This window comes from Balaenoptera ricei, chromosome X (genome assembly GCF_028023285.1).
Source record: "Balaenoptera ricei isolate mBalRic1 chromosome X, mBalRic1.hap2, whole genome shotgun sequence".
In the NCBI taxonomy this organism is placed as follows: Eukaryota; Metazoa; Chordata; class Mammalia; order Artiodactyla; family Balaenopteridae; genus Balaenoptera; species Balaenoptera ricei.
In genome coordinates this window covers 45,172,101-45,284,485 of record NC_082660.1, presented here as the reverse complement: position 1 = coordinate 45,284,485, position 112,385 = coordinate 45,172,101, and the positions used below count along the sequence as shown (strand labels likewise).

The 112,385-nt window shown below is 40.0% G+C and overlaps 2 protein-coding genes across 2 annotated transcripts; one reads left to right on the top strand and one right to left on the bottom strand.

The window, feature by feature from the left end:
- Positions 1–8,172: 8,172 nt before the first annotated feature.
- Positions 8,173–64,689, bottom strand: CCNB3 (cyclin B3). Its single transcript, XM_059911006.1, has 13 exons — positions 64,594–64,689; positions 62,258–62,344; positions 57,359–57,456; positions 51,422–51,736; positions 49,133–51,265; positions 48,499–48,979; positions 47,483–47,578; positions 46,024–46,116; positions 16,392–16,529; positions 12,966–13,121; positions 12,007–12,156; positions 8,467–8,597; positions 8,173–8,245 (listed from the first exon to the last, which is right to left on the bottom strand). Exons 1-13 carry the CDS (start codon positions 64,687–64,689, stop codon positions 8,173–8,175), a joined length of 4,047 nt encoding a protein of 1,348 aa, XP_059766989.1.
- Positions 64,690–84,902: 20,213 nt separating this feature from the next.
- AKAP4 (A-kinase anchoring protein 4) lies at positions 84,903–98,287 on the top strand. The gene is made up of 5 exons (XM_059911203.1): positions 84,903–85,001; positions 86,086–86,136; positions 86,694–86,795; positions 95,227–97,362; positions 98,156–98,287. The coding sequence occupies exons 1-5, from the start codon at positions 84,903–84,905 to the stop codon at positions 98,285–98,287; spliced, it is 2,520 nt and encodes an 839-aa protein (XP_059767186.1).
- The last annotated feature ends 14,098 nt before the right edge of the window (positions 98,288–112,385 follow it).

The following is a 112,385-nucleotide window of genomic DNA, read 5'->3' as shown; positions in this document are numbered from 1 at the left end:
AGAGAAATAAAGGGAAAAATGGAGGATTTCCCCCCTTCTCTCACTTCTCAAGCAAGAACTAGAGGGCTTCTCCTGGAGTTCTCTGCCTGTAGTGCAGTACTCACTTCCAGGTTTCCAAATGCATTAAGTTCAGGTCGGGGAATGGGGTGGGGGAAGTGGGAAACTCACCATTTGTTTGTTGGCTTCTCAAATGCTGGTGTCCTTCTTCAATCTTCCTGCAGCTATTTACTTTTCAGAACTCTCAAACAGCTGTCCCATGAATTCTGTCCAGGTTTTATGATTGTGCTCAGTGACAGACAAAGAGTAGCAAGTACTTAACCATCTTACCCAGAACTGTAATCTAGAATCAAATTTTAAATAAATCACTCTGGTGGTTATATGGAGGGTGAAGTAGAAGGGAACAAGATTGAAGATGGGGAGACCAGTTAGGAACGTACTCTAGTAATCTAGGCAATAGATGAGATCTCAAACCTGGGCAGTGATAATAGAAATTATGATGAAAATGCCAATTCAAGAAATATTTTGGAGGTAAAAGTGATGAGACTTAACGAGGTCACCCTCTTACAAGGCCATAATTGAAATATGTAAGAAAGGAACTGACAGTGATCAAGACTGATGGCTCTATTAAAAAAAAAAAAACGTAGGGATAAGTATAACAATAGAAATATAAAAGTTACACTCTGATAACTATAGAACATTGTTGAAAAGAAAGACTTAAATAAATGGAAAGACATACCATGTTGTAGTATAAGTCCTGACATTTGGATTTTCTCTTTTTTGTAATGCAAATGTCTGACTTAAGCTTTGATTGCCCAGACATCTACTTCAAAGAGGCACCCACTTCAAAGATGGCTACCTCAAAAAACACATTGCTAGTCACCCCAACCCAGTTCCTACTCCTTTGTTTTAGCAATCTTGCTTGATTTCGATAACTGACCATTTGGGTTGCTTGTTTTTTCTCTTCTCTAGCTTCAAATTCCCCTCTTCTATTTTAAATTCACCAATGAGTGAGCCCCAGAATCCCTAGGTTCCCACCTTCAATAAAAGCAGCCCGCTAGGCTTGCTCACTCATTCTCTGTCTCTCTGTATGTCTGTCTGTCTCCCTCTCCCCCTTTCTGTCTCTGTGTGTGTTTCTCTCTGTCTCTCTCTCCCCCAACCCTTGACCTTGTTGTGTGGCCCCAGGTGTGCTGTGTATTTTCCAGGACCTGTAAGCAAAAAACTTAGTCTCCTTCAAAGTTTTTCTGATGGTTATTGCTGAGAGCATCTTGCAATCATAAGAACCACAGGGCAGGTCAAGCCACAACATTGGTTATGAACAGGATGAGACCAGCACAAAAGACATGTTCAGAGATTAGAAGATTTAATATGGTTAAGATGGCAGTTCTCCCCAAACTGACCAATAAATTCAATGCAATCTCTATCAAAATCTCAACTTTCTTCTCAGAAATTGACAGGCTGATGCCAAAATTCATATAAAAATGCAAGGGACCCAGAATAGCCAAAACAATCTTAAGAAAAGAGGAATGAAGTTGAAGAACTCACATTTCCCAATTTCAAAACTTACTAAAAAGCTACAATAATCAAAATGTTATGGTACTGGCATAAGGATAGACATATAGGTAAATGGAAGAGAATTGAGAGTCCAGAAATAAGCTTTCACATTTATAGTCAATTAATCTTCAACAAGGGTGCCAAGATAATTAAGTGGAGAAAGTATAGTTTTTTCAACAAATGGTACTGGGGCAACTGGATATGTTACCAAGGCTGTTGCCCCAGAGTCATACCCCTGTCCCTTCCTTGAATGGAAACCAAGTGCTCTTACCTAAGTTTCAGGAGGAAGCTGCAAAGAGAAAAACAAGAACTGGTTAGAACCAGCTAGGCCCAATATGGTGGAAGACTTGACTTCCAGTAGGCCTTGAGCCTCATGATATGCTCATTGTAATACATTAGTAGGCTAAATGACACACCCACCAGTGCCTTGACAGTTGACAATTGCCATGACAACAACCAGAAAAGCCCATACAAGGACTAAAAAGGAGTGTTGCCTCAGTTCTGGTCCAAACCACACTTCTGTTCTCAGATAAATCATGAATATTCCTCCCTCTCTTTCCAATTCCCTCCATTTTACATCAACCCTCCTATATATATGGTGTCTCCACCCAAATTGGATTGAGAAGCTGATTTGCAAACGAGGTTCCCACTTCCCCATTCTTTGGCTATTGAATAAAGCTTGTGCTGTTCCAGTCTCAGCATCGGTTTCCTTACTGGCGAATCGATCAGAAAAAGAACCTCCCTGGCCAAGACAACAGGACTTGGCCTGGGCTAGGACCCCGGCGTGGGTGCAGGCGACCAATTCAGTAACATATCCACATGCAAGAAAATGATGTTGGACCCCTATATCACACCATATACAAAAATTAATTCAAAATAGATTTAAGACCTAAATGTAAGAGCTAAAACTATAAAATTCTGAGAAGAAGTATTGGGGATAAATCTTCATGACCTTAAACTAGGTAATGGTTTCTTAGATAAATTAAACTTCATCAAAATTAAAAACTTTTATGCTTCAAATAACACAATCAAGAATGTGAAAAGACAATCCACAAAATCAGAGAAAATGTTTGCAAATCCTATATATGATCCAGATTATATAAAGAATTCTTACCACTCAATAATAAAGAAATAAATAACCCAATTAAGAATGGGCAAATAATTTGAACAGACATCTCTCCAAAGAAGATACATATATGGTGAATAAGCACAAGAAAAAAAATGTCCAACATCATTAGCCATCAGGGAAATGTGAATCAAAACCACAGTAAGATACCACTTCATGCCCACTAGAATTGCCATAATAAAGACAGATAATAAAAAGTGTTGGAGAGGATGTGGAGAAATTGGAACACTCATACACTGCTGGTGGTAATGCAAAGTGGTCCAGCAATTTCCCTCTTCAGTATATACCCAAGAGAAATGAAACACGTGTCTACACAAAAACTTGTACGTGAATGTTCAAAGCAGAATTATTCATAATAGACAAAAAGTGGAAACAATCCACATTTCCATCAACTGATGACTGGATAAACAAAATGTGGTATATCCATACAATGGAATGTTTTTCAGCAATGAAAGGAAATGAAATACTGACACATGCTACAACGTGGATGAACTCTGAAAACATTATGCTAAGTGAAAGAAGCTAAACACAAAAGGCTACACATTGTAAGATTTAATTTATATGCAATGTCCAGAACAGGTAAATCTATAGAGACAGAAAGTAAATCAGTAGCTGTCTAGGGTTGGGGGGTGGGGATGGGGACTGACTGCTACTGGGTATGGGGTTTCTTTTTGGGGTGATGAAAATGTTCCAAAATTAGACCATGGTGGTAGATGTACAACTCTGTGAATATACTAACAACTATAGAATTGTACACTTTAAGTGGGTGAATTGTATGATATATGAATTATATCTCAATAAAACTGATAAAAATCCATAAGGTTACAAAGAAAACCAGTTATACTGAACTAGAAGAATCAAAATATAAACAAATTCTTTTTTTTTTATTTAACATCTTTATTGGAGTATAATTGCTTTACAATGGTGTGTTAGTTTCTGCTTTATAACAAAGTGAATCAGTTATACATATACATATGTTCCCATATCTCTTCCCTCTTGCAACTCCCTCCCTCCCATCCTCCCTATCCCACCCCTCTAGGTGGTCACAAAGCACCGAGCTGATCTCCCTGTGCTATGCGGTTGCTTCCCACTAGCTAGCTATTTTACGTTTGGTAGTGTATATATGTCCATGCCACTCTCTCACTTTGTCACATCTTACCCTTCCCCCTCCCCATATCCTCAAGTCCATTCTCTAGTAGGTCTGTGTCTTTATTCCCATCTTGCCACTAGGTTCTTCATGACCTTTTTTTTTTCCTTAGATTCCATATGTATGTGTTAGCATACTGTATTTGTTTTGCTCTTTCTGACTTACTTCACTCAGTATGACAGACTCTAACTCCATCCACCTCACTACAAATAACTCAATTTTGTCTCTCTTTATGGCTGAGTAATATTTCATTGTATATATGTGCCACATCTTCTTTATCCATTCATCCGATGATGGACACTTAGGTTGCTTCCATATCCTAGCTATTGTAAATAGAGCTGCAATGAACATTTTGGTACATGACTCTTTTTGAATTATGGTTTTCTCAGGGTATATGCCCAGTAGTGGGACTGCTGGGTCATATGGTAGTTCTATTTTTAGTTTTTTTAAGGAATCTCCACACTGTTCTCCATAGTGGCTGTACCAGTTTACATTCCCACCAACAGTGCAAGAGGGTTCCCTTTTCTCCACACCCTCTCCAGCATTTACTGTTTCTAGATTTTTTGATGATGGCCATTCAGACTGGTGTGAGATGATATCTCATTGTAGTTTTGATTTGCATTTCTCTAATGATTAATGATGTTGAGCATTCTTTCATGTGTTTGTTGGCAATCTGTATATCTTCTTTGGAGAAATGTCTATTTAGGTCTTCTGCCCATTTTTGGATTGGGTTGTTTGTTTTTTTGTTATTGAGCTGCACGAGCTGTTTGTAAATTTTGGAGATTAATCCTTTGTCAGTTGCTTCATTTGCAAATAATTTCTCCCATTCTGAGGGTTGTCTTTTGGTCTTGTTTATGGTTTCCTTTGCTGTGCAAAAGCTTTTAAGTTTCATTAGGTCCCATTTGTTTATTTTTGTTTTTATTTTCATTTCTCTAGGAGCTGGGTCAAAAAGGATCTTGCTGTGATTTATGTTATAGAGTTTTGCTGTGATTTATGTCATAGAGTAAACCCAAATTCTTGATAAAGAAATAGATGTGCTTCTTTAGAAAGGCATTAAACAACAAGATCCAGATCTAACAGTTACCTTAATTCTGAAGTAGTGATGAGTGTAAAATAAATTTTGAGACATGTGCAATGATTATAACAAAAATGATTGATGGTTCCACTAGCACCTCTAAAGAACAATGGAGTTGGTAAAAAGGAGAGGAAATAAACCAGTTGTTTCCCCAATGAAGCTCCAGGATCAAAAAGCAGGTACAAACAAGACACTTCCTTTTAGTGAGGCTGGAGATTTGCAAGACAGCTTCCAGCCTAGTGCTTTTAGCATGTTTACACATCATTGGCTATACCAGTTAAATCACTGCCAAGCAGCTTGGACCTCTGTGGCTGTACCCTTTAGTCATCCTGCAAGGCAGTGGGATTGGGCAAGAGGGAACTTAATGATATCTGGTCATCAAGGCAAAGCAAGTTGGGAGGGAGAATGGAAAATTGACACAATGGGTAAGAAAGCACTAAGACTATTTGAAAACAAAGCGACCAACAAGGGTTTAATCTCTAAAACATACAAACAGCTCATGCAGCTCTGTATCAAAAAAACAAACAACCCAATCAAAAAATGGGCACAAGATCTAAATAGACATTTCTCCAAAGAAGACATACAGATGGCCAACAAACACATGAAAAGATGCTCAACATCACTAATTATCAGAGAAATGCAAATCAAAACTACAATGAGGTATCACCTCACACTGGTCAGAATGGCCATCATCAAAAAGTCTACAAACAATAAATGCCAGACAGGGTGTGGAAAAAAGGGAACCCTCCTACACTGTTGGTAGGAATGTAAACTGGTACAGCCACTATGGAGAACAGTATGGAGGTTCCTTAAAAAACTAATAATGGAACTACCATATAATCTAGCAATCCCACTCCTGGACATATATCCAGAGAAAACCATACTTCAAAAAGATACATGCACCCCAATGTTCACTGCAGCACTATTTACAATAGCCAAGACATGGAAGCAACCTAAATGTCCATCGACAGATGAATGGATAAAGAAGATGTGGTACATATACAATGAGCCATAAAAATGAACAAAATAATGCCATTTGTAGCAACATGGATGGACCTAGAGATTCTCATACTAAGTGAAGTACTGAGCCCGCGTGCTACAACTACTGAAGCCCATGGGCCTAGAGCCCATGCTCCGCAACAAGAGAAGCCACCACGATGAGAAGCCCACGCACCGCAACGAAGAGTAGCCCCCACTCACTGTAACTAGAGAAAGCCCATGCGCAGCAACAAAGACCCAACACAGCCAAAAACTAAAATAAATAAATAAATAAGAATGAAATAATGCCATTTGCAGCAACATGGATGGGCCTAGAGATTATCATACTAAGAAAGTCATACAGAGAAAGACAGATACCATATGATATCGTTTATATGTGGAATCAAAAAAATAATACAAATGAACTTACTTACAAAACAGAAATAGAGGCATAGATGTAGAAAACAAACTTATGGTTACCAGCGGGGAAAGGGAGGGAAGGATAAAATTGGGAGATTGGGATTGACATATACACACTACTGTATATAAAATAGATAACTAATAAGAACCTGCTGTATAGCACAGGGAACTCTAGTCAATACTCTTTAATGACCTATATGGGAAAAGAATCTAAAAAAGAGTGGGTATATGTATATGTATAACTGATTTACTTTGCTGTACACCTGAAACTAACACAACATTGTAAATCAACTATACTCCAATTAAAAACAAAAAAAAAAACAGACTCACAGATTTCGAAAACAAGCTTATGGTTACCAAAGGGGAAACATGGAGTGGGGAGGGATAAATTAGGAGCCTTGGATTAACATACACACACTACTATATACAAAATAACCAACGAGGATCTACTGTATAGCACAGGGAACTCTACTCAATATTCTGTGATAACCTATATGGGTAAAGAATCTGAAAAAGAACATATACATATATGTATATGTATAACTGAATCACTTTGCTGAAACTAACACAACATTGTAAATCAACTATACTCCAATAAAAGTTTTTAAAAAATAAAATTTGAGGAAACAAAAAAATAATTTTTTTTTTAAAAAAAGAAAGCACTAAGACATCTAATGGCATGGCATGCTCTCCCTCCTGTGTCCAACCCTTCAGAAAAGGAGATATGACCAGACTAGCATGGGGATTCATGGGTCAGAATTGGGAAGTCTTCAATGACTGCCCCCTCTACCAGATATCCACCTCCAGGACTAATTTTCAAAATATTTGACAAGTGATAACAATCGGCCACAGAGCAATCAGAACAGTTGCCAGCCACAGTACTAGAACAGAGTTTTGGAGGTCTCCTGCTATGACAGACATTACTTGATTCAGTTGCTAGATTGTGGGGAGGTCCCAGAGGTCCTAGAGGCAAGATTGAGGCAGTGGTTCTTCATCAACTGGCACAGAAGATGTTCAAGTCCTCTGTTAACAACTGAAGTACCTGTACCAGTACACATTACCCCAAAGATAGGGTAGAGAGAGAGAGAGTAGAACCTCCTTAAAGCTTTATGAATGAAGGATTGAGCAACTGGTTGATGCTTACATTCATGGGACATCTTGCTGATTTCACAGGTGGAAATTTCTCCTCTTGACTGAAGGACCAAAAGAGACTTCAGTGCACCACTCAAAGTTTTTTTCAAACTTAGACTCTAGAAAGCCACCTTACTACAAAAGTAGGGGTACATTTCAGTGAAAATCCTTATCCCTACCTTTTCATCATCTAGGAAGAAGCAAAGAAAGCTGGCAACCTGAAATGGGGACCAAAGGGTATTGGCCCACGCTTCCAGCTGCCCCAGATCCGAACAGAGGCCTGTCGGGTAGCGGGGTCTCTTTGGACTACCCCTCCCACCACCAGGATCCTCCTTCTACAGACTCATTCATCAGTTCACACCTAGCTCAATTCCTCTTCCTGTGAAGAGAAAGTCTCCAACAGAGAGGGAAATTGGATAAGGTAGACCCTGAGGCACAGCCTTTACTAGACAGGAAAAAAAACAGGGCTACATGTGGGGCTCCTGAGCAATAAGGGGGGAAGTGAGCCATTTTAACAACAACCATTAATTTTTATTAAATTTCTAATCAAATACAACAATAATTTCTTCTCTTTCATAAAAAAACACAAATATTTACAACATTATCAGTTTGGGAAAAGACAAACAGTAAAAATGAAGAAAAGTGATGAAAAGACAAATTCAAGGACAGAATAAATACAGCCTATTTACACGCCTGCCTGGCCCTGGTGGCTGCTTCCAGAGTGCCAGATCCTCAACCTCAGAATTAGCAGCAGTTCAAAATCTCCTCCAGTTTCAACATGTCCAAGGGTGGGATTTTGGTGACTTCAAAGAAGACCCTGCAAAAGGAAGAGGGGTCTGCTCAGTGTAAAATAGTCCAAAGCAAGCAGGCTCCATGGAATAAGTGGGACATAGGCCCTTGGTTCCCTATCTTGCTTTAACTCTGAAGCAGAAAGTAAGGTAAAAAGTACCTGAATTTTTCTTTTCCCTTAAATGAGGTTAGTCTGGGCCTCCCCATGACTGAGCACAAACCCAACCTCAACTGGAGCTTGGTACTTACTGGTGGGAATACTTGGAATGCACAGCCTTGAGCTTATTGCACGAACGTAAAGTCAGCAGGATGTTCAGCTGCCTGACCAAGGGGTGAAGATCAGAGGTCTTGTAGCCACTGTGATACTCCAGGGTAGGAGCCTGGAAGAAGCAACATGGACAGCGACTTTTACAACAGGAAGCAGACACTTCCTGTCTCCAATACCCAAATCCAAACTTCCTATCCATAGTACAGGCAGGGAAGAAAGTCAAACAATTCAAAGACTTGTAGAGCACAGACACCGACCAATAATTAAAGGGTACTACCTAGAAGACTATGTTCCAGCTGCAAGCTAGTGGTATGGCTATATCCATATGCACCAGCTGGATATTAGCCCTAGCCATAGGTATTTACACTGAAATCCACCAAAGAATTTAAGGAACAGGACTGACTTTGTTACTTACTCTCAGGTTATGAGCCAATGGCCAGGCAAACCTCAGAACAAACTTGAGGTCCCAACTAAACAGCCAACAGGAACTTAAGGCTGTTCCTCCTCTCTGGCTCAAACAGCTATCATTTCATGCATTCATTTTCTCAGTCAACTTTAAGTATGCCTATCATGTGGCAAAAGGAATATAGCAGAGTGTTTAAGAGCAAAGGTTCTGGAGGCAAACTGCTTGGGTTCAAATTCCACCTCCATTAACAGCATGGCCTTGAACCAGTTACTTAACCTCTAGGTGCCTCAGTTTCCAAATCTGCCAAATAGGGACGATTACAGTAATTACATAATAGGCTTAAATGAGTTAATAGACATAAAGCACACAGAACAGAGTCTAGCACATACCCAAACAATGCTAGCTAGGATTAATATTACCAAACCCCATACAGGATGCTGGGAATACAAAGATGACTAAGAGATGACTAAGGCTCCTGCCCTTGAGGAGTCTGTAGTCTAGTGGGGGAGACAGACATGCACACAGAGAATTACAAAATGTGTGGGAAGTGCTACAGTGGAAGGGAGCATGGGACAGTGGAGGAACAGAGCTGCAGGACCCATGAATTTTGGCCGGGAAAGTCACAAAAAGCTTTGCAGAGGAGGGCACATCTGCAATAGGTACTGAAAGTCTAGTGGGAGTTCCACAGGTAGAGAAAAGAAAATTCATTATTCTGTGAGGCAGTGGTTTTCTTAAAATGTCTTAATTATTTTCCCTGAACTCATTTTTTTCCAAATATCTTACCTGGAAGCCCAAATATCTTACCTGGAATTGGGGGCGGGAACTAAGAAGCCCACCAATTTGGATCCCTTTACCTTTTACATGGCCCCTGAGATACTTCTGCAGGAATCCCAGGGCTCTACTGAATACTCTTTGGAAACCACTGCCACAGGCAAAGGGCAGTCATTGGCATGCTGAGCAGGGGAGTAACACATGGGATAACACATCATATTGGGTGTGTTAATTAAGATTAACAGCCCTACTGTCACTGCCCCAATTGTTCACATTGTTCAATTGTTCACTGCCCCAATGCTTCACATTGATTATTATTAAAAGCCCACTCACTGGTGTTGATACGTTCACATACGCTCTCTCATCTAATATACCTTCCATACTGCTATATACTAGTACTGTTTCCAAAACATTTACAAACAGGAAGATGTCACTCCCCTGCCTTAAAAACTTGCAATGCCGTAGTGTAAAATGGATCTTTCAGCATGGCATCAAAGGCCTCTCACAATCTGACCACACTCTACCATTCTGGTCTCACCTCTCACCATTCCCTACTCATACGTCCTCTGCTCTATCCATAGGAAATGTCTTATTCTGCCCTGAATACATCACACTGTTTTCTTATTGCCTTCACGTCTTTTTAATTATTGTTCCCTCTGCCTAAAATGTCTCTTCTCAAGGTTCCTACTCATATCTCAAGACCCAACTCAAAAGTCACCTCCTCTGTGAAGCCTTTCTCATCTATAGCAGTATATATAGTGTAGAGGACTGTGGAGCCAGACTACCTAGGTTCAGATCAGGGCTGACACTTAGCTGATACTCACTGGTACAGCCATGCCAAGTGTTAAAACACTGAAATATTTTTATACTGGTTGGCAAGCAGTTTGCTGCCCTGAGCCTCTCAACTGTCCTCTCTCAGGACCTACCAGCCTTCCCCAGGATCCAAGGGTCAAAGCCTGGGTCCGTATCGGGCCTCCAGGATCATGGCTCCGGGGCTACAGCCACCATTCTGATTATAGAGTAGGTATATTCTTTGAACAGACTCCTAGTTCCCAAAGCCTAGCTCTGCCTCTCATTAGCCAAACACGGGAAGTTATTTCTTATCTGTACAATAGGGATAATAGTGCTGATCTCATAGGGTTGTTGTGAAGATTGAGTTAATAGACAAAGTGTTTAGTTCACTGACTAAGCACTCAATAAATGCTAGCCATTATTATTATGTATTCTTTCTCATCGTCATCACTGCCATTTACTTAATGCTTTCTTTGTCCCAAGAAATTTCAGTGCCTTGTCCAAGTTCACACAACTGTTTATAGGGTTCTTCCTCAGCACACAGAGGTTTCTCCATCAGTAGTGGTGCTAGAATTTCTAGGCCGCAGGGGCTTAGGAGTGGTTGGGAAGAGTATGCTCATTTGCAAGCATACTCTTTCTATTGGATTGCATGTTACACGTCAGTAAAAATTCATAGTTTTCTAAAGTTGCTTTTATTCACAATTTTTTATAAAATTGAGAAAGCATCAAATATGCATTTTATTTGTATTGGGGAAGGAGGCTGTGGGGGCCTTCCTCCTCAGAGAAGAGCACAATAGTATATCTCTGAGTCCCCTGTTATACACATGGACAGTTGCTTTCACTACTCTGTTCTCTGGGTCAGTGCTTTCCAAATCCTGTTCCAATGAGCACCCTTGGGGGGCCAACCTTGCTGAGGGGACTGCAAGGAGCAGGGGTGGAATGGGGTCAGGCAAGAAGTGGGTCCACCCCATTCCCTGCTGCAATCAGAATAATTTCACATTAGTCTGTTTTGTGATACTGGGCTTTCAGGTAAGCTGTCTTTGGAAGAAAGTGTACTGTGATGAAGAAAAGTGAAATAAAATACTTTAAAACCATGGCTCTAGAAACCCTTTAGGCAGCCAGGCCCCTAAGATGTCAAGATGTTAAAGGATTCATAACGGCAGGTATGTAGTAGTTTTGTCACAGAGTTTCCCACAGCCCTAGTTTACACCTTCCTCCTGAGCTGACCCTGTGCTTTTAAATCCATATCCCTGGGACTTTCCTGGTGGTCCACTGGTTAAGAATCTGCCTTCCAATGCAGGGGACGGGGGTTCGATCCCTGGGCAGGGAACTAAGATCCCACATGCCGCGGGGCAACTAAGCCCGCGTGCCGCAACTACTGAGCCCACACACTCTGGAACCCATGTGCCACAACTAAAGAGAAGCCCACGTGCTGCAATAAAGAGCCCACATGCTGCAACTAAGACCCGATGCAGTCAAAAATAAAATAAATAAATAAATATTTTTAAAAAAAATCCCTACTCCTTCTTCCCCACCGCCCACAAGTGTTTACCCAGTGTCCGAGCTTCTTCATGTAGAGGGCCAGGAGGAAGGAGCCAGCAGCTAGCTTGGAAGCCCTCTCCTGGACATAGTCATATTCCTGCAGGGTCATTTCACAGATGAAGCGGGACAAGGTCAGTGTCTTCATGCTGGCATGGACACACTAAAGGCAGGAAGAAGACTGGCTCAGCAATCAATTCAGAACACTGGCACCAAGCAGAAAACCCCCTGCACTCACTCACTCCAGTTATCCCACCTTGGGCCTAAATGGCTCTCTGCCTGAACAATGTACCTCTTTTGCCACCATGACTCACACTAAGGACCCTGCCCACAAAGCACAGAATCTTTACGAGAGGGGATTCTGAAATTGGCAATGGTATTTGCCATCTTCAGGGCTTTAAACCAAATTATCAAGTGTGACTGTGGTACCCTCCACCTCCCCTTTCTGTAGATGTCATCCTCTGAAGAGCCGAAGGCCTCCAACTGTTGACTTTTCACTGGGTTCCAGACTAGGAGGTATTCCATGCTCCAAAAGAACTCCTTCCCTTTTCTTGTTTGAATATATATATGTGTGTGTGTGTGTATACACACACACACACACACACACAAATCCTACAAGACACACTTGTATAATATAAAGTGACTTCCCCTGTAACCAATATTCAGGTGAAGGAAGAGAACTTTGACAGCATCTCCCCTAAATTTCCCAAGTGTCCCTTCCTGATCAAAGAATCTTCTTCCCCTCCCCTACTCTGCCCTCACCTCAAAACTTTATAGGCATACCATGGAAATCTGCAATTTTCTTCCCCCCACACTCCATAAAGATTGCCAATCTAGGAGGGTGGACTGAAGAAGAAATTCCCCTGTCCCCAGTTGTCCCTTTCCCTTTTCCTACCACTCAAGCAGCCACTCTGGGAATGGAGGGGACTAACCCAGCAGTGGGAAAATGAAGATGTACCTCCCCTGTCTTACCTTAGCATATCTGCGCAGAAAATGATAGGCGATGGGAATGTTGATATCAAATTGGAGGGTTTTTAGGATGCTGTTTTCCATGGCGAGCATCTCATCTCGCTTATACATATCATCACAGATGTACAGGAAGTCATCCACACAAGGTGGGCAGGGCTCCTATGGGTGGAGAGGAGAGGCAGTCACAACCAGGCAAAGACAGCCCACTCCTCTCTGCTTGAAGATGAAAGGCAGAGGAGGAGAGGGGTGAAGGATAGGAGGTAATAACATTCCCTGGCATGAACCTTCAGGGTAGCTCTGAAAGCCAGCTTCTGGTTTTTGAGTAGTACATCTGAAAAACAAAATCAGAGAGATAGGAGGAGAGAGGACAGGGTCTCTTGGGGTAGATTCTTATAGCACTGGAAGCGGCATAATATGGCACAGGGACTGGAAGCACTGAGCTCTCTTCTAATGAGTGAGAAATCTAAGGCCTACTCTGGGGGGAACAGAGGCAAGGAGACCACAGGAAGGGAGCTAGAGATGGAAAATAAGCCCGCACTTTGTTTTCTTGTCTAAGGAATGAATAAGGATGTTTGGGAGGGGGCACTGCTGGGGTAATAGGCAGTGAGAGACAGAGAGAGATAGGCACAGAGGGAACCTAAGCAGAGACTGAAGACCAAGGGATGGGAGGATGTGCAAGGGGGCTAGACTGGGAAGGTCCAAGCCAAGCCAAGGGTGAGAAGAACCGCCCCCTCCACAATCTGGGGCACCTTTCCATGTCCTGCCCTCTGCAGGCTGAACCTTAGTTTTGGGGAAAGGACTAGGAGGCAGGAAGACCCCTGAATCTTTTCTCTAGCTGCATCTCACTGCCCACCCCAGCCTTCTTCTCACACCTCTATTTTCAGATCACAAACTGGACCAACCCTCTGGGTTTGCAGATAGGGAAATTGAGGCCCAGAGAGAGGAAGTGACTTGCTCAAGGTCACACAGCAACCTAGTGACAAGACCAGGACAAGAAACTCTCCCTTCCACTGCTCTACTCACCAGTGGCTCCTTCCTTTCTTCTCTTCTCATATCATCTCCATACCTCCCCTTGCAAAAGTCTTTCTGTACTTCTCAATCCTGTGAGGGGAAGACACCCCTGCCCCAAAAAACTTAGTGGAGGTCCTTTGTCCTGATAACCAGAAGAGGGGTGCTCCTGGTTCCAAAATTTGCTAATGAGAGCACCTTGCACACTCCTTCTCCCTCCTGCTCTTGGTTGTCCAGGAACCCCCAGCTGCTTTTTTAACCCCCTTGAGGCTGAGGCAGGGAACACTTGCTTAAGCCACAAGGACATCCCTAGGTAGGTGGAGGGAGGAGGAGAGATGGAGAGACATAAAAAGAGAAAGGAAGGGGAGCAAGGGAATGAACCAGGAAGTCAGTGAGCAGGGAAGGAAATGAGCTAGAGAGGGAAGCAGGGAACAAGGGAGAGAGTGAGGGAGGAGGAAGGGAAAGAGAAAGAAAGGGAAGGAGGAGGCTAGGGAGCAAGGGCAGGAAGGAGGGAGGGAGGATGGGAAGGAGGGAGAGAACCAAGGAGAGAAGGAGCCAGGGAGGGAAAGAGGGTGGAAGGTAACAAGCATGAGTGGGTGGGAGGGAGTGACCAAGGAAGTGAGTGAGAGGGAGCTGAGCAGAGAGGGAGCAGGGAGTGAGGGGGAGCAAGGGAACCAGGGAGCAAGAGAGTAGGGAAGGAAGTGAGCCAGAGAGGGAAATGGGGAGAACGAGGGAGGGAGGGAGGAAGAAGAGAGAGGAGGAAAAAGGAAGGAGACAGGGAAGGAGGGTGGGAGGAAGTTAAGGTGGGGGGAGTCATGGTGCCAGAGTACCATGGAGCAAGGATGGGAGATACGGAGGGAAGGAGCAAGCAGGGAGGGGAGAGAAGGAACCATCAGAAAAGGAAGGGTGAGGGAGGAGGGGAGGAGGAAGCAAAGGAGGAGGGAGGGGAGCACGTAATAGAGAAGCAACAGGGAGGAGAGGGAAGGAGGAGGAAGGGAGAGAGGGAGTGACAGAGGGAAGAGCATTAGCTAGGAAAGGAGAGAAGAGAGTGAACAAAGGAAAGGGACAGGAAGGGAGGGTAGAAGAGAGGAGGGTGGAGTAGGAGGGAAGGCGGGACGGGGTGGGTAGGTGGGTAGGAAGGCATGGAGGAGTGAGGGATAGAACCAGGGTGGAAGGGAGAAGGTCATGGAAGGAGGGATCAAGTGAGGAGGGGAGGGAGTGAGCGAGAGAAGGATAGAGAAAAGAAGGGTTGGAAAGAGCAAGAGAGAGTGGGTGGGTGGGATGGAGGGAGGGGCCCAGCATGGAGTGAGCGAGTGTACAAAGCAGGGATTGAGGGATCAAGGAAGGGATTGAAAGAGGGCTGGAGGGAGGAAGGGAGCTACCGAGTAAGGGCAGAAGTGGAGCAAGGGCAGAAGTGGAGAGAGGGCAGAAGTGCAGTGAGGGCCGGAAGTGGAGTGAGGGCCAGAAGTGGCGAGAGAGGGAGGCAAGTAAGGAGCAACGGAGGGGTGGAGTTAGAGAGGGAGGTACTGATGGAGGTAGGAGCTAGTGAGTGAAGGAGAGTGAAGAAGGGAAGCAGAAAGCTAGTTAGGGATAGAGCTGAGTAGGGAACACAAAAACAAATCCACAGTTCTAAAGGTTTTTGTACTCATAAAAGTTGCTACTTCTCTGTTCCTAAACCCTAAGGTTTTATACTATTAGCCTATCTGAAGGAAAACTGAGAGTAGAACAAAATCATTTAGCATCTAAGGAAGAGGAAAGACTCAGATAAAGTAGTTAGATGGATATGGTTATGAAGGAAAGGCCAGCTATTTGCTTTTATACTGCTACTTCAAAAATTACTAATTTACTTGGACTCACTACCATCACTAGGCCATTTTCTCTTAAATGTCTCCAGCACCTAGATTTGGAAATGCTTCCTTATATATGCAATTCAAGACTCCACTAGATGGAGGTGGAGTTGCTAGAAGAAGAAAATGGGGTGGGGACAGAGAATTATGGTCCAGAAGGAAGCTTTAAAAAAAAAAATCCATTTAACTAGGAATATGTCCACCTACACACATCTTCAAAGAGGAAAAGGGAGAATTTTGTTGATGCCAGGAAACAAATACACCACCATTTGCACCCAACACCAGTTTCCCTGCTTAGGAAGACAAAAAATCGGTAGGAAAACTTATTTGTGTGCATGTATGTAATTGTATACACACACAAATACACATATGCGAATGTACACACATGCGTATATATATGTATATACATGTATATAACACATACATACACACACATATTATACATATGCATGCATATACACACACATATATACATACATATGTAAATGCACATACATACATACATACATATATATCTGGCTTGGATAGAAACTGATTGATTAGTTTTCTCCAGGTCCTATGGACTCAGGCTCACCTCAAATTTTGCGGCAATCAGAAAAGCAGTGGAACCAAGGAGTTGTAGCTTGTCCCTCTTGCATATTACCTCCATAAGGTAGTGATCTACCAGCTTCACTGCCAAGTACAGGGTCTCATGACTCATCTCAAAGGTCATCTGGAGGAACACACAAACAGGGCAGGAATCCACATATTGTCCAACTCCAAAGGCACATCCAGATAGGTGTAACTACCTGGTCTGTGGTATTGAGGACAGTGGTGCTACCAGGCCTGGCCAGCTGAAACTCTGCTATGAATGCAAGAACTGATTCACTTAGGGGCCTGGCTATATCTCTAGTGCCTTTGAGGACCCTGGCATTATCTATCCCTACACATTTGGGTAAGTGACCAATCTTACATCAGAGGGAGATGCTCTGCCTTCTCTATGAGCACCTTGAGTGAACACACCCTCCCTCTTTCATCTCCAAAACTTAGATTCTTGCTTTCCCCATTTGCTACTTTGTAGTGTAAACCCTGAAGGTTGACTTTTTGTAATGTAAGTGCCTGACTTAAGCTTTGATTGCCAAAGCATCCACTTCAAAGAGGCATCCAGATAATAGGGAGACATCTTCAAGATGGCAGAGGAGTAAGACGTGGAGATCACCTTCCTCCCCACAAATACATCAAAAATACATCTACATGTAGAACAACTCCTACAGAACAGCTACTGAATGCTGGCAGAAGACCTCAGACTTCCGAAAAGGCAAGAAACTTCCCACGTACCTGGGTAGGGCAACAGAAAAAAGAAAAAACAGAGACAAAAGAATAGGGACGGGACCTGCACCTCTGGGAGGGAGCCGTGAAGGAGGAAAAGTTTCCACACACTAGGAAGCCCCTTCACTGGCAGAGACGGGGTGTGGGTGGGTGGGGGCGAAACTTCGGAGCCACGGAGGAGAGCGTAGCAACAGGGGTGCGGAGGGCAAACCAGAGAGATCCCCGCACAGAGGATCAGTGCCGACCAGCACTCACCAGCCTGAGATGCTTCTCTACTCACCCACAGGGGTGGGTGGGGGCTAGGAGCTAAGGCTCGGGCTTTGGAGGTCAGATCCCAGGGAGAGGACTGGGGTTGGCTGAGGGAACACAGTCTGAAGGGGGCTAGTGCGCCACAGCTAGCCGGGAGGGAGTCCGGAAAAAAGTCTGGAACTGCCTAAGAGGCAAGAGACCATTGTTTCAGGGTGCATGAGGAGAGGAGATTCAGAACACTGCTTAAAAGAGCTTCAGAGATGGGTGCAAACCGCCGGCTAGCAGTGCAGACAACAGAGATGGGCATGAAACGCTAACGCTGCTGCTGCAGCCACCAAAACTCCTGTGTGCAAGCACAGGTCACTATCCACACCTCCCCTCCCAGGAGCCTGTGCAGCCCGCCACTGCCAGGGTCCTGTGATCCAGGGACAACTTCCCCAGGAGAACACAAAGCACGCCTCAGGCTGTTGCAACGTCACTCAGGCCTCTGCCTCCACAGGATCACCCCGCCTTCTATACACCTCCCTCCCCCCCAGCCTGAGTGAGGCAGAGCCCCCTAATCAGCCACTCCTTTAACCCCCTCCTGTCTACATCAGAGGGCAACCTACATGCAGAGGCAGGGCCAAATCCGAGGCTGAGCCCCAGGAGCTGTGCAAACAAAGAAGAGAAAAGGAACTTTCTCTTTGCAGCCTCAGAAGCAGCGGATTAAACCTCCACAATCAACTTGATGTACGCTGCATCTCTGGAACACCTAAATAGACAACAAATCACTCCAAAATTGAGGTGGTGGACTTTGGGAATGAAGAGGAAATAGGCAGTCTACCTGAAAAAGAATTCAGAATAATAAGAGTAAAGATGAACAATCTTGGAAACAAAATGGAGAAAATACAAGAAACGTTTAACAAGGACCTAGAAGAACTAAAGAGCAAACACACAATGATGAACAACACAATAAATGAAATTAAAAATTCTCTAGCAGGAATCAATAGCAGAATAACTGAGGCAGAAGAATGGATAAGTGACCTGGAAGATAAAATAGTGGAAATAACTAGAGCAGAGCAGAATAAAGAAAAAAGAATGAAAAGAATTGAGGACAGTCTCAGAGACCTCTGGGACAACATTAAATGCACCAACACTTGAAATATAGGGGTCCCAGAAGAAGAAGAGAAAAAGAAAGGGACTGAGAAAATATTTGAAGAGATTACAGTTGAAAACTTCCCTAATATGGGAAAGGAAATAGTCAATCACGTCTAGGAAGTGCAGAGAGTCCCATACAGGATAAATCCAAGGAGAAACATGCCAAGAAACATACTAATCAAACTATAAAAAATTAAATACAAAGAAAAAATATTAAAAGCAGCAGGGAAAGCAACAAATAAAATACAAGGGAATCCCCATAAGGTTAACAGCTGATCTTTCAGCAGAAACGCTGCAAGACAGAAGGGAGTGGCAGGACATATTTAAAGTGATGAAAGGGGAAAGCCTACAACGAAGATTACTCTACCCAGCAAGGATCTCATTCAGGTTCGACAGAGAAATTAAAACCTTTACAGAAAAGCAAAACTTAAGAGAATTCAGCACCACCAAACCAGCTTTACAACAAATGCTAAAGGAACTTCTCTAGGCAGGAAACACAAGAGAAGGAAAAGACCTACAATAACAAACCAAAAACAATTAAGAAAATGGGAATAGGAACACAAATATCGATAATTACCTTAAAGGTAAATGGATGAAATGCTCCCACCAAAAGACAGACTGGCTGAATGGATACAAAAACAAGACCCATATATAGGCTGTCTACAAGAGACCCATTTCAGAACTAGGGACACAAACAGACTGAAAGTGAGGGGATGGAAAAAGATATTCCACGCAAATGGAAATCAAAAGAAAGCTGGAGTAGCAATTCTCATATCAGACAAAATAGACTTTAAAATAAAGACTATTACAAGAGACAAAGAAGGACACTACATAATGATCAAGGGATCAATCCAAGAAGAAGATATAACAATCGTAAACATTTATGCGCCCAACATAGGAGCACCTCAAAACATAAGGCAAATACTAACAGCCATAAAAGGGGAAATCACCAGTAACACAATCATAGTAGGGGACTTTAACACCCCACTTTCACCAATGGACAGATGACGCAAAATGAAAATAAATAAGGAAACACAAGCTTTAAATGATACATTAAACAAGATGGACTTAATTGATATTTATAGGACATTCCATCCAAAAACAACAGAATACACTTTCTCCTCAAGTGCTCATGGAACATCCTCCAGGATAGATCATATCTTGGGTCACAAATCAACTCTCGGTAAATTTAAGAAAATTGAAATCATATCAAATATCTTTTCCAACCACAATGTTATGAGACTAGATATCAATTACAGGAAAAAAAAAACTGTAAAAAATACAAACACGTGGAAGCTAAACAATACACTACTAAATAACCAAGAGATCACTGAAGAAATCAAAGAGGAAATCAAATAATACCTAGAAACAAATGCCAATGAAAACACAATGGCCCAAAATCTATGGGATGCAGCAAAAGCAGTTCTAAGAGGGAAGCTTACAGCAATACAATCCTACCTCAAGAAACAAGAAACATCTCAAATAAACAACCTAACCTTATACCTAAAGCAATTCAAGAAAGAAGAACAAAAAAACCCCAATGTTAGCAGAAGAAATCATAAAGATCAGGTCAGAAATAACTGAAAAAGAAACTAAGGAAACAATAGCAAAGATCAGTAAAGCTAAAAGCTGGTTCTTTGAGAAGACAAACAAAACTGATAAACCACTAGCCAGACTCATCAAGAAAAAAAGGGAGGAGACTCAAATCAATAGAATTAGAAATGAAAAAGGCGAGGTAACAACTGACAGTGCAGAAATACAAAGGATCATGAGAGATTACTACAAGCAACTCTATGCCAATAAAATGGACAACCTGGAAGAAATGGACAAATTCTTATTAAAGCACAACCTTCCGAGACTGAACCAGGAAGAAATAGAAAATATAAACAGACTAATCACAAGCACTGAAATTGAGACTGTGATTAAAAATCTTCCAACAAACAAAAGCCCAGGACCAGATGGCTTCACAGGCGAATTCTATCAAACATTCAGAGAAAAGCTAACACCAATCCTCCTCAAACTCTTCCAAAATATAGCAGAAGGAGGAACACTCCCAAACTCATTCTACGAGGCCACCATAACCTTGACACCAAAACCAGACAAAGATGTCAAAAAAAACAGAAAACTATAGGGCAATATCACTGATGAACATAGATGCAAAAATCCTCAACAAAATACTAGTAAACAAAATCCAGCAGCACATTAAAACTATCATACACCATGATTAAGTAGGGTTTATCCCAGGAGTGCAAGGATTCTTCAATATATGCAAATCAAACAATGTAATACACCATATTAACAAACTGAAGAATAAAAAGCATACGATATTCTCAATAGATGCAGAACACCTTTTGACAAAATTCAATACCCATGTATGATAAAAACTCTCCAGAAAGTAGGCATAGAGAGAACTTACCTCAACAAAGGCCATATATGACAAACCCATAGCCCACATCGCTCTCAATGGTGAAAAACTGAAACCATTTCCACTAAGATCAGCAACAAGACAAGGTTGCCCACTCTCACCACTATTATTCAACATAGCTCTGGAAGTTTTAGCCACAGCAATCAGAGAAGAAAAAGAAATAAAAGGAATCCAAATTGGAAAAGAAGAAGTAAAGCTGTCACTGTTTGCAGATGACATGATACTATACAGAGAGAATCCTAAAGGTGCTACCAGAAAACTAGTAGAGCTAATCAATGAATTTGGTAAAGTAGCAGGATACAAAATTAATGCACAGCAATCTCTTGAATTCTTATACACTAATGATGAAAAATCTGAAAGTGAAATTAGGAAAACACTCCCATTTACCATTGCAACAAAAAGAATAAAATACCTAGGAACAAACCTACCTAGGGAGAAAAAAGACCTGTATGCAGAAAATTATAAGACACTGATGAAAGAAATTAAAGATGATACAAACAGATGGAGAGATATACCATGTTCTTGGATTGTAAGAATCAATATTGTGAACATGAGTATACTACCCAAAGCAATCTACAGATTCAATGCAATCCCTATCAAACTACCAATGGCATTTTTCACAGAACTAGAACAAATAATTTTACAATTTGTATGGAAACACAAAAGACCCCGAAGAGCCAAAGCAATCTTGAGAAAGAAAAACGGAGCTGGAGGAATCAGGCTCCCTGACTTCAGACTATACTACAAAGCTACAGTAATCAAGACAGTATGGTACTGGCACAAAAACAGAAATATAGATCAATGGAACAGGATAGAAAGCCCAGAGATAAACCCATGCACATATGGTCACCTTATCTTTGATAAAGGAGGCAAGAATATACAATGGAGAAAAGAGAGCCTCTTCAATAAGTGGTGCTGGGAAAACTGGACAGCTGCATGTAAAAGACTGAAATCAGAACACTCCTTAACACCACACACAAAAATAAACTCAAAATGGATTAAGGACCTAAATGTGAGGCCAGACACTATAATACTCTTAGAGGAAAACATAGGCAGAACACTCTATGACACAAATCACAGCAAGATCCTTTTTGACCCACCTCCTAGAGAAATGGAAATAAAAACAAAAATAAACAAATGGGACCTAATGAAACTTAAAATCTTTTGCACAGCAAAGGAAACCATAAACAAGACCAAAAAACAACCCTCAGAATGGGAGAATATATGTGCAAGTGAAGCAACTGACAAAGGATTAATCTCCAAAATATACAAGCAGCTCATGCAGATCAGTATCAAAAAAACAAACAACCCAATCCAAAAATGGGCAGAAGACCTATATAGACATTTCTCCAAAGAAGATATACAGATTGCCAACAAACACACGAAAGGATGCTCAACATCACTAATCATTAGAGAAATGCAAATCAAAACTACAATGAGGTATCACCTCACACTGGTCAGAATGGCCATCATCAAAAAATCTACAAACAATAAATGCTGGAAAGGGTGTGCAGAAAAGGGTACCCTCTTGCACTGTTGGTGAGAATGTATATTGATACAGCCACTATGGAGAACAGTATGGAGGTTCCTTAAAAAACTAAAAATTGAACTACCATATGACCCAGCAATCCCACTACTGGGCAAATACCCTGAGAAAACCATAATTCAAAAAGAGTCATGTACCACAATGTTCATTGCAGCTCTATTTACAATAGCCAGGACATGGAAGCAACCTAAGTGTCCAGCGACAGATGAATGGATAAAGAAGATGTGGCACATATATACAATGGAATATTACTCAGCCATAAAAAGAAACGAAATGGAGTTATTTGTAGTGAGGTGGATGGACCTAGAGTCTGTCATACAGAGTGAAGTAAGTCAGAAAAAGAAAAACAAATACCATATGCTAACACATATATATGGAATCTTAAAAAAAAAAGGGTTCTGAAGAACCTAGGGGCAGGACAGGAATAAAGATGCAGACGTAGAGAATGGACTTGAGTACACGGGGAGGGGGAAGGGTAAGCTGGGATGAAGTGAGAGAGTGGCATGGACATATATACACTACCAAATGTAAAATAGATAGCTAGTGGGAAGCAGCCGCATAGCACAGGGAGATCAGCTCGGTGCTTTGTGACCACCTAGAGGGGTGGGATAGGGAATGTGGGAGGGATATGCAACAGGGAGGGGATATGGTGATATATGTATATGTATAGCTGATTCACTTTGTTATACAGCAGCAACTAACAATGTAAAGCAATTATACTCCAATAAAGATGTTAAAAAAAGAAAAAGAAAAAGAGGCATCTGCTTCAAGGATGGCTATCTCCAATGAACAGTGCCAGCCACAGGACTAGATAAAGAGCCAGGCCACCTCCCACTGAGGCTTCTTTGTTTTAGAGATCTTGGTTGGTTTTGATAAGTGACCATTTGGACTGATTTTTTTTCTCTTTTCAGGCTTTAAATTCCTGCTCTTATGTTTTAAATTAACGAATAAAAAGTGAGCTCCGGAAACTCTAGGCCCCCACCCCTTGACCCAGTAAAAGCAGAACCCCCTGGTCTGCATGCTCATGTGTGTGCTCTCTTTCTGTGTGTCTCTCTCCCTCCCTCCAACCTCTACCTCACCATGTGGCCCCAGCTGTGCTGTGTAATTTCCAGGTTCTGTAAGTAATAAACCTGTATTTTTTCAAAGTTTCCTGATAGTTATTGCTGCAGGGCGTCTCACTATCATAATAAGAACCACACGGGGTAGTCCAGCCACAGCATTAGTTATTGATATTCTGAGACCAGCACACTACCTCATACAGTGAACTCCCAAAAGAGATGTTTATTTGGCTCTGAAATAGAGACATTTTATTAGTTTATTCACTCATTAGTTTCTCTTCCCAACTAGATATGCTATTAGATTATATGGATTGGGAGCAAGTACCAATAGCACCATTTGTAAGTGAGCTGAGGGACTAAAGAAGCTAGAATGAGATTAAAGCATTAGCAGTATAACCCTCCTTTTCTTCTTTCTCTTATTTATCCTTGTTCTTGCCTTCTCCAACTCCAAGAAACCATCTCCTATAGCCCTACTCCCAGAGTTAGTGCTGGCCCATATGGCATCTTTGTGCAAATTAGAAAAAAGGTGTCTCTTTGGGTGAATGCAGCCCTGCAGGCACACATGTTGTCAAGTAGACAATACTTTTATATAAAGTAGCAAAAGGTGCCCTTGCCTCAGTGCATAGTAGCCCCACAGTCAGAACGTACAGCTTGGCAAGTAAGGGTATGAGCTGGATTCCATTGCTTGCTTTTACCTTGGCTGGAAGCTGTGCATAAGCACAATATGCACTGTACACAGTGGTCCTACACAATCCTCAGTGATGCTTCTTCCTCACAACACCTTAGGTTCTTAGGATTCAAAAGCAATAAAATCAATACTAGCCTTGTAATAGGGAATAACAAACCTGACTCCATGTTAGATCTGTTTCTTTTACTTTAACCTTTGTATTCTATTGCTTTTGCTACAAGTTAATCACTAAAGGGATGTTGCCTATAGTTTAAGGTATACTTAATGGCCCATCTCTGGTAATCCTGTCCCCACCCCAAGGCCTGAATGTTAAACTAAAATACCTTTGTTCAGCTCAAAGGAAACATCCTGACCCAGCCCACCTATGAATGGCTGCCAGAAAGAAGAAATTAACACACCACCTTCCAGAATCTGGTGGAAACCAGGAAATATTTGCAACAGTTTATGGCCTTTTACTTTACCTCCTCACCTGTGCCCTCTTTGTTCTATAAAAGAAAATAGCATCCAGACCCCAGCAAGATGGTTCTCAAGGACACTAGTTCGCTGTCTTCTTGGACTCCCAGCCTCCCAAATAAACGTCACTATTCCCTCATCTCCCAATTTATTGGCCTGTTTTGCAGCAAGCAGAATGAGCTTGGACTTGGCAACAGTCCAATGCATGAATCCCCTCTTTAACATCTCCACCAAATAGTTATTCAGTTCCTGCCACAGAACCTCCAAATACAACCTGATTTCTCTTTGAATGGTTTTAACAGAAAATTCTTCCTTCTACTGAGTAGAAATCACCCTCACTGTAAGCTTCACTTACTTCATTGGGCCTACTTTTGTATTGGCTACTCTTATTGACTGGAACCTAGATGACCAAAAAGTAAGTCCATAAAAAGCACTGGAGAAATGGATGTATAATTGAATGGAGAAATGGATGTATAATTGAATGGAGAAATGGATGTATAATTGGATGGACAAATGATTATCAGAAGATGGTTGAATACATTGGTTCAGCAATTGATATATTACATTTTTGAATAACAGAAATACCATGAAGCTATTCTTGCTGTTCCTGGGATATGGCCTTGGATCTTCTCAGAAATCTGGCTTTATTAGTTTCCTATTGCTTCTGTAATAAATTACCACACACTTAGTGGCTTAAAACAACACCGATTCATTACCTTACAGATCTGGAGGTCATAAGTCCTTGGGACTCGCTGGGCTAAAAAAAATCAAAGTGTTAGCAGGGCTGTGTTTCTTTCTGAAGGGTCTAGTAGAAAATCTTTTTTTTAGCCTCTAGAAGCTGCCCACATTCCTTCGTTTGTGGTCCCTTCCATCTTCAAAGCCTGCAATAGCCAGCCGAGTCTTTCTCACATTGCATAACTCTCTGCCTCCCTCTTCCACACTTAAGGACCCTTGTGATTATAATTAGGCCCACTTGGATAATCCTGGATAATCACCCTATCTTAAATTCAGCTGATTATAATCTTAATTCCTTAGTCTAATTTTCCATTGCCATATAAGTTAACATATTCACAGGTTCTGGGGATCAGGATGCAGACATTTTATTCTGCCTACTACATTTTCCAAAGGAATGTCATAAGAAAGAAATGGTGAGAATTCATGCAGATGAAGAGTAATGACTATCACCTCTAAGTATCAAAAACTTGAGGTCAAATAATTACAGAAAAAAATGTGTAAGAATGGAAAGCAGCAGTTGTCTGAGGATGGTGCCTTTGTGAGCAAATGACAAAGCCAGTGCTTGTATAGCCTCCTTACAGCACCTCACATAGGCACCTGGCCAACCATGCAGCACACTGTTAGCAAATGGTAACATCAAAAAGTGTAGGTAATATCTGAATGAATGGCTGAAATTTGGAGTCAACAAATATTTAAATGAGCAGCTGTGTCAGTTACAGCAATCCTCCTTCCTTGAATGTGAGACAACACTCTTCTAACATAATTCTACCACTTGGGACTACATGGAACAAGTCTAATCCTGCTTGTGACAGCCCCTCAGCTACTGAGGACAGTTATTATGTTTCCTATCCATTTTCATTCTAGACCAAATAACTTGACTTCCTCTAACTATTCTTCACACGATATGGGTTTTTTGACCCCTCAGCATCAGGCTCCACATGAGGAGCCTAACTTTGTGCCAAGTAGAAAAGAGTGGCAGTGCTCTGGGTAATTCCAAGCAGCTACACCAAATGAGGACAAGAAGCCTTTAGCACAGTAGCAAGGTTCTCTCCCTCATGGCTGCCTTTGGCTAGCATATCCTTCCAATTCTTCAAAAACAACTCTTTTCCATACCTGGAAATGGATAAGAAGAAACAAAAGGGAAGTGATAAATCAATCAAAACTATAGAAATATAAAGATTACTCTTAATCTTGAACTAGGAGGTAAATATGACAAAATTCATCCCAAATTCAAATACTCAAAGACTATCTTCTACAAAGATGAATAAACAGAGAAAATTTACCAGATACATGAAGAAGAACAAGTAATTTTTCAAGGAGAAATGCTCTGAGGAACCAGAGCAAGTGTCTACATACGAAACCTTTTCACTCCAAAGAACTAGAATAAACTTTTTAAAAGTATACTCTCAACAAGATCTAAGAGGACACTGAATCTATGAAAAGAGAACACTCCAGGATCTAGAAAGACTGATTTCTAATGAAAAAGCAGTTCCTTTAATAAAATGCAATAGAGGCAGTGAACAGTATATTAGATTATGACAAAAACTAAATCAATGATTCAAAGGCCACCTTAAGAAATTCTCCCAGAACTGAGACGTAAAAGAAAGTTGAAGATAATGAATGAAAATTTGAGACCCAAGGAGAATAGATTCTGGAGATACACACACACACACACACACACACACACACACACACACACACAGAATCAAAATGAGAGAAAAGGTAGAAGAGAAATAATAAATAAAATTTTCTCTGAGCCAAAGACTGAACCTTTAGACTGCAAGGACCCACAATATACCAGATAAAATTAAGGAAAACAGACATACATCTAGATGTGTAAAAAATAATTATTTATAGGGAAGGTAATATATTAAACAACAATAATCTGGATTTAAAAATCTAGATTGTTTTGACTAAAAATAGAAGAAGAAATAAACTAAAAGTATGCTGATTATCTCATCTTTCTTGAGGGGCAATTAATAGATCAGGTCCACCAAAGGGGTTGATTAGCTAAGTAACAACTATATCCATATGGTAGAATATTATGTAGCAGTTTAAAACAATGAGGTAGATCTATACTTATATGGGAAGATTAGTAAGACTTATTCTTAAGAGAAAACAACAAGTTGCAGAGCAACGTGTACAGCATGACCTATTCATACAACAAAAAATACCAAAAAACCCACACTCAGTAAAAAGCTGTATTTTTATATGTGCATATATCATATATGTATATGCATTCATGTATTATTCATATAATTTAAGATTTTTAAAGAAAGGATAGTCAAAAACTTAATAAAAGTGATAAGACACACAAAAAAGATCTGGAAAGATACACTCTAAACTATAGTTATGGGACTTCCCTGGTGGTCCAGTGGCTAAACTCCATGCTCCCACTGCAGGGGGCCCAGGTTTGATCTCTGGTCAGGGAACTAGGTCCCACGTGCCGCAACTAAGACCCGGTGCAGCCAAATAAATAAATAAATATTAAAAAAAAATAAACTATAGGTATCTCTGAGAAATAAGAATAGAGTAAAAGGGTTGTTTTTTTGTACATACACACACACAAATATATATGAATACATACACACATATTATAAACATGTATTAATTTTGTAGTTTAAAAAAACTGTATGGGACAGAGTGGTTAAGGTGAGATAGAGGGGGTGAAGAAATGCCAGGAGAAATTAACTAAACAATGATTATGGGTGGTTACCACATTGCTCTTAGATTTTGATAAGTTAAGCAGAAAAAAGAAATTAGTGTACAAATTATATAATAATTAAGCCAAAATTAATTGATATAATGATCTTTGTACCCTAAGGAGAATACATATGTTCTTCAAATATCAGTGAATTCTTTACAAAAACCCATTATATCTGAAGCTGTGAAGAAAATCTCATTAACCTAAGAAAAGCAGAAATTATCATTCAGGTCACATTCTCAATAGGCAATACAATAAACCTAGAAATGGGCAATAAAAGGATAAACCAAACGAACTACAGAAAAGCAAGGCATCTGAAAAAAATGGTAAGCATTATTCCTAAAGAAAAAAACAAAACCTGGGTCAAAGGGAAAATAAAAATTGTAATTGCAGATTATTGAGGGGATAAAAAGATAGCTACAACACTATCTTTCAAAACTAATGGGATGTAGTCAGAACTGTTACTTAGAAGAAAATGTATAGTTTTGGAGCTTTTATTATGAAGTCAGAAAAAATTAACATAGACTAAGCATCCATTATAAGAAGCTAGGGAAAAATAAACCTCAATAAAATAAGAATAAAATTTTAAAAATGAAAGAAGATTTAATGAATTTTATTAAAAAGAAAAAGTTATACATTTACCCATGAGCTGGTTCTTTGACCAGAGGACTGAATGAATCTTTTATCAGGAAAATTGAGGAAAAGAGTGTATACATGCATGCAAGCACATGGGAGAGAGATAACACATCACACACAACATTTTGAATGAGAAAAGAAATAATTACAAAGGATTATAAAAGAATACCATGTACAATCTATAATAATAACTGTGCAAATATCCATGAAATGGACGAATTTTAAGGAAAATATAAACTACAAAAATGACTAAAGAAGAGTAATAAAACCTTAGTAGGCCAATAACCATCAATGTTGTTAGAAAATTTATCAAAGAATGACACACAAATGGCATCATGCCTCAATGGGTTCATGGGCAAGTTCTTCTAGGAAAATATAACTCCTGTGTTAAACTTAATACTATAGGAAAATCTCCCTAATTAACTTCCCTTATTAATTAATTAATAAGCTAGAGTAATCCTGGTACCAACTTAATAAAGGCAGCATCCTTTTCACTAAAAACTTATAATCTTATTTGTGATTATAGAAGCAAAAACTCTAAATAAAGTATAAGCACACTAAATCCAAGAGTACATTAAATAAACCACGACTAAGTTCAACAAAGTAGATGAATACAAAATAAATACAGAAAAAATCAATTTCTTTCCTAATATACTAGCAATAGATTTTAAAATTAAAGGAAAAAGGATAACACTCATAACATTAAAAAAAATTCATCAATACCCAAGAAAAACATTTTTAAGTCAGTGAGACTGATATGAAGAGAATCTTTTAAAACTTAAAATTGTAAAAGAAGACCTGCTAATGAAATAGACACAACATAACTGGCTTGTAAAGTTCAATATTGTGAAATCTGTGAATTCTCCCTGAATTAATCACAACAGGCTATTTTTGAAAACTTGACAAAATTATTCTACATCTCACCTGGAACAATTAATGTGTAAGAACAACCATGAATATTTTGTAAAAGATTAGTAAAGAGGCAATAAATGTATTAAAAGCTATAATAATAAAAATGGCATACTACTGATTTTAGAATAGACAAACATACGAAAGAATAGAAAAGACCATAAACAAATCCAAGTATATGTAATTAAAGATGTCATTTCAAACCAGTGGATAATGAAAGACAATAAACGGTATTAGAATAACCAGGTAATCATGGGGGAAAGGTGTATAAATGCTGACACCAAAACCAAAATAAATTCCAGATAAAGATTTAAATGTGAACATGAAACTATAAATGTTCTAGAAAAAATTCAGAGAAATATTTATATAATTATGACTGAAGAAGGCTTTTCTAAGGAAGAAACAAATCTTAAAATCATAAAAGAAATAACTGATAGACCTGACTACTTAAAATGCCAATGTTCCTGTACATCAAACCAAAATAATACATTAAAAACTTTCACTTAACAGAATGCAAAAAATACAACATCCTATGTTGCTAAGATTATAAGAAAAGAATCACTTTCATTCAGTTCTGGTAAAAGTACAAATGGGCATGACACTTCAGAAGCATAGCTGCCTATACACACAAAAATTTTAAATATGCATTGTTTTGATCTAATACTTCTATTTCTAGTAATTTATTCCAGAAAAACATGAGTACAATTATGACAAATGCAAATGTCTGCATGTTCACAACAGGGTTATTATTCTAAGAGCAAAATCTGGAAATAAGCTAAATGTCCATTAATAGGAGGGTGGATAAATAATGACAGTTGAAGAACAGAAAACTATACAGTTGACAAAACTGATGTAGAAATATGTCAATTTAACTGGAAAGATATTTGCAATTACATGAGCATTGTTACATGAGAAAAAAAGCAAGTCACAAAGCACTATGAAGAAGACATGACAATCCTAAATGTATATGCTCCTAACAACAGATTTTCAAAATACACAAAGCAAAAAAATGACAAAATTGAAAAGAGAAATAGAAAAATTCATAATTATACTTGAAAACTTCAGTACTCTTCTCTCAGTAACAGAATTAGTGCACAGAAAATCAACAAAAATAATAAGGAAATTAACAACAACATGAACCAACTGAATCTGACATTTTATAGAACACTCACTCCATCCAACAGCAGCAGAATACACATTCTTCTCAAGTGAACATGTCACCAAGACAGACCATATCCTAGGTGATAAACCTAAAAATTTTTTAAAGAATTAAAATCATACAAAGTGTTTTCTTTGACCACAGTGGAATTAAACTAGAAATCAATAACAGAAAAATAATAGTGAAACCTCCAAACAGTTAGAAATTAAACAACACACTTCTAAATAATTCAAGTTGTTAAAGCAGTGCTTAGGGAGAAATTTATAGCATTAAATGCTTATATTAGAAAAGAAGGCTCATCCACCAGAGGGCAGACAGCAGAAGAAAGAAGAACTACAATCCTGCAGCCTCTGGAACAAAAACCACATTCACAGAAAGAGAGACAAGATGAAAAGGCAGAGAGCTATGTACCAGATGAAGGAACAAGATAAAATCCCAGAAAAACAACAAAATGAAGGGGAGATAGGCAACCTTCCAGAAAAAGAATTCAGAATAATGATAGTGAAGATGATCCAGGACCTTGGAAAAATAATGGAGGCAAAGATCAAGAAGATGCAAGAAATGTTTAACAAAGACCTAGGAGAATTAAAGAACAAACAAACAGAGAAAAAGAATACAATAACTGAAATGAAAACTACACTAGAAGGAATCAATAGCAGAATAACTGAGGCAGAAGAAAGGATAAGTGACCTGGAAGATAGAATGGTGGAATTCACTGCTGTGGAACAGAATAAAGAAAAAAGAATGAAAAGAAATGAAGACAGCCTAAGAGACCTCTGGGACAACATTAAACGCAACAACATTCACATTATAGGGGTCCCAGAAGGAGAAGAGAGAGAGAAAGGACCCGAGAAAATATTTGAAGAGATTATAGTCGAAAACTTGCCTAACATGGGAAAGGAAATAGCCACCCAAGTTCAGGAAGCACAGCAAGTCCCATACAGGATAAACCCAAGGAGAAACACGCCGAGACACATAGTAATCAAATTGGCAAAAATTAAAGGAAAAGAAAAATTATTGAAAGCAGCAAGGGAAAAATGACAAATAACATACAAGGGAACCCCCATAAGGTTAACAGCTGATTGCTCAGCAGAAACTCTACAAGCCAGAAGGGAGTGGCATGATATACTTAAAGTGATGAAAGGGAAGAACCTACAAGCAACATTACCCTACCTGGCAAGGATCTCATTCAGATTCGATGGAGAAATCAAAAGCTTTACAGACAAGCAAAAGCTAAGAGAATTCAGCACCAACAAACCAGCTCTACAACAAATGCTAAAGGAACTGCTCAAAGTGGGAAACACGAGAGAAGAAAAGGACCTACAAAAACAAACCCAAAACAATTAAGAAAATGTTCACAGGAACATACATATCAATAATTACCTTAAACGTGAATGGATTAAATGCTGCAACCAAAAGACAGAGACTGGCTGAATGGATCCAAAAACAAGACCCATATATAGGCTGTCTACAAGAGACCCACTTCAGACCCAGGGACACATACAGACTGAGAGTGAGGGGATGGAAAAAGATATTCCATGCAAATGGAAATCAAAAGAAAGTTGGAGTAGCTATACTCATATCGGATAAAATAGACTTTAAAATAAAGAATGTTACAAGAGACAAGGAAGGACACTACATAATCATCAAGGGATCAAACCAAGAAGAAGATAAAACAATTATAAATATATATGCACCCAACATAGGAGCACCTCAATACATAAGGCAAATGCTAACAGCCAAAAAAGGGGAAATCGACAGTAACACAATCATAGTAGGGGACTTTAACACCCCACTTTCACCAATGGACAGATCATCCAAACTGAAAATAAATAAGGCAACACAAGCTTTAAATGACACATTAAAGAAGATGGATTTAACTGATATTTATAAGACATTCCATCCAAAAACAACAAAATACACTTTCTTCTCAAGTGCTCATGGAACATTCTCCAGGATAGATCACATCTTGGGTCACAAATCAAGCCACAGTAAATTTAAGAAAATTGAAATCATATCAAGCATCTTTTCTGACCACGACGCTATGAGATTAGAAATGAATTACAGGGAAAAAAAGGTAAAAAACACAAATACATGGAGGCTAAACAATACGTTACTAAATAACCAAGAGATCACTAAAGAAATCAAAGAGGAAAACAAAAAAAACCTAGAGACAAATGACAATGAAAACACAATGATCCAAAACCTATGGGATGCAGCAAAAGCAGTTCTAAGAGGGAAGTTTATAGCTATACAAGCCTACCTCAAGAAACAAGAAAAATCTCAAAACAACCAATCTAACCTTACACCTAAAGGAACTAGAGAAAGAAGAAACTAACAAAACCCAAACTTAGCAGAAGGAAAGAAATCATAATGATCAGAGTAGAAATAAATGAAATAGAAACAAAGAAAACAATAGCAAAGGTCAATAAAACTAAAAGCTGGTTCTTTGAGAAGATAAACAAAATTGATAAACCATTAGCCAGACTCATCAAGAAAAAGAGGGAGAGGAGGCAAATCAATAAAACTAGAAATGAAAAAGGAGAAGATACAACAGACACCGCAGAAATACATAGCATCCTAAGAGACTACTACAAGCAACTCTATGCCAATAAAATGACAACCTGGAAGAAATGGACAAATTCTTAGAAAGGTATAACCTTCCAAGACTGAACCAGGAAGAAACAGAAAATATGAACAGACCAATCACAAGTAATGTGAAGACAGTAAAGATTAAAAATCTTCCAAAAAACAAAAGTCCAGGACCACATGGCTCCACAGGTGAATTCTATCAAACATTTAGAGAAGAGCTAACACCCATCCTTCTCAAACTCTTCCAAAAAATTGCAGAAGAAGGAAGACTCCCAAACTCATTCTATGAGGCCACCATCACCCTGATACCAAAACCAGACAAAGACACTACAAAAAAAGAAAATTACAGACCAATATCACTGATGAATATAGATGCAAAAATCCTCGACAAAATACTAGCAAACAGAATCCAACAACACATTAAAAGGATCATACACCACGATCAAGTGGGATTTATCCCAGGGATGCAAGGGTTCTTCAATATATGCAAATCAATCTATGTAATACACCATATTAACAAACTGAAGAATAAAAAGCATATGATCATCTCAATAGATGCAGAAAAAGCTTTTGACAAAATTCAACACCCATTTATGATAAAAACTCTCCAGAAAGTGGGCATAGAGGGAACCTGCCTCAACATAATAAAGGCCATATACGACAAACCAACAGCAAACATCATTCTCAGTGGTGAAAAACTGAAAGCATTTCCCCTAAGATCAGGAATGAGACAAGGATGTCCACTCTCACCACTATTATTCAACATAGTTTTGGAAGTCCTAGCCACGGCAATCAGAGAAGAAAAAGAAATAAAAGGAATACAAATTGGAAAGGAAGAAGTAAAACTGTCACTGTTTGCAGATGACATGATACTATACATAGAGAATCCTAAAACTGCCACCAGAAAACTACTAGAGCTAATCAATGAATTTGGTAAAGTTGCAGGATACAAAATTAATGCACAGAAATCTCTTGCATTCCTATACACTAATGATGAAAAATCTGAAACAGAAATTATGGAAACACTCCCATTTACCATTGCAACAAAACGAATAAAATACCTAGGAATAAACCTACCTAGGGAGACAAAAGACCTGTATGCAGAAAACTATAAGACACTGATGAAAGAAATTAAAGATGGTATCAACCAATGGAGAGATATACTATGTTCTTGGATTGGAAGAATCAATATTGTGAAAATGACTATACTCCCCAAAGCAAACTACAGATTCAATGTAATCGTTATCAAATTACCAATGGCATTTTTTACGGAACTAGAACAAATCATTTTAAAATTTGTATGGAGACACAAAAGACCCCTAATAGCCAAAGCAGTCTTGAGGGAAAAAAACGGAGCTGGAGGAATCAGACACCCTGACTTCAGACTATATGACTATACTACAAAGCTACAGTAATCAAGACAATATAGTACTGGCACAAAAACAGAAACATAGATCAACGGAACAAGATAGAAAGCCCAGAGATTGACCTACGCTCGTATGGTCAACTAATCTATGACAAAGGAGGCAAAGATATACAATGGAGAAATGACAGTCTCTTCAATAGGTCGTGCTGGGAAAACTGGACAGCTACATGTAAAAGAATGAAATTAGGACACTCCCTAACACCATACACAAAAATAAACTCAAAACGGATTCGAGACCTAAATGTAAGACCAGACACTATAAAACTCTTAGAGGAAAACATAGGAAGAACACTCTTTGACATAAATCACAGCAAGATCTTTTTTGATCCACCTCCTAGAGTAATGGAAATAAAAACAAAAATAAACCAATGGGACCGAATGAAACTTCAAAGCTTTTGCACAGCAAAGGAAACCATAAACAAGACGAAAAGACAACCCTCAGAATGGGAGAAAATATTTGCAAATGAATCAACGGACAAAGGATTAATCTCCAAACTATATAAACAGCTCATGCAGCTCAACATTAAAGAAACAAACAACCCAATCCAAAAATGGGCAGAAGACCTAAATAGACATTTCTCCAAAGAAGACATACAGATGGCCAAGAAGCACATGAAAAGCTGCTCAACATCACTAATTATTAGAGGAACGCAAATCAAAACTACCCTGAGGTATCACCTCACACCAGTTAGAATGGGCATCATCAGAAAATCTACAAACAACAAATGCTGGAGAGGGTGTGGAGAAAAGGGAACCCTCTTGCACTGTTGGTGGGAATGTAAATTGATACAGCCACTATGGAGAACAGTATGGAGGGTCCTTAAACAACTAAAAATAGAATTACCATATGATCCAGCAATCCCACTACTGGGCATATACCCAGAGAAAACCATAATTCAAAAAGACACATGCACCCCAATGTTCATTGCAGCACTATTTACAATAGCCAGGTCACGGAAGCAACCTAAATGCCCATTGACAGATGAATGGATAAAGAAGTTGTGGTACACATATACAATGGAATATTACTCAGCCATAAAAAGGAATGAAATTGAGTCATTTGTTGAAACGTGGATGGATCTAGAGACTGTCATACAGAGTGAAGTCAGAAAGAGAAAAACAAATATATATTAACGCATGTATGGGGAGCCTAGAAAAATGGTACAGATGAACCGGTTTGCAGGTCAGAACTTGAGACACAGATGTAGAGAACAAACGTATGGACACCAAGGGGGGAAAACCGCGGTGGGTTGGGGATGGTGGAGTGCTGAATTGGGCGATTGGGATTGACATGTGTATACTGATTGTGTACATGTGTATACTGATTGTATACAATTGATGACTAATAAGAACTTGCACTATAAAAAATCAAACAAGCCAACAAAAAAAACAACTAATACTAAACTTTCTTTGGGTTATTTGTATGGAAATATGTTAATATAAATGTTTCAGACATTACATGAAATTTCTAAAAATCTTATATGTTCTGGTACAATGTTATAAGTCATAATTCTAGTTATTACTTTAAAATGTATATCTCAGAAATAACTAAATTTCCTTGTCAATTCCATTATTATGAACTTTCATCAAATCTTTAACCGTGGTCATTTTTAAGTCATTTGTCATTTACAGACAGTTCTGGGTGTACTCTGATGCTTTTGCAAAAATGTTCCTATAAAAGGGTTTCATCTTCAAGGAATTCATGGAAAAGACTCTGACAAGTACAGGTTTCTGGTAACTGACTATACTGCTGAACTGAATGAATAAGCATTTTCAGAACTCTAATGGAAAACTGATGAATTCATAAAAGTGCTAACAAAAGATGAAGATGAAAAAAAAATTAATTACATGGGACTGAGTGAACTGATGAGGATGATTATAATTTTTGTGACTTTCTGTTTGAATAAAAAAAAAATTCCACAAGGACTCAGGGGCAAAAAATATACAAATCAATTTGCACTGCAAAGTAAAGGAGCTCTTACAGTGGAGGATTACTGGACTGAATGTCAATAATATGACATAGTATGAGTGTGTTTCGTGTTTGGTAATTGCAATCATTGTTGCTTTTGTTGTGGTCATCCATTTATAATGCTTGGTGTCAGTTTATTTATCTCTTGTAAAAATAAAATACAGTGTGTGTGTGTGTGTGAAAAAATAAAAAAAACTAAAAAAATTTTTTTAAAAAGGAAAGAAGAAAAGTCTGAAGTCAATAATCTAATCTTCCACCTCAAACTATGAAAAGAAGAGCAAATTAAGCCCAAAGCAAGAAAAAGGAAATGATAAAAATTAGAGTAGATATCAATAAAACTAAAAACAGAAAAACAGAGAAAACAAATGAAAGGAAAACCTGGTTCTTTGCAAATATCAATAAAAATGATAAACTCCTAGAAAGACTGATAAACAAACAGAGAGAAGACACAGATTACCAAATATCAAGAATGAAAGACAGCATAATGAGGAAATGCTATAAACATATATACAACAACTTAAATGAAAGGACCAATTCTTTGAAAACCACAAACTTCCAAATGTCGTCTGACATGAATAGATAACTTGAATAATCTAATAACTATTAAAGAAATTATATTCTTAGATAAAATTCTTCAGAGAAAAGAAAAAACTTCAGGCCCAGATGGATTCACTTGCAAATTCTACCAAACATTTAAATAAATAACATCAATTCTACACATCTCTTCCAGAAAAGAGAAGAGAAGGGAATACTTCCCAAATTATATTTTTAACATCTTTATGGGAGTATAATTGCTTTACAATGTTGTGTTACTTTCTGCTGTATAACAAAGTGAATCAGCTATATGAATACATATATATCCTCATATCCCCTCCCTCTTACATCAACCTACCAATCTCCCTATCCCACCCCTCTAGGTTATCACAAAGCACCAAGCTGATCTCCCTCTGGAATGCAGCTGCTTCCCACTAGCTATCTATTTTACATTTGGTAGTGTATATATGTCAATGCTATTCTCTCACTGCATCCCAGCTTACCCTTCCCGCTCCCCATGTCCTCAAGTCCATTCTCTACGGCTGCATCTTTATTCCTGTCCTGTCCCTAGGTTCTTCAGAATCTTTTTTTTTTTTTAGATTCCATATATATGTTTTAGCATATGGTATTTGTTTTTTTCTTTCTGACTTACTTCACTCTGTAAGACAGACTCTAGGTCCATCCATCTCACTACAAACAACTCAATTTCATTTCTTTTTAAGGCTGAGTAATATTCCACTGTATATAAGTGCCACAACTTCTTTATCCATTCATCTGTCAGTGGACACTTAGGTTGCTTCCACGTCCTGGGTATTGTAAATAGAGCTGCAATGAACATTGTGGTACATGACTTTTTTTTTTAACATCTTTATTGGAGTATAATTGCTTTACAATGGTGTGTCAGTTTCTGCTTTACAACAAAGTGAATCAGCCATACATATACATATGTTCCCATATCTCTTCCCTCTCACATCTCCCTCCCTCCCGCCCTCCCTATCCCACCCCTCTAGGTGGTCACAAACCACCGAGCTGATCTCCCTGTGCTATGTGGCTGCCTCCCACTAGCTATCTATTTTACGTTTGGTAGTGTATGTATGTCCATGCCACTCTCTCACTTTGTCACATCTTACCCTTCCCCCTCCCCCTATCCTCAAGTCCATTCTCTAGTAGGTCTGTGTCTTTATTCCTGTCTTACCCCTAGGTTCTTCATGACTTTTTTTTTCCCCTTAGATTCCATATATATGTGTTAGCATACAGTATTTGTTTTTCTCTTTCTGACTTACTTCACTCTGTATGACAGACTCTAGGTCCATCCACCTCACTACAAATAACTCAATTTCGTTTCTTTTTATGGCTGACTCTTTTTGAATTATGGTCTCCTCAGGGTATATGCCCAGTAGTGGGATTGCTGGGTCATACGGAGTTCTATTTTTAGTTTTTTATGGAACCTGCATACTGTTCTCCATAGTGGCTGTATCAATTTACATTCCCACCAACACTGCAAGAGGGTTCCCTTTTCTCCACACCCTCTCCAGCATTTATTGTTTGTAGATTTTTTGATGATGGCCATTCTTACCGGTGTGAGGTGATACTTCACTGTAGTTTTGATTTGTATTTCTCTAATGATTAGTGATGTTGAGCATTCTTTCATGTGTTTGCTCACAAACTGTATAACTTCTTTGGAGAAATGTCTATTTAGGTCTTCTGCTCATTTTTGGATTGGGTTGTTCGTTTTTTTGATATTGAGCTGCATGAGTTGCTTGTATATTTTGGAGATTAATCCTTTGTCAGTTGCTTCATTCGCAAATATTTTCTCCCATTCTGAGGGTTGTCTTTTCGTCTTCTTTATGATTTCTTTTGCTGTTCAAAAGCTTTTAAGTTTCATTAGGTCCCATTTGTTTATTTTTGTTTTTATTTCCATTTCTCTAGGGGGTGGGTCATAAAGGATCTTGCTGTGATTTATGTCATAGAGTGTTCTGCCTATGTTTTCCATTAAGAGTTTTATAGTGTCTGGCCTTACATTTAGGTCTTTAATACCTTTTGAGTTTATTTTTGTATACCGTGTTAGGGAGTGTTCTAATTTTATTCCTTCACATGTAGCTGTCCAGTTTTCCCAGCACCATTTGTTGAATAGACTGTCTCTCCACCATTGTATAGTTTGGATCTAACCTGGAGAATGTTCCATGAGCACCTGAGAAGAAAGAGTATTCTGTTGTTTTTGGATGGAATGTCCTATAAATATCAATTAAGTCCATCTTCTTTAGTGTATAATTTAAAGCTTGTGTTTCCTTATTTATTTTCATTTTGGATGATCTGTCCACTGGTGAAACTGGGGTGTTAACGTCCCCTACTATCATTTTGTTACTGTCGATTTCCCCTTTTATGGCTGTTAGCATTTGCCTTATGTATTGAGGTGCTCCTATGCTGGGTGCATAAATATTTACAATTCTTCTTCTTGGATTGATCCCTTGATCATTATGTAGTGTCCTTCTTTGTCTCTTGTAATAGTCTTTGTTTTAAAGTCTATTTTGTCTGATATGAGAATTGCTGCTCCAGCTTTCTTTTGATTTCCAGTTGCATGGAATATCTTTTTCCATCCCCTCACTTTCAGTCTGTATCTATCCCTAGGTCTGAAGTGGGTCTCTTGTAGACAGCCTACATATGGGTCTTGTTTTTGTATCCATTCAGCCAGTCTATGTCTTTTGGTTGGAGCATTTAATCCATTTACCTTTAAGGTAGTTATCAATATGTATGTTCCTATTACCATTTTCTTAATTATTTCAGGTTTGTTATTGTAGGTCTTTTCCTTCTCTTGTGTTTCCTGCCTAAAGAAGTTCCTTTAGCATTTGTTGTAAAGCTGGTTTGGTGGTGCTGAATTCTCTTAGCTTTTGCTTGTCTGTAAAGGTTTTAATTTCTCTGTCGAATCTGAATGAGATCCTTGCTGGGTAGAGTAATCTTGGTTGTAGGTTTTTCCCTTTCATCACTTTAAATATGTCCTGCCACTCCTTTCTGGCTTGCAGAGTTTCTGCTGAAAGATCAGCTGTTAACCTTATGGGGATTCCCTTGTATATTATTTTTTGCTTTTCCCTTGCTGCTTTTAATATTTTTATTTTGTATTTAATTTTTGATAGTTTTATTAATATGCGTCTTGGCATGTCTCTCCTTGGATTTATCCTGTATGGGACTCTCTGCGCTTCCTAGACGTGACTGACTATTTCTTTTCCCATGTTAGGGAAGTTTTCAACTATAATCTCTTCAAATATTTTCTCAGTCCCTTTCTTTTTTCTCTTCTTCTTCTGGGACCCCTAAAATTCAAATGTTGGTGCATCTAATGTTGTCCCAGAGGTCTCTGAGACTGTCCTCAATTCTTTTCATTCTTTTTTCTTTATTCTGCTCTGCTGTAGTTATTTCCTCTATTTTATCTTCCAGGTCACTTATCCGTTCTTCTGCCTCAGTTATTCTGCTATTGATTCCTTCTAGAGGATTTTTACTTTCATTTATTTTGTTGTTCATCATTGTTTGCTCTTTAGTTCTTCTAGGTGCTTGTTAAATGTTTCTTGTATTTTCTCCATTCTATTTCCAAGATTTTAGATCATCTTTACCATCATTACTCTGAATTCTTTTTCAGGTAGACTGCCTATTTCCTCTTCATTTGTTTGGTCTGGTGGGTTTTTACCTTGCTCCTTCATCTGCTGCATATTTCTCTGTCTTCTCATTTTGTTTAACTTATTGTGTTTGGGGTCTCCTTTTTGCAGGCTGCAGGTTCGTAGTTCCCATTGTTTTTGGTGTCTGCCCCCAGTGGCTAAGGTTGTTTCAGTGGGTTGTGTAGGCTTCCCGGTGGAGGGAACTGGTGCCTGTGTTCTGGTGGATGAGGCTGGATCTTGTCTTTCTGGTGGGCTGGGCCATGTCTAGTGGTGTGTTTTGGTGTGTCTGTGAACTTAGTATGATTTTCGGCAGCCTCTCTGCTAATGGGTGGGGTTGTGTTCCTGTCTTGCTAGTTGTTTGGCATGGGGCGTCCAGTACTGGAGCTTGCTGGCCATTGGGTGGCACAAGCTTTGAAACAGAGATCTCTGGGAGAGCTCTCGCCGACTGATATTATGTGGGGCCAGGAGGTCTCTGGTGGTCCAGTGTCCTGAACTCGGCTCTTCCACCTCAGAGGCTCAGGCCTGACACCAGGCCAGAGTACCAAGACCCTGTCAGCCACACGGCTAGTTCAGAGAACCAGCCAGTGAAATGGAGTGGACAGTCGTACTGGAAGGAGAAGGCGCCCCCCGGGAGGAGGACGGTGCAGCAGGTGTCCCTGTTTTCCCAAATTATATTAAAAAGCCACTATCATTCTCATACCAAAACCAGAAAAAGATAGTACAAAAATATTTTAAAAAAGAACACTACAGACCAATATCCATCATAAATATAGACACAAAAATCCTCAACAAAATATTAGCAAATAAGATTTGCAATATATAAGGATAATATGCCAGAACGAGTGGAGTTTATCCCAGGAATATGAGCCTGCTTCAGTATTTAAAAATCAATGTAATCCACCACATCAATAGGCTAAAGCCAAAAAAAAAAAACTTATCAATAGATGCAGGAAAAAAGCATTTGACAAATTTAACATTGTCATGATAAATATATATCACCAAACTAAGAATGGAAAGTAAATTTCTCAACCTGATCAAAGGTAGCGACAAAAACTCTACAGTTAAGATCATACTAATGGTGAAAGATTAACTGCTTTATTCCAAAGATCAGGGACAAGGCAAGGCTGTCCACTCTTACTGATCCTATCAACATCATAATGAAGTCCTGCACAGTGCAATAAAACACAAAAATGAAGCTAAAAGTATACAGACTGGAAAGGGGTCAAACTGTCTCCATTTGCAAATGACATAATTGTCTATGTAGATAACTTCAAGAAATCTACCAAAAAAAGAACTCCTAAGAATTAATAAGTGAGTTTTAGCAAGATCATAGAATACAAGGTCAACACACAAATATCAATATTTCATATTGGCACTGTACAAATGGAAACCAAAAATTTTTTTAAATACCATTTACAATAGCTACAAAAAAAGAAAATATTTTGGTATAAATCTAACAAAACATGTACAGGATCTGTATTTTTTTTTTTTTTAAAATCAAAGAAAATCTAAATACGTGAGAGACATACTACATTCATGGTTCATGGGTTGGAAGATTCAACATAGAAAAAAGTGTTGATTCTATTCAAATTCACCTATAGATGTGTATTGGGGGTCCCCAAGGCCACCCCCAGGTACAATGATTCCTAGGATGACTCACAGGACTCAGCACATAGTCACACTCATGGCTATGATTTATTATAGCAAAATATACAAAGCAAAGAGAAAAGGAGCATGGGCAAAAATTGGTGAAAACCAGAAGCCAGCTTCCAAGAGCCCTATTCCCGCAGAGTCTCTCAGGATGCAGTTAATTCCTCCAGCAATAAGATGGAACAATACGTGTAAAGTGTTGTGTAACAGGGAAGCTCATTAATGACTCAGTGCCTAACATTTTACTGGGAGCTGGTCACATAAACACTCTGCCTAACATGGACCAAAATTCCAGACTCGCAGAAGGAAAGCAGGTGTTCAGAATAAACCATATTGTTTGCACAAAGAGTTTAGGCACAGTTATCATTAGGGGAGAATTTTACAGCAGTGTAGGGAACTGCTTACCAATCAAGTTCCCAGATGCCAGCCAAAGGGCAATCTTGCAAACAGGCCTTTCTAAGGCTAGCAGCATCATGCCTGTTATGTTAACTCTTTTCTGCACAAGATGTAATTCAATTCCAATCAAACCCTCAGCAGGATTTTTTAGTAGATATAGACAAACTGATTCTAAAATTTGTCTAGAAAGGCTAAGACACTAGAATAGCTAAAACAATTTTGAAAAAAAAAGACAGAATAGAGTTGGAAGAATCATGTTACCTTGTTTTAAGACTTACTATAAAACTATAGAAATAAAGGCTGCGATATTGGCAAAGGGATAGACACAGATCAATGAAACAGCATATAAAAATAAGTATAGAAATAGACCCATACAAATAAGGCAAACAGATTTTTGGCAAAGGTGCAAAAGCAATTTAGTGGAGAAAGTATATTTTTCCACAAATGGTATTAGAACAATTAGACATCCATATGCAAAACAATGAAACTTGACTTCAAAACCTGTATACCTTATACAAAAATTAACTCAAAATGGATTATAGATTTAATGTTAAAGCTATAAAACTTTTAGATAAAATATGGGAGAAAATATTCATGACCTAGGTTTAAGCAGAGTTCTTAGACATGACACAAAAATTGCAATCCATAAAGAAAACATTGAAAAACTGGACTATCAAAATTAGAAATTTTTGCTCTGTGAAAGACACAGATAATAGAATCAAAAGACTACAGACTGGTAGGATATATTTGTAAATCACACATCCAACAAAGGATTTGTATCCAGAACATGTAAAGAACTCTCATAACTTGACACAAAGAAAATAAACTACCCAATTTAAAACTGGGAAAAAGACACAGACACTTCATCAAAGAGGATATACAGATGACAAGTATGATGTTCAACATCATTGGCAAATGCAAATTAGAACTATGGTGAGATTCCTCTACACATCTATATGGCTAAAGTTTAAAAAAAAAAAACAAACCCAGTGCTGACCAGGAATGCAGAGCAACTAGAACTCTCAAACATTGCAGGTGAGAGTGCAAGATGATACGGTCACTCTGTAGCACTTTCTCATTACGTTAAACATACATTTATCATATGACACAGCAATCCCACTCCTGGGTATTGATGTTAGGAATGAAAACTTATACTCACATAAAACCCTGTAAATTAATGTTTATAGATGTTCTTTTCACAGTCTCAGAAACTGGAAACAACCCAAATGGCCTTCAATGGGTGAAGGGTTAAACAAACCTTGGTACATCCATACCATGGAATACTACTCAGCAATAAAAAGGAATGAACTATTGATACACACAACTTGGACAGATCTCAAGGGAATTATGGTGAGTGATAAAAGTCAATCCCAAAATGTTACAAAGGACAAAAAGAGAAAAACAAATACCATATGCTAACACATATATATGGAATCTTAAAAAGAAATGGTTCTGAAGAACCTAGGGGCAGGACAGGAATAAAGATACAGACATAGAGAATGGACTTGAGGACACGGGGAGGGGGAAGGGTAAGCTGAGACGTAGTGAGAGAGCGGCATTGACATATATACACTACCAAATGTAAAACAGATAACTAGTGGGAAGCAGCTGCATCGCACAGGGAGATCAGCTCGATGCTTTGTGACCAACTAGAGGGGTGGGATAGGGAGGGTGGGAGGGAGACGCAAGAGGGAGGGGATATGGGGATATATGTATACATATAGCTGATTCACTTTGTTATACAGCAGCAACTAACACAACAATGTAAAGCAATTATACTCCAATAAAGATGTTAAAAAGAAAGCGGGGGATAATAAACACACACAAATGTTAACATTGTTTGTAGGTTGTGGGATCATAAGTAATTATAATTTCTTACTTTGCTATAATAAATGGGAATTTTGTGCAATAAAAATAATAACAAAAGTTTTTTTAAAAAAAGATTCAGTTCATCATTCCAGCTGCTAGAGATATTTTATCTGTTATCCATTTATTTCTTATCCCTACTCCCAGTTTCATGCCATCTGTGAATCTGATGAGATGATCTTCTCTGTTCTCATCTACATCACTTATAGAAATATTGATCAGAACAAAGGCCACTGGCAGTCTACTAGAAATCTCTTTCTTGCTTGGTAATGATCAGCAATCTTTGTGATCAATTTTACTTATTTAAGATTTACTCAAATTCTACTCTTATCTAATTTACTATTTTGCATCATTTCCATAAGATGACATTTTCATGCTTTGCTGATGTTCAAATATACCATGTCTACCACATTTCCCTGGTCTGTCACTCCAAAGTGAGCCTGAACCATTACTCTGGTACTTAAAGGATATTAAACTATATTACATTTTCTTCCCAATTATATAGTAAGACTCTGCTGGGCATATACTATGCCTTATATTTCCTTGCAAACTCCACAGCAATCCTTTCAATTCCATTCATTCAACAAATATTTATTGACACCTACTACATCCAGGTACTATTCTGGGCTATCATTTGTTAGTATAAAATGATAATTAAGTATTCATAACAATATTCCCTCAACATCCAACCCTCAACAAACAGCCATCTGCCCTGTTTGGGGCTACAATGTCCTTCCTATTACCCATCCCATCCATAGCTTGAAAGACTTTGTCACTAACCCCTATCCAAATCACAAGATATACTTTTACAGGATTTTGAGAATGATTAAACTGCCATACCATCATTGCCTTTTCTAGAAATATCTCTCCTCCCACTGGGTTCTCCGAGTGTCTTATTAATAACATTCTTATAGTACTTAGTATATCCTACTTTGTATAGTTCTTATCTGCCTGCTTGTCTTATCTTGTCCCCTAGGTCATAAGCTCCTTGAGGGCAGGAATCATGGCTTATTCAGCTCTGTAGACCCAGTAAATTTTTACTATGTTTGGGACCTGGCAATGCTGAATGAATAATTGATAAAGAGAACAGCAGCCCCTTAAGGCAGCAGTTGTTAGGCTTACCTGCACCTCCACCAACCAGTCCACGAGAATGGCCCTCATGTCACTGTTGATATCAGTCTGCCTGGTCATGTATTTTTTAAGTATGAACTTTTCCTGGCAGCAAGAATAAAGAAGTGTTAACAAATAAACTCTTCTTGTAGTTCAAAAATTGTAACTTGGGAAAAAATATTTGCAACTAATATCTCAGAAAAAAATTGTAACCTAACATAAGTAATTTCCTCAGGGTTCTAAATCATTATTTTCAGCTGGTATCAGATAGGGGCAAAGTATCCTTTTCCAGACAAGTTTCAGTTATCCTTAGGAAATGGACACACATGATATTTAAGTGTCAGGGTGGATATTGAGGAGCCCAGGAGAATATGGAATATGGGCAGGAAGACACCTATGACTATAGATGAATACCAAAGAGATTCTGCCCCTTCTTTGCAATTCAGTCTAAAGCACAATACCAGGCTGTGTAGAGGAGTCCTTCTCAAACTTTAACATGCATATGTGAAAGATACTTGGGGATCTTTAAAATTCACATTCTAATTTAGAAGGTCTGGGTCTGGCTAGGTTTCTGCATTTCTTTCTTTTTTTTGAATTTTATTTTGTTTAATTTTTATACAGCAGGTTCTTATTAGTTATTGATTTTATACATATAAGTGTATATATGTCAATCCCAATCTCCCATAAGACCCCCAAGTGAAACCAATACTGCTGAGCTAAGGCTCGTACTTTTAGTATAGTAAAATTATCTCTTGCTTCCTCCAAGGTATACTAGAAAAGGTACAGGCTCTGGAGTCAGTTAATCTATTGCTGTGTCTCTAGAGAGAAGATGAGATATTCATCCTTCCTCTTATGCATGGCCTGCTAAAATTCTAGTTAGTAGATAACCTTGGTCCCATCTGTTCCACTGAGAGACAGAAGAAAATTTGGAATTGATGAATATTAGTGGTAAAAGAGACTGGCAGATTTCAAAGGAGAAAGAAAATTTCACCAGGTTGGAGAGCTGGAATAAAAGGTCTGGTTTTACATATGATGCCAGAAACTTGCATAGAGAAGGGAAAAGATCCCTAAGAGCAGTCACTCAGAAAAAGCCCGCTTGACAATTTTTGTGTCTGAGATTACATCCTCAGCAATTAGAGGTGTAGGTTTATGGTCTCCAAGGTAATTAGACTTTAGTTCATATCCCAGATCTACCACATACTATTTGTGTTGACTGAGCAGTTTCCCCCAACTATGAAAAGGAGATAATAATACCTACCATCATGAAGTTATTGGGAAAATTAAACAAGATAATGTTTATAAATCCCTTAGCACAATGTTTAACTCATAGTATGCTACCAGTAGATGTCAGTTGCTGCTATTATTGTTTTCATCATCATTATTACCTCCCCTTTAAACGTGCATTTGAAGGATGTGTGATGAGAAAATGAGAACTGGAAATCATTGCCCCTCACCCTCACCACCTACACACCTCTCTCTCCTTCATGTAACTGAAGATATCCTTAATATATATTGAGTTGAAAAATGGATCACTGTGGTCCTTGTCAACATCCTCCAGTGGGGTCATCTGCTTGGAAATCACCAGAAAGACATATTAAGAGAAAGATTCCAAGAAAAGTTTAGCACACATACATAAAAAATGACTCCTTTCTTCCCACTGTCATCTTCTCCTAAGGTTCCTCAAGCCTTATATGTCCTGGGCCATAACAGAGCACCCCTTGGTCCTGTAATCCTCATACTGTTGAGTAACCAAGAAATGCTTAGTCCTCCTGTACACACCTGCTCTGCCCTAAGAACCAGACACTATTTTTACAGGTAAGCTCAAGATTCTCCAAGAAAGACATTCTTGTCTTACTCTTTCAAATTGTGTCACCTGTCTTCTTAGGTCCCTTGTTATGTCTCAGTGCTTTGATCTGGCCCAGTTCATCTTCCTGTTAGCCTTTTCCTCCCTTCTACACCTTTAACCAGGTTGTTCTGCCTACAAGAGGGGTCTTTCTTCTCCTGCTTGCCAAATCTCATCCCTTAGTCCTTCCAATTTACAACTTAAAAACCATCTTCCTTGGAAGATGCCTCTGTGAACTTAACCCATCTTTGGCTAAGGTCCAATGTAATGCAGATTGCAATCACTAAGAAAGGCAATTTCCTGAAAGAAATTGTCTAACCACTACTGAAAAGCATATATATATACATACATACATACATACATACATATATATATATATATATATATATATATATATGTATATTTACACACACACACACACACACACACACAGTATTCCAGACCCTTGGGGGTATTCCTGGAATAAATACTTTCTAATTGCTCAGGTACATCACTACGCCAATCACGAAGTCAAGAGATTCTACAAGGCCAACTTGATTTAATACCAATTGCTTAGGAAGGCAAAAAAAATCTCTTTGCTAGCAGCCACCTCCAGGACAACAAAGAACACTTCATCTAATTTAAGAAGAAAGAAAGCAGAATACCTCCTTCTCTGATCTCTCGTCCTGAGATGAGAAAGGTTTATTGGAACTGGATTCACAAGTACTGGACTGGCTTGTGGTACTGAACTTGCCCACACTGGACACGGTGACAGTGCTGGACAAGCCTATTCTAGAGTCAGGGGCAGTGGTGGACACATGTGGGCTGGTTTCAACTTGGAGGTTGATGAAATCTTTGAGAAATGTGTCTTCTTTGTGAGTGAGATTCTTTTGCAAGGCCAATGGCTCCTTGGAAGACAAGTCTTTCTCACTGCTGGGCTTCTCCTGCAAGGCCAAGGGCTCCTTCAGGATAGCCTCCTCCTCAGTTGTGGGATTCTTCTGCAAGGCCAAGGGCTCCTCAAAGAGGGTCTCTTTCTCACTCGTGGGCTTCTCCTGCAAGGCCAAGGACTCCCTCAAGATGATTTCCTTCTCAATGCTGGGATTCTCCTGCAAGGCCAGGGGCTGCTTAATAAGGGACTCCTCTTCACTGGTGATGTTTTCATGCAAGGCCAACGGCTCCTCGAAGAGGGTCTCTTTCTCACTCGTGGGCTTCTCCTGCAAGGCCAAGGACTCCCTCAAGATGATTTCCTTCTCAATGCTGGGATTCTCCTGCAAGGCCAGGGGCTGCTTAATAAGGGACTCCACTTCACTGGTGATGTTTTCTTGCAAGGCCAACTGCTTTTTCAAGAGGAACACCTCCCCCTGAGCAGTGGGCTTCTTTAAAGATAACTGCCCCTCTATGCTCACTGCCACCTCAGTGGAGAGCTCTTCCTTCAGAACCAATGGTTTCTTGAAAAGGAATTCCTCTTCAGTGGTGCTTTTCTCCTGCAAAGCCAACAGTGCCTTCAAGGAGTCCTCTTTGTTATCAGTCTTCTTCTGCAAGGCAAAAGACTTCCTGAAGAGGGACTCATCTTTGTTGGTAGGTTTAACATGCAATGAAAATGGCTCCTGAAAGGAGAATTCCTCCTCAGTGGTAGACCTCTCCTCCAAGGTCAACTGCTCCTTAATATATGATTCTTCTTCAGTGGTGATATTCTCCTGCAAGGCCAATGGCTTCTTTGAGAGGGACACCTCTTGCAGAGTGGTGTGTCTCTCTTTCAGTACAGATGGATCCTGGAAGAGGAACTCCTCTTCAGTTGTAGACTTCTTTTTAAAGGGCAACAGCTCCTTAAAGAGTGACTCCTCTTCAGAGGTAGTCTTCTCTATGACCAGTGGCTTCTTTAAGAGGAACGTCTTCCCCTGAGTGATCTGCCTCTTTTTTAAAGATGCCGGTGTCTTGGTAAGAATTGCCTCATCAGTTGAAGACTTCTTCCTAAATGACATTGGCTCCATAAAGGAGGAGTCCTTACCTTCACCAATCATATTCTGTAAGTCCAAATGTTCTTGGAAGATAGGCATCATCATTTGAGTGGTACACTTTTTCTTCTTTAAAGATAACGACTCCTTGGTAGAGGCTGCCACATCTGTGGTATGTTTCTTCCTAAATGACACTGGCTCCATAAGAAATTCATCTTTACTGTCTATATTCTCCTGCAATGCCCATAGCTTCTTCAAGAGGGCCAAATCCCCCTGAATGGTGTCCTTCTCTTGCAGTGCAGATGGTTTCTTCAAGAGGGACTCCTCCTCAGTGGCAGGCTTTTTTTTAAAGGATAATGGCTCCTTAATGAGTGACTTCTCTTCAGAAATGGTCTGCAATACTAGTGGCTTGGTCAAACAGGACATCTTACCCTGACTGGTACACTTCTTCTTTAAAGATAACAGCTTATTAGAGGAGGTTGCCTCCTCAATGGTACGCTTCTTGTTAAAAGCCAAAGGCTCCTTTAAAAAGGACTCCTCCTCAGTTGGGGTCTTTTGCAAGACCAACGACTTCTCCAAGATGGACACCTCCTCCTGAGTGGTGTGCTTCTCCTGCAATGCTGATGGCTCTTGGAAAAGGGACTCCTTAGGGGTAGGCTTCTTCTTAAAGGATAACGGCTCCTTAATGAGTGACTTCTCTTCAGAGGTGGTCTTCTGTAATACTAGTGGCTTCTTCAAGCGGTACCTCTTCCCCCGAGTGGTACGCTTCTTCTTTAAAGGTAATGGCTTCTTGGAAAGGGTTGCCTCCTTAGTAGTATGCTTCTTCCTCAAGGAAATTTGCTCCATAAGAAATTCATCTTCACCATCTTTTTTCTCCTGCAATGCCCCTGGCTTCTTCAAAAGGGTAACCTCCCCATCAGTTGTGTGCTTCTCTTGCGACACAGATAGCTCCTGGAAGAGGGACTCCTCCTTAGTGGTAGGCCTCTTTTTAAAGGACAATGACTCCTTAATGAGTGCCTTCTCTCCAGAGATGGTCTTCTGCAATACTAATGGCTTCTTCAAGTGGGCTATCTTCCCCTGAGTAGTGCACTTCTTCTTTAAAGATAATGTCCTTGTGGTGAGGGTTGTCTCCGTTGTGGTAGGTTGTTTCTTAAAAGCCAATGGTTCCTTAAAGATGGAATCCTCTTCAGTGTCGATCTTCTCCTGCAAGGCCAATGATTTCTTCAAGATGGACACCTCTTGTTCAGTGGTGTGCTTCTTTGGCAATGCAGATAGTTCCTGGAAAAGGCACTCCTTCTCAGTGGTAGGCTTTCTCTTAAAAGACAACAGCTCCTTAGCGAGTGACTTCTCTTCAGAGGTGATCTTCTGCAATACTAGTGGCTTCTTCATACAGGACACCTTCCCCTGAGTGGTACACTTTTTCTTTAAAGACAACAGCTTCTTGGTGGGGGTTGCCTCCTCAGTTTTAGGCTTCTTCCTAAAGTTCGTGGGCTCCATAAAGAAAGAATCCTCTTCAACATTGATGTCCTGCAAGGCCAACTCTTCCCTCGTGCAGGACTGCTTCCCCTGATGTGTGCACATATTCTTTAAAGATAATGTACTCTTGTTGATGGCTGCCTTCTCAGTTTTATGCTTCTTCCCAAAAGTCATTGGCTCTACAGCATCACTGTCAGTCTCCTCCTGCAAGGACAGTGGCTTCTCCAAGAGGGACACCTCCCCCTGATTTGTGCTCTTCTTTAATGACCTCTTGATGAGGATTGTATCCTCAGTAGTGGGTTCCTCTTTTAAAATGAAAGGCTTTTTGAAAAGAGATGCCTCCTCAGTAGTGGGTGTCTTGGAGCTGGTAGGTATCTCCAGAATGAGCGGTTTATCTATAATATTTGGTACCATGGTGGTTGAGACTACTGCTGGTGAGAGTTCCAGCTTATACCTGTAAAGGAAACAATGTCTGGGTAAGAAGCATATAGTTCCTAGAATCCTCACCTACCATCTCGTTTTGTCATTATACTTACTAAATGTATGGAAGTGGAAAGGGCTTCAACCCCAAGAGACAGACTAGAGGGTAAAAATCAATGGGTACCATAGTAAATCAACTAAGTAGCACACAGTATAGTTTCTATGACCTAGGTCCCCATACTTTTCTAAAAAAATTTCCCTGAAATCATGTTATTTATGCTTTCTCATATATGATTTATTAACTTTATTTATATACAAAGGCTTTTATTATAATACTTACCACATTGTATGAGTGATTGGCTTATATATGTCTCCCTCACTAGCTGTATTTATTTGTCTTTGTCTATCAGCACCAGGCATCTGATAAAATTCAGGTTGAAATTAATATTGTTTGAAGGCTTATGAGAGAGGATTATAAGAGAGAGGCTTATAAAAGGCTTATAAGAGAGAGTTGGGCTGGTACTTAACGTTCATGGTATCTAACCATATTCCTTTCACTCTAGGCTATTTACAAGATGTTTTCCTAGTGGAGATAATAAAAAAAGACCAAAATAAACATTTGTTCACATGTGTCAGATGCAAAGCTTTGTTTTGAATAGGACTGCATATCCAATCGGAGTGACTAACCTGGTGTGACCAAATCTCTGGATGACTAGAAATCAGAATCAGAAAAGGGAGAGAATTAAAGGTAAATACGATCAGTCTGAACAAGAGTAAGTACCTTCAAAAGACTAGATATTATATGATTCCTTTTATATGAAACATCCAGAGGAGACATATCCATAGAGGTATATCCATAACAGAAAATAGGTTGGTGGTTGCCTGAAGCTGGGAAGGGGTAGGGAGGAGGGTAGAAAGGGACTGGGAAAGAGAAGGGACTATGGGTATGAGTTTCTTGGCAGGGGGGTGCTGAAAAAGTTCTAAAATTAGATGGTGGTGATGGCTATACAACTCTATAAATATAATTTTTTTTTTTAATTACTGAATTGTTAAAAAAAAGAAAAGAAAGTGCCTCAAAAGGTTCCATCTGACCAGATAGGTTCCAGGTGCCTCCTGATGAGAACTTTTAGAAGTAGTCTTCAGATAGTCTAGTTATGATAGAGCATGCATTCTGAGTCTAGACTGCCTGGATCCAAACCCTGGCTCCTCCATTTACTGGCTGGGTGACCTTGGGCAAGTTAATGCTCTATGCTTCACTTTTTTCACCTGTAAAATGAGGGTCATAATATTACCTCCTCTATAGAATTATTGTAAAGATTTGAGCAACTGATATGCATAAAAACACTTAAATCATTGTGAGAACAATTACATGCCAATAAATCAGATAATTTAGACAAAATGGACAAATTCTTAGGGAGATACAAACTACCAAAACAGACTCAAAAACAGAAAATCTGAACAGAGCTATAACAAGTAAAGACACTGAATTAATAATCAAAAACTACCCACAAAGAAAAATCTAAGCCCAGATGCCTTCACTGATGAATTCTACCAAACATTTAAAGAAGAACTAATACCAACATTTCATGAACTCAGGAAGAGGTAAGAATAGTTCCCAAGTCATTCTATGAGGCCAATATTATTCTGATACCAAAAACAAAGACATCAGAAGAAAACTCAAGTCTGATATATCTTATGAACACAGATGCAAAAATCCTCCACAAAACACTTGCAAACCAAATCCAGCAGTATATAAAAGGATTATACACTGTGACCAACTAGGATTTATCCCAGGAATGCAAAATTAGTTTAACATCTGAAAATCAATTCATGTTATCACACCATATTAATGGAATAAAAACGAAAGCTACATGACCATCTCAATAGATCTAGAAAAATCATTTGACAAAATTCAATACCTTTTCATGATAAAAGCACTCAACAAACTAGGACTAGAAAGGAGATTCCTTAACTATGAAAGAACATCTATGAAAAACCCAAAGCTAGTATCATAGCTAATTGTAAAAGACTGATGTTTTCCTCCTAAGATCAAGGAGAACACAAGGATGTCCAACTCTCTTTTTGGGGGGTGGAGGATTTGTCATGTAGTAGTGAATAACTAATATAGCATTGCTGATGCTTTAGAACTGAACCCCTCTGTTCTTTGAATAAAGTACAAACTCTTTGCCATGGTCCATAAGGCCCTGGTGATCTTGCTCTTGCCTGCTTCTCCAAATCCATCTCTTAAAAAACACTGGTATAGGAAGTAGGTATTTAGTGTCTATGATATCTAAAGCCTGGGGTGATCAGAGTAGGCTTCCTCAATAGAGTGACCAACTGTTCTTGTTTGTCTAGGACTGAGAGGGTTCCTGGGATGCAAGACTTTCAATGTTAAAACTGGGAAAGTCCTAGGAAAACCAGAATAAGTCGGTCATTCAACTCTTGGATGGTAAGGATGTTCAACTCTGAACACTTCTATTCAACACAGTACTAAAGGTTCTAGCCAGGGCAATTAGGCAAGAAAATAAAATAAAAGGGATCCAAATTGGAAAGGAAGAAGTAAAACTACTTATATCAGCAGATGACATAGCCTTATACATAGAAAATCCTAAGGAACCCACACACAAATACTATTAGAACTAATATACAAGTTCAGCAAAGTTCTATGAATCAAGATCAATATACAGAAATCACATGTATTTCTATATCCTTGCAATGAACAACATGAAAATGAAATTATGAAAACAATTTCATTTACAATAGAATCAAGAAGAATAAAATGCTTAGAAATAAATTTAACAAAAGAGGTAAGAAATTTATACTCTGAAAACTACAAAAAAATGTTAAAAGAAATTAAAGATCTAAATAAATGAAAAGACATCCCATGTTCCTGGATTGGAAGACTTAGTATTAAGATGGTAATACTCCCCAAATTGACTTACAGGTTCAAGGCAACTTCTATAAGAATCCCAGCTGGCTTATTAGTAGAAATTGACAAGCTGATTCTAAAATTTATATGGAATTGCAGGGAACCCAGAAGAGCCAAAACAATCTTGAAAAAGAGGAACAAAGTTGGAGGAATCACACTTCCCAATTTTAACACTACAGAACAACAATAATCAAGATAGCATAGTACTGGCATAATGAAAGACATGTAGGTCAATGGAATAAAATTGAGAGTTCAGAAATAAACACATTTACAGTCAGCTGATTTTCAACAAGGGTGCCAAGACAATTAAGTGGAGAAAGATTAGTCTTTTCAATAAATGGTGCCGCGGCAACTGGATATCTATCAATACATGCAAAACAATGAAGTTAGACCCCTAACATACACCAACAATAAAAATTAACTCAAAATGGATCAACAATCTAAGTTAAGAGCTAAAACTTTAAAACTCTAAAAAGAAAAAAATCTTAAAAGTAAATGTTCATAACCTTGGATTTGGCAATGGTTTCTTAGATTATGATACCAAAAGCATAAGCAACAACAAAAAAAATAAATTGGATTTCATTACAATTAAAAACATTTATGCCTCAAGGAACACCAAGAAGAAAATGAAAAGACCTACAGAATGGAGGAAAAATACTTGCTAATCATATATCTGATCAGGGACTTGTATCTAAACTATATAAAGAATTCTTACAACTCAATAATAAAAAGATCAATAACCAAATATTTTAAATCAGCAAAGGATCTGAATAGACATTCCTCCAAAGAAGATATGCAAGTGGCCAATAAGCACATGAAAGATTCCCAAATCATTAGTCATCAGAGAACTGCAAATCTAAACCACAATGAGATACCATCCCACACTCACTAGAATGGCCGTTAAAAAAACAAAAAACAAACAAACAAACAAACAAAAAAACCTCCCAGAAAATGGCAAGGATGTGGAAAATTCAAAACCCTCATCCACTGCTGGTAGGAATGTAAGATAGTGTAACCACTATGGAATACAGTTTGGCAGTTCCTCAATGAGTTCAACATAGAATTACCATATGACCCAGCAATTACATTTCTAGTTACATATGCAAAAGAATTAAAAACAGGTGTTCAAACAAAAACTTGTACACAGGTGTTCATAGCAGCACTATTCACAATAACCAAAAGGTGGAAACAATTCAAACATTCATCAACTGATGAATGGATAGACAAAATATGGTACATCCATACAATGGAATATTATTTGGCAATAAAAGAGGATGAAGTACTGATACCTGCTACAACATGGATGAACCCTTAAACATTATGCTGAGTGAAAGAAGCCAGATACAAAAGACGATACATTGTACAATTCCATTTCTGGGAAACGTCCAGTATGGATAAATCTACAGAGACAGAAAGTAGACTAGTGGTTGCCTACAGGTAGGGAGGACTGAGAGGTGGCAGCTAAAGGTAGAGTTCCTTTTGGGGTTGATGAAAATATCCTAAAATTCACTGTGGTGATGGCTGCATAACTCTGTGAATATACTAAAAACCACTGAATTGTACATTTTAAGAGGGTGAATTGTGTATGTGAATTATATCCTAATAAAGCTGTTACCAAAAAAAAAAAAAACCCACTTAGAATAATGTGTGATTACAGTAAACTCTCAATAGATGTTAGCTATTAGCTCTAGCACTATTATTAGGGTCCATTTCACTGAACTCTGAATGAGGACAAGAATGTTTATGGCATTTTGTGAGGATTTCCCTGCTAAAGTCAGAATGGTGAAAGAAATTCAAAAGAAAATAACACAGGGAATTAAGGTCAAAATACACATGCAAATCCCAGGAATTTCATTTCAGCAAGAAACTGAGTAGGGCTAAATGCTAATCTTCTGGTATGATTTTTTTTCTGCTGGGTAATTAGCAAAGTGTCCTGTGGACCTGGCATGTTAATTTTTTGGAGTTCCCCAAACTTTTCCCCTTACCATTTGGAACCCATGCTTAGCCGGGTTATAGCTATCTAGCTGATCTATTCTATTCTTCCAGAAAGAAGTAATTCCCACTGGAATGAGGAGAGGATATAAAAAAGTCTCACTCCACTTTCTAACTCTTCTTCTAATAGAAATTTTCCTAGGAGTAAATCCTTTTCCCGATCCTAGATGAGAATACTCCTATCTACTTGCAGAACCTGTGATCAGTTCCCTATAACAGCTGGAAAACACACATTTTTGGCCTAAGGAGATAGTAATTTCTCTACAGTAACAAGGAACAAACCTCCCCCTAAGGGTTCTAATGGGATAAGCAGACTGGCAAGCTATCAGCCAGCTGCTGAGAATCCCCTGAAAAGTTAAGTTGCCTCCACACTCTCAACCACAGAGTAGCTCAGTCAAGGACTGAAGTACTAAAATAGAGAAAAGATGAGCACAAGACCTCTTGGCAAATTCCTCAATGACAACAGCTCTTTCAATATGCACACACCATGTAGGTGGGTGACAGAGGGAAAGAGGGAGAGGGAGAGGGAGGGAGGGGGGCAGAGAGAGGGAGAGAGAAAGATTGGGGGTGGTGGTGAGATGAGGCCTGTAATTCTTCAGCAATTTAGTCCATCTAAGCACCCAGAGTTAATATAGTACTCACCACTGTAGCTCACTAAAAATGTTCTCAATGGGGACAAAAGGCAGTCAAAAGGATGTCACACCCTCTCCTTTACCATATAAAACAATGACATCTGAGTCCCCTCGTACTCACCCACGAGCAGGTGTGTTCCTGTTTATCTTCTTGGAAACATCTTTAACAAACTCATTACTGGCTTCCTTCTTGGGCTTGGCAGGTTGACTTCGAGAAGCCTGCAAGAAAAAAAAAAAAAGGTGGGGGGGCTGGTCTGGAGGAGGAAGCAAGGAAATGGAGAGAGAGAGAGAACCCCAAATTACCCAATAGGTGGTTCTCATAGGAAGGTCCTGACACACATCCACACCCTGGACACCTTGTTTGGGTGTTCCCAGGAACATTGATCAAAACATCTTACAACCAGTATGGTACTGGTGCCAACTAGTCATGATGGAAGCTGGCAGTACAGTAGTCCTGGTGCATATTAGCTAAATAGCAGCCCTAAGTGATTTCAAGATACATATGATGTAGTTCTGATCTCCAATGTCAGGTATACTGGCTGGCAAATTCTCAAAAAGATGTTTTGTAAACATCACATTCCATTTTGACCCCATAAGATATTTAGAGGGGGGAAAAGGCAATATAACTGGCTTTGCTGCCTGAGTATACCAAGATCAACTAGCTTTTCAGGATAGACCTCTAATACAACACTACCTGTGATACATCTATCCCATCTCACTGAGGGGATATTTATTTAACATGGGGCTCTGGGGAGCTCCACCAGAAACTCTAATCATGACTAATTCTACTAAACAGTAGAAGAGATCATGGGACTGTGAATAATGTCAATAAAAATAATCTTAAAGGTTATGCCTTTAAAATGAAACAAACTGAATCTAATTATATTCCAAGTAAATACCATAACCACACTGAAGGACAAAAGAAAGAAAACAGAAGGAAATACAAGATAATAAACAACTAATCCAAGTAAACACAGACTATACACCCTCACCATATACATCCTCAGTCAGGATGCGTTTGTGGGATGGTGGAGAATATTGCAAATAAATCTGGAACTCTTTTTAGTAGGTGTGTCTATTATGGTGGTGTGAAAGAAGTAATTCTGAAACTCTTTTAGATGTATTATAGTATTGAGTAAATGTGTTGATGATCTTGGGAACCATGGTTCTCATTGTAGAGAAGGAACATATAAACACGGATTGAGGAATACAAGAAAGAACCCTGTACGTTTTGGAATGGGAGCTGTGTGGACTCATGATTTCTTAAATAGGTATATGTGTATATACATCTGAGTATACAGGAGTGTATGTATTTGTATATATAGATATATGTGTATATATAGATATGTTTAAGTACAGATATGTGTGTATCTATATGTATATATACATGCAGACATTTCCTAACTCTGTCTGCAGAAAGGGCAGAAAAGGCAGACACCCCAGTAGCACACCTAGCACTGAGATCTTGGTCTCTAATACCATTCCCCACTAAAAGGAACAGGAATTCTTCACAGAAATGGTTGACTCCACGGCAATAAAATAGGTACAAGAACATCCTGGAACCTCCTGTTATGCTGGAAAGAAAATGCTCAAAACAATGATGATAGTATGTCACAAAGACACAGTAGTCAGATTAAAGGGGACCCTAGTGACCAAATCTGGGACAATTTGAGCACCAAAATAATAAAATACAATACTGAACAACAAACCACTGAAAAAATAGGAATTCATAAGTCTATACCAATAATAAATAAACAGGGAAGAAGGGAGGCCTCTGCTTGTAGACTGGTAAATGGGGAACAAGTGCTAGAGTTGGAAAAATCATCATAAAGATTGTGTTAGGCAAAAATCATCAATGAATGCTAAATCTAGGGGACATTTTGATGAAGAGTGGCTATTTGGAGGCTCTTAAGAGTGTGTCCCACAGATTATTAGTTGCAAGAGGAAAAAAAATAAACAGTAATTATACAGCGGAGAAGCCAGACAACATCTTGACTGGGTGATCAAAATTAACCTCACCAATGAGGGACAGATGGATGTCGTGTGCCTCCAGATGTGATACTCTAAGGACAGAACATCACCTACACAATACTCCAGCCAAGCGTATATAACATCAATCTAATCACATGGAAACATCAGACAAACACAAAATGAGGAATGTTCTATTTTTAAAATGGGGGGTTGGGTCAGACTGTATTCTTCAAAAATATCATAAAAAACAAAGAAAGGCTATGGAAGTGTTCCAGATTAAAAGAAGCTAGAGACATGACAAGTAAACGACCCTAGACTGGATCCTTTACTGGAGGGGGAAAAATGCTTATAACATTGACTTTACAAAGTCAACGGAAAAAAATTGGAATATGGACAACAGATTACATAAAAACACTATATCAGTGTAAATTTATAAAGTTGTTGACTGCACTGTGTTTATATAAGACTATTTCTCTGAGGAGAAATAGTATATAGAGACTCTTTCTCTATATACGCTGAAATACCCTAAGTATTTCATGGTAAAGGACCATGATGTATGTAAGCAGATAGGATAAAATGTTAGTAATACGTGAATCTAGGTAAACAGCATATGTGTGTTCTTTGTACTGTTTTTTATTTTTGCAACTTTTTATAAATTTGAAATTATTTCCAAATGAAGTATAAAAGAATTATGCCTTTGTATCATCGTATCATAATAAGCAACTACAATCCAACAGGGAATTCTTTCTTAGTTGTTGTCCACTTCTGCTCTTCAAAGAGCTTGACACAGTTTGCATTTTAATTTCACCTAAAGTTTTACAGACTCCTTGTGTGTCCAGCTGAGATCCAGAATTGGAAAAGATGTGCATTCTTGGCAGGAGAGAGGTGGAGACCCTAATCCCCAGGGTGAAACTTTCAACTTGCCATGTGTGAAGGTTCAAAGCACTAATATTTTCAGATCTAAGCTCAAGGGGACCTTTACCAGTATCTCCCCATAATTCTTTCACCAAAAAATAGGAAAATAGAGATGACAATCCTACTGACAAAAAATAATTTAGGAAATAGACTTTATCTCCTCATCCACTGGCTTTGGACCAGCTCTAACAAATCAAAAGTCCTTCCCATGCTGAAAGGATAAAGGAGAGGGGGAAAAAGAACACTCACAGCAGACTAACTAATTAAAACAGATCAGCTCTTTTGGCAAGCCAGGACCTCACTGTGGTGAATGTTGAGGAGAAGACAGATATGGGGACATGTAAATGAAGTAATACTGACAGGAAGAAGCAAATCGTCATAAAGGGAATCCCCAAAGTTCAGAGAGAAAGGAGTCCTCAACCCTCAAAGAAATGAGCTCAGACGTCTGCAGAAATGCCCAACCCTGGAATGGCTTAGGTACACTGTAATGATGGAACTTTGTCTGGAAAGCACCAAAGACCATTCAAGGTGACCAGAACTTGAACGCAAAAGGGATACGGGCTTTCTGAGCTTCTGAAAAGCTAGAGGCAGAGATACTGCTCAGGGATGCCTTGCTTCCCCAACCCTGGACAGGTATGTGGCCTAACAGATGTTGAATTCAGTTGGAGAATCAGGAGGGTCCTAGCATGTGTTTCCTATTAATTTATTTGTGTTTGTTCTCTATGAATGATGATATAAACTTCACGACAAAAAAAGGACTGAGACATGGCAGGAAAGTTTTTCATATGTGGTTAGACTTTGCTTTGCACAGTGTCACTGGACTCCCATCAGGGACTCTGGAGGCCAAGGGAAGCTACATTAAGATGGGCTGCATCTGCTCCTGATTTGTGTGGCTACCTTATTTCAACCAAGTTTCTAGAGCCATGGTTAAATAAGTCAGGAAATGAATCTAACCTTACAGGTCTGTGTGGGAGGTAGCTCTTTCAACCAATCTAGAGTAAATCTGATTATGCAGGAAGCTGTAACACAATCATACATGTTGTAATCTGCATGGGGAAAAGACTGTTTTAGCACAAAGGTGGTCACATAGCATCTAAAGAGCAGAGATACAAAGGGGAGAACTTTGCCAATGCTTATCCAATCCTGCCCAAGGGGGTAAAATATTATCTAGCAGATGTAAGAATTCTGGTAGCCACAGAAGGACACTATTATAGAGGGCAGGATAGGGTTCACTAGGGTTCTCTGTATCCTAGATGAAACAGACTTCAAAACCAACACTGGGCAAGTCTTTATCTGTGAAGTGGAGATAATTATAGTATCTGCCTCAAAGGATTTTATGAGGATTAAGTGAGTGGATACAGGGAAAAATGCTTAGAATAGTGCCTGACACGTGGTAAACACTCAGGAGACATCAGTTACTATTATTTTCTAAGACCAAAGATTACCTCTGACTCAATTCTATATTCAGTTAGTAACTTTCTAACTAGTAAATTTGATTTTCTTAGCTGGCGCCTTAATAACACCAGAAGGGAGGTAACTCGGAAGTGAACTCAAGAATTCTAGCCAAAACTGAGTTTCTAGATCTCCATAGTTGAAAACCAGATCATGGAACTGTGGTCATCAACGGTTCTGTACATCAGAGGACATTTTTGATTGTCACTATGACTGGGGTGCTGCTGGAACTTAATGCTAGGGACCAGGAATGCTGGCTGAAGTCAGTCGTACACAATAGAAAAACTTTCCTGTTCAAAATGCCCACAGTGCTTGAATTGATGAACACTGCCCTAGACTACAATGAATCTACCAGAGTACTTGCCTCCAAGGCCTACGCAACCAGCTGAGCCACCTCTGGACTTTATCTAAATGCAAGATCCCAAAGTTCTCATATTTGTCTACAATGTCGTATCTCATAATCACTCTGCTGCTTCCAGAGAGCTCCATCAATTAATCCAGATGGTATGTGCCAGCAGAAGAGCCACTGCAGTTTCTGAAATTGGGTCATTGATTCCAAATAAAATTGGCTCTCAACATTCTAGAGAGGGTCAGAGTTTGGTAAACTGGAAAGGTCCCTCAAGGAAGAGGTTGTCTAAACCTTATGCGACACCATGGCAGAGGATTGGACTGGCATACTCACGTTGGTGAGATCTTCAAAAGCTGACCTCTTTTTCAGTGGTCCCTGAGGTGAAGATGGAGATATCTTTGCTTGGTAATTCTCCTCTCTCTAAAAAAGTAAAAGAGGTAAATGCGTATATCCAATTGTGAGCAGTCTTTTCAGGGACTTCAGGTCATCTTTGGGGCTCAGGCGGGGAATGGCTGAATCTCCAAGCAACTGCAGACGCCTATAATAAACCCCAATAAACTACAACAAAAGGAAATTTTGGCACCCACTGCTTAGAGAGTCCCTGAAGGAGATAATCATTGATGATAGGGACAAGGCTGGGAGGAGAAAAGATGACTGTCAGTGTAACTCTCAGAATGAGCAAACTAGCTTGGTGAAGCTAATTTTCTCTCTTACTCCTCTCATATTTATGGCTATACTAGCCAAGATTAACCATCACCACCCCCACCACCCTGCAACTCCCACTCATTCCTTTAATATGGACGTTCCCAGGTAAATTAGTTCAATAATTTAACAAAACTTAAGTGTCTCTTATGTTAAGTAGTTGATTTAAGACATTCTCAATAAGGACAATAACACACGTACCTAGATACTGATCCAGGATCAGCTCTTTATTAGCTATTGACCTCGCACAAGTCACTTAGTTTCTGAGACTCAATTTCCTCATCAGTAAAATTGGGATAATGACCTACCTCATTTGAGGATCAAATAAGAGAAAACATGTTTTTTAAAAATCTATATAAACTGTAAACGGGCAGAAATAGTATTTTAAAAGTATATAGTCCAATATGTTTTTAAACCTCATAGGGAAAATTCTGTACTTTAAGAAAGGAGTTTGGTAATTCATATTAATCCCTTTTAGTGTATACAAGGGAGAGATGGGGGAAAGGAGGAAGGGTGAATATTTTGGATCAAAGGGAGTTTCCTTTCTAGGTAGTGTTTATCTACACATGCCTTACCCCACTCCCAAACGAGCAAGACTATCTTTGTGGGGTTAGAGGTTAAGGTAAATCACGCTGTAGGGCTTTTCTGTTCCCTAACAGTTTTTATTTGGTGAAAGTCTCCTAAGTATCAGATTTCCTTTATGAAGTGAGAACCCTGCCCTACCTATGTCAGAGAGTTGTTAATAATATGAAGCAGAACATTGAGGTCCGACCATTTATTTTCCCTGTTCTCTATTTACATCATGGACAGTTAGTACATGACACAGTAAGTGATTAGAAATTTAGAGAACTGGATTCATATTACAATAGAACAATCTAGCACAGTGGAGCAATCCTGAAAGAGCTGAGAAGAATTACTTCTGTTTTTTAATTGATTAAGCTAAGAAATAAGTAAACTATTAGTCTCTTATCTAGTTCATGATAAATAATCCTAGTGGAAATAATTAGCAAAAATAAATTAGTATTTTCTCTCAAATTGGCTACGAAATTAACTGTTGGCCTGTTATCCAATTCCTACTTAATATTACTGGTAGAAATAACCAGCCCCAAATAAAATCAATGGGTAAAACTGAACTCAATAAAATTTATATTTGCAAAATGCGCCCTGAGAGAGTTGGATTTGGAAAAATAACGGCCACAAAAGAAAACTTACAGTGGCAGAACTCTAATCAGAAAATTTGATATGGACAAAAATCTGATCAATGTATCAAATCTTTCTTGCCAAATTTACATAGGAAAAACACATTTGGCCCCTCTAAGAAAATCATTTCAGTGAGACAAAAATGAAAATGATTAGAAAGTGTTTATCTGTGCTGAGAGAAAACCAATCAAGGAAAATAAATTGACCTAATGATGTTTGCTCCAGGAAATACTCTCTTAATGACAATTCATCAGGTTAGTAAAATTCTGATTAAAATATGAATGATGAGGAACATAGAACATCGCAGGGTCGGAATGACAAACTATCCACAAGGTCAAAACAGCAGGCTCAAAATGGGCCCATTCTTCAAATTTAATAGCTGTAAAAAGCATTATAATACGTTTGTTGACCTAATCTTCATACTCTCCCCAGGATGTACCAAGCAGCCACCTGGCAAGGTGCTTTGAGCATCTCAGAGAAAGTAAGAGTATAGATGTGATCACTAATGAGAACTGAGTATTTTTTGCTTTTGAAGGTTATGGAGAACGGCCTTCATCTTAGCCATGCATTTACGGGAAAGAAGACTTGACACTTTCTCCCTAAGTCCTAATTTGCTGGTCTTCTCCAACTACAAGGTCTGCCACCCTTTCCCACTTTCTCAGATTAAACCACACATAGTTCAAAAGATGTAGGGATGAGGATAGGGACTGAACAAACGCAGGAAGAGCTTATTTGAAACACTGTTGGGAGGGACAGCTTGCTCTAACCTTTTCAGATGGGCCATGATCACTGGGCACAATTTTGCTGGACTGAGATTTCTTAGTCTCACGTCTGGAGCGCTGGGGTGGTAGTGGCAGTGGCATTTCTTATGGATTCAGCAGCATCTATCCAAGGCAGGGCTGCAATCAGAAAAGGACTCTTTAAAACACCATTCACCAGAAATATCAGAATTCTCTGGAGATCCTTGAGAAAACCCAGTCTCTCTATAGCATCCCTAGGAGAAAATATACTTTGATTTAAGCAGATCTGGGCTCAAATCTTGGTTCTACCACACTTAACCATGGGCAAGTGACTTAAACTCCCTAGGCTTCAGTTATCTCATCTGTAAAATGGAGATAAGTATACGTACCTCTGCAGGGCACTGTTCAAATTAAATGAGATACTCTATGTAAAAAGCTCAGTACAGTGCCTGCCACCCCCTGTGGGCACTGGGACTGTGGCCTAGCCCCTAGTTTAGCCTAGGAACACTGGGGACAAATTAACAGTTTTGCATTGAAAATAATCAAGAACATGACAGATCATATAGTATGGAGGCTCGCTGGTAGGGTTAATGTTCTTTAAAAGGCATGGGGTCCTGGCCACAGCAATTATAATGATGCTACAGAGAAGGCAAAAGAATACACTGCACACACACACACACACACACACACACACACACACACGTATGCACAATAGGCCAGAGGGTATTCAAAGGCTGCATTCAATCAAGAAACTGTAATCCAGTTCCAGACACCCAGTAAGAAAAAAATAAAATAAAATCAAAAGATAACAGCAGAAGGAACTAACTTGTTGAAAATCACTTGACATAAAAATTTAACAGTCATTACAGACCTTGGGAGAGTCCTACCTTCACCCCATCTCAGTGTGGGATCCCATTCTACATTCCTTAAATTTCTTTTAGTTTGTGAGTTCCCAATAGTATGATATACTTATGTATCTTACAAGCAAATACATAATTAGGAGGAATCAGCTCTTGGATATCCAAGAGACCCTTCCCACTCAAATACAACTGCCCTTCCAACCACACCCATATTCAGTGTCCAAGATCAACTGCATTTGACAAAGAACAGGCTTCCATAAGAGAGACCCTAAAGGCAATGCACCAGATACTTCAGGCAATGGAGATACAAACACAAATAAATCATGTATCTTACCCTAGAAGTATTCACAGGCACAGCTCTAACAGTAACATAAAAATATGACAAATGATTTAAAAATGGTAGATAAAAAGTACTTTAGAAACATAATGGAAAGTCAGTAATCTTGTGGGAGATTCCATCTGGACTTAAACGACAAAAAGGTTCCCAAGTAGACAGGGGAGCTTTCCAGGCAAAGAAAGCCTGAGCCTAGGCGGAGGCTTGAACATGCAGAGCACAGCAAGTCTGGGAACATCCAAACTTGCCTGGAGTGTGGAGTATAAAGAATGCGTTGGGGAGGAGTTAGAAAGAGGCTGCAAGCTAGGCTGGGGCCACGCTGGTAAGACTGCAGAGGAGACTGCAGTTTGAGGGGAAGGTTTAAGAAAGAAGAAAGGCTAACTTGGGCTTTGCTTTGGATGGAGAATATTAAACATTTTGTTGGCAAGGAAAAGTCAGTACAAGTATGTGCCTTCACATTTACTATGTCAGTTAATCCTCCCAACAAAACTGTGAGGGTAAGCAGGGCAAGTACAATTCTTTCCATTTTATAGTCCCAGATGAGTTAAGTGACTTACTACACAGGACAAATTATTAAGCAGCATAGAATACCCAGCTCTTTCCAGGGCTCTTTTCTAAAATACCATGAAGTCTCTCTGATTGTATGCAAAAAAGACTCCAAAATAGCCCACAGCCCAAATTGAAAGGCCATAGTGTGGTAGTATGAGGAGTAATGAGGAGTTAGAACACAGACTTTTTTTTAAGAAGCAACTGGGCTCCTAAATCAGCCAACTTAGCATCTTAGAGCCTCCGTTTCCTCATTTGCAAAAGAACTATACCACCTCTTACTTGCAGAGGTATTGTGTGGCTCAAATGTAAATTTGTATGTGCAAAGCTTAACCTGGTAAGTACTCAGAATAAATGGTGCATCTTATTCTCCTTCTCTTCCTCCAAATCCAAACCTATTTTCCATCTCATCCCTCAAAACTCAGCCAAGCAGCAATAAAGCTAAATTGAGTGAACCCACCCTTAACTGCACTGTATGAAAACCACTCACTCCACTATTATTATTCACATCTCATACAATTTTTTATGGATGACCAAAGACTCATGTTCTGAAATCTTTATCTTTCAAGCGGAAAGAAAAAATCAAACTGGAGTCAACAGGCCAGAAAACTTTCAGCTGATGACATCACAGGTTGACTAAACCTCAGAGAAAATAAGGTTTTTCAGATGATGGTCATGTATCACCTTCATTATCCTGAACAATAATCACTTGCTTTGGGGGACACAGACACCGACTTAAGCAACTAATTTCCCCGCCACTAGGTATGGGGAGGGGATTGACACCACCTGAAACATGCTTTCATAAAAGGACACTCTGCAGAACACTCTCAACTTCTACCACCTACAGAACCCTTAGCCTTACTTGGACAAAAAAATTAAAATCCTTTCTACTTTCCATCTCCCCTACATACACACTGATGAGTGTTGAAGACTCTATTGGGCATCCCAGGGCTGGTGCTGAAACCCACACAGGGGCAAGTTGGCTTGTTTAGAAGCCCAATTGCTCAGAGTCCAAAACTGTAGATCAAGACAATCTCAGGAAACAGTAGCGACTTCTTTTCATATATAAAGGCAGGTTACAGACAGCAAGACACTGGGGAGAGAAAGCAGCATGGTGTCAATGGAAGCAGCACTGAGCTGGGAAGGATGCCTAGGCTCTAGTTCTAATGCCGCCCTAGCTGGCTGAGTGACACTGGACAGGTCCCTTTTCCCTCTCCAGGCCTCCTTCCCCCACCTAATAAAATGAGATCGTGGGACCAGAGTCTCCTCGACATTTAGACCATGGTCAATGGATCAGCAATATCAGCATCACCTGGGAGCTTGTTAGCAATTTAAAATCTCAGGCCCCGAGGTAGGCCTTACCAAATCAGGAAGTGCAAGTTAATAACCCCAGGTGATCTGTAGGCACTTTAAAGTTTAAGAAGCCCTGTTCTAGGATCCCTTCAACTTCTGACATTCTAGGATTCCAAGAGGACCATAGCAGAGAGCAGTGGAAAGCCAGAGCTGGAGAGGTTTGAGGTGGTGATGACAGAAGAGAGCCAGTGGAGACAACAAGGGAGGAAGGACACATGTTTCCATCTTCCTTCATATCCTTCAACCTGTAGTTCAAAAGACATCCCTCAAGTAGCATTCTCTAGCTTAAATATGTCTTGTGGATGAAATTGATCCCGCACAGTTTCGCTTGTGAAAAGACGTTATGTAAATGTACTCTGATTCAGGCATGTGTACTGGTAGCTCCATTTAAAAGCTGAGACCCAGTTTTGGTTTTTTGTTGTTTTTGTTTGTTGGTTTTTTTGGTTTGTTTGTTTTTTTGCTTTGCCATCTCACCCACTAATACACACTCCCTCCCCAACCTCGTACAGGGCTCTCTCCGCAGACTGCTGACTGACGGGAAAAAGCAGAGGTTGCGTGTCAGGGATCCCATGCATCCCGGCAAAAGAAGACAGTGAGTTAGTTACAAGGGACTGCAGTGAGGCTCAAGGACCCACCCGCGTGCGACACAACCGGACATTCAAGCGGGCAGTACAAGTTCTAAGGTGCCTACCTCATATCGAGATTGAGGGCAGAAGAGGAAAGACCACGGACGCAGTCCTAACCCAGGAGAGGCCCGGGAAATGACCGGAGCTCCGCGTCGCAGCAACCGGCGTCCGTCTCAACTTACCCCGTGCTCTCTCCAATCAGCCCAGCAGAGAATTTTGAAAATTACAGCCCAGGAGGCAGAGCAGTGGTGATTGGCCAGCAGGGGCAAATCAGCGTGCAGTTGAGACTTGAGCTCGCCTAGCAAGGAGGGGCGGGGCTGGGTATTTTTAAACCGAACTCTGCAGCTAATTGACTTCACAACGGGGCGTGGTTTCCTGTACCCCTGGTTGCACTGGGCTGGGCTGAGAAGCGGGAGTACTGGGTCTCTTTAAAGACTCGTTTTCATTTAAATAATCCTGCTGGAGGATGGCGAGAGCCGCTGCATTATGTAGTGAATTAAAACATTAATATTAATAAGCTTTTGGGAATTCCCTGGCGTTCCAGTGGTTAGGACTCGCCGCTTTCACTGCCCTGGCCCAGGTTCAATCCCTGGTCGGGCAACTAAGACCCACAAGCCCGCGCGGCGCGGCCAAAAGGGGCCTTTGTGAGGGAAGCAGAGCAGAAATTATTGCCCTTATTTTACGGATAGCCCCCAAAGTTCAGAGAGCTAATAGTAGCTAACATTAACTGAGTGCTAGCTCTGTGCTAATTGCTACAAATTGTTTAATTGTTTTCAACACTGTCCAAAAAGGTAGGTACTTTTATTATTGCCGTTTTACAGACAACAAAACTGTAGCTTGCTAACTGCCCAAAGTCACAGTGCTACATTGTGGCAAAGCAAGTAATACAACCGATATGCTCATTCATTTCATTCCTACATTAATTCATTCATTCAACAAATAATTATTGAGCACCTGCTTTGTTCCAGGAGCTAAAAATTATATATATGAGTAACTGACAAAAGACTTGAAGAGTGTATAGCCCTGCCCTGTCTTCTGAGGAGGGAAAGAGAGAATGGAGATGCCAGGAATAAAACCTAGGAAGTCCTGCATATACAACAGATACTCTACCACTAAACTACATCTTTACACTTATTATTAGTCCATTCTCCTTTTAGTATCTCATAGCTTCTACATTAAATGGAAAATAGTCACATGATCCCAGGCCCTCTTCTCTTTTTAATATCCCTAGGTTATCACATCCAGATCCATGACTTTAAGTAGCATCTAAAAGCTGGCCCTGAACTCCAGACTCATAAATCCAAATGACTACTCCACATCTCCACTTGGATGTCTAATAGACACCTCAAACTTAACGTGTTCACAACCTTCACCAAACCTGATCCTTCCTCCAATGTCCCCCATTTCAGAAACTGGTACCACATCAGGCCTGTTAATCAAGCCAGAAACCTGGGTATCATCCTTGATTCAAACTCTTTTCCACCACCTTAGCCTACCAAATCCAATCCTTCAGCAAATCCTGTTGATTCTACCTCAAAAATATATTTTATATCCATCCACTTCCCTCCATCTCCACTACAACCATAGTCTCTCGATTGGACCACAGTCAAAAGCCTCCAAGCTGCTCTCCCCCTTTCCAATCTGGCTCTTCTCTAATGCAAATACAATACAATATGATCAGTCTTTAAAAAAAAAAATATGTATCATGTCCCTCTCCTGCTTTTGTGGTTTCCCACAGAACTTAAAATAAAATCCAGACTCCTTACCCTGGCCTACAAGTCCCACCTATCTCACTAACCTTGTCTCATACCACTCTCTTTCTCATTTACTCCATTCCAGCCATAATGATCTTCTTCCCAAACTTTGAATATACAGAAAATCCCTCTTCTCGGGAACTTTGCACATGACGTTCCCACTGTCAGAAACATTCTTCCCTCTCTTCTTTAAATTACTTTTTTTTTTATCATGCTTTAAGTCTCACCTTAAATATCCACTCTTCAGAGAGGCCTTCCTTGACCATGTTATATAGAGTAGGATTCTTCTCCCACTCCCTAATATTTTACCTCAGCCCCTTGCATTTCCTTTTTCTTTTAATTTTTATTGGAGTATAGTTGCTTTACAATGTTGTGTTAGTTTCTTGCTGTACAGCAAAGTGAATCAGTCATATGTATACATATATCCACTCTTTTTTAGATTTCCTTCCCACTTAGGTCCTTACGTTTCTTTTAGAGTAATTATTGCTATTTGTAATTTTTTAACCTACCTCCTCACTCAAGAATGGAAGGTCCACAACTGCAAGGACTGCACCTATTGTGCTCTATCTCCAGTGATTAGCATTAAGAAGAGTTCACATTTATCAATTGCTTACAATATGTTTGACACTGTTCTGACACTCACAACAATACAATGAGTTGCTAATGTCCCTGTTTTGCAGAAGAGGAACTTGAAGTACAGAGAAGTTCAGTAACTTGCCCAAGATCACACAGCTAGTAAGCTATTGGATTGGGATTCAAACCCAAGCAGTCTGATTCCAGAGACCAAACACATAAGCACTACCCCATACCTGCCTCCTTGAAAGATGGCTGAAAAATATTAACATTTGTTAACCAAGTAAAGGAGTATCTTCCTTTAAGGGGCATCGCTGTGGACAAGTGTCCCACCGGGATGCACTATAAAGGAAATATAGTATTAACACAAGTCACAACAAGTCTTCTTTAGTCAAAAGAGGAAAAGGTCCATCCACCAAAACAACAGCAACACAAAAATCACAAAACAAGCAATTTTATTTTTCCTGTTTCTTTCCACTTCTTCACAAAAACAAAAAAGTTACTGAGTAAACATTATAATTTTCCAAAAATTAAAAAAAAAATTTTCTCACAACTTTCAAACCTCCAGTGGACTTAACCTTTCCTTTGAGTAGCACTCAGAGGGAACACTAAGAAAAGAGGAGACAGCCCTTTGACTCTACCATTTTCCAATATTTCCCTCCACCCAGGCATACAACTCTTTCATGAACTCTCCTTTCCCCTCCCCACTGCATTCCTGTATTAAAACCTGATAGGAAAGATCTGCTCTTATCTACCTCACTTTTACATGAAAATATATTTCACATGGATCCAAGATTTAATTGTGAAAAATGAAACCATGGAAATACTAGACAAAATATTTTTAAAATTTTTACAATCTTGCAGAAAGAAAAACCTTTCTAAACAGGACAAAAATCTAGAGATAGCAACAGGCTCAATAAATATTAGTAGCTAAAAATTTTTAATTTTTGTTTGGCAAAACAAGTAAACAAAAACAAAAACAGGGTTAAAAAACTTAACAACAAACTGGCCAAAAACATTGTCAACACGAATGACAAAGGAATAATTTCCAAAATGTACAAAGAGAATTGCATGATCAGCAAGAAAAAGATGAACCACCCATCAAAAAATTTGACAACAAAATGAACAATTAGAGAAGAAATACAAATGGTCAATAAACATAAAAATATGCTCAATTTCACTAAAAATAAACGTAGATTAAAACAACAATGCATTGTTTTGTTTAGGACATTGGCAAAGGTTTAATAGATTAATCATAATTTCTGTTGGTAAAGGGGTGCATAAACAGGCATTTTTATTCATTGCCAGCACCAGCAGAAATAAATACTTCCACTAACTTTGGGAGGGTTATTTGAAAATATCTAGTGAATTTTTTTTTCTTTTTTTGGCTGCATTGGGTCTTCATTGCTGCATGTGGGCTTTCTCTAGTTGCAGTGAGCGGGGGCTACTCTTCATTGCAGTGCGCAGGCTTCTCATTGCAGTGGCTTCTCTTGTTGTGGAGCACGGGCTCTAGGCGCACAGGTTCTAGAGCGCAGGCTCAGTAGTTGTGGCACACGGGCTTAGTTGCTCCGCGGCATGTGGGATCTTCCCGGACCAGGGCTCGAACCCGTGTCCCCTGCATTGGCAGGCAGATTCTTAACCACTGCACCACCAGGGAAGCCCTCTAGTGAATTTTTAAAGTTTGAACCCTTTTACCCAGAGATTCTACTTCTGGTAATCTTTCCTACAAAAATACTTAGGCAAGTTTTCCAAATTTGAGAGAGACATAAACCTACAGATTCAAGAAGCTAGGTGAACCCCAAACAGGGTAAACCCAAAGAAATTCAAACAAAGACACATCATAATCAAACTTCTGAAAACTAAAGAAAAAACAAAAACCTTGAAAGCAGCAAGAGAGAAATCACACCTTTCTAACAGAGCAAAATTTTGTTGAATGACAATAGATTTCTTATCAGAAACCATGCAGGCCAGAAGAAGGTGACAATATTTTCCCAGTACTAAAAAAAAAAGAGCTGTCAGCTCAGAATTCTATATCCAAGTAAAATATCCTTCAGGAGTGAAGGGGAAATCAAGTCATTCTCGGATGCCCCCCCTTAAAAGAATAGAAAGTTTAGGGCTTCCCTGGTGGCGCAGTGGTTGAGAATCTGCCTGCCAATGCAGGGGACACGGGTTCGAGCCCTGGTCTGGGAAGATCCCACATGCCGCGGAGCAACTGGGCCCGTGAGCCACAATTACTGAGCCTGCGCTCTGGAGCCTGTGCTCCGCAACAAGAGAGGCTCTGATAGTGAGAGGCCCGCGCACCACGATGAAGAGTGGCCCCCGCTTGCCACAACTAGAGAAAGCCCTCGCACAGAAACGAAGACCCAACACAGCCATAAATAAATAAATAAATTTTTTAAAAAAATTTAAAAAAAAGAATAGAAAGTTTACAAAGTAGGAAAAATAGTAATAGAAGGAATCTTGTAACATCAGGGAGAAAGAACAGTGGAAAGAGTAAAAATACAGGTAGATACAATAGACTCCTTCTGACGCTGCTTTCTCAATTATGTCTGACAGTTATAGCAAAATGTATAACTGTCTGATATGGTTCTCAATGTATGTAGAGGAAATGTTTAAAACAATAATATAGATGTAGGAGAGTAAAGGGAGGAAAAGTTTCTAGACTTCCTCAAACTGATAATGTCAACTCCAGTAGATTGTGATATGTTGTGTATATATAATGTAATACCTAGAACATGCACTAAAAAAGCTATATACAACTCAACATCAAAAACACAAACACTCTGATTAAAAAAGGGACAGAAGACCTGAATGGACATTTTTCCAAAGGGGAAATGCAGATGGCCAAGAGGTACATGAAAAGATGCTCAACACTGCTAATCATCAGGGAAATGCATAATAAATCAAAACTACAATGAGATACCACCTCACGCCTGTCAGAATGGCTATCATCAAAAAGACAACACATAACAAGTGTTTGTGAGGATGTTGAGAAAAGGGAACCCTAGTACACTGTTAGTGGGAATGTAAATTGGTGCAGCCACTGTGGAAAACAATATAAAGGTTTCTCGAAAAACTAAAAATAGAACTAACATATGACCCAGCAATTCCACTCCTGGGTATATATCTATTAAAAAAAAAAAAAAAAAAAAACAGTAACTCAAAAAGATACATGCAAATCCGAATTGGAAAAGAAGAAGTAAAGCTGTCACTGTTTGCAGATGACATGATACTATACAGAGAGAATCCTAAAGATGCCACCAAAAAACTACTAGAGCTAATCAATGAATTTGGTAAAGTGGCAGGATACAAAATTAATGTACAGAAATCTCTTGTATTCCTATACACTAATGATGAAAAATCTGAAAGAGAAATTCAGGAAACACTCCCATTTACCATTGGAGCAAAAAGAATAAAATACATAGGAATAAACCTACCTAAGGAGACAAAAGACCTGTATGCAGAAAACTATAAGACACTGATGAAAGAAATTAAAGATGATACAAACAGATGGAGAGATATACCATGTTCTTGGATTGGAAGTATCAACATTGTGAAAATGACTATACTACCAAAAGCAATCTACAGATTCAATGCAATCCCTATCAAACTACCAATGGCATTTTTCACAGAACTAGAACAAAAAGGTACACAATTTGTATGGAAACACAAAAGACCCTGAATAGCCAAAGCAATCTTGAGAAAGAAAAATGGAGCTGGAGGAATCAGGCTCCCTGACTTCAGACTCTACTACAAAGCTACAGTAATCAAGACAGTATGGTACTGGCACAAAAACAGAAATATAGATCAATGGAACAGGATAGAAAGCCCAGAGATAAACCCACACACGTATGGTCACCTTATCTTTGATAAAGGAGGCAAGGATATACAATGGAGAAAAGACAGCCTCCTCAATAAGTGGTGCTGGGAAAACTGGACAGCTACATGTAAAAGACTGAAATTAGAACACTCCCTAACACCATACACAAAAATAAACTCCAAATGGATGAAAGACCTAAATGTAAGGCCAGACCCTATCAAACTCTTAGAGGAAAACATAGACAGAACACGCTATGACATACATCACAGCAAGATCCTTTTTGACCCACCTCCTAGAGAAATGGAAATAAAAACAAAAATTAACAAATGGGATCTAATGAAACTTAAATGCTTAAATGCACAGCAAAGGAAACCATAAACAAGATGAAAAGACAACCCTCAAAATGGGAGAAAATATTTGCAAATGAAGCAACTGACAAAGGATTAATCTCCAAAATTTACAAGCAGCTCATGCAGCTCAATATGAAAAAAAAGCCAACCCAATCCAAAAATGGGCAGAAGACCTAAATAGACATTTCTCCAAAGAAGATATACAGATTGCCAACAAACACATGAAAGGATGCTCAACAGCACTGATCATTAGAAATGCAAATCAAAGCTACAATGAGGTATCACCTCACACCAGTCAGAATGGCCATCATCGAAAAATCTACAAACAGTAAATGCTGGAGAAGGTGTGGAGAAAAGGGAACCCTCTTGCACTGTTGGTGGGAATGTAAATTGATACAGCCACTATGGAGAACAGTATGGAGGTTCATTAAAAAACTAAAAATAGAACTACCATATGACCCAGCAATCCCAGTAGTACTGGGCATATACCCAGAGAAAACCATAATTCAAAAAGAGTCATGGACCACAATGTTCACTGCAGCTCTATTTACAATAGCCAGGACATGGAAGCAACCTAAGTGTCCATAGACAGATGAATGGATAAAGAAGAAGTGGTACATATATACAATGGAATATTACTCAGCCATAAAAAGAAACGAAATTGAGTTATTTGTAGTGAGGTGGATGGACCTAGAGTCTGTCATACAGAGTGAAGTAAGTCAGAAAGAGAAAAACAAATACCGTATGCTAACACATATATATGGAATCTAAGGGGAAAAAAAGGTTATAAAGAACCTAGGGGCAGGATGGGAATAAAGACGCAGACCTACTAGAAAATGGACCTGAGGATATGGGGAGGGGGAAGGGTAAGCTGGGACGAAGTGAGAGAGTGGCACGGACACATATACACTACCAAACGTAAAATAGATAGCTAGTGGGAAGCAACCGCATACCACAGGCAGATCAGCTCGGTGCCTTGTGACCATCTAGAGGGTTGGGATAGGGAGAGTGGGTGGGAGGGAGACACAAGAGGGAAGAGATATGGGAACATATGTATATGTATAACTGATTCACTTTGTTATAAAGCATAAACTAACACACCATTGTAAAGCAATTATACTCTAATAAAGATGTTAAAAACAAAGATTTGCATACTGAAAACCACAAAACATCACTGAGAGAAATTAAAGGCCTAAATAAATGTAAAGACATCCCATGTTCATTGGTTGAAATACTTAATAGTGTTAAGATGGCAATTCTCCTCAAATTGATCTACAGAATCAATGCAATCCCTATCAAAATCTGTATAGAAAAGAGTTAACATAGCAGGCCTGAGAATGCTATCAATTGAAAATCCTGCTGGCAAGTTTGGCCCTTGGCTAGGATCTGGGAACTTGAATTTGGGGAGGGTTCCCACCACCCTAACTGATAAGAGTAGCTCACTGTACTTAACTGTTTGTGCAAACAACATGGTTTCTGATGAACACCAGCTTTCCTCCTGGGACTCTGGACTTTGGGTATGTGCTATAGCAGAGGGTGCCTGCATGACTGAGTCTCTAATGAGCTTCCTTCACAAAACAGCATTTCACACATGTTGTCACAACTCTTTACTGGGAAAAGTTATGCTAAGTGAAGGAAATCAGTTACAAAAGACCACATATTGTATGATTCCACATATTAAATGTTCAAAATAGGCAAATCTATAGAGACAGAAAGTAGAATAGTGGCTGCCTAAGGCTGAGGAGGTATACGGTTGGGGGAGCTGAGGTGTGATAGCTAAAGGGTATGAGGTTTCTTTTTTTTGGTGATGAAAATGTTCTAAAATTTATTATGATGATGGTTGCACAACTCTGTGAGTATACTAGAAATCATTGCATTGTACACGTTAGGTGAATTACATGGTATTTGAATTACATTTCAATAAAGCTGTTATAAAAAATAACAGTAGCTAATAAAATATATTGTTCTTCTAAAAATATTCTCTTGAAGAGTGGCAAGGGAAAAACTCAGTGGAACCAGTTAGGAAGGTATTGAAATAAGCCAGGCAGTTTGGACCAACATGATCCAGTATTCTTGCCTGTGGCCAGGCACTTCTGTATGGTTCTGGGCATCGCAACTCTTGAACAACCATTACCAATGATTGTCTTTCTTTTTTTACTGAGATAGAATTGACATATAACATTATATTAGTTTCAGGTGTACACACTGATTTTTCAGTTGTGTAAATATCCTTAAGCACTCACTAATATAGACCAACCTAGTACTATTTCTTGCAGGGTAAATGAAAATGAGTAAAACAGTCATTCTCCTCAAGCATTACTGTATTTGGAAAGATAAAGCTCCTAATGAAATAACTATAACACAAGGCAGAGTGTGATAAGCCCCAAAGCAAGGTGAATATAAAACTGAGAAGGACTTCAGAGGACACATGCTGAGTGATTATTGTAACACCGTCACTATTGTCATAATCACTCCGACATCACCAAAAGTGATTACTGATTACTGAGTGGCTAAGTACATGAGGCCCTGTTAGGTTCTCTACAGAGTTGGACAGTCACTGCTTTCCTTGAACCTATACACATCTTTATGATAGGGCCATTAAGGAAATATATCAATAAATATAATATACACAAACATGCAGTTTTTAGGATGGGGAGTGACTCTAGCAGGAAGGACTCACCAATTTCCCTTTGAATTTGAGGAACGCCTTGGCAACGTGGGCTTGTGTACGGGGGGGAGGGGGGGGGCTGGTGGTGATCTTTGTACTGTGTGCAAACACGTTTTCCAAGCAGCTGCGACCTCCTAGTGGCCACAGGAACTCATTACCCCCATTGCCATCTTGATTTGAAAGCGACAGGCACGGAAGGTCTAACCCTGATAGCCCCACGGGGCCACACTACACCGCAAAGCTGAAGACTAGGGCAGTCTTTATCCTATTTTAGGGTAGTCTTCATCCTATTTTAATGATCCTTAAGTGTGCTTGTTGGGGGAGGTGGGGACCCGCTACAAGGGCTGTGAGGGAACCTGAGAGGCTTCGTGCTCCCAGATCCCCTTCCTCTCCTCCACGGTCTTTGTTTAAAACATTCACTCGCTGGTAATGATACAATCTGGAGGGAAGGGTAAAAACTCTGTCACCAGTTAATAATTTAAGTATTTAAATATTTAAGTATTTAAGTATCTTTTTGTCAGATGTTCGAGACAAGTTTGTGGGTTTGACAGGAAAAAAAAAATCCGATTAACAGCCGAGTTCCCTCAGCAACATCTCCAGCTCTGACACGGGATATAATTATATATTTATATGTTTATATATATAAGGCAAAAGGCTCTTTTAATACCTAGAAAAATATGTTGTACCTTTAACAAGCCACAGAGGGATTGGAATAAATGCTATACATTGGATAGGAGCTCCCCACCGATCAGAAACGGAAAAAAAAACAAAACAAAGAAAACAAGCACACACGGAAGAGGGGCTGGGGGGTTGGGTGGGGGAGGTACTAACCGCCTCAGAATAATCTCCTCAGTATAACCGCCTTCAGAAAAAAACGCCTCAGGAAAAGCGATCTCCGAGGCCGCTGGTTGGACCCCACCATTCTCACCAGCAGGGGGAGATAACGGAGCAGCACTTGGTTCAGTCAGACCTGAAGCCACCAGATGGGGCCAAAAGATCAGAGTAGGTACCCTCGATACTCTTCTTCTCAGGGAATTTCTCTTCTGCATCTTCGGACCCGAGAAGAAAGAAAAGGCCTACTAGTCTCTGCTCACACACACAGACACCCACCTCCAAGATGATGGTAGTGGCCAGTGCCAGACCACCAACCAAATGGCCTCTCTGCTCCAGCTACCCATCCATAAAATCGGAATCGAAATAGTACCCATTTCAGAAGATTGTGTGAGAATTAAATGAGATAATTGCATACAAAACACAGTACCAAACAAATTTTCAGGCCCCATTCCAGACCTGCAGAATTAGAAACTGTGGGTTGGGGCCCAACTATCTGTTTTTAGTTTTTGTTTTTTTTAACGCTTTACTTAACATTTACTGGTTTGTAACTCCGGAACAACCAAAAAGAAGGGATGCACAGGGCAAAGTATGGGGTGGGGATAGGCGTACGCAGAACTTTCATACCCCTTTCAGGTACATTACCCTCTTGATCCTGGGAGCTCCCCAACTGTTTTAACAAGCCCTTCAGGTGATTCTGATGCACGCTGAAGTGTGAAGAATTATTGCTCGAAGAAGAAGGCTGCCCCCTCAAATAGCTAACCAAGTTTTTTGTCATTATTACAGATTCCATGATTATGTGGCTTCTGACTTGTTTCCTGCCTGAAATTCCAAAGCCATCATTTGTTTCTTGAGCCCAGCTGTGTGCCCAGTAGTGTGGCAGATACAGTGAAGGAGACAGAAAACCTGCCCTCCAGCCTTTCAATGTAGGTGATCCAGGGATAGGGAAAGTTAATTAACTCTAGGAGGCCAGATCTAGCCGATATTAGATGAATTATACAGATGATAAACAAGTGTTCTAGGAAATCACAGGAGGGAAATTTCACAATTATAAGAGGGAGGGGCCTGACTAGAAATGGCCACTGCCAAGCCAAGCCCATCCCTCGAAAATAGCTGTAAGTCATTTTCTACAAGGCAATAGAACAGATCTTAGCTGCCTAATTTAGTCCCTACCTAAAAGGAAATCCCAACATATCTGAGTCTGCTTTCCTTTAACAGCTGCCCTCTGAAATTTAAAAAATGAGAATGTTTATAGCTTTTAAAGAGTCTTTTATTTTCTCCCTCCACTGCTTCAATCACTCATAGGAAAGGACAGACAGATACGCACAGTACAGACATAACATAAATACTTGACAGAAGTAATTATGCAGCACCATTGCCGAGATGTTCAGAATAGCTATCTAATTTTTCACTTTAGTGTGGTTGCACGAAGCTACTCTAAATGACATTGTGTATTCTCATGGCTGGAAAACAATTCAGGAGAAAAAGAAGTGGAGTTCCCATTTGCATTGGTCCACAATAAATCATGTCTGATAATCATCAGCATCACGGCCCATTTTCCAAATGGTCACTGTGTCATCACATAAACTAAATTAGGTAGGCTAAATCTGAGTCTGGAAGATCCTTAGTGGGACTAACAGGCAGAAAGTGATTTCATGTAGGCTGATCATTCAATTCATTTAAATTTCATTTTGCCATTATTCATAATAATTACATTACAGATACAGGTCCCATTTTTATTATCTTAATAGCTCTTCCAAACCAAATGCAAACTGAAAGCATATTTAAAGTCTTGACTTGTATAATTATTCACAAGTTTGTGTGGAAGAGATGTTTGGGTAGAATAAACAAGGTTAGGAAATGGATGATGATTAGGGGAAAAAATGATAACCAAAGTTTCTGTGTTTAACATCTCTGTGTTTGGCTCTTAAAGGTTAACCTAAGTGCATACTACTTCACACATACTCGCACACTAACATAGCATATTCCTTCTTTTTATTTATTTGTTTATCTGTTTGTTTGTTTGTTTTTGGCTGCGTTGGGTCTTCATTGCGGCACACGGGCTTTCTCTGGTTGCAGCAAGCAGGGGCTACTCTTCATCGTGGTGCACGGGCTTCTCATTACGGTGGCTTATCTTGTTGCGGAGCACGGGCTCCAGGCGCGCGGGCTTCAGTAGTCGTGGCATGTGGGCTCAGTAGTTGTGGCTCACAGGCTCTAGAGCGCAGGCTCAGTAGTTGTGGCGCACGGGCTTACTTGCTCCGTGGTATGTGGGATCTTCCCAGACCAGGGCTCGAACCCATGTCCCCGGCATTGGCAGGTGGATTTTTGACCACTGCGCCACCAGGGAAGCCCCCATATTCCTTCTTTTAACTCTTTGGATATCCCTTCTCCCCCATCTATCCCCATCTCTAGTCAGTACAGGCCAGTCTGAGAGCTTCAGCAGCGAGAAAGAAGAGGCAGTGGATACACTGTAACCTATGACTAAACCTCCTTACATTTCATTATTGGTTTGCCATCCAATTCAAATGCTGCTCTTGTTTGCTCCTGGTTAGCCTCCAAGATGACAGGATTGGGGTGCCCAGGGACAGGCCTCTAATCATCCATAATAGTCCCCCCTTTGTCAGTTAGGGGATATGGTAAGACATCTTCCAGGCCAGGGTCACAGTTGTTCCCTTCTGGGCTGAGAGACAGAGGTTTTTTGGTTTTTTGGTGGCTGTTGTCTATTTGTTTTTATCTTAGGGGTATACATTCTTGTGATTGAAGAATAAATAAACATTTTCTTTCTTTGCTTCTTATTCCACAGACATGAGCCAGTCACAGGAGCTCCAACTTTTTCTTTAATCATCAAAAGTTCCCCTTGACAAATGGGTTGTATAGGAAAAGCTGGTCCTGTATTATATATTCTAACTCATCACCATTGACAAAGCCTCCCTCCTTGACCCAAACTTTTTTTTAAATAAAAATTGTATATATTTAAGGTGTACAACATGATGATTTGATATAGTCAGGCTCCTCTGAGCTGCCTTCTCAACTAGACCTCAACCTTGGCCTTATAAGAACTACAACTTTCAGCACAATTCCATCCACTCCCTGCATTAAGAGACTTGAACAAACACCAGCATAGTTTCTGTCACCTCAAAGCCATGTCCCTAGGATGATGACTCCAGCCTCTTTAAAATGCCTGCCTGAGAAAGTTCAAAAGTGCCAAAAGAATTTACTGTTTATTCCAGCCAAAACCTGACTATAGCCCCATGACCTCCCTTTTCTCAGAACATTTACTTTAGAAAACTTGTGATTGTAAATCCTTTCCCTGTCCTTTTGAGATGTTTCTTCTACAACCCAGGAAAAGCTTTCTCAGAGACCTGGGAGTCATCCCTTTGAAATGTAATCATCAAGAAAGATAGGGCCCCTATCTCTCAGTCTCTATGAAAGGGTAGGAACCTAACTTTGTTAAGTACCAGTTAGCAAACACAGATGCCCTGATCACATTGACCAACCTCCCACCCCAAAAACTTCCCTCAGCACTTTTCCTTTAGCACTCCCCAGCATTTACAAAGCCTTTTGTTTCAGTGGAGTTCAGCTCTGTTCATCTGAAGTCTCTCCCTTACTTCAGTAGCCTGAATAAAATAGGTCTTGCCACCTTTAACAAAGGTCCAGCTCTGTTTGTCTCTGATGCCATGAATTGACAAGGTCAAAATTGTACAGGAGGGTTAAGACATGTAATTTTAGGGTAACAGATAAAAGACGAAATGGAAGTAGAACCAAGGATATGAAACTCTATGATTTAGGTGGTCATCTCTACTGATTTTTAATTCAGATACAGTTATTCACACGAGGTTAACATGAAGGCAGGTGAAGAAAGGACAAGGAGAAAACAAGATGAGACTTGGGCACAATGAGAGCATTTGTTTATGGGCTAATGTTTCCAAACTGGGGCTAAACTGAAGGCATCTCAAAGTGTAATGGATAATGCTTTAAGGAATACTGTAACCAGCCATCTAGCACTGACCATAATGTAAAAGTATAAGTGGGGCTCAGGTCTCTTCATGGCTTGAGGAGTCTGTGACAGGCTGACCCTGACCTAAGTGGATTGGCTTTTGCGGGGGCTAATTATGTCTCATGATAAAGGTCAAAGCTTGCTGGACCACTTAGACATCCAGAATCCTAAGGATAGAACCCCTGTCTTTGTGCTGTCACTGTTCTCTATAGAAAGAATGATGTCATGAAGTAGAAGTTCTGGTACCAACTGGCAGTCAAGTCTTTAGGATAGTTTGGAGGGTTGAGGAAAGCAGCAACATCTTGAGTCAGACTGGGTCATCACAGCATCCAAATTTACAAGAAAAAATCATTCCAAGTTCCTACGAAATAGCCTACTCTGATACTACAAAGGTAGGGGCATCTTCTGACTTCTTTTTGACTAGCCAAGGGGGTGTCTTGATGATGAGGTGAAACTACAGAAGCTGCTAAGGCAGCCTCAGACTTTCTACTTTCATATTTTTATTCAGGATACCCAGAAAGGACTTTAACATTTCTCTGTTTCTACATAAATCCAAAGATCTCTTGCCACATAACTCTAAATATCTAGAGGGAAACCCAAAGAGAAATAAGCTAAGATGTGAAAATTAATACTGTTTTATTCACAGAGGCTGGTGGTCATCCTGTATATGAAAAATACAGACCTCCACTGGTAACTAATATGACTAGATTGTTCTGGAAGTCTAGCCTGAAGAGTAATGAGAAGGGAGGTCTTAAGGAGTTGTGAGCTGGACAAAATGTAAACGAAATATGTGTACCCTTCTAGACAGAACAGAAAAAATGTACAGCAGACAGCCTGATGTGCTTTTGATGAGAAGGGCTACTGAGTTTGCCAGCCTGCCCCCCCTTTGCTGAGGTTGCTACGGTTTCAGGCATTATGACCCAACAAACCCTGTTGTCATGTGCCAGGGTCAGAAGCAGTGAGGAGAGCCTGGCTCCCTCAGTCTCATCCAACAGCTGACGGGGTGGCAGTCAGCAGCAGGTGCCCAAGAACTTGGTATTGCCCACTTCCATCTCAAGGGGCACATCTCCCTTCTAGGTGGCACATCTTCAGCCAAAGTCTAAAATAACTTCATTATCAAGGTAATAAGTTCATAAGTTTTATTTTTTACAGTTTTTTTTAGGATTTGGACTGAGGCTATATCCAAATCACATGAGGGACCTCTATGCCTCCCCCTCTTTTTCTCTAAGCTAGTGATCTCTAGCTCTTGAAAAAAAGAAACTCCCTCTTCTGAGGATGTGGAAAACCTCTTCCTAAAACTTTTTTCAGGGATTTCTAGAGATTTTTGAAGGGAGAGTCCAAGAAGATCTGGGGGAATGAGATGGAGAGGGGTAGGGGGAAAAGTAAAGTGTCTAAATGTAGTAGTATCCTGTGAAAGGCTAGCCATCAGAGGATAGTTGTTATTAAAATGTTGAGAGTGAGAGAGGAAGAGAGAGGCAGCAAGAGGGAGGGAGAGAGGAAGGGAGGGAGAGAGGGGGAAGGAGGGAGAATGGAGGGAGGGAGGGAGGAAGAGAGAGGGAAGGAAGGGCTGAGGGAGAGAAGGGGAGAGAAGGCAGAAAGAAGGGGGAGGGAGGGAGGGAGCTAGAGGTTAAAGGGGTCTAAATTTTGAAGGAAGTGAAGGGAAAGGAATTCAACTGCCCTCTAATACTTGGCCCAAAAGGTTTCTCTTGTTAAATTTTAAAGATAAATCAAATTCACCCCCAGATACCAAAACAATTCTACTGAGCTCTTAACTGTATCTTCCCAAACGTGTCTTACATAGGGAAAAATCAGTCAGTGGCTTCTGCCATTTCCTTTTTACTTTTAGTTCCAGGCTGGGGTGGGAGGTGGCGGGGGGTTGAAGGAAGTTGGCAGAGATTATTCTCTCTTTCAAATAAACTTTGTCCTATGGGATCAGGGTCTGGTCTTCCCGCAGACATTTGTCTCTTAGTTATATTTATGGCTATTAGACTGAGTGTTCCCAGTATTCAGAAACTCGTTCTGTATGTTGTTTTAATAAAAAGAATTATTCACTTTACTGGTATTGACCTTAGTCTTTTCTAGTGGCCCTATGTGGTGAGTAATTTCACTTTCTTTAATGTAATGAGAAAGACTCGGATTAGACTAGGTTTAGCTAAAATTCAGTTAAAGGGGATGAGGTGAGCTTGACTCTTTGAAGGTACCCAAGAGTGGATAAAGAAAAGAGGATACAGGTGAGATTTAGTTAATGGGGTTGGGGAGAAGTAAATCACTAAATTTAACCCCACAGTCTCTAGACCTCCTTTTAAATTTACTTCCCAGCCTGTCATTTTTCCTGACTGGCATTTTCCCAAGTCAATATGATACTCCCATGGTTCCAAATACCTGGTGTGGGGAATCTAAATTAAAGACGACTATGGATTGAGCTAAAAGATAATGATCTTGATCATCAGATTCAAACATTTCAGAGTGTCCTTCCCTCATGGCTTACCCAACCAGTTCCTAGCCTAAACCTATATGAAACAGAGATGGGTTTCAGAAACCCCTTCAGGGATTCTTATTCAAACTGATTCAGTTTCTAAAAGTCATATATAAGACTTTCAGATTTATTTTCTTTCTCTTTCCAGATGTCTGATAATAATATTGACTGGTTACATAGCCACAAGAGCATGTGCAAGGTAGATCTCTACAGCCCAACAGGACAGCAAGATCAGGACCAGAAAGTGGTAATATACAAAATGACTCCTACCAAGAAAGGCTTGGCATTTGGGTATAGATATCCTGGAGCCCAGGATAGACTAATGGATAGTGATACTGTGATTTCTCTAAGGAATCAAGCTCAGTAAGGTCTGTGGGGGACCAATATGCTCATACATCACACAGGGACAATTCAAGGGAGGGGCAAGATGAGGAGTGATGTGAAGGAGCTGAGGAGGGGAGGCTGGTGGGGGAGACTGAGGGGAGCCAGGGGTGGTGGTTGCCTAGTTACCAGACTCTATTATCTCACACCTCTGAAGTCATAATAATGTTGCCTAGCTACCAGTAAGCTACCCTAAAGCTGGACTCCTTCAGGAGGGCAAAATATGTATTTTTCCTAATGAATAACAATATAAAGCACCTATTAAACACAGAAATGTTTATCCATGTACCACTTAAAATCTTCTATGTCATCAATAGTAAAACCACCACATTTTGGCAACATTAATGTAGTAGAAAGTGCTCCAAACTGGGAGCCAGGGGAATCGAGTTCTAATACAAGTTCCAGTTTTGAGTCTGTGTCAGTTGGGCAAGCCATCTCTCTTCTCAGTTTTCTCAATAAATGTGGATATTGTATTTTGGGCCTCTTTCTCTCTCACAGGTAGGTGTTCTCATTTAGGAAGCATAGTAACATTAAGATTCTGTCTGCCTAGAAGTTGAGACACAGATGTAGAGAACAAACGTATGAACACCAAGGGGGGAAAGCCGCGGTGGGGTGGGGATGGTGGTGTGCTGAATTGGGCGATTGGAATTGACATGTATACACTGATGTGTATAAAATTGATGACTAATAAGAACCTGCTGTATAAAAAAAATAAATAAAATAAAATTCAAAATTAAAAAAAGGTTCTGTCTGCCTAATAAAAATCATTTGTCTATGGTTTATTGAGTACTTAATTATGTCTAGGCACTCTACTAAAGCTTTACACGCACTATCTCAATCAATCCTCACAAGAACCCGATAAGGTAGGTGCTACTGTCATCTCACAGAGAAATTAAGGCCTTTTCTTAATTTCTGAATTTTTCTAAATTCACCATCTTAATTTGATGCAGATATGCTTTGTTGATGTGTCCACCCTCAACAGGGAAGATAAAGATTCTAAGGTGGGTACTCTCTGCTTCCCTCAGAGTTGGAATGGGTGGGAAGATGCTGAGAAGGGTTATCAGTTTCAGCATGAGGAAAGGGAAAGGTTGTGGTAGAGGGTGGAAAGGTGACGGGGACTCAGGTGGGAAGCCATCATTCTCATGAGCCCATGATCCCTGGTTCGGAATTTACTGTCATTCTTGATACCAAATCTCATTTTATAAGCCACTTAGGTTGCTGGTAGGGCTAAAAGAGTGAAAGCATGGAAGACAGCATGTCAGAAAAGTTGGGGGGGGGGGAACCCTTTCCAAAAGGTTGACGTTTAATGGAATATGGTTCCTGAGACTGATGGCTTTGTGAATACCTTCAGTGGGGTGGGAGGGAGTAGTAATTTGTAGAGGGAGCTTTATCTCATTCTTCAAAGACTAGCTAGCCTTACAAGCCTACTTTTCCTTCAGAAAGAAAGGGGATAATAGGAGACATGACATTCATGCTTTGAAGTAGTAGCCTAGCGGGTCAGCTTGGAGAAGTCTCAAAAAGCAACTTCTCACAAGAATCTTGCCCTTTAATTCCATAGGATGCTACTGGTTCCAATTCAAGAGGTGACTTAAACCTGGAGAGCCTGGAAGAAGAAGAAATTATTGTGATCAAGGATACTGAGAAGCAAGACTCACCTAAGGTATAGACTTAGCCTCTGAGCCTACCCTTTCTCATTCCCAGAGCCCAATGCTGAATCTGAGGACTCTGGTTCAGAGATAGTAAGAGAACTATTGTCAAACAGACCCAAAATTTAAATATTATGATATTCTAGAGAACACAGACCTAAGCTCACAGTCACAGTAAGTTCAATGCTCAGGTAGCTCACAATGACACTATCACAGAGGCTCAGAATGCCCTCTCCTAATTTCAGGTACCTACTGCAAAAAATCTTGCTATGCTTATCTTAACAAAGATATGGGCTTATAAGCAAGATCCTTTGCAATGTTCTTTGCTGGCTTGTAATGGACTTGTGTGCCCCACATTGCCCAGTGTCCAACAATGAAGAAAGAGGATATGAAGAAGAGTGAATCCACAGCAACCAAAAACTGTAGTTGCCCTACCCTGTTGTCTAAGAGATTACCCAGGCTGTTGGGTAGCATAAAGTTCAAAGCAATTACGCTTGCACACCACTGTCAGATATGGAATCCTTTTGTTTTTGTGTAAATATCCCAAATTACACCTGGCAGGCTGGTTTGGAGTAGGCATTAGAGCACATGACAAGTCACTCTCACAGTCCTAGAAGCCTGGAGTAGCTGATATTGGAACAGGATATTTGGCTTCAGTGCAAAGGAGTCAAATATTTCTTGTTCTGTGTTCCTAAGCTCATATTATAACCAGAAACATCATTTCTGACACCAGATGCCTTTGGAGTCATGAGAGTGGCCCCTGAGGAAGGGAAAACCAGTTACAAAATATTCTCCAAAGAGTCTTGGGTTCAGTTGGGGGTGGCCAACTCCATTTTGGGGTCTTAATAAAAGGATATACCTGGTGTTTGGGGTTTTTTTTGGTTTTTGTTTTTTGAATTTTTTGAACTTTATTTTATTTACTTTTTTATACAGCAGGTTCTTATTAGTCATCCATTTTATACACATCAGTGTATACAGGTCAATCCCAATCTCCCAATTCATCACACCACCACCCCCATCCCCCACCGCTTTCCCCCGTTGGTGTCCATACATTTGTTCTCTACATCTGTGTCTCACTTTCTGCCCTGCAAACCAGTTCATCTGTACCATTTTTCTAGGTTCCACATATATGCTTTAATACACGATATTTGTTTTTCTCTTTCTGACTTACTTCACTCTGTATGACAGTCTCTAGATCCATCCACGTCTCTACAAATGACCCAATTTCGTTCCTTTTTATGGTTGAGTAATATTCCATTGTATATATGTACCACATCTTCTTTATCCATTCGTCTGTTGATGGGCATTTAGGTTGCTTCCATGACCTGGCTATTGTAAATAGTGCTGCAATGAACATTGGGGTGCATGTGTCTTTTTGAATTATGGTTTTCTCTGGGTATATGCCCAGTAGTGGGATTGCTGGGTCATATGGTAATTCTATTCTTAGTTTTTGAAAGAACCTCCATACTGTTCTCCATAGTGGCTGTATCAATTTATATTCCCACCAACAGTGCAAGAGGGTTCCCTTTTCTCCACACCCTCTCCAGCATTTGTTCTTTGTAGATTTTCTGATGATGCCTATTCTAACTGGTCTGAGGTGATACCTCATTGTAGTTTTGATTTGCATTTCTCTAATAATTAGTGATGTTGAGCAGCTTTTCATGTGCTTCTTGGCCACCTCTATGTCTTCTTTGGAGAAATATCTATTTAGCTCTTCTGCCCATTTTTTGATTGGGCTGTTTGTTTTTTAAACATTGAGCTGCATGAGCTGTTTATATACTTTGGAGATTAATCCTTTGTCTGTTGATTCGTTTGCAAATATTTTCTCCCATTCTGAGGGTTGTCTTTTGGTCTTGTTTATGGTTTCCTTTGCTGTGCAAAAGCTTTGAAGTTTCATTAGGTCCCATTTGTTTATTTTTGTTTTTATTTCCATTACTCTAAGAGGAGGATCAAAAAAGGTCTTGCTGTGATTTATGTCAAAGAGTGTTCTTCCTATGTTTTCCTTTAAGAGTTTTATAGTGTCCAGTCTTACATTTAGGTCTCTAATCCATTTTGGGTTTATTTTTGTATATGGTGTTAGGGAGTGTTCTAATTTCATTCTTTTACATGTAGCTGTCCAGTTTTCCCAGCACCACTTATTGAAGAGACTGTCTTTTCTCCATTGTATATCCTTGCCTCCTTTGTCATAGATAAGTTGACCATAGGTGCGTGGGTTTATCTCTGAGCTTTCTATCTTGTTCCATTGATCTATATTTCTGTTTTTGTGCCAGTACCATGTTGTCTTGATTACTGTAGCTTTGTAGTATAGTCTGAAGCCAGGGAGTCTGATTCCTCCAGCTCCACTTTTTTCCCTCAAGACTGCTTTGGCTATTCGGGGTCCTTTGTGTCTCCATACAAATTTTAAAATTTTTTGTTCTAGTTCTGTCAAAAAATGTCATTGGTAATTTGACAGGGATTGCACTGAATCTGTAGATTGCTTCGCGTAGTAGAGTCATGTTCACAATATTGATTCTTCCAATCCAAGAACATGGTATATCTCTCCATCTGTTGGTATCATCTTTGATTTCTTTCATCAGTGTCTTATAGTTTTCTGCATACAGGTCTTTTGTCTCCCTAGGTAGGTTTATTCCTAGGCATTTTATTCTTTTTGTTGCAATGGTAAATGGGAGTGTTTCCTTAAATTCTCTTTCAGATTTTACATCATTAGTATATAGGAATGCAAAAGATTTCTGTGCATTAATTTTGTATCCTGCAACTTTACCAAATTCACTGATTAGCTCTAGCAGTTTTCTGGTGGCATCTTTAGGATTCTCTATGTATAGTATCATGTCATCTGCAAACAGTGACAGTCTTACTTCTTCTTTTCCAACTTGTATTACTTTTATTTCTTTTTCATCTCTGATTGCTGTGGCTAGGACTTCCAAAACTATGTTGAATAATAGAGGTGAGAGTGGACATCCTTGTCTTGTTCCTGATCTTAGAGGAAATGCAGTTTTTCACCAGTGAGAATGATGTTTGCTGTGGGTTTGTCATACATGGCCTTTATTATGTTGAGGTAGGTTCCCTCTGTGCCCACTTTCTGGAGAGTTTTCATCGTAAATGGGTGTTGAATTTTGTCAAAAGCTTTTTCTGCATCTATTGAGATAATCATATGGTTTTTATTCTTCAACTTGTTAATATGGTTTATCACATTGATTGATTTGCATATGTTGAAGAATCCTTGCATCCCTGGGATAAATCCCACTTGATCATGGTGTATGATCCTTTAGTATGCTGTTGGATTCTGTTTGCTAGTATTTTGGTGAGGATTTTTGCATCTACATTCATCAGTGGCATTGGTCTGTAATTTTCTTTTTTTGTAGTATCTTTGTCTGGTTTTGGTATCAGGGTGATGGTGGCCTCATAAAATGAGTTCGGGAGTGTTCCTTCATCTGCAATTTTTTGGAAGAGTTTGAGAAGGATGGGTGTTAACTCTTCTCTAAATGTTTGATAGAATTCACCTGTGAAGCCATCTGGTCCTGGACTTCTGTTTGTTGGAAGATTTTCAATCACACTTTCAATTTCATCAATTGTGATTGGTCTGTTCATATTTTCTATTTCTTCGTGGTTCAGTTTTGGAAGGTTATAACTTTCTAAGAATTTGTCCATTTCTTCCAGGTTGTCCATTTTATTGGCATAGAGTTGCTTGTAGTAGTCTCTCAGGATGCTTTGTATTTCTGCAGTGTCTGTTGTAACTTCTCCTTTTTCATTTCTAATTTTATTGATTTGAATCCTCTCCCTCTTTTTCTTGATGAGTCTTGCTAATGGTTTATCAATTTTGTTTATCTTCTCAAAGAACCAGCTTTTAGTTTTATTGATCTTTGTTATTGTTTTCTTTGTTTCTATTTCACTAATTTCTGCTCTGATCTTTATGATTTCTTTCCTTCTGCTAACTTTGGGTTTGGTTTGTTCTTCTTTCTCTAGTTCCTTTAGGTGTAAGGTTAGATTGTTTATTTGAGATTTTTCTTAATTGTTTAGGTAGGCTTGTATAGCTATAAATTTCCCTCTTAGAACTGCTTTTGCTGCATCCCATAGGTTTTAGATTGTCGTGTTTTCTTTGTCATTTGTCTCTCGGTATTTTTTAATTTCCTCTTTGATTTCTTCAGTGATCCCTTGGTTATTTAGTAACATATTGTTTAGCCTCCATGTATTTGTGTTTTTTATGTTTTTTTTTCCCCCTGTAATTCATTTCTAATCTCATAGCGTTGTGGTCAGAAAAGGTGCTTGATGTGAGTTCAATTTTCTTAAATTTATTGAGGCTTGATTTGTGACCCAAGATGTGATCTATCCTGGAAAATGTTCCATGAGCACTTGAGAAGAAAGTGTAATCTGCTGTTTCTGGATGGAATGTCCTATAAATATCAATTAAATCTATCTGGTCTATTGTGTCATTTAAAGCTTCTGTTTCCTTATTAATTTTCTGTTTGGAAGATCTGTCTATTGGTGTAAGTGAGGTGTTAAAGTCCCCCACTATTATTGTGTTACTGTCGATTTCCTCTTTTATAGCTGCTAGCAGTTGCCTTATGTATTGAGGTGCTCCTATGTTGGGTGCAAAAATATTTATAATTGGTATACCTTCTTCTTGGATTGATCCCTTGATCATTATGTAGTGTCCTTCCTTGTCTCTTGTAACATTACTTTAAAGTCTATTTTATCTGATACGAGTACTGCTACTACAGCTTTCTTTTGATTTCCATTTGCATGGAATATCTTTTTCCATCCCCTCACTTTCAGTCTGTATGTGTCCCTAGGTCTGAAGTGGGTCTCTTGTAGACAGCATATATATGGGTCTTGTTTTCGTATCCATTCAGCAAGCCTGTGTCTTTTGGTTGGAGCATTTAATCCATTCACGTTTAAGGTAATTATCGATATGTATGTTCCTATTGCCATTTTCTTAATTGTTTTGGGTTTATTTTTGTAGGTCCTTTTCTTCTCTTGTGTTTCCCACTTAGAGCAGTTCCTTTAGCATTTGTTGTAGAGCTGGTTTGGTGGTGCTGAATTCTCTTAGCTTTTGCTTGTCTGTAAAGCTTTTGATTTCTCCATCATAGCTGAGTGAGATCCTTGCCGGGTAGAGTAATCTTGGTTGTAGGTTCTTCCCTTTCATCACTTTAAGTATATCATGCCACTCCCTTCTGGCTTGTAGTGTTTCTGCTGAGAAATCAGCTGTTAACCTTATGGGAGTCCCCTTGTCTGTTTTCGCTTTTCCCTTGTTGCCTTCAACAATTTTTCTTTGTTTTTAATTTTTCTAATTTGATTACTATGTGTCTCGGCATGTTTCTCCTTGGGTTTATCCTGTATGGGACTCTCTGTGCTTCCTGGACTTGGGTGGCTTTTTCCTTTCCCACGTTAGGGAAGTTTTCGACTATAATCTCTTCAAATATTTTCTCGGGTCCTTTCTCTCTCTCTCCTCTTTCTGGGACCCCTGTAATGTGAATGTTGTTGCATTTAATGTTGTCCCAGAGGTCTCTTAGGCTGTCTTCATTTCTTTTCATTCTTTTTTCTTTATTCTGTTCCTCAGCAGTGAATTCCACCATTCTGTCTTCCAGGTCACTTATCCGTTCTTTTGCCTCAGTTATTCTGCTATTGATTCCTTCTAGTGTAGTTTTCATTTCAGTTATTGTATTGTTCACCTCTGTTTGTTTGTTCTTTAATTCTTCTAGGTTTGTTAGACATTTCTTGCATTTTCTTGATCTTTGCCTCCATTCTTTTTCCGAGGTCCTGGATCATCTTCACTATCATTATTCTGAATTCTTTTTCTGGAAGGTTGCCTATCTGCACTTCATTTAGTTGTTTTTCTGGGATTTTATCTTGTTCCTTCATCTGGTACCTAGCCCTCTGCCTTTTCATCTTGTCTCTCTTTCTGTGAATGTGGTTTTTGTTCCACAGGCTGCAGGATTGTAGTTCTTCTTGCTTCTGCTGTCTGCCCTCTGGTGGATGAGGCTATCTAAGGGGCTTGTGCAAGTTTCCTGATGGGAGGGACTGGTGGTGGGTAGACCCGGCTGTTGCTCTGGTGGGCAGAGCTCAGTAAAACTCTAATCTGCTTGAATGCTGATGGGTGGGGCTGGGTTCCCTCCCTGTTGGTTGTTTGGCCTGAGGCGACCCAACACTGGAGCCTACCCGGGCTCTTTGTTGGGGCTAATGGCGGACTCTGGGAGGGCTCACGCCAAGGAGTACTTCCCAGAACTTTTGCTGCCAGTGTCCTTGTCCTCACGGTGAGACAGAGCCACCCCCCGCCTCTGCAGGAAACCCTCCAACACTAGCAGGTAGGTCTGGTTCAGTCTCCCCTGGGGTCACTGCTCCTTCCTTGTTCCCTATGCGCACACTACTTTGTGTGTGCCCTCCAAGAGTGGGGTCTCTGTTTCCCCCAGTCCGGTCGAAGTCCTGCAATCAAATCCCACTAGCCTTCAAAGTCTGATTCTCTAGGAATTCCTCCTCCCATTGCGGACCTGCAGGTTCGGGAGGCTGACATGGGGCTCAGAACCTTCACTCCAGTGGGTGGACTTCTGTGGTATAAGTGTTCTCCAGTTTGTGAGTCACCCACCCAGCAGTTATGGGATTTGATTTTATTGTGATTGTGCCCCTCCTACCATCTCATTGTGGCTTCTCCTTTGTCTTTGGATGTGGGGTATCTTTTTGGTGAGTTCCAGTGTCTTCCTGTCGATGATTGTTCAGCAGTTAGTTGTGATTCTGGTGTTCTCGCAAGAGAGATTGAGAGCACGTCCTTCTACTCTGCCATCTTGAACCAGTCTCTGGTGTTTGTTTTTAAAAGAGGAGCCCATATTTACTACACACAATGCAGGTCTCCTTGATTTTAACTTAAGCCCATTTGCAAAAAGTGGACCTTATTATGACCTCACGTTTCCAGGAATTCATGGTGATGAAGCAATGAATGGAGCAAAGAGGGCAATGGTACTTAGTGCTGTGTGGATGTGTACACAATATGTATACACATATCCAAACATGGGCATACACAGTCACAAGTATAGATATACACATATACGTTTACACAAAGTGACACACACATAGATATATACATGTATATACATTAACAAAAAATAATTTATAAAATAATTTATAATAATTTGTAGCCAGGCCACACACATGCCTTGGCTACATGTGACACTGACAAACACACACAAGCATTGAAATAACAAACTTACGTATAGTGATCTAGTCATAACAATGACTTACACACATATGCAAAGATATACAGTTATACAGAGTCAGACACACTAATGTGCCCACATGTGATACACATAAACATTTATATATACATCCAAGCACACTATGCATAAACACACACTCACATTGATACACACAAGCCTTGATCAAAACAGACCATGCAGACTCAGGTACAGGCATACTCACTTATAAATATACCTCATGTTGATACACACACATACAAACTTAAACAAAGTGACACATTAACTAACGCACATGTTTGTGTACACTGATACACATATTGACACAAATGCAGTGACATCCCCACTCATGTACTCACAGACACACTCAAATGCCAGTGTGTATTCACCACTGACATACATCAATCATTGAGATAGTATATAAATATAACATAAACTGATACCTAATATATCGATATACACAGTCATTATACAATCACCTATTTATACATATTCATTTTTAACATACATATTTATTAATATATTATACATTAATTATATATTAATATATTGATGAGTATGTATGCTAATACCTGAATGTATGCTTCAACATAAATACGTTTATAGCTGCATGATACATGCTACTGGATTTATATCATAAACACATATGCAGCTCTCTCAACTCGACACTTGCTTATTTTCATATTCAGAGACACACTGATATACACACTCATATTTTTACATTCACACACATGTACAAAATATACATACTAACATGCACATGCTGGCCTATACAGTTGACATATACAATGGGTATGATGTCAGCACATTATGACACATGCTTACACACGGTGACATCACACATGTGCATTGACATACACATATGCACACACATACACACAGGCACATTTTCACACACTAACAGTACAGACTGACACATGTTCACACTCATGAATTGATATATTGATGTGCATATACACACACGACAGAGACACTGACATATTTTTGACATGTATTGAAATAAGCACACATACTCAGATGAAGTTGACAAACATATTGATAACACTTGTATATAGTTACGTGTACAAATGTATCTGCTCTGAGCTTTTGTTGCTGCCACTTGTGCTTGAACGTGTATTAATGGATATAATTGTGTGTTACGCGCCCATGCAAATACTAAAGGCCAAATCCCTAATCTGTGCAACTTAGAAGATATATCTTCTAAATACAATAGGGGAAAGAAGTAGCCTACCTAAAGTCTTATGGATAGGTCTTCTTTTTTTAGATGGAGATGTCAGTGTGCCTTTTCAAACGAGCTCCTTCTAATCCTGGACGTGTCCTCAATCGTCTACTCAGTGATCTTCAGAAGTACACCTTGTGTTTCCAACATGCACTTAGCCCCTCATCCTCCAGCTGTAGACATAAACTAGGAGACACAGAGGGCAAATGTCACAAACTGCCCTCTGGGAACTGCTACAGACTCTATGCCGATCAACTGAAAATGGATTATGTGGCCAAAGGACCTCAAGGCCAACATCTGGAAATGACAGCGTCCAAAAACACCAGCAATAACCAGAGTCCTTCCACCTCACCAGCCAAGTCTCCTAGCAATCAGAGGGCAGTTATCTCCCCTGCTGGAGAATGTTCTACGGATGACCTTTCCTTCTATGTCAACCGACTATCTCCTCTGGTGATCCAGATGGCCCATAAGAAAATCAAGGAGAAGTTGGAAGGTGGAAGCAAATGTCTTCATCATTCAATCTATCCACCCAGTGGGGACAAAGGGAAAAACAGCCCTCGTAGTGCTGTGAGCAAGATCACTTCTGAAATGGCCCATGATGCTGTGGAAGTGACCTCTGCAGAAAGGCGGGGCACTGGGGAGGAGTGTAGGAAAGGTGGCCAAAAAACCTTTCTGTATAGTGAATTAGCCAACAAGAGCAAAGGTGGAGACAAACAGATGTGCCAAAGAGACAACAAGGAATTTGCAGATTCGACCAGCAAAATGTTCATGGTTTACACAAATCAAGTGGCATCTGACACGATGGTCTCTGTTATGCAGAACTTGAAAGTTCATAGCTCTGGGAAGCCAATTCCAGCTTGTGTGGTCCTGAGGAGGGTGCTGTTAAAACACACCAAGGAAATTGTGTCCAATTTGATTGAGTCCTGCATGAAGAACCTATATAATAACACCAGGGTCCTGATGGCCAACTCAGACTTTGTCTCAACTGTCAAGAGGAATCTGCTCAACCATGGGAAACAAAACACTGCTGATATCATAGAGGCCATGCTGAAGCGTCTTGTCTGTGCTCTTCTTGGGGAAAAAAAGGAAACTAAGTCTCGGAGTTCGTCACATGCATCTTTGAAAGCTGGGTGCCATGATCCCAAATGCAAGAACCAAAGTCTCAAATTCTCAGCTATGAAGGCCGAGATGAAGGGGAAGGACAAAGGCAAAATGAAACCAGAGGAGTGCAAGTCATTGACCAGTGGTGAGAAAGTCAGCGAACATACCCTCAAGGAGAGCCCAACAATGTGGAACCAAAATCATGGCAATCAAGGCAAGATGGCTGGCAAAGCATGCGCCAATAAGGAGGAAAAGAGAGAGAAGATCAGCCTTTCCATGGATTCACTGGCAAAGAACTTGATTGTCTCTGCCCTTAGGCTGATCCAATACTATCTGACCCAGCAGGCCAAGGGCAAAGATGCATTTAAAGACTGTCTTGGTTCTACCACCGGCTATATGACTCAGAGTGCCCAATACAAAAAGCGCAGAGGTAGCCAAAGTGCCAAGGCACTTTCAGTGAAACATCTAGAATCTCGTGGAGCACCTGAATCATCCACCTCTCTAAAGGAGAATCAACACCTGGACTCCCAGAGGCTGGTTATGTCAAACATCATTCTGTCACTGATTCAAACACTGCTTAGTGAGAGCTCCTTCAACTGCGGAGATCTATGTGAAGGTGAGAACAAACGTTCTGAGCCCAGGACAGACAAAGGAGCCACCATGTCCAAGAGGCCTGACAAAGGGGAAGAACAATGCCAGGACAATCAAGAACTTGACTTTATCAGTGGGATGAAGCAAGTGAACCGACAATTTATAGATCAACTGGTAGAATCTGTGATGAAGCTGTGCCTTATCATGGCTAAGTATAGCAAAAATGGGGCAGCCCTTGCTGAGTTGGAAGAACAAGCAGCCTTGGCCAACAACCCCAACTACCAGGCCGGTGGCCCCAGATGTAGTCACGGTGCTGCGATGTCACAGAACTATCAAGACTCTCCTGGACCTGAAATCATTGTCAATAATCAGTGCTCAACAAGTAGCTTGCAAAAGCAGCTCCAGGCTGTCCTGCAGTGGATTGCGGCCTCACAATTTAACATACCCGTGCTCTACTTCGCGGGAGATGATGCTGGACAACTGAAGAAGGTAAGCAATGCAACAAGGAACAAGAAGAAAGAGGGTTGGAATGGGTAGGGGCAGGGAGGAGGTATTGTACTTAGAGCCCAAGAAGCAGTCCATTTTTTTGAGTCTGTTCTTTATCATGTGACTCATGAATTACTCTCACCTCATAAAGACACAAAAGTGATGAACCATTAATTACATGGGGCTCTGGACACCTCAAGGCCTGTGTACTTCCAAGAGGAGGAGAGTGAGATTAGCTCATTTTACCAGTGATCCTTTCAACAAACTATTTGGTAAAACATCAGGGAGCAATTTTTAAGTCTTATGTTTTGCACACATGCACACACACACACACACACACACACACACACACACACACCCCACGGCTGTGTTTCCTACATTAGATGGATTCCAGAGAAATAAAATACTAAACCAAATTATCCTCCCTATTTCCAATCTCATGTACTTTTTTTTAGGGAGGCAGGGGAATGGCAACCCCTAACCTTGACCTAGAAATCAGTACAGATTAACTGAAGGATCCCAGTACCTGATGAGAAGTATTAGTGAACACAACTGATTCCAGAGTTTGTTTTTTGAAGCTCAAAAAGAAAGGACCTTTGGCATTTTAATCTATGCCATTAGAGGAGGGTCCAGAAAAAAGGAAAGCCATGTCAGCAGCCTCCAGTCCTGGACCTGTGGCAGCCTTTAATCCTAGAATCATAGGCAGGGAGGTGGGTGGGGTGTAGTTGACTTTCTCCGTCTGGGCCCTGGCTCGAAAAGCATCACGTGACTCAAGTTATCTCTGCTCTCTCCACAGCTTCCCGAAGTTTCAGCTAAAGCAGCAGAGAAGGGGTACAGTGTAGGAGATCTTCCTCAAGAGGTCATGAAGTTCACCAAGGAACAACCACGGGATGAAGCCGTGGGAAGCGGGCTAGAAAACAACTGCTAGACTGGCTGCTCACTAACCTGCGAGCCAACAATTCCTTCTCCTCCTCTCCGTTTACTCCCCACCCTCAGCAGCATTCGATCCCAGCTGGAGCACCCTCTACCATCAGGCCAGTGAACGGCACGCTGCACGACTGTATTTTCCAATACATCTGAGCAGTTGGACTGTGCAAATACAGGGTGTCCAACAAACTGGGCAAGAACGTGAATAAAAACCCTTCTTCTTAATTGTGTCATTGTTTTCTTGGTCAGATATATCCGAGGCAAGGGAGGGGAATGCGTCCAATTTCAAGGACTGGTGATACAGTGTTGGACTTGTGTCCGGATCTCACCCTGGGTTATTTTCTAAGCACCCAAGACACAGGGATATAACCCATGTCCAAGTTCCTAAGTCATCCGGTTTATCCAAATCTCAGTTCACAAGCTATTTAGAGTTTTGCCACCTGTGGTCTCCCTGTTTCTCCCAGAATTGCACAGTTAACTTGATAATCCCCCTTCTAATCCCAAGGATGCAGCTTTCTTGGTCACTTTTAAGAGTTTGTAGATGGGCTAGCTTAGATTAAAAACAAACCGAAGAAAGTATATTACCCACGGACACACATACACTCCCAGTGTTCATTGCACATGGCTAAACACTATCCAAAACTACAATGGGATCTGATCCTCCCCCACACATAATAAAGCTTCCTTATAGGTCATTTCCTTCAATTGATGAGATTTCCTTGTTTTCCAGCAGTCTGAGAGAAAAATTTGCAGAGAACAGAGCTACAGAATGGTAAATTCTTCACAGCCACCTTATGTGAATCCCAATGTCTCCTTTGAGACTAGCACTGAATTCCTAGATTTGTTATATGCTTTTCAGAAGTCTATCACAATGCTATAATTCATTACAAATCAGATCAAGACAGTGGTTTCAGCCCTGTGGTCCTCTGTTAGCTAGTTTGCTGTGGCATACCTTGGCACCTTTGAGGTGCTTGTGGCTCAGTAGAACAAGCACAGGATGTGGCTTCCTTCTCGACTCAAAAGTTAAAGCTTTGGCCTCTTACTAGTTGCATGGCCTTAGAGTCACCTAGGTAGACTCTGAGCCTTTTCCTTTATCTGTAAAATGTAGACAAAAATTACCCTCCCTGTTTAGAGGTTAAACTAGAGGAATAGATGTAATGATGCTTTGCAAGGAGAATCTTGTTACAAATTAGATGTGGGATTGAAGTTGTACCTCTCAAAGCCCATCCTAACACAGTTGCAAGTGCCCTTGATATATTTCCAAACTGAAAGCAAGATTCTCTGAGTGTGGGACCCAGAAAGGCACATTTTGGGGGAGGTAAGAAGCATAGAGACAAACTTTGACAACTTCTCCACAATGCCTGGACCAGTCAGATAGAAGTAAAGGTAGGCTCCTTCAAAGCCAGGATTTTAAAACTCCCCAGCCCTGATAAAGCTAATCAAACCTTTTCTAGTCGCACCCCGACCGCATGAAAAGCTTTGGAGTTAAGCCGCCACAGAACCTTCTCTTTGTCCTTGAAGAAAATCCTTAATAAACAAATCCCGGGACCAGGTCTGCATTTCTGATGACTCAGGACTCCCTGAGCACAGCTGGGTCCCATAGTAGTTTACTTCCTTGATTAACCCGGCTCTTGACTTACTCCTGATTTTTATTATGAGGTGGCCTTGGGGATTCTTTGGAACGTGGAAATAGAGCAAAGGAAGTTATATGTTCTGTTAAATGAGGGCCATTGGGGCAAAATGGTCTCTAAGGGCCCTTCCAGCTCTGACATTTGAGGATTCTAAGAGTTTCTCTTCCATAATTTCTCAGGGAAACTTGTGTGGATGAGGTACGATCACGGTGAGGAAACTTGATTTTTGCCAGAGCTAACTGACAGACTCCAGCAGAGAAAGGAATGCTTTGGGCCAGACAGGGCCCTGACAAGGGTCTGGAGGAGCTCAACAGTCCTTGGGGTTTATTCCTGGAGGGCGAGACCCTGACCTTTCACCCCTCTAAATGGGGAAGTGATCCCAGGCATCCTATTAGCAATGTGGCCATGCTCACTGCCAGCAGCTAGGAATGGACAAGGGCTTCTGCCGAGCTGAAAGCTCCACATACAGTAGGAAAGGGACGACAGGAGCAGAAGGAGAAGGAAAACAGGATTATCTCCTGGCAGGCAGTGTCACTGGTTTGATATCGCTGACAATTTTAGTCTTTCTGAGCATCAGGCCTCCATTTCACAAGAAAGTTGTGAGCAAAACTCATCTGGGAGGTTACCACAGGGCCCGGTCTAGGCTGAGGTGAGGCAAGAGAGACAGTTTCCTCAGGGGCAAAATTTAAGGGGGCAGCAGAAAAAACTTGGTAATCAAAATCAATAGTTTTTTTTTTTTTAATTGAAGTATAGTTGATTGTGTTAGATGTTGTGTTAACTTTTGCTGTACGTCAAAGTGACTCTGTTATACATATATACTTTTTCATATTCTTTTCCATTATGGTTTATCACAGGATAATGAATATAGTTCCCTGTGCTGTACAATAGGACCTTGTTGTTTATTCATCCTATATCTATAATAGTTTGCATCTGCTAATCCCAAACTCCCCAAATCAATAGCTTTAATGTACCATTTAAGAAATCAAAATTAATGCAGGGTATCAAAATGTCAAATATTGTGATACAGAGGATTAGTAATAGTGCCAGGCCAAAACATAATGGAGCATGAGGTAAAAGGAAAAATTGGTAAGACATTTTATGGGAGGACCACTTTATGGGAGATTGCCAAGGCAGTACTTAGAGAATGTATTGCCCTGAAAGCCTTCATCAGTACAAAAACGCAACAGTGAATTAAATCCCTGCCTAGAGAACTTCGGGAGGGAACAAATAACAAATCAAACAAGTTTAGGAAAGGGGAAATAAAATTTGGAGCAAGGAAACAAAAGACAGAGAAAGCAAAGTTTCACTTAAACCTTAAAAAACAATCAGGGGTGAGGAGAGGGGTACTGCAGTGTTCTCTCTCTTGCTTAACTTAAAGAGTATATCTTTCCAAAGAAAGCTCAGATTAATTCTGGTTGAAGACAGGAACCACACAAGGTTGCCCCGGTTAAAATTCTACTTTACAACAGTTCTAATAATGGAAGAAGAAAAGTAAAAAGTAGAAATATAGGAGTAGTAAAAATAAAAATGCCACCTTTGCAAATGATATATTTGTACATCCATGAAAATCAAATCCCCAAGTATGAGAGGTAGTGAATGAGCTTTGCAAAGGTATAGGATAGAATTTACTTGTGAGCTGTAAGAATTTGCCATCAACTATAAAACAATTGCAGCTGCTCTCTCCTCACTGACTCAGAGGCATGTAAAAAGTCCAGCAGTTCCACTGCACTAAGGTCTCTGTGGTATCAGAACATGAAAAAAATCTGGAAGAATTGATTGAATTTCTGTATCCTAGAGCCACCCAGCCAGAAAGAGGAGAGTCTAATTACCACAGTGACAATAATATTAAACACCTAGGTATTAAGGAAGGCAAGAAATGACATTTACAGAGAACTTACTGAGTGCCAGACACTACCAGGTGCTTTAGTTCTTTTAAAAACCTTGTGAGGTGGTTTGTTATTAGCTGCTTTTTACAGCTGTGAAATTAGAGGGTCAGGTTTAAAGGCCTTTTTTAAAAGTTATATATCAGTAAGTGGGAGAGTTGGGATTCAAATCCAGGTTTGCCTCATGCCAAACAGTATGCTTTTTCCATTCTATCACACTGTCTTCCCATTAATTCAGAATCCGTGTTTATTAAACAACTATAATACATGAATGAGAAAAAGAAAAACAGGTAAATAGAAAAATAGACCATGCTCCTAACTAGTAAAACTAAGTAAAATAAAACACTTTCTAATTCAACATATAGGTTTCATATAAAGCCAATTTAAATCTTTGTGGGGTAGTCTCAAAGTATCTCCCCCAAGATAGTAATTACTTACCAAGGGGAAAGAGTAACTTTACAATGGATGAGCCCACCAGTAACACCTTAATTATGTGATCAAGGTTAACACCATCAGTAAAGACACATTGGTATCATGTACCTCCTGATATAATGTCAACAGAAGGGCATTCTTGCCAAAAACCCATAATCCCAGTCTAATCATGAGAAACTACCAGATAAACCTAAATTGAGGGACATTCTACAAAATAGCTGACCAGAATTGATTCCAAAGGGTCATGAAGGGAACATTTTAGAGTTGTGGAACTGTGAACTATGTATCTTGATAGGGGATATGTACACATTTAACATAGGTGTATACATTTCTCAAGACTGATCAAACTGTACACTTAAAATTAGTTAACATTATTCTATCTAAATTAGATCAATAAAGTTTACTTTTAAATGTATTTAAACTTAATACCTGTAGGAAAAAAAAAAATCCCCTTCCACTGTTCACAAGTTTCTTTGCTCCTCTGCCTCTTTCCAGAAAGTCTCCAATTCAGCAAGTCTTTCTGACTTCAGGCTCTCGGCCACCTTTAACTTGCAGCCCTCCCTCCTGCCCCTTCCACTTGTTTGTGGTGGCCCAGAGCAGGCCCTTGGGAGCTCCTTCTTTATGAGAACTTCCCTCCCAGATCCCGGCTACGTATCCAAGGGGAAAAGGTTTTCAGCTCACCCCCCTTCCTGTCATAAAAGTCTCCTTCTCAGAAAAAACTTCCTTCATCACCCTATCTGCCACACTTACTCTTTATTACATGACCCTGCTTTATTTTCATCACACTAACTGATACATCCTCTTTATCATAATTTACTTGCCTATTGACCGTCTCTTCCCTCTAGAATGGTAACTCCAGGAGCACAGGGACCTGCCTGTCTTGTTCACTACTGTATCCTCAGTGCCCAGCACTGTGCCTGGTACATGGTAGCCATTCAATAAACATTTATTGAATGAATAACTATCCACCTATTTCAGTGTTCCCTGACGGGGACAAATAACACTAAATGGGGAATCAGAAAATTTGTCTTTAACCATGGCCACTTAATATCACTTCATCACTTGATATAGTAGCCAAGTATGTTTCCTCACCTCAAAAATCAGGATGCTAATCAATATCTTTCAATATCTACCTCTCTGGAGGTGTTGTGCAAAGAGGCAACAAGCAAGGTGAAAATGTTTAAAAATATACCTAAATGTGCCCATTAAAGCTTCAATGCAAAATAATAATAATAAATCTCTAACATTTACTGAGCTTTTACTATATGCCAGACATTCATCTAAGTGCTTTCCACTATTTTGCCCTTTAATCCTCCCAACAACTCTATGAGGTAGGTACTCCTATTGTCCCACTTTGCAGATGAAGCAACTGAGGCCCAGAGAAGCTGAGGAACTTGCACAGTTAGAAGTGGTAGAGTTGGTATTCAAACCCAGATAATCCTGGCTCCAAAGCTCCCACTCTGTACTGCTTCATAGAATACCGGGGCCTTGTCCATAAAGTCACTTGTCAGGATAAGTCCTGGTGTAGTGCAGAATGGAGTAGACACATCTAGGAGGCGACAGGAACCTCTGGAGTGGGATGGATGGTTGGCTGGAAGGAATCCAGGCTGGTGGAAAAGCAGAGATTTCCAAAGGGTACTGCAGGCGTAGGCCAGGGCCCAGAAGAAGGCCAAAAGCTACCCCCAAAGCAGCAGTCATCTCAACAAACAAGCGGACACAGCTCCTGGGACTCATGGAACAGGGAGTATCCCCGAGTTCAAGTAGAGGTGATGCTCAGAATGCATCCTCAGGGGACAAACTGGTAATTCACATTTGCTCACAGTCCCCAGGGCCACGACTGATGGAGGGTGGGTCCTGGGGGTTAGGGGGGAGGGAAACCAGCATGAAAAAAAACCTCCAGACAAGCTGGCAGGCATGTGCCCTGGGGGGAATAAGGGTGGTCCCTGATGGTGTCCATTCAGTGTTCCCCAGAGCCAGGCTGCACGAGGCAGAGGGGAGGGAGGCATTATGGAACACTTGGGGTGCTTAGGGCCTTTGTCAATGAGTATGAAAGCTATTTCAATATTTTAACAGCCAGTAGGGTTGTACTGGTGCCTAAAGTCTGAATGCCAGCCCTAGGTTGGAAATTCTTTACTTTCTCCTATCTTTCTCAAGCCTCAGGGCCTGGCTGAAAACTGAATTTGAGGTGTCATCTGAGGTGAATCCAGCTGAGGAAAGGGTGGAAGGGAGGGAACCCACAAGTTGCTCCTTCTGGCTCACACAGCTCCATCCTCACTTTGATCACGCTGTATTATAACGTCCTGTTTACATGTCTGCCTTTCCTCTAGACTGGAAGTAGCATGTAATAAATGGATGCGACGTATCTATGGAATCTAAAACAAAAAAATGGTTCTGATGAACCTAGGGGCAGGACAGGAATAAAGACGCAGATGTAGAGAATGGACTTAAGGACACGGGGAGGGGGAAGTGTAAGCTGGGACGAAGTGAGAGAGTGGCATGGACATATATACACTACCAAATGCAAAATAGATAGCTAGTGGGAAGCAGCCTCATAGCACAGGGAGATCAGCTAGGTGTTTTGTGACCACCTAGAGGGGTGGGATAGGGAGGGTGGGAGGGAGGCGCAAGAGGGAGGAGATATGGGGATATATGAATACATATAGCTGATTCACTTTGTTATACAGCAGAAATTAACACACCATTGTAAAGCAATTATACTCCAATAAAGATGTTAAATAAATAAATAAATATTTATTTATTTATTTGGATGGATGGATGGATGGATGGATGGATGGATGGATGGATGCGAAAGGCCTCCCACCTACTGGGCAGCCAGCCAACCGATGTTTGTTGAGCAACAGCTAACGTGGATTGTGTGCTGATTCTGTGCCATGTCTCTCATCTGATCCTCACAGCACCCCTCTTGGTAGCCCCACTTTGCAACTGAAAAAAATGAAAGCAAAAAAGGTCAGAAATTTGCCCACAACTGGGATTAAGCCCAAGCAGCCTGATTCTGGAGTCTGTACTCTTAACTACTGTGCTTGATTTAAGTGGCTGGTGGGTGGCCATACGTGTGCAAAAGTTCAGAGATGAATAAAGCGTGGCTTGCTTAGGAAGTGGGGAGACATATGTAGCTGGAATGCAGAGTGTGTGAAGGGGAGGTGATGGGCGACAAAGCTAGAAAAGTCAGCTGGCATCCGATTGCAAAGGGCCTTGTATATCATGTTTAAAATTTTGGACTCACTTCTAAGGTCAATGAAAAACCATTTGAAAGGTTGGAAGCCCGGCAGTTTCAGGGTGAGATTTACGTTCTGGAATGTTCACTCGATCTGCTGTGAGACGGATAGATTGGAGGGAGTGCTGCTCAACTGTTATTTACTTCCTTTGTTTATTTCTGGTTTTTTCCTCCCTTTCATTTTTAAAATGCCAACCTCACTGGACTTTACTGACAGGTAAAAGGATTTATCCACATCAGGGCCAGCACATCTCTTGGAGGGCAGGTGGGGGAGGTAAAGGATGACTGTCAGGAAAACCCCAGCTGTGATGGAGCCAACTGGTAAAGGGGAGAGTGGTAGGTTTCCTCTTGCCTTCCCTATGGCTGCACTTTGTCTCACCGCCTGTATTTCACACTCTCACTCACCAGATGCTAAGATCAGTCGACTCCAGATTCCATGCTCCCCCCAACCCCCAAATGACAAATGGGTGTATTTTTTCTGACCCTGAAGGGGTTTCACACAACACCTCCCAGGAAATATAAATCCTTTTCCAGAACCCGGCAGGAGGCAGAAGCAAAGTCAAACAGCCTGACCTGCTAACCTTCCTCTTGGGGTTTGATAGCATCTGTCTCCCAGAAACCTTGCTTTTGAAAAAGAGGTTTCTCCTGTCTGAGATTTCAGGTGCCTGTCAGCCAGCCCTGTGGCACATACTGTCTGCTGGAGGGAAGAGGGGGCTTGCCAGGGAAATCTCCTCTGGCAACGAAGGGCCCACTTCTGAATTGATATAGCAACTTACTTCTCATCGTGATGCAGCTTCTAGACCAGGCACACCTAGAATGATTTGTCATATGTCTCTATCTGCCTTAGAGTATACTCTTGGGGTTTCCATCCTACTTCCCTGGCCCTTCCTTCTCAGTCCCTCGTGGAATCCTCTTTCTCTGCCCATCTGATAAATGTTGGAGTACCCCCAGATTCACCCTCACCTCATCTTCTCACCACTCCCACTCCCTAGCTGCACCTGCTTTACAAAGGAAGGCCTAGCTGCAACATTGCCAAAGAGAACTAGTGCCGAGGTTTGGGTCCTGAAGGAAACCAAGAACCAGAGGAGGTAGAGCTGGGTCTGAGATGAAGTTCCACAGTGGTGCTTCTTTACTGGGGAGGGGGGTGGCCCAGAACTTTTAAAATGCAGATCCCTAGGTCCTGCCCAGGGAAGGTCTTCGTTCGTTAGTTTGAGGGAGCAACACAGGCATGTGTATTTTGAAAAATCTTCAAGAGACGGTCTATCACTCCTTTTTATTTTGAAAATAATTAAAACCTACAGAAAGTTATAAGGTTAGCACAATGAGTACCCATATACCCTTTATCCAGTTTCACCGACTATTAATATTTTGCAATCTTGCTTTATCTATCTATCTAGCACACAACTGACTAAAATGGTGAAACATGTGGGGATATATGTTTATGTATTTTTTAAAAATGGTGAAAGTATAATTATTATTCTATAACATAATAATTATTATTTTGCTGAACCATTTGAAAGTTAGCTGCAGACATCAGGATATTCAAGTACCTCAGTGTGTATCTCCTAGGATCAAGGACATTCTTCCACATATAATTCATACTCATTTTCCTTACATATCCCAATAATGACTTCTGTAGACATTCCCCTCCATCCCATCCAAAAGCCACTTATTGCATGGAGTTATCCTTTAGTCTCCTGTCATCTAGAACAGTTCCCCGGCCTTTTTGCTGGTCTTTTATGACACTGACATTTTTCTAGTCCAGGCCAATAGTTCTGAAGAATGTCTGAGAGATTCTGATCTACAGCCAAGGTAGAGAACAACTTAGAGAATACTTTAGTTTGGAGAGATCATAACCAGTCAATGAACTGAAGGGCAGGCCTAGGGCCAAAAATAGAGACTCAGGAACTGTGTGAAAACTGAAAGGAGGTCAGGAGGGAAGTGAAGAAGTGTGGTGGCTGGGCAGATTGGGTGGCTTAAAAGTAAAAGGTCACAGCAGCTATTCTTCCCAGGGTTACAAATACTGAAATACACCCATCAGTGATTCACCTGGTGATTTCTTCAGTCCTCTCACCTGTCTCCTGTGCCCCAAGCCCTTATGATGATCTCTCATGTCATTTATTGAACATATACTCTGTGTCAGGCACTGTTCTAAACACATTATATGTATTACCTCATTGGACCTTTACCACCACAATCTCTCTAGGAGGCAAGAACCGTGATTGTCCTTATTTTTTTTAAATTTTTAAAATGAAGTATAGTTGATTTACAATATTGTGTTAGTTTCAGGTGTACAGCAAAGTGATTCAGATATATATAGATATATCTATCTATCTAGATAGATAGATAGATAGATATATCAGATCCTTTTTTCCCTGACCAGGGATTGAACCCAGGCCCTCTGCAGTGAAAGAGTGGAGTCCTAACCACTGAGCCACCAGGGAATTCCCGCAGATCCTTTTCTGTTATAGGTTATTACAAGATATTGAATATAGTTCCCCGTGCTGTACAGTAAATCTGTTGTTTATCTACTTTATATATAGTGGTGTGGATCTGTTAATCCCAAACTCCTAATTTATTAAATTAGGAGTGATTGTCCCTATTTAATGGATGAGGGAACTGAAGCCCAGCGGGGTGGTAACTTGTTCAGGGTCACACAGCTAGTAAGTAGGGTCCCAGAATTTGAATCCAGGCAGTCCTGTCTCTAGAGCCTTCACTTTTTTTTTTTTCATTTTATTTTTAAAACTATTATTCAATAAAATTGACTTTTTCTTCGTTTGATTTTCAGTTCTAGGATACAGAACAGTTCCATCATGCCCCAAAACCGCCCTGGCGCTATCCCTTTATAGTCACCCCTCACCCTCTCCTATGAAGAATGTTGTCATTTTTTGTTTTGTTCCTTCTGGAGGCTGTGTTGCCAATGTCAGGGTCTTTTAAATTGTGCACCGTTAAGCAGGTCTTTCCTATGCATTCGCCAACCAGTAGTCAGTTGGGTCCTGACGAAGAACCGTTAGTTCAGTTTTCCATCTGCGTTATGCTAATTAGGAGCAGTTTCATGCGCCCAGGGGTCAAGAGGAAACAGCTCTATCGGGCGGCTTTCCTGAGCTCCTCATACTGCGTTATCTTTCCAGTACTTCCTCGTTCCCCAGGCTTCCATGTTTGGTTCTCTGGGCTAGAAAGAACCCATGTCCAGGATTGCGCTGGGACTGGGAGGGGACAAGTGGGAGGGGACAAGGAAGGGGGTGACAGAGACAAAAAGAAAGCCCCGGGTTTGGGCCTCTCCCTCTTAGAGCTTCAGGCGCATTGAAGAGAGAGGAAGGGTCTTCTCCTTCAGAGTTTTTGGCTTCTGCCATTTCCCATACCCGGCCGTGGGACTACCTGGTGACCGGGGCGTGAGGGAACAGAAAAAAGAGGAGGGAGAAGAAAGCACCCGTGTATTTTCTGCACTCTATCTGGGGCTTAGGACTTCCCTTTGCTGCTCCTCCATCCAGAACTAGAGGCTTCCTCCTGGATCTCCTTTCGCACCACTCTGCTCACTTGCAGTTTTCAGAATGTGTTGAGTTTGTGGTGGGAGATGCTGGAGGAACAAAAGTGGTAAACTTACCACCAGTTCGGTGTTACTTTTATTTCTAGTGTTCTCTGATTTGTCTGCTGATATATGCCGAGTTCTTAAAGAGTTGCTCATGCTTTCTGTACAAGTTTTAGAGTCAAGTTCCGTAGTTGATAAAGAGAGGTGTGTGTTTGCTCGATCATATCCAGAATCAAAAATCAACCCTCACTTTTAAACCCCATGCCACACTGCCTCTCCACATAAATGTCCCATAGACACTATGAGCTCATCATGTGCCAGCCGGATTTCATTACCCATTCATTCACCTAGTCTTACCTCTTCCAATGATCCCTATCTCAACCATCACACCATCATTTGCCCAGTTGTTCAAGCCCAAATCCCAGGCATTGTCTTTGACCCCTCCCCCTCTATACTGTCCACATCCAATCATTCATTGATCCTTGCTTCTCCCTCCTTACTTCCACGATCTTAAATTACTCAGGTCTTTATTCTTTACCACCTGGATTATTGCTACAGTCAGCTAATTGGTGTGACAGGCTGATATTTTTATTTTTTTATTCAACTTTCTACTTTGTATTGGCTATATACACAAAAACACACAAAATTATAAGCCCAATATATTATTATTTTTATGCATTTTTATGGGAAGTATAGTTAATTTACAATGTGTTCGTTTCGAGTGTACAGCAAAGTTATAAATATATATATATATATATATATATATGTATATATATTCTTTTTCAGGTTCTTTTCCATTATAGTTTATTACAAGATATTGACTATAGTTCCCTATGCTATATAGTAGGTCTTTATTGTTTAACTATTTTATATATAGTAGTGTGTATATGTTAATCTCAAACTCCTGATTTATCTCTCCCCCTCCCTGCTATCCCCTTTGGTAACCATAAGTTTGTTTTCTATGCCTGTGAATCTATTTCTGTTTTGTAACTAAGTTCATTTGTATCATTTTTTTTAGATTCCACATATAAGTGATATCATATGATATTTGTCTTCTCTGTCTGACTTACTTCACTTAATATATGATAATCTCTAGGTCCACCAATGTTGCTGCAAATGGCATTATTTCATTCTTTTTTATGGCTGAGTAACATTCCATTGTATATATGTACCACATCTTTATCCATTCATCTGTTGATGGACATTTAGGTTGCTTCCATGTCTTAAGCCCAATATATTATTGATAAATTACCACAAGCTGAACTTACCCTGGTCAAGAAACAGAACATTACCAGCATCCAAAAGGCCCTCTTTCGTGCTTCTTCTCAAATACTACCCCTTCCCTTCTCCCTGTAGGTGACCGCTATACTGGCTCTCAACACCACAGCTAGGCTCTGCCATTTTAAAAACTTTATGTATAAATAGAATCATACTGTATGATTTTCTTGTGCCTAATTTCCTTAGCTCAACATTATGTTTGTGAGAATCAATCATGTTGTTGTGTGTTGTTTTATTCTCACTGCTGTATAATATTCCATTGTATGTTAAATCATACATTTTATGGTTGATGGATATTTGGGTTATTTCCAGTTTGGGCCTATTAAGAATAGTGCTGCTACGAATACTCTTGTACATGTCTTTTGGTGGCCATAAGCACTCATTTGTACTTGATGTATACCTATAGATTATATTTCTGACATGCATATGTTCATCTTTAACAGATACTGCTAAATTATTTTCCAGAGAGGTTGTACCAATTTAGACCTCCGCTAGTGGTGTACGAGAGTTCCTGTTGCTCTATAGTTGGATAATATTTTAGGAGATTAATATGCTTATATATATATTTTTTCACCCCATATATTCCTCCTTTTATTTCCTTCCATTAAGCAGGTTCTGGCCCTCTTGGTCACCAGGAGGTTTGTAGAAGGGCAGAAGACTGACATTTCCCACAGTACTGGCTGGCTTTTGTTCACAAGAGCCTTGAGCCCCAGAGGGAGGAAAAAATCTGCAGTAAAGAAAAAACATCTTGGAATAAATAGAAAGGGAAGAGGATTTTCCCAGATTAAAAAAGAGATTTCTCCAATATAAAGGAAGGAGAGAAAGAGCTCTGCGGATTCCAGAGTGGCAGAGCCTGGCCTGGCTTCTGGGCAGCGTATGGGGAAGGCCCTAGTGAGAAGTGGTGAGGTACGGAATCTAGGAAGTTGGGACCGGAAGCAAAAGTTTTTCACAAAAGCATCACAGTGCTGCCGGACCCGAAGGGCCCTGCACAGGGGTCAATGTGTACGTCAACATTTACCAGTGTGAGCAGACGGCTTGATGACTAGAGGGCCATACTGCCATGCGCTGGTGCATATAGACTTCCAGAACCTAGGCACAAATCAGAGTCAGGGGTCCCGAGAATAACTTAGGCTGAGTTTCCCTCCGGACTTATGGGATCGGGAGCTCAAAATGGAATTAACTCTGATTTATAAAGAGCAGTGATACTTCTTATCCATTGGAGTTGTGGAATGAGGTTTGTACCTCCAACACTGGTCTGGTATTCCCCAGGGCTACTGCTAGCACATATAGCATCTTTGTGAAAGTTAGGAAACAGGCATTGCCTCTGGGCTAACCAGTTAAGGAAAGGCTCACTTTCCTCTGAGCTGGCAGTGTTGGGCCAGTACTTGGCATGATAAGTGGAATGTGGACTAGATTTCAGCCCCCTTTCATGCTTCTTGTACCATACAACCTGCGCAATTATACATAGCAATCCTGAGGAGTCCCCGTCGCGATCCACCCTTCCCATCATCACCAGAGTTCTTGCTCTGAAGCGCACGTCAGACCATGGCACTCCCTAGCTTGAAACCTTTCAGTGGCTCCCCATCACTTAGATCTGAACTGACAAATACACTAGCCACTAGTCACATGTGGCTCTTAAGCATTTGAAGTGTGGCTAGTTCAAATTGAGATGCACTATAAATGTAAAATACATGCCAGATTTCAATGATTCAGTACTAAAAAAGAATTTAAAATATGTCATTAATAATTGTTTATATTGATTACATGTTGAAATGATATTTTTATATATTTGCTTAAATAAAATATAATATTAAAGTTGATATTGTCTGTTGCTTTTTTCTTTTTTTAATGTGGTTAACAGACAATTTAAAACTGCATATGTGGCTCACATTATTTTTTTTCCTTCTAGTTTTATTGAGATATATTGGCATACAGCACTGTATAAGTTTAAGGTGACAGCATAGTGATTTGACTTACATACAGCATGAAATGATTACCACGATAAGTTTAGTGAACGCCCATCATCTCATATAGATGCAAAATAAAAGAAAGAGAAAAAATTTTCCCTTGTGGTGAGAACTCTTAGGATTTACTCTCTTAACATACAGCAG

Bases quoted from the DNA above. Each gene is read 5' to 3' on its own strand.
- AKAP4 (XM_059911203.1), top strand. From the start codon at position 84,903: ATGTCTGATAATAATATTGACTGGTTACATAGCCACAAGAGCATGTGC. The intron at 85,002-86,085 runs GTAATATACAAA...AATTTGATGCAG, and splicing joins AAGATCAGGACCAGAAAGTG to ATATGCTTTGTTGATGTGTC. The intron at 86,137-86,693 runs GTGGGTACTCTC...TTAATTCCATAG, and splicing joins GGGAAGATAAAGATTCTAAG to GATGCTACTGGTTCCAATTC.
- CCNB3 (XM_059911006.1), bottom strand. From the start codon at position 64,689: ATGCCACTGCCACTACCACCCCAGCGCTCCAGACGTGAGACTAAGAAA. The intron at 46,117-47,482 runs GTGTGTAGGTGG...TCTTGCTGCCAG, and splicing joins GTTACATGAAGGAGAGAGAG to GAAAAGTTCATACTTAAAAA. The intron at 13,122-16,391 runs GTGAGCCTGAGT...CTCCACCCATAG, and splicing joins TGATTGCCGCAAAATTTGAG to GAGCCCTGCCCACCTTGTGT.